General features: G+C 43.5%; 7 protein-coding genes and 1 long non-coding RNA gene across 17 annotated transcripts; 6 read left to right on the top strand and 2 right to left on the bottom strand.

Moving 5' to 3' along the window:
* Nucleotides 1–11,266: 11,266 nt before the first annotated feature.
* SAR1B (secretion associated Ras related GTPase 1B) lies at nucleotides 11,267–23,092 on the bottom strand. 3 transcript variants are annotated; one of them, XM_031598397.2, is made up of 7 exons: nucleotides 22,827–23,092; nucleotides 17,840–17,913; nucleotides 15,073–15,192; nucleotides 14,304–14,369; nucleotides 13,635–13,738; nucleotides 13,001–13,132; nucleotides 11,267–11,846 (listed from the first exon to the last, which is right to left on the bottom strand). In XM_031598397.2, exons 2-7 carry the CDS (start codon nucleotides 17,895–17,897, stop codon nucleotides 11,730–11,732), a joined length of 597 nt encoding a protein of 198 aa, XP_031454257.1. In that variant the 5' UTR covers nucleotides 17,898–17,913; nucleotides 22,827–23,092; the 3' UTR covers nucleotides 11,267–11,729. The 3 variants fall into 3 exon arrangements, with proteins under 3 accessions (XP_031454257.1, XP_031454256.1, XP_031454255.1); XM_031598396.2 differs by having other exon boundaries at nucleotides 22,907–23,092; XM_031598395.2 differs by lacking the exon at nucleotides 22,827–23,092 and adding an exon at nucleotides 22,471–22,626.
* A 100-nt stretch (nucleotides 23,093–23,192) lies between these two features.
* SEC24A (SEC24 homolog A, COPII component) lies at nucleotides 23,193–43,176 on the top strand. Its single transcript, XM_031598390.2, has 23 exons — nucleotides 23,193–23,427; nucleotides 28,311–28,823; nucleotides 30,452–30,619; nucleotides 31,318–31,395; nucleotides 31,705–31,868; nucleotides 32,432–32,604; nucleotides 34,155–34,257; nucleotides 34,984–35,110; nucleotides 35,430–35,539; nucleotides 35,911–36,023; nucleotides 36,788–36,906; nucleotides 37,496–37,551; nucleotides 37,880–38,086; nucleotides 38,279–38,399; nucleotides 38,915–39,073; nucleotides 39,290–39,463; nucleotides 39,943–40,053; nucleotides 40,271–40,446; nucleotides 40,875–41,012; nucleotides 41,354–41,458; nucleotides 41,597–41,689; nucleotides 42,227–42,330; nucleotides 42,720–43,176. Exons 1-23 carry the CDS (start codon nucleotides 23,355–23,357, stop codon nucleotides 42,832–42,834), a joined length of 3,300 nt encoding a protein of 1,099 aa, XP_031454250.2. The 5' UTR covers nucleotides 23,193–23,354; the 3' UTR covers nucleotides 42,835–43,176.
* A 3,777-nt stretch (nucleotides 43,177–46,953) lies between these two features.
* On the top strand, nucleotides 46,954–52,166 carry CAMLG (calcium modulating ligand). Its single transcript, XM_031598393.2, has 4 exons — nucleotides 46,954–47,326; nucleotides 47,577–48,031; nucleotides 48,755–48,820; nucleotides 49,605–52,166. The coding sequence occupies exons 1-4, from the start codon at nucleotides 47,167–47,169 to the stop codon at nucleotides 49,794–49,796; spliced, it is 873 nt and encodes a 290-aa protein (XP_031454253.1). The 5' UTR covers nucleotides 46,954–47,166; the 3' UTR covers nucleotides 49,797–52,166.
* A 397-nt stretch (nucleotides 52,167–52,563) lies between these two features.
* Nucleotides 52,564–73,018, top strand: DDX46 (DEAD-box helicase 46). Of its 3 annotated transcripts, none has more exons than XM_090150871.1 (24): nucleotides 52,564–52,698; nucleotides 55,027–55,209; nucleotides 55,470–55,610; nucleotides 57,137–57,254; nucleotides 57,919–58,084; nucleotides 58,380–58,531; nucleotides 58,831–58,944; nucleotides 59,178–59,343; nucleotides 59,569–59,689; nucleotides 60,039–60,214; nucleotides 60,725–60,846; nucleotides 61,706–61,784; nucleotides 63,623–63,705; nucleotides 64,277–64,441; nucleotides 64,786–64,948; nucleotides 65,839–66,032; nucleotides 66,606–66,743; nucleotides 67,151–67,300; nucleotides 67,937–68,134; nucleotides 68,677–68,895; nucleotides 69,466–69,610; nucleotides 70,219–70,292; nucleotides 71,004–71,082; nucleotides 71,803–73,018. In XM_090150871.1, exons 1-23 carry the CDS (start codon nucleotides 52,682–52,684, stop codon nucleotides 71,049–71,051), a joined length of 3,132 nt encoding a protein of 1,043 aa, XP_090006997.1. In that variant the 5' UTR covers nucleotides 52,564–52,681; the 3' UTR covers nucleotides 71,052–71,082; nucleotides 71,803–73,018. The 3 variants fall into 3 exon arrangements, with proteins under 3 accessions (XP_090006997.1, XP_031454251.2, XP_090006996.1); XM_031598391.2 differs by having other exon boundaries at nucleotides 71,169–73,018; XM_090150870.1 differs by having other exon boundaries at nucleotides 71,004–73,018.
* LOC116232213 (uncharacterized) lies at nucleotides 72,755–75,920 on the bottom strand. The gene is made up of 3 exons (XR_004167629.2): nucleotides 75,804–75,920; nucleotides 73,070–73,250; nucleotides 72,755–72,838 (listed from the first exon to the last, which is right to left on the bottom strand). It is a non-coding gene; the product is annotated as an uncharacterized LOC116232213 (long non-coding RNA).
* Nucleotides 75,921–76,006: 86 nt separating this feature from the next.
* Nucleotides 76,007–87,455, top strand: C15H5orf24 (chromosome 15 C5orf24 homolog). Of its 6 annotated transcripts, XM_090150872.1 has the most exons (3): nucleotides 77,460–77,559; nucleotides 82,950–83,379; nucleotides 85,345–87,455. In XM_090150872.1, the coding sequence occupies exons 2-3, from the start codon at nucleotides 82,953–82,955 to the stop codon at nucleotides 85,383–85,385; spliced, it is 468 nt and encodes a 155-aa protein (XP_090006998.1). In that variant the 5' UTR covers nucleotides 77,460–77,559; nucleotides 82,950–82,952; the 3' UTR covers nucleotides 85,386–87,455. The 6 variants fall into 6 exon arrangements, with proteins under 6 accessions (XP_031454260.1, XP_031454258.1, XP_090006998.1 ...); XM_031598400.2 differs by lacking the exons at nucleotides 77,460–77,559; nucleotides 85,345–87,455 and adding an exon at nucleotides 76,007–76,101 and having other exon boundaries at nucleotides 82,950–85,338; XM_031598398.2 differs by lacking the exons at nucleotides 77,460–77,559; nucleotides 85,345–87,455 and adding an exon at nucleotides 76,484–76,614 and having other exon boundaries at nucleotides 82,950–85,338.
* A 2,393-nt stretch (nucleotides 87,456–89,848) lies between these two features.
* TXNDC15 (thioredoxin domain containing 15) lies at nucleotides 89,849–93,579 on the top strand. The gene is made up of 5 exons (XM_031598392.2): nucleotides 89,849–90,138; nucleotides 90,232–90,623; nucleotides 91,271–91,434; nucleotides 91,973–92,103; nucleotides 92,797–93,579. The coding sequence occupies exons 1-5, from the start codon at nucleotides 89,976–89,978 to the stop codon at nucleotides 92,991–92,993; spliced, it is 1,047 nt and encodes a 348-aa protein (XP_031454252.2). The 5' UTR covers nucleotides 89,849–89,975; the 3' UTR covers nucleotides 92,994–93,579.
* Nucleotides 93,580–94,318: 739 nt separating this feature from the next.
* On the top strand, nucleotides 94,319–111,944 carry PCBD2 (pterin-4 alpha-carbinolamine dehydratase 2). Its single transcript, XM_031598405.2, has 5 exons — nucleotides 94,319–94,489; nucleotides 95,709–95,840; nucleotides 110,070–110,150; nucleotides 110,789–110,889; nucleotides 111,732–111,944. The coding sequence occupies exons 1-4, from the start codon at nucleotides 94,331–94,333 to the stop codon at nucleotides 110,882–110,884; spliced, it is 468 nt and encodes a 155-aa protein (XP_031454265.2). The 5' UTR covers nucleotides 94,319–94,330; the 3' UTR covers nucleotides 110,885–110,889; nucleotides 111,732–111,944.
* Nucleotides 111,945–123,192: the final 11,248 nt, after the last annotated feature.

Here is a 123,192-nt window from a genome sequence, read left to right as displayed (position 1 = left end):
AAATATTGAAAATATATTGAAAAGAGCAATTTTAAATTATTTTTGGCTTATGTTGCAATATTTATTTTCTTGTATTAGAAATTCCTTTGTAGAGAAAAAAAAATGTATTTTTCATTAATGCAAAAACCTATTTCTCCTTTTTGTACATTTTCCATGTTAGTTAATCCTTAAAGCAATATAATGTTATCAGACTCGTTCTGTGTGAGACTGTATTATGCATGCTCTTTGTGTTGCCTTGGAATAGCTCTGTCTGCCATTATTTTCATCCTGTTTAGGTACAGTGTATGCTTTAATACACATTGGGACCATGGCCCATTGCTTATGAGAGAAAAACAAAACAAAACAACAAAACGAAACCTTTGCATTCCTCAATGTGTTGGCAAATGCAGTCAATAAAGCAGTGTTTTACGTGTGCGTGCATATCGGCGTGCTCTGTACCACCAAACTGTGTGGGTATCTCTGCCCAAAGGGTTTGCACTGAATTTCCATCGCTGGGCATTGGAGGTGCTCCCAACCCATGGAGATGTGGCACGTGGGGACGTGGTTATGGTGGAGGGATGGGGTTGGATGGGGGATCTGAGAGCTCTTTCCTACCCACACAGTTCTGCGACTGTGAAACACCAGTGGGGTGGAGATGTCCCCGTAAATCTGCAGCCATGGATGTGGAAGTGAATGAATTTCCCCTCAGCCTCCCCTGAAAGAATCGCAGTAGGATCTCCTTCGTTGTGTTTAATGAAGTGCTGGTGGCACAACGTTGCTTTCTCTCCCCATTACAGCCACCTCAGATGTGACAAGAGCGCCTTTAGTATTTATTCTTCCACAGTTAATACGTCGTGGGGAGGCATTTAGTGCTCTAAAAATAGTTCCTTGGCTTTGGATTTCCATGTAGGGCTGTGAAATGATGTGTTTGCCATGATTGCAACAGATGAATAATAAAAAAGCTCTAAAAAAAACCCCAAAAACAACAACAAAAAAACCCAAACTTCCAACTTACCATGAAACAAGGGAAACATCCTACGTCAGCCCAAGGATCCGGCTGTGATCTGCTGTCCCAGGGGCTGCTGATGTCTCACCCACCCTGGCCAGTGCGCTCCAACCATCTTCCCCATTCCTAAGGCAAAAGCCAGAATACTCACACATAGAATGAGGATGGTTTTAATGCAGCCTCATCGAGCCCATCGCCCACCCATGGGCTGTATCCATGCAGAGGGCAGAGCAGATGGCAGGGGGGACGTGGGGGGACTGATTGCATTGCGGGGGGGTCAGGCTGCCCTGTGTGCATCCCAGTGCTCTGCTGAGCATCACATGCATGATTTGGTGCAGGAGGTGCTGCTGCACCTTCAGCTGCAATAAAATAACGGACTACGTGTGTATTTTAAGTGCCACTTTATATAAAGCTGACAGTGAAAGCAGGGAGAAAACACAGAGGTTAAAGTACTGCTGGTGCAGCACGGTCATTAGCAGCCCTGTGATGGGATTGGAATGGTCTGATCAAGGAAACAGGGAGAGAAAGGTGGGTCGAAAAGCCAAATAACAACATCCACAGCAAAGGGCAGCTGGGCTGTGCCTGGCAGGAGGTGTGCACTGCCCTGGGAGCGGGGAACCCCACTGGGGTGACCTTGGTATAAAGGAGGGGGAGCACTGAAAATTTCAGTGTAGCATTCAGCATTTCCCCACCTGTATGCTTCATTGGGATGAGTTGCCTGCCCACTTTCCCAAGGTTTCCAATGAAATTCCCTTCATTTGCCCATCTCGGGGCATTCAGTGCTCCTCAGGTGGAGCAGCAATGCTGAGCACACCGGTGCTGTGCGCTGTATTGTTCTCTTCCTGCAGATTTTGGTGTCCTCTAGGTAATATTTAAGTATTATGTGATTCCTTATTTAACTGCCCCATCTTATCTGTGTGGAATGAATCTGCAGCTGTGACATTTCAGGATTATTGCCTTTGCAGCATCTGTACTAACAGAAGGATGAGAAATGTCACCGTGCACATGGGATGCGCGCATGGCAAACACACACCGAGCACTTGGGATTGTTTTACGTGGAGAAAAAAAGAGAAGGGATTGTTTCCCATGTGAGGAGCCCAGCAGTCCAGACAGGGAAAAAAGTTACAGGTTGGCTCCAGGTGATGCTATTACTCCATTTCCCATGAGTTTGGCCTCGGGAAGAGGTTTTGCAGTGCAATCACCTGAAATCTGCCCCAAAAGGGAGGGATGTTGGGATGGCTCCCATGCTGCAGTCCTGCAGATGAGGGCCCCATTTTGGGCACAGATCAGAGCAGTCCCCATTCCACAGCACAGCATAGTGCTGCCATCTCATTCTGCTCTGAGTTTTGACTCATTCCAGCCTGACAGTCAGAGCCAAACTGGCAGGGGGACACAAAGCCCCAGGTGGAGGCAGCAGTGCTGGGGCTGCAGGGCTGCAGCAGGGACATGCATTGCCCCCGTGTTGGGATGAACATTATTGGTGCAATGGCACTGCCAGGAGTTGGCTTTCCATCCTGTGATGCCATTAGATTTAAAGCTGAAGGCAAACCCCAGACTGCAGCAGTCCTGACCCAGCACTGTTCTTCACCTTGCTCCTCTAATGACTGTCCCAAATTCCCTGCAGCCAACCAGGATGGTGCTCTGCACCCACACCATCGCATGCAGCAATGACCCCAAATTACCAAACCAACCGTTTCCATGGATGGAAGTGCAGGCAGCCCAAGCCAGGAGGAACTGGAGGCTTCCAAAGAGACTGAACTGCTTCAGGAAGGACCTGCCAGCACTCCGTGTGCCATGGCAGTGGGCACAGATGGAGCTGGAACAGCACAGTGATAGCCTGAGCCTGAGCTCTGTGCTGCAGCAGCAACCAACTGCTGCTCTGTAGTGTCTCCAAGATGGAAATTGCTCCCTGAGAACCTCCCAGTGAGGAAAGGAGCTCCCAGCATGCAGAGCTTGGCTGTTCCTCAGCCTCTGGAGGCAGGACCCCATCCCCATCCCCACCCATCTGTGTTCCCCCACGCTGCTGCCTCCTAATGAATGACCAAAAATCAGCAGCTCATTTTGTGTTAGATACTGAACAGACATAAGATGGTAACATCAGCTTAATTACAAAGTAATTAAGCCCTCATCTTCCCGTTATCTGCAGCTGTCAAGGACAAGCTGAGAGGCTCTGCTCATCTGTAAAAGCAGTCTCTTGTCCTTGCTGGGTTCTGAGGCACCAAAATAGGTGGAATTCTGCCTGCAGTGTGAGCTCGTCACCATTACACTCAGTTGGGCTTCGTTCTGATCTCTGGTGTGGAGCAGCTCCTGGGGAATGCCAAGGTGGAGAGGCCAGATGTGTCAGCCTCTCAACAGCTGCCCATCACAACACAACGACCATCTCAACACGATGACAATTTCAACATGATGAGCATCTCAACATGACAACCATTACAACATGCTGCCCATCAGCCTGGACACCTGAAGAAACACTGCATTACAGTTTGAAAGATTTCACTTAAGATTGTTTCTCTCTGACAAAAACCCATCTTACCACTGCTATCACTCCAGGAACATCCCATCAGCCAAAGGGAAGATTACCTTCAGGAAGAGAAGAATACCCGATTCAACTAAAGGAAGGATTCATTTTTGCAGATAAAAAAGTGCATTCCAGCCAAAGCTGGAGTGATCACATCCCTGTTCTCCTAAAGAGGGGCATCACTGAAGATGCTGAAGGAGCACAGCCCCATCCTGCCCCACACTTGCTGCTCTCTGGTCTTACCCAGCCTCAGTACTCACAGCATTCCCCATTACATCCCCCATGCTACAACCAGTGACCCACTGCCTCCTGCAGCAGGTGCTCTCCTAGCCTGCAGCCCATTGGCCTTCTCATCCTGCCTGCAGGATGGAGCACTGAGTTCCTCATCAATGCCACCAACATCATTTTTCTTTGGTAACTTATTGACCAATATCACAGAATCATTAAAGACCTGCAAGATCCCCAAGCCCAACCCCAGTCCATCTTCACCGTAACTGGGTCCCCAAGTGCCACATTCCCATGGCTCTGGAACACTGTCAGGGATGGAGATTCCCCCACTCTCCAAGCAGCTTGTGTCCATGCATCACTGCTCGTTGGAGCTCCCTAACACCAAACATGACCTTCCCTTGGCACCACATGAGGCCATCACCTCCCGTCCTATTGCTGTTACCTGCGAGCAAGTTGTGCTGGAACAAAACTCTCCTCTCCTGCTACCATCAAGTTTGACTCTCTGCTATTTGTCCTCATCGAAAATCAAGCAAACAGCTCGAAGGATGCTTCGTTCCTCGGAAAGAATTTCTTGCAGCAGCATCGTGCACCAAAGGTCTGGAAATCATTGCAGAAAAAAGCCAGCGGCTGAGAGGTGACAGATGTAAGGGCTGCTGCCACCTATGGATGGAGAACTGCGGGAGCAGCCCGTCCTGCCCGCGCACATTGGCGCTGGAGGATCTGAGCTTCCTCCTGCGCAGTAAAACGCTGCAAGGAAGGGGCCGAGGGGAGCTGCTGTCCCCATGCAAACGCATGGAGTACAGGAAAGGACCTTTGCTGGGAGCATGCTTGGTTAATCTGGCTGCATCGTTTTTGTCGACAGTCCATGGCTTATCCTCCCCTTCACCTTGCTGTTCTGATGTATTGAAATCCTTTTCAGGTGTGCAGATTCGTGCTCAGATTGCTATGCTGGTAATTTCTGCACTAAAACTGCGCTGCGTGCTGCTGGCCCATGGAAGATGCATTTGCTCTGCACACACATCCACGTGTGCTGGGACACAGGGAGATGTTGGCCTGTGTGATCTGCAGAGGTGATGCAGCTGCACACAGCCCCACACCAGCCCTACCTTCCCCCCCTCCCCCAGCACTCTGTTACTTTTAGGAAAAAATGTCATCCTTTCAGCACAGGGTTAAATACATCCCCCTGCATTACTTCTTTTTGCAATCTCACAGGCTTCAGCTTATTGAAAAACCTGTTTTTCTTTTATCCTGAGTCACTGTGCACGAAGAAACCATTGTTTTAAAGGTGACTCATCCGTTTGCATCACCGGCTGCCATGCCCCCCAGGGGTACACAGACTCCAAGCAGACAGTGGCTGCCAGCCCAAACGTCCCAGGCTGCAGGCGCTGCACTCTGGCTCATCCCTGCCAGCCCAGCCCTGCACCATGGGCACGTTTGCTTTTGTGGTCTTCCTTCATGAAGAAAGTGCATCTTGCTGACAGGCTGCCTGCTGCTTGAGCAGGGAAACCTGTACAGTGGGACATGTACCTGTTGCTGGAATAGCCAGGACTACTGAGTTTCCTGAAATCAGCATTCCATTGGTTAGAAAACTTCTGTGCTTATTACCAAGACACACCAAACATACTGGAATTACAGTGGAAAAGAGGACAACACCCAAATTATCCACTTCATAGTGCCTTCTCTCTTACCTGCTAACATGGTGGGTATGGTCAGGCATGGGCACAGCTGCCCAGGGAGTGGTGGGGACACCATCCCTGAGCTGTTCCAGAACATGGAGATGTGGCACTTGGCGACATGGTCAGTGGGAATGGGTTGGGATTGGATTTGGTAATCCCAGAGGTCTTTTCCAGCCCTACTGGTTCTGTGATTCATGCTGGTGCTTCCCACGTCCCATTGCTTGACCACCTTCCAACAAACACCTTCCAGCAGCACCACGTTCTACAAGCTAAACCCAAGCAAACCCCAGGGACAGCTGATCAGGTCACACAGGGACGGCACCAGCATCATCACGTGGAGCTCATTTCATAATTGCATGTTTGCAGAGACATAAATAGAATTCATCCAGCAGTCACATGCATACGGATCTGTTACACATTCCTTGCTGCCGTCAAACAAGCTTGAGGGACCTCAGCAAACTTCAGCTAACCATGACTGCAGCTTTCTGGTTTTCCCTTGCTTCTCCCAGGATAACAGCAAACACGATGTAAATCTTTTCCTGGCTCTCTCTAGAGTTCTGTCTGACAGAAGCGAGGAGAACACAAGCAGAATTCCTGCTTTGGCAGATGCCTCACCTGGTATTTTAAGTATCAACCTCTTGAGAAACGAAAGCTCCCCAAAGCAGCCTGGGGGAAAAAATAAAAAAAAAGTCATACTGCTTTTTAAACTGAAGAGACAATTCAAGTTCGAGATGAGGAAAGAAAATGGCATTACAGAAGTAGTAACAGCAGATGGCAGGACTAGAGGAGGAGTAAAATAAAAGAAGTGCAAATCACAGCCGTGCTCTCCGTGCAGACACACTTCCAGGCACAGCCATTGCATCACCGCTCCTCCCGGGGATGTGTGCTGGAGTTGCATGGAGAGCAATGGTGGGAGGCAGCCAACGGGAGGGCTGGATTCGTAGGAACACCCGTCGTCCTTAGGCCAGCTCTAAAAGCATCTCAGATGCCCATTAAAAAAAGCATAGGCTCTAAAAAATCTTATGTGGTGCCATCACACTTATTTTATGTGGTGCCTCCTCCCACTGTGCCCCAGCACTGTGCCCCCCAGCAGCTCCCGGAGCTCCAGCTGCTCTCCTGCTGTGGCCACGCATCTCAACTTCTCCTCCACGTGTTTACTCACACTAAAAAAGATTTCTCTCTCCCCTGCAAATTCCTTTTCTCTGATTTTTTCCCTTAGAACCCACTGAGCGCTTTCACTGGATGTCCTCTGCAATTCTGTGTTAATGCATCTCAGTAACAATGCTTCCAAAAGGTTTGCTTTAAATTCCTTAATTTCAACAGCAAGAAGAATGGTGGCACATCCAGGAACCTTCCTTCCACAGTTCCATGGAGTTGAACCCAACCCAGGATCCTGCTCCAGGAAAGCAGTGAGGAAATGGCGTCCAGGCCCTGGGCTGGAACCAAACATATGCTCAGCTCAAAGCCCAGCTCTGAGTGCCAGCAGCCACAAGAGCCCCAAATCCCATCCAACATCCTGCAGCTCATGCTTATCTCTGGTCAGAAGCCCGAAGCCCCAAGCGATGCCCCCAGCACTGGGATGCTCCATCGGGGCTACTGAGAACTGCTCTCCCCTTTTGCACTCTGACAAGGGGCCCATCTTTCAAGCCAGATAATTTCTTCCTTCCTCTGTCCCACAGCTGTCCCCAGCCATTAGCTGCCAAGGAGCAAATGCCATCGACAGCTCAGCTTCCCCACCAGGACAGCAGCACCGCAGGAGCCAGACTGATCCCTTCCCAGACTGACAGCTGTCACAGCACACCCCTGCCAGGGGACTCCCAGGTTTGGGTGCTCAAGCACAGTTACACTGCTAAGAGCAAATGCAAACCAAACATTTCCTCTTCTCTCTAGAACACGGACAAGCAGGGTGCAGGTTCATTGAGGCACTGCTCCACTTCAGACTGCTGCTGGTGGCTCTGTGCGCTCCCTTCACTCAGGCAGTGACCAGGTATGACAAGTTCCTTCTGGACTTCATTTTCCTCACGGTTAATCAAGGACAAGTGCCCTCTGCAGCACGAGGATGGCCAGGCAGCGTTTGCATGAAAAAGCCCTGAGATCCTAGAATGAAAATCGCATGGAAGGCTGTAAAGACAGTTATCATTTGTATGTAAAACTGGATCCTTCTATCCCATTTAAATATCACAACAAAGGCAATGTCTGGGGTTTTTTTTGTGATGCTTTCTGCATTAAGGATCTGCTTCCATGCAGACATGAACAGAAACACTGATGAAGAACAGGTTGAGCTGCTATTACAGCCAGCTGAAAAACCCCCCCAGTCACTACCAGAATGTGTGCTATGCCAGAACACTTCTTGTCCATGGATAATGTAATTATTTGACAAGAATTACTTGCTTAGAACTCCTTTTCTTCAAATTCCAACACAGAAGTTTATTTGCTGATACTTAAATTTTAAGCCTGGGATGTGATAACATCATAATAATAAGAAACACCACATTAAGAACATGTTTAAGACCACTTTCATCTTTAGTTTTTCCTCTGCAGTTTATTATATAAATTATGCTTTTAAACATTTAGAGCACTTACATTTCAAAACAAAAAATGTTTAGTTCCACGCTGAGATACTAGTGCAAAAGTGGTTTATCTAAGTGCAAATAAATTACACGTCCCCACCGACAGCCAATGGATTAGGCTGTTTGTAATGCATCTCATAAGTCCATAACTCATGATTACATTATTTACACTAAGTCTGAGCATGTTGTAGTCAATAGAAATATTGGACTTTGGTTGGTGACAACCAAATACGCTGACAGTACAAATGAGAGAGAACAATTCTACTTGAAACAGACCTGTGAATTCACTGGGACAGAAGAACAACAATATTGTTTTTCTGAGTTGACTTTAGGTACAAATAAGCAGATGTCAAATGCTCTATTTGCTGCTGAATTCCAACTATTAAAACACAACAAAGCTCGCATACATGCACGTATTATATTCCAGTGAATGCCATAGGTCATCTTTGGCACATCATAGACAGTACCTGAACACTGAATACAGCATTAGATAATACACTTCATGAAATAGTCTTGGTCTGGACGAGAGTAAATGAGAACAGTCAAAGATCTTTTCCACCTTCAATGCTAGTAATTGTTGCTAAAAAAATGTATTAAACCAAGACTGAAATGCAGCAATGCCCCTCACTTACACAGTACATACTAAAACCAGTGTCTGATTAAATCCAAGCAAAATAAATCTTATTCAACTCACAGATGCCACTATATGGGGTCACCGCAGTGAAATATGGGCCGTTTTGTCTGCAGTTGTTGTTAATATCTTAGAAATCTGCACTCATCTGTCTTAAAGTTGTGGTGTAAAAGCAAATTTGAGACTCTCCACAAATGACATATTTATTAATGAGTTTTCTTTCTCACATTCTTTAAAGTGATGCTTAATTGAAATCTGCATAGTCAAGAGTGCAAAAGTAATTCACAAAAGTCAGACCTGGGTGTGAACGTTGCTTCTTTTGTAAGTAAGTAGGACTGGTCACAGTCATAGGAATAAGCAACCTCCAGAAATAAAGGTACAGGAGATGTAGGGGTTGGGGGGATGAAAACCACCAGAAAAACTCTCACGAGTGTATTTTTCTATTAATAAAGTCTTCACACAAAGATACACAACATCCATTCACATTCATGTGCACAACAGAATGTAAACTACAGAGGAAATATTTCCTCTCCTGAAAGAACAGTGAGATTATTAGTGACTGTTGTTCAGCTGTTCCCACAATGGGAACCATTACAATACCCAGACAGAAAACAAAAGGTCCAAATTTCTTCATGCCCTTATTACAACCACATTTAAACTAGCATCTCACAGTATGAAACATGAAATCTGAGTATTTCCGTAACGCTAACAATTACCCTTCACACACACACTTTTAAAGCAGCATCGCCTCTGTTCTTTTTTAGCTCTTAAGACCATCATCCCTCTCCTTACAGCTCATGTTATTCACAGTAGGTTGAGTGGCAGCTGAAAAGGACCCCTCTCTCTTCCAACACCTGTGGAATGGCTCAGCCTATGGAAGGGGTCTGCAGGCACTCCCCACTCCAGAGAGGAGCACAAGAGCAGCACAACTCCACTTCCAGCTTCATTTCCATCAACACAGGCAGCACAGTCCCAAATCTCCCCCTTCAACATAGCTACGTGACTGCAAGAAGTAGTTTTGAGTATTTACACTGTTGCATTATAACCATTATGAGAAAAATTTGTGGGGTGGGGAAAGATTCGTGTTCCCCAAATGTAAGTGCTGGAAGGAGCAAAGACTCACATGTTGTCTACACACCTGTAAGATTACATTTCTTATCTACAGTTTGACACAGAGGCACTGCTCTGCAGCAAAGCACTAGTTTAAATGCAGAATTAACTCATGCTACCTGACAGCCTCACTTCTGTTCTTCACCATGCACAAAGTATGCTTAAAATTTTGCAAGATTGTGCTGTAACTAGTGCCAGCTATCATCTATATTAGTTAGGTTATGGGTTATTCATCTGATTCAGACGCACAACCTTGGACTGAGGGGAAACCACCATCATTATTTAATCACACAAGTCCTGATCTGGGCAAGGAATACACCTTATTTATTCACCATATGCCTATTTAGAGACTACAGGCTCGTATTTAAAGTCTGTAGGCTTTAAATCTGAGATTCAAACTAGTTTAAGAGAGAAAATTATTTGTGAAACCAAGAGAGACAGAAATTTGTTTGCTGCTATGGATTTTGAACAGGGCCTAAAGCATTTTAGAGAAGATCTACAACAGTGAGTAAAAAGTAGTCCCAGTCCTGGGATTCTGTAAGAACATCTGTAGCAGTTCAAACTTTTCACCCTTGTGAAAAGTGAAAGCACAAAGGTGAAACACACTACACAGTGAAACCCAAACCCACCGCAGTGAAACAATGATCCCAGGGCTGAAGCCCTACCTTCATTAGGTACATCACAGAAGAAAGCATCCTGCTGCACACAGAAACGCAAATCACAGTTCCATGGCAATGTCAGCTAGTGTCAACAAGATGTCGATATATTTACGTGCGTCACCTCTCCTTCTTAGAAAATAACCTGCTCAGGGAGCTAATGCACTGGGAGATGGGGAAAAAACAGTCAAAAGTCTGGAAACACGCACTGAAGATAATGAAATTTTACCCCAGAAACAAGCCACTTGGGCACGCAACAACTGCCATTCTGACTAAGCTTCAGGGCAAAACTGCAGAAAACAATCCATCTTGTTCCAACTCAGAACACCAAAAATAAAATTGTCCAATTAGGTGTGGGCTGATAAATTTTCACAAGCAATAGCAGCAATTTTTTTTTTTTTCTTGTCAGAAGACAAATCTTCTGGCAGAATCCAAATCTACTTAAAGAACAGAATAATTTAGTGTAGTACTAATGTTAATTATATTTTTTGTGTCATTTCAGGGGTTTAAGTCAAGGTACCAGTAGAGTAAGACCACTTTTTACATTAGTTCAAGATCTACATTGGCACAACTGATTTCCGTGATTTGTACTTTTTAAAGGTGGTAGTTATAAGGGCATCAGTTTAGAGTTCTATTAATGTAAAATCCTAAAGGAAATGCAATTTGGTAGTCTGAAGGAAACACCTTACCCTTTAATATACAATGAAAGTACTTTGTGGCCTTCTGTGCTTCAGGAAAACATCCCCCATATTCAGATCGTCAGACAGCCTCACTAGTTAAGACACATTAAAATGAAACATTTTCCATTAAAGTTGCCAAAAACTGGATTTAAATTTATTGCATGACGTTGCATAAGAAAGTATATTATTGAAAACTGTAAGGCATCATGCAATTATCCATCAGCTAATTATTTATTATTCCTTGAAAGATGGTTATATACTCTAAAGTTATAAAACCAGTTTCAAAAAAGTACATAAAAAAATTTAACATGATAAGCATTAAATATTTTTCACGTTTGCAGTTTTTAGCTGTTAAAAAGTGCATTCAAACATACTGTACTGGAAAGTTGCTCTGTCCAAAAATGGTGCTGGAGACTTGTTAAATTAAAAGTTTCAAAAGAATGCTGTATGGGATTAGAAAGCTAACATGTTGTGGTGCTTCAACTTACAAACTTGCTTGAAAGAATTTCTCAATCCTCACACTTACAATTTAGCATAGGAGATACAATTATGTAAAAATGTATGCTTTTATAACTAAACAGTCAAATGAATCCAAGTTGTGTACACTGAGTGATCAAATAAGGAGCAGACTTAATATTCAGACATGGGACAGGATGTACTAATGTGATCTTGGCATTAATCAATGTACTGTGCCATCCAACGGAATCCTTCTCCATAGCCTTGTCTCTTTAGCACGCTGCACATGAACACTTCTAGTGGCCTTGCATTCAGTTCTTTCAATGGTATACTGCCCTGCAAAGAGACAGAAGTACTCCAAATGATATTATCTTCACAAAGAGACAGCTACTTTGCACTGACACTTGTTTCTATATAATGCCATTCTTTAACTTATGGTTGATGTTAGAACTTTTGAAGAAAGTGACTGAAACTTCTGCACACAATGCCAGGCTTACAATCCCTGAGCATATTTTCATGTGCAGCCACATTCAGAGAGCATAAATTGCATGGCACCTGAGTGCAAAAGCAAGCATCTGTATAGAGAATTTGAGAGCTTAGACTCAAGTTTTCAGAAGCGGTTCCCTGCAATGTTTCTAACAGCTTTCCAAGCAGATAAAAAGAGCATTTGCTACAAATTGTAGGCCTGACCGCAGTCAGAGTGCAAGTTGCTTTCTTGCCAAGAGCAGCACAGTGTGACAAAGCTATTGCTCAACTGGAGGCTCACTACAGGATCCTTACTTCACAGACTGCATGCGGTGTTGTAAAATACAGAGCAAGATACAAAACAAAACGATAAAAAGAAATGAATAATAATTGTTTATATTCCATTACACCTATTCTAAAACTAACCCACGCAATTCTTGTTTCTATGTAATTTCTTTTAAATTCCTTGTACCCAAAACTCCATTACAAGTAGTACACTGTGTTTACTTCAAAGAGAGCTGAATTATCACAAAGATGGGTAACATAAATCTGCTGGTAGGAATGCTTTTCCACAACCTACAAACTCAGATTTCTGCAGAAGTATAACCCTGTTTCTAAATTTCAGTTAAATATGCTAAGTAATAAACTGTACTAAATCTGCACTTTAAATGAGAAAAATCACTTACTGGAGGACTTTATCAAGTTTTCTCTTTTAGTTCCTACTAGAACTGTAGCCTTTGAAAAGACGTTCACCTTTTAAAAGTACTGCACAGAAGTAGTTCAAGTACTGAAATCTATACTTAGTACAACTACATTTTCCCTGGCAAAATGTGTTACTGGAAATGATGAATAGAAGCTGCAGTAGGGATGCTTCTAACACGCACAGCATTTATTTCACACAAGCCTATTAAGTACTGAGTATATAATAAACTAAAAACCATTTATTTTGTGTAGCTGAGTGAACCAGAATCAACACAAAACTGTAGGGTAAACATGAGATCTCTAACAAAAAAAAGGAGCTTTACCTTTCCTGTTGTCTGGCCATACAGACCAAACATCTCTCGTAACCTCTCTTCACTGATGGCTTCAGGTCTGTCAATCTTATTACCAAGGATTAGGATAGGCACATTAGCAATAGTTTCATCTGTCATTAGTGACTGCAAAGGAAAGGAGAAAGGGGAAAGAGACTATTTTAGGAGATAGTCTGATTTAAAGCTTTTTTTTTTAGGATGTAGTTTGATTTAGGGCTTTATATTAAGATAAAATGATAATAGTGGAATTAAGACATTTGGTGAAACTTGGTCTTTCTAAGAAGTAAGGGCAGCAAAATTCGCCGTTATTTGGTGCAATGAAAATAACTGATGGGAGCTGTTTAATCTGTTTGCAATAAATTAAATTACTCATTCACAACATAGAAAATATCATAAATGGAGTAACACTGATTCAACTGGCAGAATAGATGTTCACCTACCTACAGTGCACACAGTAATGAATAGGTAGAGGGTGAAAGAACCAAAATACAACTAGATGGGATTGAAGATGCTAAAGGTGAAATTGCTAGATTACCAGGAGGGCAGGAGAGCTCTGTTGAACATGGGGAATTTGAGCTTATTTCTTAGAAGTTAGAATCCAGACTTTCAAAAACATAATTAAACTTACATCAAGCTCTTCTTTTGATTCAAGCAGTCTGTCATGATCTGCACAGTCCACCAAGAACACAATGCCATTAATAGCAGGCAGATAGTTTTTCCACACTCTGCGAGCTACAGGGAAGAAGTGAAATAAAACCAATGGAAATTATCCCCAAACTTAGAGCAATGCACCCCAGTGAAGAAGCCACAAGTATTTCTGAAGTCTTAGTGTATATTGTCAGTCTTCAGGATGCAATTCCATGTTTTATAAAGCTTGAGATAATGGAGCAAATGCGTAATTCCCTCTGCTGTTATCACCACTCTATCTCACATGCACACGCTGATGTACTGAACCTTTATGTGTTTCCCCAAGAATTACATCAACAAATGTTAGTTTGAAGCACAGAGGTTAAAGGTATACACAAGAAATTCAATGTTCTAAAACAAAAACTATCTAATCCTTCTCAAAATACTTACCATCAGTCAAAAAATCCTGCTCTACTGCAGCTCCTGCCAAATTGTATTTGGGAGCACAGTATGTGGCAGAGACAGGAACAGAGCAGTGAATGTTTTTAACACTACCAAAGAGAGTGTGGGAAGCTGATCTCTGCAGTATGGTCGTATTTCTGATCTGAGACAAACTGACTGTAAACAACTCTAATTCAATGCAGTTAAATGAGTCAACATATTCTCTTACCTTGAGCATGTCCACCCAGATCAAAAGTAGTGAAAGTCATACCAGCAATTGTCAGCTCTTCTGAAGCTACAAATACACAGAATTATGTTCTCTGTGAAGATTACATATCATTATATACATACTACTACAGTATTCTATCACACATAATAGCCTGAGTACTCAGGACACAGATTTTACTTTCTCTTGTTATTTTCAGTATTCTGTTTCTCAAGAAATATAGCAGAGTGACACAATTTCTTTCAAAATCAGTAACATTTATGTAACAACAAAATGTAATTAAAACAAATGTCAAAAATCTACAGTGTTAAGAAAACAGCAGAGAATGTCTGTCCGCACATGATTTCTCCCTTTCCTATTTCAAAAACAATAAGTAGCTCTGGCATTTGGTTTGCCACATAGATGAAATTTCACATGCAATACTGTCAGAGGTCACTCCTTGTTATGTCCTTGCTTAATTGCTCACCTTCTCCTTGGACTTCACCAGTCCATATTTTTAACCTCTGCTGAACTTTTCCTCCTGCAAGGCTACCATGGTAACAATCAGAGAGCAACCTTTGAGTCAATGAGAATCAAAACAGTGTATGTAAATGCTAACCTTCCAAATATCCAGAAAAGCTGCCCTCAAATGTTTCAAGTCTCAATTTCTCACAGCTTCTGTAATTCAGAATTTCTCAATTCCATTACTCTTCGTCTCCCCCCAATTACTTGTGATGTATGATCAGGTTTCCTGCAATACTTTCTAGCAAGGAAACTAGGAGCATTAACTTACTGGGGTGTAGTGTGGGGACATGCTGTCCCAGTCTGTCATCTTTGAGCATGTGCAGCAGTGTAGTTTTTCCAGCATTGTCCAGTCCAAGAAAAACTAGTTTGCCTGATTTCTTGTACAGTCCTGCAACAAAGAATAACCTACTGAATAATCAGTTCTATCAGTGAGTAGCATTGTCCAACAGGAACCCACAGCACATACATATAAAATACAAACATTTAGAGTGACAGCAATGGCATATTTCAGCACTCCTAAGCATAAGCTTCTCACAGATCCTGTGTGGTCTGCTAATCAGCAAGACCAAGACACCTTCCTACACGTATGTCTTACAGATTTCTGTTGGCATAGCTGTGACAGTCAATAGAGAGTGTGATTGTCAATAGAGAGTGTGATTGCTAATTGAAGCATCCATGTGCAGTCACTATTTCTAATGCTAGAGATGACTTTACTCCCAGGAGAAAAGTTGTACAGTCATGGCACAAAATACAGACCTGTCAAGCTCCACAGTGCACTTTATCAATGCCCTTTATCAGCAGGTGCTCTCCTACTTGTACAGATCACATTCATACTTGCTCCTGTGCTTATCACAGCTATGCTTGCTACACACAGCTTATGTGATGCTGAGTGGCATCTGGGGAGAGAGGCACATGACTGATATAAATGTGTCACACATAATTGCATTTACTTTATCTGTGCAAAGCTAAAAGAAAACTCAACTAAATTTTGCCAGAGTAGCTTGCTTTGCCCTCTCAAATGACAAATGACCAAATGAATCTTCCCTCCAGTCCAAGCCATTCTATGATACAGAATGGGCTCTAAAATATCAACAATCCTGTGTCAGGAAAAGAGTATGTTTTGTTCAACTCCCTCCCATTATGACAAAAAAAAAAAAAAAGAAACAAACTAGATAATAATGTCACAGTATTGTGGCATACACTGAAAAAAGGTTTATTTGACAGCCATTGTGATGACACAGAAATACTCTGTGATGTATACTTTATCACTGAAATTATCCACACATCCTACTCCAAGAATCCTGCCTACTGCCAAAGGCTGTGCCAAGTGCCATAGGAACAAGAGCTCTGAAGCTGTTCAAAGGTCACATTATGAGCAGTGCCCTGCTCTGTACATGGACCCAGCAACAGTGTTTCTGAAGCCCTTATTCCTTTCCATAGGTGCAGATCACCCTAAGATCTCTGCTCCACTGCATCTCCCCATGGTCACACAGCATTGCCCGTTTTAGAACTGCTTTTGAACTGCTAGAGATCCACAGGTGCTGTCCAGTTTCTATTTACAATATTGATTATAAAGTACAAATGCCGCACTTAGCCTAGTGAGAAAGATTTCTGATGAGAAAGGTCCTTCCCAGTTCAAACCTGATGAGGGCAAAAGTGGTGGTGACTTCTTATCAAATATGCTATCCTTGCACATCCTTTATTTTTGTCAGATTTTAAATAGCACTGTTACACAGGGGGTTCCTCAGCCACCCCTGTGGATGCTGCTGCAATCCACAATCACATGTACCTCTATCTTCCTGACCTTTACACTGCTGCTGTTTGCTCACCTTTCCCCCCCCTTTAAGCTAATCTCTGGAATTGCATTCCACCAGGGCACGCTTTATTACCTGCAGGGAAGAATATCTTTCATATACCGCAGCTTATTTCATTAATAACCTTTTTTACTACAAGAACTGCAGAGTGTTTTCATAGCTCTTTTTCAAATACAACTCTTATTTCCCAGCTCACCTTCTCATATACTCAAATATCATTAACTATTAAACTACAGGACAGAGGTGAAAGTACTGATGTTGATAGGGAGAGAACTGAACAAGCACTTCCATATATAAACTTACGTCACAGAAGAAACTCCAGTTTACACTTACCTTACAAGTTCAGTGAAACACCACTAAGCTATAGTAAAATAACTGCATTTTTTGCCACTCTCACACGGGACATGAGAATGAAAAGGTTTTTTTTTTAGAATCAGAGGGACATGTAAAGGGCAATTCTCTTTTCTACTGCAGGCTTCAGCATCTCTCACTAGAATTAGACTTCTTAAGTCCAGGTATAGGAAAGCGAGTTAGCGTGCAGTAATCACTGCTTGGCTAAGTAAGAGTAGATAAGAAAGATTAGTCAACTCAGTTAAAGTTTTACTGACTAATATTTCAATGGCAGGCCAAGGGTCTAATGTGAAGCGAAAAAGTTTAAACTTTCAACTGATAAAATGCAGGTGGCACAGACTGCGTGACCCATTAATCACAAATTCTTTTTATTTACTTTAATAGAATCCCTGGAACTTGTAAACTGCCCTTTTTATCTATGTTAATCTGCAACTTCTGTTCCTCTTCTAAGTACTGTAACACTCCCTTTCCTCTTGTGCTCTTTATTCCTCCCGTTTTACAAAAGCTAATATTTCACCCTGTATGCTCATCTTCAAAAGAATTCAACCAAAATAATTGAGTCTGGTTCTTTAAAGCAGAAAAAAAAAATCAGGAGAAGCTTTATTAACTGGACTACACCAGCTTAAATGTAGTATTAAAAAAAAAAATCAAGCCCATTATGTTCCTGAAAGAAAAAGTAATTTTCAAGAGGTTACAGGATTAATGTAAGATTGAGTGGAGAACACATTATGGAAATACTCAGATAAGTGAAACTCTTTTTTTTTGAGTGATACTGAATATACACTAGAACAAATGTTACTATTTAACAAGTCCCTCAGTTTGCAGATAGGTTAATAGACATGCAATACAAAAACAGCAGGAAAAACTTACCTAAGAACTGTAATACACTACTGAAGCCACTGTAAATCCAGTCAAATATGAAGGACATATCTGAATCTTTTAGTCTGAAATGAACAGAAAATAGAATGCTGTGTTAGAACAACACATCAAACATTGTGAGGTGCTTACTGAAGTTGACTCCTGAGAGGTTCTACGAGTAAGACACTGCTGTCTGCACACCTCCTGTCTGTTTGCCTTGCAAGGGGCCCACGGCACTGGAAGCACCACTTATGGCTGGAAGCACCCCAATACTGTCTCGTACGGACTTCTACCACCTACAGCTTAAACATTTAAATTTATCTCAAAGCAGAACTCTGGAACACCACATTCCTCCCCCATTTTTGGACGAGGCTCAGGAACAGAGGGTTGAGGTGAGGATGCTCAGGGTGGCACCAGCTGTGGGCAGATGCCCTTTGACAACAGGATGTACTCTGGAACTTCGTAAGACCCCTTTCTTTTAGGACGGTAAAAACAACACTGTTCCAGCCCCTGGGGGGCAGCAAGTGGCCAGCTGGGCCTGCAGCACACAGCCAGCCACAGCAGCAGCCCCTGAAGGGACATCTCACACCTTGAAAGTTTGGAGAACACACACAACACAGAGGGAGAAGCGCCGGGACCTCAGAGTCACTCAGGTTGGAGAAGACCCTTAGGATCACCAAATGCAGCCATCACCACCACTACCAACTGCACCTTTTCTGAAGCTGCGCCTTCAGGTATGAGAAGGCTGTCACTAGGTTTTCTGCACAGCAAATGAGCAATTAATTTCTTAACTTCCATCTTAACTTCCTCATTATCTAAAGTGAGGGTAGTCACACCGAGAGCACCGGTTTGACAGAGCAAATTAATACCTAGCTGAAAAAGCTTTTGCAAGACCAAAGGGCAGCTAGCTAACCCTGCTGCAGTACTTAATTCCTCCTAACAGGTGGGGAAGTTGGAGCTCAGGTCTCTGAGCTGAGGGCAGCATACCTTGTGTGTCAGCACAGTATTTGTGGGCTGGGGCTTGCGGGATGGCTTTAGGACAGCCCTGAACCTGGAGCATAGCACAAAGCAGTCAAACTACAGGTCAGCACCAGACCCAAATCCATCTACCTGTCCTAACGACCACACTCACGACAACGCAGGGAGGTTTTCCTCCACACAGCAACGGGTATGTCACAGCAATACCGAAAGAGGATGAAATATTATTATTATTTTTGTTTGCTCACACAGGAATAAAATCTGTTCAGCCCATACTTGCCCTCCCTGATTGAAGATGACGAAGCGTTAGGCTTCCCCATGACTAACCCTGAAACCCTTCCCTACCTCCCACAGCTAACCAACTGGGACAGTCGCAAATTTTAAGATACAAATAAGCTTGTCAATGCATAAACACCCAGTTACACAACGTCATGGCTGAAACTGTCACTTACATGTCTAAAAAGCAAAGGTCAAGAATAAGCAAATATGGCCGGACGGACACGTCAGCAGATTTATTTATTGCTTGAACAAAACACCGATCGAGAAAAGCCTCTGTGAGGCTTAGGAAAACGATCTGCTCAAATAACTTGCAAATCAGTGCAAACAGCGTGATGCAAGAGCAGTGCTCGGATTACCGAGGTGAGAATAACCTCACAGAGTTTAGTTGTATTAACCACTTCCTTCTGTGAAGCTTATGGATGAAAGAAGGAAATCTTCACTCACTGCTGAAAACCTCTAACAAGGCAAGGTTCCAAATACAGCAGAACCTGCTTTGGTATCAGCCGGCAGCTCTTAAAGGGAAATACTACTTTGAAAATGGGAAAAAAATTGACAGCAAATTGTAAAAGCATACTTGAGCTATTTGAACAGAGATATTAAATCTACTCTTATCGCACAGAAAAAGCACCAACACAGTTCAGGGCAGTGTCACACTGAGCCACAACCCGCAGCACACTGCACGGCTGGGCCACGCAGCCAGCGTGCATCGACTCCGACCTTCCAGCCCTTCTGATGCACCATTAAAGCAAAGCAATGAAAACTATTTTAGGGCTATTTCAAGGGCTCTCTTGAAAGTAATGAGTTGTCAGGACCCAGACTTCAGGGGAAATTGTAACGGACACCTGACAACCTGTTGGTACCGACTGTTCACAGCCATCGCCAACTTACCCACCTGTGGATTCTCAGGAATATGAGAAGAGTTTTCGAGTGTCAACAACAGATGGTTGCCACCTCCAAACACCTTTAACAACCCTGCCTAACATTATTTCACAAGCAAAGCGTCACTTGTGTCTCCTAGGGAGCCTCTCCAGCCCATCTTCTGCAAAATGCTGCTGACAGAAGGGATAAGCTAGCAAACTTGCTCACAGTTGTTCCATGTTTTCTTTTTCTCCTATAAGAAGCAGGAATTTTTGCCCCTGCCTTGGATCTGCATTTTCCTGGCTAAAAGTTAATTACTACATTCCAGAAACAGAATAATGCTTACTTCTCAAATGTGCAAGCCTTCAGGTAAGAGAAATGATCACCTGAATTGTCATTTCAAATAAGATCACCTTAACAATCTAAATAATTTCTGCACAACAACAAAAATCAAAATCCGTAACAAGTTCAGTAAAATGACAATTTGTTGTCTCAATCAAATGTATTCTAGGACACTATGCTTGAGGAAACAACATGGTCTGAAAATGAGCTAACAGCAGATTTTCTTTGGATTTTTTAATCAGTTTTTTGATAGCGAGTCATCTCTGAGATTTCAGAAAGAGCAATCACACAGTGCTGCTACTAGATGGGCTGAATAACAAAGATTATGTATTGCATGACATATACTTAGCTCTATTGCATCCTTTATTCCGAGACAATATATTTGAAGTTAGCATTGATCCAAAGCAGATCTGAAACTGCAAAGTACACAGTTTATCTGTCAAGACAGCACTGCAACAGGCACATGAGGCCCTAAAAGCAGCTGAGTAAGTGCTTCAGTCGCAGTCCAGCTCACAGAAGCTGCTCTCAGATCACAGAATCACAGAATCGCCAGGGTTGGAAGGGACCTCAAGGATCATGAATCTCCAACCCCCTGCCACACGCAGGGCCACCAACCTTCCCACCTAATGCTAGACCAGGCTGCCCAGGGCCCCATCCAACCTGGCCTTGAACACCTCCAGGGACGGGGCATCCACAGCCTCCCTGGGCAGCTGTTCCAGCACCTCACCACTCTCTCTGTAAAGAATTTCCCCCTGATGTCCAACCTAAATCTCCCCTCCCTCAACTTAAAACCATTTCCCCTTGTCCTGCTGTTATCAACCCTTTCAAAGAGTTGATTCCCATCCTGTGTGTAGGCTCCCTTTAGGTACTGAAAGGCTGCAATGAGGTCACCCTGCAGCCTTCTTTTCTCCAGGCTGAACAAGCCCAGCTCCCTCAGCCTGTCCTCATAGGGGAGGTGCTCCAGTCAGATCACAGTCTCAAAGTAGGGTCCACTGCAGCAGTTTCCATACTTATTTAAAAAACAAATCATCAAAAAAACCCCAACATATTGGAGCATGAATATAAAATTATTTTTGATCTTCTAGGTGATCTATCATGATCTGTTTTGGAAGAAATGATGCTCAGAACAAACCTTGGCAGATCATTAACGCGCCAAACGACCAGATGAGAAAGTTGTAAGGCACTTGCAGGTTAGTACATGGTATTACAATACACTTCTTGAAATCACAAACACCAAAGTGAAATCTGAGACGGGACTACAAAGAAACTGCCAAATAATCATCAAAGATTCATGCAGCAGACGGCAGGCATGGGGCTGGTTATCTCAGAGCCAGAGATCAGAGCCAGACACCCAGAGGGGGGTGAGCGCCCAGAGGGGCTCTGCACAGAGCGAGCAAAAATAAGAAGAAATTAAACGGGAAGGAAATTCAACCACACTGCTTGCAGGTGGGCAGGTGAGGGGAGGGAACATAAGGGGTGACCGGGATTCTGCTTCATAGCGTTCAGAAGCAATGGGCTGTTTTGGCTGGTGTGGAAACCAATTCTATCTACTAGCAAGAGGGCTGTGGGTTGTGTTCGTGACAACGGCACAGAAATCCAGAGGAGAATTCAGCAATAAATGTACGCAAAGCAGCCTGACACAGCCGTGAGAGCCCGAAGAAGACACAGCAGGCACACGGCAGCCTTGTCAGCTCAGCATCTCCGACCCAGAGAACAATGGAACACAGAATCACAGAATGGATCTTTCTGTTGCTAAGAGCGCGGGGAGAAAACTAACAGGAGGTTGGGAAGCATCGGGCAGAAACGCGAAACCCGTCGATTTTCCCACGACAAGGGCTGTTTTTTAGCGGTATTTGCGATGAAGGAGACACCGAGCCGACGGAGGGGCGCCCAGCGCGGATCGAACCCCTCCGAGCGCCGCTTCCCCCCGTGCCACCACCACGGCCCGGCCCGGCCGCACTGAAGCGCCGTTCCCGCAGCCGCTCTCGCTGCCCGACGCCCCGCGTCCGGCCGCCCCGCAGCGCAACCCGCGCAGGCCGCTCTAGGCCGGAGCCCGCAGCGGCCGAGCGGCGGGGACGAGGGCGGGCCGCGGCCTCAGCACCGCCCGCAGCGCGCCGCCGAGGAGCCCCGGAGGCCGCGGCCGGCAGCGAGGCCTCGCCCCGTCGGCTCCCCGTCCCCTCGCTCACCACCGCCGAGCCTCAGCCCCGGCCGCTCCGCCGGCACCGACACCGATCCGACCCCGCCGCCGATCCCCGCTCCGCCCCCCGCGCGGCGCCTTCCGGGCCCGGCCCGGCCGTGTGGCACAGCGCGGAGCTCCGCCCGGCGCCTCCCCCCGCTGCCATCGGCCGGGCGCGGATCCCGTGGAGGCGGCGGAGGGCGGGCGCTGTCCCCTCGCATTCTTTTCTCCGCGGTCGGGCAGAACGCGGCGGGCAGCCCCGAGCTCGCGCGGCGGCGTCACCCGCACGTCGCTCCGAACGTCTGCCCCGCACGGCCCGCAGCCTCCCGTATCCCGATCGGCTCAAGCGGTGCCGTGTCACCGCACCCCGGCGCTGAGGGTTCCGTCCGTTGGCTGACTCGGGGCTCCCACCCCGCGGTGCCGCGCGGCGACTCGCCGGCTCTCACCGAGCACCGCGTGCAGCAGCGCCGCCCCGCCAACAGCGGCCTCACGGTGGGGACGAGAGGAATGCGGGGACGTTTAGGCAATTTCTCTAGCAAGGCTTTCACACGCACGCTCCCTGCCCTGACAGGTGACGGGCTGTCCGGACACGTCGCACGGCCCGTGGGGCGGGGCGTTCCCGCACGGCGGCACCACCGGGCCGGACCCCGCCCACGGCCCGGCCTGCCCCGCCCCTCCGCTGTCCCTTTAAGAGGCTCCGTCCCGCCCACTTGCCGCAGCGCTGCCGCTTCCGGAAGTGCCACGTGTACGTAGTGCGCATGCGCGCGCGGCCCGGTACTTCCGGTGTGCGGAAGCCCCGCCTCTTCTCTCAGCGCTGGGCCGGGCGCCGCCACTCGGGCGGCTCCGCTGAGCCTCTGTCCAACCCCGCCCGGCCCGGCCCGGCTCAGCGCCGCCATGGCTCAGCCGGCCCGGCCCGCCGCCGCTTATCGTAGCCAGAACGGCGCAGGCCAGCAGCCCTACAGCAACGGTGAGGCGGGACGCGGGGCTCGGGAGAGAAGCTGAGGCGGGGGGAGGCGGGTGCGGCTTCCGCCTCGAGGCCTTCGGGCGCCCGGCGCCTCCCTTGGTGCTGCCACGTCCCCGGGGCGCCGGGCGGCCGCGCTGAGGGGAGGTCCGGGCCGCGGTGTGCGGCGGGACTGGCGGCGGGGGAGCCGCGTCACGCAGCAGTGCGGAACGGCATCGGGTCGGGGAGCGCGGAGCGGTGTGCGCTGCGCGGAGCGTCTATGAGGGTCGTTATTGGGGCGAAGCGACCCTCCTCCCGCTGCTTTTAGTGGTGTAAACATCCTTGTGGACTGACAGGGAAATCTGTGTGTTAGCTAGGTGAAACGTGCTGTGCCGCCTGTCTGCGGCTCCTCGCGGGAAGTGGAGGGGCAGCGCTGAGCTCTGCTGTCTGGGAACGGCGACAGGGCCCCGGGGAACGGCATGGAGCTGCGGCAGGGGAGGGGCAGCTGGGGGTTAGGGGTGAGTCCCGCACCAGAGGGACGTGGGCATGGAACGGGCTGCCCGGGGCGCTGGGAACGGCCCTGAGCTGCTGGAGTTCGAGAAGCATTTGGATGACACTAACAGCCATAGGGCTTGATTTTTTTTTTTGGTGGTTCTGTGTGGGACCTAGCGATCCACGTGGGTCTCTTCTAGCTCAAAATGTTCTGTTCTAAATGGTTTGTGTTAGTCATTACTTCAGGCCGCGTCCCCACTTGTGATAACACTGCGACGGCCAAGTGAGCCTGGCCCTTTGGAACCGAGCTGTACATGTGGCACTGCTTATTGCCCAGAGCAGGACCCTGCTGAGCTCAGGTGGCTGCTTGCTTGCTATGTTTTATCTTGTCTGTCATGTAAAGCCAGTATTATCTTGTTCTGTACACTCTGATCTGGAAAAGCCTTGACTGCTTTCTTCTACTCAAAATATATTTTGAAGCCGGATGCTGAAGGTGATACCAAACAGCTAGCTGACCTTCTGAGCTAGCAAGAAGGAAGCACAAAGGCAGCCTTTTCTCTGTTTGCTTTGCATGCGTGGAAATCTGTGCTGTTGAAAGTGTTTTCTGATTTCATATGTACTTACAGCATCCCCGAACTTCATTCCTTAATTGGGTAGTTATGTGTTTTAGTGGTTATGCTGCATCAAGACAATTAAGTTATAATGAGCTCTTTTGATTTTCCTGCTTTATGGCTGGGTAATTTAATGGTTTGACTTGTCACCCCCTTCTTCTTTCCCAGTGCTTTTAACTTCTGAAAAGGCATCTTAAAAACAACTGTATAGCTACTCATAGGGTCAGCAGTGTGGGACGTGGATACATAAGTCTGAAAAGAGTCTCTGTTCTGGAGAGTTTATGGTCTAAGCAGAGAATGTACAGAAAGAATGTTAGCTAATGGAGTAAACAAGTGGGATGATTTACGTGTTGGCATCATTTTATATTTGATATGTAGTCAGGCTAAGCACACGGTAGGAGTTCTTGCAAGGTGGTAGTAGTAGTAGGAAGACACATTTCAGGCTAAAGCTGTATGAAAACCGAAGAGATGAAATCTAAAGTTGTGCAAACACAGGGTAATAAAATTAATCAGCAGTTACAGTATACAGATACATATATTATATGTTGAGAAGGTGCTGTGATCCAAGGCTACCTCAGGAAAAAATAACATTCCATAAAAGCAATCTAGGGCACGCTGAGAGTGCTTTTATGCTATTTACAATGGTCCGTGAGGAAAGAAAGCTCCCGGCAGAATGATGAACTGTAATGTGGGTGTCAGCTCTTCCTCTCAACCTGTTGCTCACCTTCCTGTTTGCAGGTAACTCCCTGAGCTCGCGTGCTGGGCCTGACAGTGAATGGCTGTAGCAGCAGCACCCTATGCTGACCTGGAAATGGTTTAGCACGAGCATCGTGTTGCTTAGCAACAGCCTTCCTCCACTTCACTTGTGTTGTTTTTCTTGTAGGATTGGTATTCTCTCTTCATTTAACTGAAAAGCAAATCAATAGTCTGTAGCTAATGGGTCTGAAATGTAAGCAAGGTGGAGAAATTCTTTTAGGATCTGTCTCTTATCTTAGTTTGATATCCTGGCATGATGCTTTGAGGCCACACAGAGCTTCAGAAGCTTTTGGTTTTGGCCTGCTCTTGGTGTGCTTGGAAGCAGTGGGTAAGGCCGTGTGGAATGGGGTGCTGGTGGGGGTCATTGCCATGTGATTGAGTGTATTCAGCCTTGCTCTCCCTAGGGCTGGAGAAGCACCTGGGACTGGTGAGAGCAATGTGCTCGTTGGTGGGCCTGGAGAGAAGTGACACTGAGGTTCTGTATAGCAGAGAATGTGGCTCCCATAGCCTTCCATGCTCATTCTTTGCTTTTATTTTTTGAGCAGCTATCCCATGTTTCAGTGCTGCTCCTGATCGCTTTGAAATTTCTTATGATCTTGTGTGCATAGAGTTGTCTTCCACTGTTAGGTAGGGGGCCTCTCTTGTGTTTCTTGTGTTACTAACTCTTGTATCCTGAGTGCTGTGGCTTTTGTGACTTAGATCTTCAGTCCACACTGATTTCCTTGTTGCTCCATGGCTTCGTGGAGCAGTGCAGGAAAGAAGCAGCAGCCTATGGGGGAATTCCACTGGTGTAGGTTATTGTGGCTTTTCTTTGCACTTCTTACTTCAGAAAGTGAAAACAGAAGTTGAAATTTAGAATGCTACTTCCAAAATCTAATTGATCACTAAGTGCTACAGAAAGATCAGGTCGTTTGATTTTGGGTTTTGCCTCGCTGTCATTGCTTTATCCTCAGTCTTATCCCTCAAACAGGAAAAACAGAGCTAAATACTCTGATTCTTGACCACGCTACAGAGTCATGCCCTAAGGTGAATAATCAAGCTATAAAATTAATTAGTATTTGTTCTATATCTTTTATACAACACACTGCAATGTTATATCAATATACATGTGATATAGTCAGGGGCCTGGCATTACATAAGAAACCTTAGTCATTTGTACAGCTAGCAAGTTAAATTTACAATTCATATTGTAAATCAGTTTTTGAAAACCCATCTGATATGCTGCAGGGTGATTTTCAAAGGTGAGTCATAACTGTGGGAATTCTTATGTTTGCAAGCTTTTATGTTTGGACACCATTTATTTTAAAGCATTAGTAATTAATAAGATTTATGAGCAGCATTGCAAGGACAGTGAGCTATAACTGGATTTCCTAACTGAATGGCAGATAGTGTATTGAGATTAATGGCTAGAGAATAATATGTATGTGCTGTTTATGCACAAATAACAGGCAGAGTGAGGATGAGGTCACCAGTGCTGTAGTAGAACCCTGGCTATGCAGTTAGCATGGAGATGCGGTGTTCAGGGAGGTGACAGCTGTCTCTGAACTGTCTGTACCCTGGGGCTTTCTAGGGAATGATGAGTTGCATGGCAGTTGCAGTGTTTGTCCTAACTCAGATATTTCCATGTGTTCTGTGTTTGGCTTATTTTACTGTCATGTGTGTCTGAGTTCAAAGTAATTTCAACTTGGAAATGTGAACTTCCTCCATTCTTAAAATGTAACTGGAAAGTTCCAGTAAGCGAAGACAGCTAAGAAACCAGCTGTTATTTTGACATTAAATGAAACTCTGTGATTTCATACTGGTGGCAGCTGTTTCCAGTACCTGTATGCAAAATATGTCTACATGCTCATCTTTATAGCATGCTTTTGAAAATGTTTGTGTTGAATCTTGCACTGGTTTCTGGTCTGAATGTTGAGTACTTCTATTTTTCTAGGCTCTTTTTTTTCCCCAAAAATAATTCTGGGAATCTGGCAAGTAGTACAGGGTAGCAAAGAAGAATTGTACACCAAAATTACAGAGAGGATCTCTTGATTTCATGCATATAACTGTGTACATGGGTTGTCTCTAACATTCAGACTGTGCTCAGGGGTGGAGTGCAGCAGGGTGACTGGCTAACATAAATGATACAGCCTTGGAAAATGGTTTGGTGTTTGTGTACGTTGTCTAGCTGTGGCATGGGTTATCTAGCGTGTTCTGCTGAAAGGATTTTGCTTGGAAATGCTGCCTTCTGAATGTTCTTTTTGTGGCAGCAGTATGAATAACCTGCAGTAGCATCCTTCTTGATGGTGCTCTTACTGCACTTGAAAGCTCACTGTACTGAGTTCCTGTGTTAGACAAATCTGATGATGCTCTGCTGGTGCTATTTGCTTTTTTGAGTTGATCACTTCAAGAAAAAAATGGAAATGATTACAGCTTAGTTCAGCCGTAGCACCCAGTAGATAAGAAGCACCCATCAAGTTATATTTTCTTGATGGGTGAATTATTTTATGAAATTATCGTTCACTCCATGTTCATGACCAGTTGGTTATGTGAGCTGTATATGCATGAGAAACTCTCTTACTAAAATTAGCTGCAGAACCTTTTGTGGATTAACTCTGTCACTTGAGAAATAGCATGGGGACTCGAGATGAACCTGTTTGATCTTTGCTATAAGATGAGGTTTAAGTCAGTGCCAGTCCTTAAACTGGATGTAAGGACAGGTTCTGCTGCCACCACTCCCTCGTGCCCCTGCCAGCTGTGTGCAACCATGTGCCTCTGTGGCTGATGGGCTTCTGAGTGCTTCTGAAGGTGGAAATATCTGCGAATTGCGAAGAGCGTGGATTTTGTTCAGCCACTTGCTTTGTGAGCTGCACAGTTGTGAAGTTACTGTAAAAAAAAAAAATTACAACTGTTGATAACAAAAAGCTATCAAAATCGTGTCCCTTGTTATTACTTGTGTCTCTTTTATGGCCTGGGGACTAATAAGAATCCAAGGAAGGAAAATTCTAGGGTCATGTCTTATTTTCAGAAGCAATATGCAACACAGACTTCTTAAAGGTTTTTTCCTTCTAGGTCCTGTTCAAAATCAAATGATGCATTCATCAGATGCCCAGGGACATAGCCCATCAGTTCCAGGACCGTACTCACATCAGACGCCGTCGAAGGTTCCTCCTCATCCATCTTCTGGACAGTATAACTACAGTGGCTCTCAGAATGTTTCTCAGTTCAATAGTTATCAAGGACCTGGGCAGACTCTCAATAGACCACCAGCAGCACCTCTATCTGGGTCACCGGTGCAACAAACAGGTCCTGTACCACAAGTGCTGCCACCTGCATTGCAAAACTCAGCTGCTGTATCATCTGCTGGTGGCTTTCCTGCAGCTAGCCCACCAATGCATCCCAACTGGCAGTACAGCCAGGCTCCTGTGAGCCACCCAGCTGCAGCTCAACCAAGCCATTCAGCTCCTGTGGCAGGGACAGTGCCTGCTCAGCCACCGCCTCTGCTGCCAGGAAATCCTCCAGGAAGTTATCAGTATGCTGCTTCTCCAGGAGGTCCTTCACTTCAGAACAGCTATGTGAAGCCAGGTAATCATAACTTTTTGATAATGTTCTTTAACTGACTGCCAGCGCCCACTTCTGTGTCCTTTTTTAAAAATGATGTTAATAATAAAATTCACTCTGTAGTAGACTTTTGCTTGTGGAACTGGGTTGTCAAAACAAATATTTGAAAAAATGCATATCATAAATATTGGGGTGGGTTCTTTAGATGAGAAATAGAAATTCTTTGTTTCAAAAAAGTTGTATTTTGCTCGAGTGGCTGAAGCAGGTAATTTCTGTTTCGGGAAGCTGTGTATGGGTAAGGCTGTTTCTGTTGCCTTTGTTTTTTTTCCTTGGAGTGTTGGAGCACTTGTGTGCTTCAGTCACATGAAGGGTTGTGGACTTCCCAGATGAAAGTTGGTTGCATTTAGTGTGGTTTTCTGCAGTTTAAAATCTCACTAGCTTTTCTGTTCATGGACTGATTCTGGAAGTTCTCAGAGTGGCCTCAGTAAGGATGGGACAACCAACTTGAGCACAGCCTGGGAAGAAAACTGGGAAGCATTCTCTGTTGTTGAAATAGAGGCCAGTTGAAAGAAAAACTTCCTCCATCCCAACTTCAGATTTTACAATTGGATAAGAAAGAATTCTGAAAGTGCAAGATACAAAAAGCTAGTCCTTCTGCAGCCTGCCTTCTGTTTTATCCTCTTGTGTTTTGGGCTGTAAAGTTTTGATAATATTAAGTAACTTCTTAATGTAACTTGTAAGTATTGTGGGAAACCCACCTTAAAACTCAATTTTCACTTTGCCAAACTGTTGTTTGCTATTACAGAGTATTTTTAATCAGCTTTCTGAGCATGATAAGAGGAACCAAACATAGAAATTTTTCACGTGTTAAAGCGAATCTTATGAAATACTTTTTAGCTTCATTAAATGTTTTTCTTGATGCTGATTTCTTGATATATGCCTAGCTAATTGTATGACAGTTTATTGAAATAATATTTCAGAGTTAGTGCTGAAAATGGTAGGCAATGAGAAATCTTGGAAAATGGCTTATGAGATAAAATTCTTTTCTCCTTTGAATGGTGAATCTTCCTGAGCAATTTCCCTGGTGGTGTTTCTGTGGAATGCTCACTTTTAAAATGAGTTTATCTGATTCTGCTGATTATGCTCATCCTTCAAACAAAGATCTGCCAGCTGCATGCCCAGCCTTTGGCAGCCTCTTACAGACACAGAATCTGTACGTTGCTGTTTTGCATCAGGTTATTGAAGTGGAAGGTGAGCTTCCTGTCAGAAGCAATCTGCTTGAGACTCTTCTAGTTTGTTCTATGCTGTCTAATTTGGGGATGTACTAAAATTTATGATGTCCAGACTTTGTAATAGAAATCAGGATGCTTTCTGTACCTCTTAAAATTCTTACCAAGAATTGAGGATAGAGGGGGGAAAAAAGACCCCAAAATTGAAAGGATCGTGGTTAACAGCTACAAGAACACAGTTTATCGGGAGCGTGGCAGAAACGATCTGAAGTTGTAAAACCTGTATGCATGTTAGGATTTATGTATTTCATGCTATGTATCATGTTAATAAGAGACGTATCTAGAGTTCAATCTGTGTGTTTTCTTAAGAAGAGTCTTCTGTTGTCTTCAGTTGGGTTAAACTAAAAATTAATCTGTTTACAGGATCTGTACCTCCACCAGTGACTCAGCCTTTAACACCTCTCCACCCTCCCTCGAGGCCACCTTTGGGACCTCCTCCTGTTGGTGGTCCACCTCTAATTAGGCCATCCACAGTGACAGCAGGGGCACCTAATACACAATCTCTGCTACATTCAGCTACAAATCAAGAAGGTAAGAAACAATTTGCTCTTTTTGTTGAATTTGGAGTTGGCAGCTGTGCCCCATCCCTGCAGGTGTTCAAGGCCAGGCTGTGTGGAGCCCAGCACAGCTTGGTCTAGTTAGTTGGTGGCAACCAGCCCAGTTGTCCTTTGGGAGCACTCTCTCAATTCCAAGGTTTTTATCTCAAGTGGAATTTGTGTGACCATATCAGAACTGCTGATGATTGTAAACAGTACTGGACTAAGTGTAAAAGTGAAGGGAGCTTGATGTTTCCATGTGCTATCAGTGGAAAAAGTAGTCAGGGAACTTGGAACCTAAATTCCAAGAATCTTTGTGAACTGCAGCCAACATACAGAGCCTTCCTCTGAGAATGAGAAGTGCCCTGACGCTTTGCTGCCTATTAGTTTGGAATTTGTGAAGAATACCTAATGTAATCTTAGCAGATCATTCAACCAGACATGTAGACCTCTATATGTTTTTCCTGAGAAAACTTGTAGGTTTTTATTAATGTCCTTTGAGGTCATGTCAGCAGGGGAAGCGCATGTGAGAAATAAGACAAGATGTACACTTAATCAAGTTTTGCCCCAAGTCAAAGGTAGATCAAAACTATGCTGATCTGCATATACATTTAGCAAAGAGGATTGCACCTCACTTACCTTGTTTCAACTTGTTTGTGACTTGTTAAAATTTTAACTTGGACTCCTTAATAGGTGATGCTACATCTGCTGCTGGCGATGGGTCTGTGGTCCAAAACAGCTATGATGCAATAGAAGGAGGTGGCCTCATGGGTAAGGTTTGGGACTTCTTTGCCATTAAATAATTTGTTTAACAGTTTGAAAAAGATGGAAGTTTAGGTGTTTAGGCACAAATGTCTACTTTATCTAATGTCTGACTTGAAACTAAGTGTGATTATTTGAGGCATTGACAGTTAGTTTGACAGTGACATGTAAGAATTATAAAGCTGTATCTTGCAAAATTGATGACACTTGTCAATTGTTTACACTTAAAAAATAAACAACAAAAAGTCCTTCTTTGATAATGAGTTGACCAACCTGCAGTTCAGCAGTTCATTTTAGGTATGTCTTTTCTGCTTCTAGCAACCCCACATCCTTCTGCACCTGCAAATCTTAAGATGAATAGAAATGTTGGCTATTCTTATCCTGCATTACCACCAGGCTACCAAAATACTTCTCCACCTGGAGCACCAGGAATGCAAGCATCTGCTTTGCAGTATCCAGATGGATCAAAACATTTCCACCAGGTGAAGTTCTTGTTTTGTTTCATGTAACTAGGCCAATTCACTTGAATAAAGAATAAAGAAAAGTGTAGTAGTCTATGTTGTATCTCTGTGGTGTTATGGTTCACTGTTTGGTGTGCAGTTTGCCCAAGATGATAGACATAGCCAGAAATTTATGCTTTATTTTGTTGTTTTGATAGCAGTCTATAAAAATGATGCCAGCTCTTTCTGAAGTGTCTTACTCTTAAATCTGCTTAGAACATCAGTCTTCAAAAATTATTAGTTTTCTAAAATGTCCTATAGGTATATATTTCATCCCTCATGCCAATATTGCTAGCTGAAGTATGTTTTTCCTGTGCTTTGAAACCAAACTGACCAATACTTTTGCCAGCTAGGCCTCTGTATTTCAAGAGTTTTGTGATATGCATATGATAATTTTAACCTCTATTGTGTTACAAACCTAAACAGCAAGTAGTATTTATAAACATAATACAATGACAGTAAACGCAAAACTTGAAAGAAAAATATTTGTTTTAAGTGGACTGTTTCATCCAAATAAGTGTTAATTTGTGAAATTTTGACTTTAGCCTCCCCTAGGTGCTAATCACTTAAATGCATCTATGGGTAGCCTGAGTTTACAACAAGAGGGATTAAGACCTGTAAATCTTCTTCAAGAAAGAAATATTCTTCCTACAACCCTGCTCCAGGCTCCTGTCCCAAACTTGCATGAAGACATCCAGAAGCTCAATTGTAACCCAGAGTAAGATTATTCATTTGCTGTAACTCATCAAAAGAAATAAATTACTAGTTGTAAATGCGACTCTACTAAATTTTTTTTAACTTTTGAGTTGAAAAAGATAGAAAATAGGCTTCACTCTAAGATAAAGGTGGTAAGTGGTTAAAGGTCTGAAGTGAGGGGAACGATGTAGAATGTATTTATTACACTTAAGTTCACTGTTAACTGGTTTTTAGCTGTTGACATTGTAGTCTTCAAACTGTCCCTTAATTTCTCATGTCATAGTATAACCAATGCCATTGGTTCCCTTGAATGTGGTATCAAAAGCTGGGGTTTCTTTGTAAGCTACTTCTTTAAGTTAGAGAAAAGATTTATATGTATTTTTTAGAAAAATCATCTGGGAGATGTTTGCTAAGGCCGTAAGAGATTGTCAAAATATTGTGCTTAAAGGAGTAACATAGCATTAATTAACTAGTTATGTTCTACTGCAGGTCTTTTGAAAGCATGTGTATTCAATTGCTGTTGTTTTTCATTGGAAATCTAAAGATAATTTTATGGGGTTCATTAGATAGTTCTATTGGTGGATAGAACTCATTACTATTTGCCAAATTTCATTGACTTGTATTCCTTTCTCTGGATTCAAGATTGAGGCAATTGGCAGAACTGACGCTTTTCTGGTGCAGACACTACAATTTTAATGGCCTGCTATTTTTGTTTTTGTCTAGGACATGTTTCAAGTAACTCTGCCTTCAGATCTGTAACAAGCATCTCATAACCCTCACAATCTTTCTGTCAGGATTCTTAGCTGCTACTAAGAGCGTTTTCTAAGCCTGTGTCACCAGGAAGTTGTGTAGAAAATACAAGCAAAAACATAATGCTTGCAAGGCAGCTATAAATAGCTACAGTGTAAAAACTTTGTGGTGTTGCTGGCAGTGAGTGTGATTGAGGAGATCTTAAATAAGAGTTAATTTACTTGAGTGAGGTATATCAAGAAGCTTGTGAATGCAGAAACAGCTTACGTCTGTACTGAGAGTAATCATTTAAAATGATGGAGGAAATGGAATGTCAAACAAGAGGTTGGTAGTTGGAGTAATCTCTCTGAGCAAACCAACCAAACCACGTACGACCAGGCACTCCTGCTTTGCAAGCCTTTTCTGAGAGGTCAAGGAAGTAGCACCTTTGAGGAATGGCTCACAAACAAGCTGTGCCAGGTTTGCACAAGTATTGTGGTCACCTGCAACCACCAAGAACCAACAAGTTCTAAAGTTACAACTGTGCAGTTGTTTATAGTTGTTTTAAACTTTGCTGGTTCACATCAGTATAAGGCTGTTTCAGAAGGTGTTCAACTTTCTGCTTTGTACATCATGATTAGCTGCAACTTTGAGCATTGTTGGGCTAACCTTTGATTTGAATCACTAAAGTGGCAGCAATGACAGAGTTGGAGAGGGTATTTTATTTGGAAGGGGATGTTCACCATCACGAGCTCTGGAAAATGTAAAGGATGTTACGTTCCACTGAAATAATCATTTTATTATCTGAAAGTAATTGAAAATAACCCTTTATCTTCTGTGTAGGTTGTTCCGCTGTACCCTGACTAACATTCCTCAAACTCAGGCCTTACTGAATAAAGCCAAACTTCCTTTGGGGCTCCTGCTTCATCCCTTCAAAGACTTATCGGTATGACAAATATCTAGAACTTCAAATGCTGAAATATCATCACTATAGTTGGAGAATGAATTGCAAAAGGAGGGCAGCTGTGTTGGCTAATCTTGGCATTTAAAATTTCTGTTTCACTGTCATTTTTCAAGACTTTTCTCCCTGCCATTTTTAAACTTTCAAGCCTCAATTCTTAACAAACAACAACAAAAATCCTAGACCTCAGAAAAAACCAGAAGCTTAGAGGCAACGCATGTATATATGTAAAGATATAAGTAAATGTCACTCCTAGTTGGCTGTATTTTGTCAGGTAACAGTTGTAGTTATTGATTTTTTGTAATATCGTTAAGCATTAACAAAGTTAAAGAGGTTTGACTGTCCTCCCTGAATACTTTGAATTTATCAGTGCATCTTTTAAATGTTGCTGTTTTCCACAACTGAAGGAATTTGGCCAGATATGGTGATGATGTTCCTGATGTTTGTTCTGTATTTGCTGTAGATTTTGATCTTACACCATCAGTGTAAAATTCAGGACTGTACAGGCTTGAAGGGGGGAGAATATGCAGCCAAAAATGTTAGAGCTAGGTTCTGACCAGTATTATTATTAGGAACCTTGTAGGGGTGCTGCGTGGGTGCAGAAATAGGCAGAAGTATGCTTTGAGTGGCCAGGAACCACAGTGTAGATTATTATCATAGCTGAATGGCTGTAATATTGATGCTTTAAAATAGGAAGCTTTTCTTTTCCAGCAATTGCCAGTGGTTACTTCAAGTACTATTGTGAGATGTCGTTCCTGCCGGACATACATTAATCCTTTTGTCAGCTTTCTAGACCAAAGGAGATGGAAATGCAACTTGTGCTATAGAGTGAATGATGGTAGGTTTTTAAATTTGTTTAAAACTGCTATGATTGATCTTCCATACCTCATCCTTTGATACGGTCATATTTTTGGCCACATCAGTACTATTGGCTCATTATCTGCTGTGCTCTGTGGACATGAGAAATGTTCTCTATGAGCAAAGACACTGAGTCTGAAGTGGTCTTCTGTGGTACCCTTGCAGCTGACAAAGTTGCTGCCACATCTAATCTAGTGCTATAAGTAGCATTGCCCAACAAGCTCAATAGAGTTGACATTTTAAATTGTAGCACAACTAATACTATTGTGGAGTAGTAATATATTAATTTATTCGCACAGTTCCTGAAGAATTCATGTATAATCCCGTGACAAGAGTTTATGGGGAACCTCATAAAAGACCTGAAGTCCAGAACGCTACAATTGAATTTATGGCTCCATCTGAATACATGGTGAGATTTTACTTTAACTTATTCTCATCCTTTGTTTTATTTCCACAGGGAAGTCAGAAAAAAAAATCCTCTTTACAGAGGATGCTTTCCATTTCAGTATAGTAGCTACTGCTTCTTGAAGTACACCTAAGAAGCCTTGGGTGTCACTTCAAATAGGTTGTCACTTGTAAACATTTATGATCTTAGTGCTCTGTATTTAGAATATGTAGGTGTCTGTGGGCATTTTGAAAGGAAACAACAGTAGTTGTTTATAGAGTTACCAAATAAGTGAAATGTACTTAGACGCTTTGGCATCATTTGTACTTGCAGTGGAATTATCACAATCTAATAAAAATCACCTTGAAAATAAAGGTAATCTTTTCTTCATGTAGCTACGTCCACCTCAGCCACCTGTGTACCTCTTTGTATTTGATGTCTCTCATAATGCAATAGAGACAGGATACTTGAATACAGTATGCGAGACCTTGTTGGACAATCTTGACTTGTAAGTAATACTTTGTCTTTAATGTCCTCTTTTCCTTATGGAACTTGATAGACATTAACATGACACTGCTTTCTGCACGGCAGTTTCTTGTATCTGTGTTCCTGTCACAGCTGCACCAGTATATAAAGCAACCTTGAGGCACATTTCTTAGTCTTTCCTATCTGTTTTGTCAATCCCAGAAAGGAGTACATGTATTAATCATATAATCATGATGTCTTTTCAATTGTATTTTGTAAAAGTTAAAATATAGATATGTATCCATCTTTCTACTTGACTAGCATTGGAAAATACTGAAAGGTAACTCCGAATTATTCAGGTGTCATTCTTTTTTGAAAGATTGCATTCTGGACTTCTAAAGGGGATTACAATTTAAGTCTTTGAAGTCCAATGTTAAGTAGGACAATTGTCTTAGCACAATGTGCTCTTACGGCTTCTCTTCTAAAAGGCTAGATTCTAGGATAAGGTTTTAATTAAAATTAAAAAAAATACAAGCACTTATTGCTGTGTTTGGAAACCTTTACTTTTTCTAAATATTATGAATCCATTTTTATTATTCTCTTAAAAAAAAAATCTTGCATGCCTACTAGGGGCTCTACTACAAGCTCCTATTTCTCTCTCTAAGCGACTGAAATGTTTGCAGTATAGCTGTTAAGCTAGCTACTTGATAACATCCTTAGACAGGTGCAGTGAATGTATTTTTTAAAAAAAAGCCTTGCAGAAATGAAATTTCATCTTACTGAACACCATATGTCTGACTTTTTTAGGCTTCCTGGGAACACTAGAACAAAAATAGGCTTCATAACATTTGACAGCACAATCCATTTCTACAGTCTTCAGGAAGGTCTCTCTCAGCCTCAGATGCTTATAGTTTCAGATATTGAAGGTATGCAGTCATAGCTTTAGTATGTATTGTATGTACGTATGACTGTTGCTTTTGATAGCCCTTTTAAAAAGCATATGTATGGTGGGTGTTGGTAGATCAGGTCATTATCCTCTCTGTTAGTGGCTGTGGAGGTAGGTTCCTTTATGAAGCTCTGAATGTCTGAGCAAGTTGTGACTGTTTGTGACTTAAAATATGAGAACAGCCTTCCTAACATCTAATTTTGTTTGTATAGCTACCTAAATTTCTTTCATGATCAAAACTGAATTGGTATAAATTCTCAGTGACTGTTTAGTGATGTTCTGCTTATATTTTCAAGACGCTTTTTGCTTATGTTAAGGAGCAGAGTAGTATTCTTGAAAATGTCCTTGTGCATTTTTATTTAATAGATTTTGTTATCCTTCAACACTTTCAACTGTTATTTTGAAGTGGCAGTCTAGCAACAGGTATGCTTATCAGGGGAAAAAGGTCAATGTTTATATGAATTTACGCAATGATAGTTTGTTTTTTTAATAGGGATAATGATTGGGAAATAAAATTTGGGAAGGCTTGTTTTGTTTCATTAAAAAACTAACATATTTTTTTCTTCCAGATGTATTTATACCAATGCCAGAAAACTTACTAGTAAACTTAAATGAAAATAAAGAGGTAAGAACTGCATTAGGTGAAAAATGAGATGCATGTAATGAGATACGCTTGATACCATTTATTTATAAAACCATATTTATTATGGTTTTATAAGTGCTTTTTAATATCTGAAGTTTTAATGTCAAGTTTGGAGTGGGGAAAGACTTCTAACTTCTGCTTGACTTTAGACATTTAACAATCTAAAACAAGACAGTAGTTTACTTTTGCTGGGATTTGTTTATGCTATAATACTGGAAATATATTAATATGTATTTATGACTCAGTAATAAACTTGATAAAGAAGAAAATTCCTAAGATTTTTGTCTTAATTTTATTTCCTAACTTGCAGCTAATTCAAGATCTACTGAAGAGCTTGCCACAGATGTTTACCAAGTCCCTCGAAACTCAGAGTGCTCTTGGGCCTGCATTACAGGCAGCCTTTAAACTGATGTCCCCCACTGGAGGTAGAATCTCTGTCTTCCAGACACAGCTTCCATCTGTGGGAATGGGAGCACTGAAATCTCGAGAAGAGCCAAACCAAAGAGCAACTGCAAAGGTTAGGAAAGCTAAAAAGGTTAAAAGAACTGATAGCCCTGTTCTGAATGTACATATGGCTCTTGAATTGCCTGTTTTTAAAGATGTTACTGAAATAGTGATAAAGGATCAATTATTAGTGCCCCTGAAAATAAGCAATAAATACATTAATGTTATTTCCTTTGTATCTTGTAATACTCCCTTGTGTTAACAGGACATACACCTGACACCATCAACAGATTTTTACAAGAAGTTAGCCTTGGACTGCTCAGGACAGCAGGTTGCAGTGGATTTGTTTCTTCTTAGTGGACAGTATTCTGACTTGGCTTCTCTAGGTAAGTTGTATGAAGTTGTTATGTGACAGGTAACTCTAGGGGTTCGGTGTATTTGTCAAAGGTTAGCATTTGGCATCTGAAGAAGTCTTGCATGTCAGGATGCAAACTCATCCTTGATAAGCAGTAGCACTGTGAACAGAATGCAGTATTTTAGTCTTTCCCTGATTTAGCAACTATGTTGTCCCTTATTGAGTGGATTGGGGATTTCTGTGATCCTGGTTGAAACGTTCCTTTTCTGCTCTCTACCACCAGCGTAAGACTATTGTTAGAGTAGGCTTTTAATATTTTTTCTCCATTTAACCAAATTTTGAAGTGACTGAGTACCTGTAATTTCAGGCCATGCCTATATATATAACTGAATATATAGTTGAATCTCTGTGTGCATGTTGCTGACTGTGTAACAGCTTTTTTCACATGTGAACAGTGTAGTAATTAAAGGAAATATCACATTCCTCTGGTATACTTAAAAACATAGCAGCAGCTGTAGATGCTCTAACACTATCTTTTTGTTTCAGGTTGTATATCAAGATATTCTGCAGGTAGTGTCTATTACTACCAATCTTATCATCATAAACACAATCCTGTCCAAGTGGAGAAATTGCAAAAGGAGTTGAAACGATATTTAACTAGGAAGATTGGATTTGAAGCTGTCATGAGGATAAGATGCACCAAAGGTTTGTATGTGTTTATTTGGGTGTGGGAGTGAGTGATAGGGATGAGGAGCAGTTAGTATTCATTGTTATTTGGAAATGATTTTTTATTTTGACCTAATATAAACTTAAATGCTTATTTAAGAGCCATCTAACAGTGATGTTGGCTTTGTGAATGGTGTCTGTATTTCACATCTGACTATAAAATAAAATTGATTCAACCTAATGCTTATCTTTTAGGTCTCTCCATTCACACCTTCCATGGGAACTTCTTTGTACGATCTACAGACTTGTTGTCATTACCCAATGTAAACCCAGATGCAGGATATGCTGTGCAAATGTCAGTAGAAGAAAGTCTTACTGATATGCAGGTTGTTTCTTTTCAGTCAGCTCTCCTGTACACATCTAGCAAAGGTAAGATATCTGTATTCTGTGAGCTGAAATTCCTTACATTCAGTTAAGTCCTTTTGGTTAGTTATAAGCTGTAATTCAGTTGTGGTAACTTAAACAGAATATTTTATCTATGTCAATATCACAGTTGTGATATATTCTTGCATGTTAGTGTTATTGCTTCTTCCAGACCAAAAAGTTTCCTGAGGAACCTACCCTGGTTTGTGAATAGTAGGCTTAATCCTAGAAACCACGACTAACAGTTTATAAAAGCTGCTGAAAATAATCTCCTTCACTGTTTGTATGATAAACGAAATTGAATCTTAGTATTTTTTTTGCCTGTTTGGTTGAACACAGATCAGCTGGTAGTGTTAATGGGGAAATTATCCAAGTGATTCAGTTATGTAAGTGTGCAAAAATCACTGAGTAAGTAGTAGCACTTCTCTAATTACTTCAAAAAACAGAAGTTTTTGGAGTATTTGGACTCTTTAATTTTCTTGCAGGTGAGAGGAGAATTCGTGTCCACACCATGTGCTTACCTGTTGTAACAACACTGAGTGATGTCTACCTGGGGGCAGATGTACAAGCTATCACTGGGCTGTTAGCCAATATGGGTAAGCATGATAAGAGCTTGTTTGGATATATATGGATGATATCCCTAAAGCTTTCAGCAATAATCCTTTGGATGGTAGCAGTAAAAGGAGTGATTCTCTCTTTTTAATGCTTGGCTCAAGTGAAGTATCAGCACAGTTGTATGTAATCATCTGGATGTAGTCTGGTGTATTGTCGTCAAGGTGGAAAGTATTTTAAACAAACAACTTTTTTTTTAAGCTGTGGATCGATCAGTTTCTGCTACTTTGAGTGATGCTCGAGATGCCTTGGTCAACGCTGTGATAGATTCTTTATCTGCTTACCGTTCATCAGTGCTGAGCATTCAGCAGCCTGGTCTCATGGCCCCCAGTTCGCTACGGCTCTTCCCACTTTATGTACTGGCACTCTTAAAACAGGTAAGAGATAAAAGGAAGCTATGCCAGAGGAGGATAATTGTCTATGCTTGCCACGTCAGCCTGAATTAGAAGAGCATGTCATAGATGTACAAAATAGCATCTGTCGTCTTCCAATATTTTCATAGGACTCAAAATTGAGAAGTTGTTTTACTTGGATTGCTTAATAAAACCAGTCTTTCTGATATTTGTTTGAATATTGAGATATCTTACAGATTGTGAATGTTCTTGTACAGATAAAATTATCTCAAGATAAAAGTTCCATTTATCTGCTCCCCCAGAACTTGGTGACTAGAAAGATCAATGTAGAACAAAGCCTTTTTATTGTCTCTTAAACCTGAATAGATAATGCATACTCTGACAGGTAGTGAGTGTATTTCTTCTTGGAATCTGTTATGGTCTTTAATGGTCAAATGTCTCATTGTTTGCAGAAAGCATTTCAAACTGGGACAAATGCACGTCTAGATGAACGCATCTTTAGCATGTGTCAAGTGAAAAACCAGCCTCTTGTTTACCTCATGCTTATGACACACCCCAGTTTGTACAGAGTTGATAATCTCACAGATGAGGTGAGCATTTGCATTGTTACGTAGCCTGTTTATGTCTGGTCCCATAGGTTTGAACTGTGTGAAGTTGAAAGAAAATTCTGTTCATAAGTCCTCCACATTTAAGCTACGTAGCTCAAATGTGATGTTTCACATCTTTCCAGTTGTTGCATGTAGAACTGATTAAGATAAACATGAATTGCACCTCAAAGTATTAAGAAGTTTAGTAGTAAATTATGTCCTTGAAATGTAATTGGAACTATGAAGTCTAACTTCAATATTCAGTATAATATACCCTTTTCTTATTTAACCTGTTCTTGTGCCTGTGTCAATGCATCAAGATGTGAACTGTTTTTTCTTTTTAGGGAGCTCTCAATATCAATGACAGAACTATACCTCAGCCACCCATTCTCCAGCTATCAGTGGAGAAATTGAGTAGGGAAGGTGCCTACCTTATGGATGCTGGCTCTGTAAGTTGTGTAGTGGTGGTGATTTTATGTAGTATTCCAATTTATATTAACTTGCTGTTCTTGCTGAGAACTCAATGTGTAGAAGGCGGCTGAGGTGTAGTTTCAATTAGGTGATTGTTATTGCTGTTTATCTTTCAGGTGATGTTTCTGTGGATTGGGAAGAGCTGTGGGCAGAGCTTTATCAGCCAAGTCCTTGGAGTTCCAAATTATGGGTCAATACCACAGAACATGGTAAGTGCTAGCTTTGTTGTATGCTAGTTGTGCAGTGCACAACTACACTATCTGCATGGGCATTAGAATGCTTTATTCAAATATTAGCCCTCCAGTTAGTAGTCACTATAAATCTGGATCCAGGAAAAAAAAATGATTTGTTGGCTCTTGAAGTTTCTCTAGACAAAAAATTTAATCTATATCTTCCCACGTAAGAACTTTAAGTGCAGGTTAGCAATGATGAAGTTTATCAGAACTCAACCTACTACAAATGTTTGGAAATATCAGACTCAGATTTAGCGGAAAATTGTTCTCCCTGCAGAAAAACAACTATTGACAATCACTGTCATAACATTCTTGTAGTCAATTGCAGGTGTAGTTTGTGTCCTTGACTGTTTCAAGCCCTTCAAAAGAGATCAGAGTAAAACTATTCATCACAATGTGTGTCTGGGGCTTCTTTGTACCTGATTAGGGTAGAGTTGGGCTATTTTAAATGTCCCACTTGCTGCTTCCCTGAAAAATATCGCATATGTATTAATGTTACTCTTTACATCTTAGACTCATCTCCCAGAGCTTGAAACTGCAGAATCCATCAGAACGATAGCTTTTATTTCTTGGCTGCGAGAACAGAGACCTTTCTTTCCTATACTATATGTAATAAAGTAAGTGTTTTTAAGAATCTTTGGGACCTTTTACTATACACAGTTGGGTATTGTGTACTGCACTTAATGCAAGTTCTGTCAGTGTTAAATGCTGTGCTTAACAGCCTTGACAGTAGGTATGACTTGGTATGAGTTGTCCTTGACTTAGAATTTCTGCAGATTAAGAAAGACAAAATGTCATAGACAAATCTTGAGGTTTTTCAGATGAACAAAGTGAATTCTGAGAAGTGTTTTCATTGGGGTTATTCACAAGGGCTACTTGAGATCTTTCATACTTTCATATGTTCTTGAGCTCTGGAAATATCTTGCACTTGATCTGTAACATTCTGAATGTGTTGCACTGAAGATTTTGGTGAATATTTACTTAAACACTTATTTTTATTTTGAAGGGATGACAGCCCACTGAAATCAAGTTTTCTGCAGAATATGATTGAAGACAGAACTGAATCAGCCTTATCGTATTATGAGTTCCTCCTCCACATACAGCAGCAAGTAAATAAATGAAACACTAGCCTTTGGCTCACTTAAAGGAAAGATTTTTTGCAGTAAAGGACACTTGTGCTTGTAATATCTTCATAAAATCTGTGGCCTGAGGCAGTCGATGAGAGGTTCTCACTGTGATTTCAACGAACTAAAGCAAATAAAGGACCACATCTGAGAATCAAATGTGCAACTGCATATTGTACCTTAAAAATCAAACTATTGGAACTGGTTGAGCACCTTTAATTTGCTGCAAATCATGTTTTTACTATAAGTAGTTGCAGCATGAAGTACATCCACAAAGGCAATACTGAAAAGGTGAAAGACATTTTGTAAAATAAAGAGTTCTTTGTTGTTCAAAATGTATATTTCTGTAACTCTCTGCTTTTTTTTTTGCTGCTAGATATAAAACCTCTTAAAACTGATCATGATTTGCAGGGAAATTCTCTAAGTGCATCCAGTGATCACAGACAGAGCGTCTCCGTGTTCAGCTTAGAAATGCTTAAAGTAGCAATGAAGCAACTGTTCATTGTGAAACGAACAAAAATACTTCATTAAACTTAGAATCCAGTGTTTGGAATGGATTATGGCTAATAGGACTCAAGGTAAGCTTAACCTAGACAAGATGGCTTAATTTATGAAAGCTTTTTAGTAAGTCAGTATTAAAATTTAAAACAGCTGTGGAGGAGCAAGCCCTCCTCATATGAGATGCATTAAAGTCACTGAGTGAGCAGCAAAAGTAGATTTACGTAGCTTTGTTTTTCTTTAGTAAAATGAATAGTTTTACTTCCAGTTATTGAATGGTGTGGGAGTGGAAGGTCAAGTAAGGTTATCTCTGACTTTTTATTTAATATACTTTGTGCTCCTGTTTACATTAACTGAATGTTAGGCCCCTAAAACTTAGTGTGCTTCTGAAATGTATGATGGCACTTAGAACACAATGTTTTGAGACCATATTCGACATTCTGACACTAAAATTGGAAAATAATTTTTTTCCAAAGACAAAAGCATTGTATTTTAAGATCTGCTTATGGCTCGAGACACACTTGAAGTTTCCAAAATTTCTTCACTGCAGCTGCTTAATGAGCCTAGATCCAAAGCCAGCATGCACCAAATGAAAGCTTTAAATGTACTCTCAGATCCCTGCCAGAGCTGCAGGTGGAAGCTGACATTGGACTTTAAGTGAAAATTTATATACAAAAAAAATCATTTTATAAAAGCATATTCTTTTGGCTATCTCTGATAGCAACAAAGAGTATTTACATTACTGTATCTGTACATCTATGATGTAAAGAGAGGGATGTGACAAATGGAAGACATTATGGAGAAATCTTTTAGTCAAATGATATACAGAAAGATCTTGCAAAATCTTTCTGGGGCAAGTAATGTGAACAGGTAAAATATTTATAAATAAGAGGTCAAGCATGTACTGTGACTGGTCTAGTTAGCTTACACCTTGTGATACAAATGTGAGAGGACATCATAGGTTAATCATTTGCTACCATTGCAGGCTGTAGCTACACTTGATTGTCAGGAGTTGCCTTACTTCAGGGGAAGAGTTTCTTTGGAGAAATTGTCTTTTTGCTTGAGCACGAGAAGGTGAAGTTCAGAACAATGTCTGAAATTGAATGAAAAGACTATAATAGAACCTATTTAAGTCTCCCTGTCTGCTGTCTCTGGCAAACAGGAGTGTATTTACTTGAACAGCTTTTTAGAAAATTGCACAGTTTCTAGACAGAATCATCAGGTTTTTTAAGTTTGGACAGTTGGATATTATTTTCACAGAGAAAGAAGTCTCTTAATTTAAATGGAAGCTATGCACTTGCATAGGTTATCACTTAAAACTTGTATTTTGGATATATTATCACTCAGAATGATGAAAATTGTCATTGCATCTAACAGCCCACCCCAAATCTGCTTCTTATGATGACTGTATTTTAGCCCCTCTTTTTTTAATAAATGTTGGAGATTACTTCACTGTTCTATATATCAGACTAACAGCTAAGGATGTCAGTCTGTGGCAATTAACTTTTAGGGTCCCTAAGTTTTACAAGACAAAACGTATAATCAAGGCTCTGATGAACCCTCTTGGAGCAGAACATGTCTTTTTCACCTTGGATTTTCACCTTGGAAGAAATTCTGTATTGAACTTTGTAAGTTTATTCCCTCGCAGTGGGAAAAGCCTGCTATGCTGTAAGGTCGACAGAGGACAGGTGAATGCAGCTATCCATGATGTGTCACTTCTACCTACCATTGAAAAATGAGGACACTGAACTAACTGTAAAAACAGGCAAGAGTGGCTCTGGTTCTTAGATCTCATCACAACTCTACCACTGCAAATGTACTCTATTTTTCTAGTTGAGGAATTTTTTTAAACTTATTTCTGTATGTGACACATTAATGTTCAGCCAATGTTGTTACCATCCACTTTACTTTGCTTTCATTATTGTTTTTAATTTAATATATTTGAGTCTAAGTCCACATAGATTGTTTTGCAATAACTAGAATGATTCACTTTTATTTAGATTTAATTTCTTAACAGTATTTAATAAAAGATGCAAAATGGCTGTTAAATAAGGGACCATTAAATGTGATTTTTAAGCTTCTGTTTACTATTATGGATGTCATCCTTATAGTAAATTTAATTTTGTAAAGTAGTGTATAATATTGTATTATTGAATCTTTCCTTTCTGAACTTGGACATTTGATCTTCAGTATGAAATAAATCTTCCCCCTTCTGAATTTGAGACAGGATTTTCTTGTCCTCCTTTTTACAGTTTGTAATTTTCACTCTTTTATTCCTGTAAAAAGTCATTTGTAACACATGCAAATGCTTATTTTATCTGTGCTAATTTATCAGATTTGGCTACTCAATAAAATTAATTGGAAGAACTCATGCAAGTCCGTCAGTCCTTTCTTATCAGTGAAAGTATGGTACTGTATTTGATCAATCAAGATAAACAGCATGTAGTAGCAAGTGATAAATTCTACCTTCAGCTAAAACTTTCCTATTAGTGATTCAGAAGGAGAGGGCGCTCTGAGGAAAGCCAGTTCCAGTTGACTTGGAATTTGCCAGTGGCATTTTTTTGTCCCTTGTCATTCAGCATTACTATTTACCCTACCCTGGGGTTTGTTACTCTCATAAGCCCACGTTGGTGCTGCACTCCACCATATAGAACCCTGCTGTCCAACAGGGAATTGGTCTTAAGCCAGTGACACTGATGGGTGGAATTCAGCCTGCTGTCAGGACTGTGATTAATTTTTCTGTAGGTAATCCCACATCTTCATATAACATTCTATTCTTTCATTGCTTTATTGTAGAAGGCATTCCATCTTATGCATGTCAGTTTTTTTTTCCACAAGCTCTCATCGCTGCTTCTGGTTCATTGTGTGTAAGTCAGTGTGTGAGCCTGGTGCTTTGCACTCTGCATGCAACAGCCCTCGCTTACAGAATCCTATTACTCTCTAAATCTCTGATCTTAAAAATATTACCGATTGGACCCGTCAGCACTAAGCTTTGTCTCTGTGAAGGTTTGCTGCTTCGTTCAGCGCTCCAGCTGCACAGCCCTCCCAATGCCGGCCTGGGGAGGGGCCCAGCCCTGTCCTGGCATCGCGCTCTGACTGATGGAGCGTAAGTCCTGCACAGCTGAGGGCGGTGAAGGAAACCAGTTGAGCTGATGAGAAGAATCCGTGCCGCTGCCGCCTTTGGTTTGGCTCTCGGCTCCTTCCACAACGCGGCGTGTCACCCAGCGGAGCACCCAGCTGAAGGAAGGCGCTGTCACCCGGTTCTACCACTTCTTGTCACGCAGACAGAAGTGAGAGGTGCTTCTGTACCTCAAGCGGCCGTGCGGGAAGTGAAACGCGGCCGAGGTTTGCGGGAGCTGCTCTGTCAGAGCTGCCTGCACTTTAACGGCGTTCTGCTTCCTGTTCCTGCACGGAGGTAAGTACTTCCTCGGTTGGAAACGTTCCTCTCGCGGTTTGTCTGTGGTGTCTTTATCTCTTTTTACCATAAGAAAGGCGTTACCCTCGTGTCCGAGGCTCGCCCCGTTATCCCGGCGCGCTGCCCTCAGCGCGGGGCCCCGCCACCCTCCCCGCCCTAATAGGGGATCGGGCCACCTCATTTCCTCTCGCCCTGTGACGTCACTTCCGGTTACGGGGCGGCCATCTTAGTTGAGGGCACAGCTCTCGACGCGGCCCGGTCAAAGAGAGCCTGGCGGCGGGCTCTCCCCGTTCTTTTTGCCCTTACGTGAGGTGGCAGCGCGGGCTTCGGGCCCTTGAAGTGGGCGGTGATGGCGCCTGCGCGTTGAGGCGGCGCAGCCCCTTTTTGTGCGGCGGCGCGGCCTCTTTCTGCCGGGGATGGAGGACGGCGGCGGGGCGGGAGCGGCGTCCCCCGGGAACCCCGCGGGGCTCTCGGCCTCCCAGCGGCGGGCGGAGCTGCGGCGGAGGAAACTGCTGATGAACTCGGAGGAGCGGATCAACCGCATCATGGGCTTCCACCGGCCCGCGGCGGGCAAGGGTGAGCCGTGCGGGGATCCCGGCCCTGCCCCTTCCCGGCCCCTTTCCCAGTGCGAGCAGCGGATCGCCCAGCGGGTTTCTTACAGCGGGGCGGGAGCCGCCCGTGCCCTCAGGGGTTCCCTGCACGTTCGTAGCTGGGCGCTTGCCTTCCCCGGGCTGTCCGGACATCGGCGCTGACCCGCGGTCCGGTAGGGCTGAAACGCTGCTCTGAGCGCTGCGTGTAACCGCGCGTTTTTGTTTCTCTTCTTTAGATGACGAAAGTCACGTAGAATCAAAACTTCAACACGAACAAGAGAAATCCAATTCCCTTCCTCTTCCTTCTGTTTCTAAGAGAATCGTGCTCGGTGATTCTGTCTCTAACGTGTCCGGATCAGCTGAGCACGCGGGCAGCCTGGGAGACCTCAAAGGGGATAAGGACTTGTTCAGTAAAACTCCACAGCTTGTCAGTGAGGGTACAGGCGAGCTCCGTCACCGTAACAGAGGGGAGCTGCCGTCCGAAGCCACCGCACGGCCAGCCAGGCATGGATTAGAGCAATACTTATCCAGATTTGATGAAGCTCTGAAGCTGAGGAACCAGCTGATGAATGAGAAGCCAAGCCAAGAGAACGGGAATGCGGTGGAGGAGTTTGATTCTTTCCGCATTTTTAGATTAGTGGGATGTGCTCTGCTTGCCATTGCAGTGAGGGCGTTTGTGTGCAAATACTTGGTGAGTCCAGGAAAGCAAACAATCCCGTTCTGTTTGGCTAGTTAACTGCAGGCTTAGGGCTCAGCTCGTGTAAAACACCGTTTGTCTGGGGTTGAAAGCTGTTTATGTAGGGCTAAGTGGGTTGGGAACTTCAGGCATTCTTTACGTTGCTGACAACTGCGTAGAAGCTCAAAAAAAAAAACACCAAACAACCACTCTAGCATTCCTTGAGATGGTAACTACATCAGAATGTGTGTTATCTAGCAGAGCCACTAAGTTACAGCTGAGAGTTGCGTGCTTTTGGTCCTTAATGTTTTGAGGAGAAGCAACACTGGAATAATTATTACTGCTTAAGTCCTATGCAAGTTTGAGTCAACTGTTATTCTTTACGAAAGAATAACGGAGTAAAAACTGCAACATCTGTACTGTGATATACAGATCCTACTCATTTATCAACCTTTTAAGAAAAATAGTGCCTCAGTAGTGCAGGTGTCTGTGGGCACATCTTACAGAAGTGCACAACTGGTACAGCCTGCCACCTTCTGGAGCACTCAGCTTGTTTTACACACTGCACTGTCATGCAATTTCAGGTATAAGACTGAAAGCAAGCAAGGTAGAACAGTTCTTCTGACACCTAACTTGCCTGCTTACATTTGTAGTATTCAACAATACTGTTGATAATTAAATTTCTGTTTTCTTACTTATTGTTTCTGAATGTTAATATATTCTTTTCTGTTCCATCAGTCAATATTTGCACCGTTTCTTACTCTACAACTTGCTTACATGGGACTATCCAAGTACTTTCCAAAGGTAAAACAATTTTTCACAATTAGATTAATTTCAAATGTTTTAAGCCTGTGCTTAGATTGCATCGTTGCATGGGGAGTATTCATGTTTTGAGCTGTAGAATTGAGAATTATGAAATGCTTATAGCTATTGCTAGCTGTTAGTATTCCCAGATTTAGTCCAAATCTTTTTAAAAGTTGCTGTGAAAATGAGGGCTAGCAGCTTATTTAGCTATAAGCTAATCAAAAGCATCTGACTGGGAAACTCCAGTTTATCTTTCATGTCTTTAGGATGCTTGCTTTTCTTTTAGGTTGTGCTCTTCTGTGGTTACTGTTAGCTCTATCAATAGCCACTGGGCATATGTGATTCCTGGGCAAAATTTATGGGGGTGATCATTAAGGAATGAGGTGGTGTTTGGGCTTTAAGGGCTCTGTGTTCCATTCGTGGCTTTAGTTTGAATGACAACTAGAAATGAGACATTTGTGCATGAAGCTTTGTGCTTATCTTTAATCCAGAACTCCACTTTACAGCTTGATTGGATTGCCACTCTGAAGTGGGCATAACATCTGTGATGCAGTTTTTCTGTTGTTAACTAGCTTCTCATTGGGCTCCTCAGATCCTCCACAGCTTGAATTTGTAGCTAGGATAGTAAGGTATTGTGAATCCTGGAGCGAATCCTGTCTGGAGAGAATCAGTGCAAACATGCTATTCTTATCAGCGAATCTGGAAGTGCCTGGGTGTGTGAAACTGGGATGTTAAGCAGAAGTGGACTGTGGCAGAACTAACATACCGTTGTTTTTCCTTCTAGAGTGAGAAGAAGGTGAAAACGACAGTACTAACTGCTGCTCTTTTACTGTCTGGAATCCCTGCAGAAGTGATCAGTCGCTCTATGGACACCTACAGCAAAATGGGAGATGTTTTCACAGACCTCTGTGTCTATTTCTTTACATTTATCTTTTGCCATGAACTTACTCTGTTCTTCGGCTCTGAAGTACCATGATGGCTGTAGAGTTCCATGCAGTACTTACACTAAAGCTTTCTGGTCTGTATGCCTTTAACATCTGACAGGTTGAAACCTTAGTTAAAATTCTTTCCTGTTTTTGAATGCTTGAAAGGAGCCTTAAATCCAGTCATCTGGGAGAAGGAACAGCAAGATCCCAGGCTGCCAGTTGTATTAGTTTGGTTTATTTAAATACTGTGTCTGCCCACTAAAAATGTGAAGAATAGAATGCAAGTGTTCCTGGATGATTTGATTAGTAAGGTGATGTCCTTCTCACCTCCTTCATAAAAATTTACAAAGCTACCTTTATTCCTTCTGGTGAGAGCAAAGAGAATTCCTTTCAGCAGAACCAAATATATATACATATAGTACAAATATAGCTAATATAGCTCAGTTTGTGTTGCTCCTGTTTTTAAAGAAAGCTCTAAATGAAAGAAATCCCTGTATTTTGTTGTTCCAGTTCAGATTGTCAAACTAAGTAGCTGCTTTTGGAGAATGTTGGCAAAACATGCCACTGTTGTCCTAAACCTTGCCTTACATACATTATGTGATTGTGGTTAATTTAATTTGACAATTATAGGGCAAAACAGCCAAGCAAAAAAAAAAAAAAAAAAAGGCAAAAAAAAAAAATCACCCAACCTCCTTTTGTTTACAAGTGTCATTAATCAAAAAGTGGGAAGAAAAAGAATTGTTAAAATTGTGAATCTTGTCTGTTTGTGAGTTCTCAGCAGCCTATTGCTGGTATAGCTTACTGTGCTTTTTCCTAAACAAAAAATACCAACTCACTGCAGAAGGGGAAAGTTGTACAGACCAGCCACCAAGCTGCAATGTCAAACGTTTATTTGTCTGTTAGGTGTAAAAATAGGTTTTTGCTGGACTGCTTAAGGCAGTTTTCTTCCTACATGTCCTTCATTATCTTGACACGTTCATGATCAACCAATTGCATGTAAACAGAACTATGATTGCCTAGTTCTGCTACTGCTGTATGACAGTACTACACCCAGTAGTATAAATAGGGTCTTTGATTCAGCAGATCTGTGGATGTTAACTGAGTTGCCAACCGTTCCCTGAAGTGCTTTTGAAATTGCCCCAGTGAAATCCTCTTAGCTGTTCCTGTTTTAAATCCCACGCGTTACATGTGAGAGTAAAATAAGAAACAAACTGCTGTTTTTAATTGACTGCCACATAAAGATCTATGTATAAAGAGAGAAAGCATATTTTTTCTATGGAAGTCCAGCCAGAAAGCTGAAAAGACAACTGATACAAGTGAGTCCTGGCTGAAGTAGCAGGCTAATGAATGTTTGTTTTTCCATTATAAGAAATTTGGTGAGAGGAGGGAGGTGTCATTCCAAATAGTCAGCCTTACATGCTGGTGATCTGTGAAAATTTATGTTGACGGTAAGCTTGGTATGATTTTGCTTTGTAGTTTTATGATTAGAATTTAGGCACTGAGATAACAGCTAATGCACTTTTTTAGTTTAGAGAAACACGTAGCTACCTTGTTGTTTGCAGTGCTTTTTTAGGGAGCCAAAGTGGTTGGTTATCCTTATTTAACACACGTTGCCCTGCTTTCTGTGTAGTCTTTCCTGTTAAAGATTCCTGCTAAAATTTCAGCACTGGATTTCAGACTCTTGTGTTAGATATGTTTGTGGCATGACAGCTTGTGTATTGCTTTGACAATTATTTTTTTTACTGATTATTTTCCAGTGAATGTTATATTTCAGGTGTCCAAGGCTGGGCTGGAAAAGGTTCTGACTTAGGCCTCTTAGCACAGGTATAAATGAAGCTTCTGAAGCGGACAGGAATTTCACCAAACTGAAATAGCTGACTCAAAAAATAAAATGTTACATTGAGTTTGTTTGAGAGTTACCATTGTTCTCACCCACTCTATGCCCAAGTGTAATACAACTAAGTGGCAACAATACCATCTGAAAAAAGGCAGTGAGCTTTTAATCTTGAGCAAAATATTAATATCCACCTGGCTGTAGGTTCAGTCAACCCCTTCTGCAGCCCTTCTGTACGAAGGAAGATGGTGCAGGTTATTTTGTCTGAAGGGAAACGTGCCAGGAGAGCCCACGTGGGGCTTTTCAGCCTTGCAGCTTTTCAGATGTGTGCTGTTGCCTGGTGGGCTTCCAGGTGGGACTGGGACCTGGACTTCTTACCTGCGAGGGATGGGAAAGGGCTGGCTGGGGCTTCTGCTGAGTGACTGCTCATCTGAGGCCAAGAAATGAATCTCCTTCATTCCGTTTTAACTTATCTTTGTTTATCTCTGTTGTTTGATGTATATTGCTGAACCGATTGTTTTCTATTAAAAGTACATTTGTTACCCCCTTCCTTTGTGCCCAGACGTCGTCTGTCAGCCCAGCAAGTGGCGGTTTGTTAAATAACTTCAGGAGCGTTGGCTCTGGGAGGAGCTCCCGGGTGTTTTGGTGGCAGGGCTGAGCCCTGGCCTCGCTGTAACTCTTCTTTTGGTGTCGCATCGCACAATGTGAGCTTGGCGCTCCGCCGCACCGCGCAGGGCGCTTAGCGGGGATCGGGAGCAGGAAGCGATGCTGCGGCTGGCAGCCCGCCTGCCGACCTGCGGCTCTGCGATTACTTTATCCCATCTCTCCGAGGCACCCGGCGGACCCAGCCTCGCGCAGGAACACTTCGCTTTTGTTGTTTTTTTTTTTCCCTTCTTTTTGTTTTTTCCCCGTTTTCTCGCGTTCTGCCCGCTCAGGCGGCTCTGCGCCCTCCGGCCTGCAGGGGGCGCTGCCGCACCGCCGCGGACAGGAAGTGCCGCGGGCCGCTTCCCGCCGCGCTGCCGCCTCGCCTCGTCGTTCCGGGTGCTGGGGCTCCGGATGGCCGCCGCCTCGTAGCGCGGAGCTCGCACCGCCGTCGCCGCCATGGGCCGGGAGTCCAGGTGAGGGCGGCGGAGTCGCGGCCGGGCTCACGGACGGCCAGATCCGCTCCGGATCCCGCGGGTGTTTCGAGTAGCGGCCCGCTGGCTGCGTGTGGGAACAAAGGGCCGCGGCGGCCTGCGGGCGCGCTGAGGGCGCTGCGTGGGTCCTCCCGCCGCCCGCCGCGGCCCTCCGTCGTTCCGAGCGGCTGGGGGCCGGGCTCGGGCTTTGCGGGCCTGTGGGCGGCTTGGGGCTCGGGGCACTCCGGGTTTCCCTGCCTGGGGCGCTCCCCTGACTCGCTTGTCTCAGCCCGGTTCCAGAGCTGTTTGCCCGGCGCGGGGCTCCCGGGAGCGGCGGTCCGTAGCGGTGCTCTGTGCCGCTGCTGGGCTCAGACAGCGGGTCTGGGCCTCTCCGGGCTCATGTGGCCTCCTCGGGTTTGTGTGATGTAATAACTACGGTATCATCAGCCTGCTACGCTTTTTAAGTTCTTGTTTCCTGTTGATAAGGCGTTTATGGAATGTATCTCTTTAAGTTTCTGCATCATCGTGTTGCTTTTGTCCTCTCACGGCTGATACAAACACCGTATTCGGTGTTTTAACTAATTCAGCGGTAAGGTGGTCGTACGCTCCTTGTGTGCGTCGGTCACTGCTGCCAGGAGCTGTGGAGCTGCTCACAGCTGTTAGGCTTTAAACCAGCTCTGCTGCGTGCTGATGCTGTTGTTGCATCTGTACTGATTAGTTTAATCTATTATCAGATTTTAACGCTGAAACAGTGTTAACTCACAGCCTGCTAACAGTCTGCTGGCAGCTCAGCTCCAGGTGCTGGCTCTGGATCTCTCAGGACTGCTTTACTTACCCCAGTGCAGCTTCCGTTCTGATAATGTGTTTGGTTTAATTTGGGTTTCGGGGTTGTTCCGAACAGGGAAGTTGGCAGAAAGCACGCACAGAATGTGTTTGTCAAACCAGACCATGGGTCTCTTATTGTGTAAGGAGCCCTTGCCGGTCCCACTTGTGTCCCTTGCTCTCTCAGAAGCCCCATCCCTTCTGCAAATCTTTCTGTTTGTGGCAGCTGTGTGGTGAACCGGGTTGTACAAATTAAAAAACAAACAAACAAACAAGAAAGTAAAATGGGGTTTTAAACTCAATTGTTCAATGTAGTTTTAAGTGAGAGGGAGGGGTGGGTGGAGAAGGGAAGGGTAGGTGTTGGACTTGCTGTAGGGAAATTCTCATCAGACTGAAATGAGATGCCCAGATTTGTTGCACATTGTAGAGAAAAATGCAAAAAGAAATCTTGGGGGGAGATGGGGAGCAGTTCTTATGGGATTTTGTGGCTGAGATTGGAAGAAAGAGAAGATATCTGACAGTGACAGATGTTCTCCATGTTCAGTCATGCTGCTGGTAGGCAGGATATGGATGTCACACTTCTACTGCACTGATTCCAAATGTACACGATATCTAAATATACCAACATGCTGAAAACTCTATTATGTTTAGCACCAGTACTGTTGTCATACAACTCTGTTGGCAATGACAAAAGGGAAAGGACATGGGGGATTTGAGGTCCTGCCTTCTCTGCTTCTTCCCACTTCCCAAACCTAGCTCTTGGGGAGTGTGGAGCGTTGGCAAGCGCTGGGCTGTGGGAGGATGGATCAAGGGAATTATTCTGATGCTGTGACTGATAGGAACTGGAAAAAGAGGAGACAGTGCACTGGATGTCCCTCTGTAAAGTGTATGTTTATGTGAAGAGTTCTGGGAGAAAGTACTGCTGTCTCCTACGGTTTGATTGGGATAAGAGAGAATTAGTGAAGGGAGAAAATCTCCCATCTCCATCATACACCTTAAAACTTCTTTTTGTTGTTTGATTTCAGCATCTTAAAGGCATTGACCACTGCGTCATCACGTGCTCACACTTTTTTTCTTTAATTGCATTTTGACAGCCTTTCCTCTGAGCAGAGATTCAAGTTATGTAGCTTATCTGAATAAAAGTTATGTAGAGATCAGCAGCAACAACAGATGTTCAGCAGATTTTATGAGATAGCTTCTAAGAGACTTAGTCTTTCCCAGTGCATAATAGAAATTAGGGAATGTCTAAACAGGACATTGTTTTTGATGTTCCAGTGTTCTTGTGATATGCTTATATAAGCATACTAAAACAAATGTATGTCTCAGTCATCCCTCTGATTTCAGCATCCTAAGGGATGTGTGTATACTAATCGATTTTGCAAAATTACTGCAAATGTTTAGGAATTTTATAGGTACCACAAATTACAATAAATAATTCACGCAGATACAACAAACCTCCCTTCACACTGCAAACTATCCTCTCACCTTTATTCTGTGACCTTACAACAGGCATTATCGGAAGCGCTCTGCGTCGCGGGGACGCTCTGGGAGCCGCTCTAGAAGTCGTTCTCCATCTGACAAAAGAAAACGTGAGGACAGGCGCTCCAGGAGCAGAGATCGGGATCGCAGACGGGAGCGGTCGCGCAGCAGGGACAAGAGGAGATCTCGTTCACGTGACAGGAAGCGCCAGAGGTATGAGCTCCAAAGCATGGGAGAATGCTTGTTATCCAGTAATGATATTCTTCCTCTGCAGCTGCTTACTTTGATGTTGTTCGTAATAGATTTTATTGTGCTTAGTATTTTTGCTTATTAAATGATGTTTTGGTGCTGGTATTTGTAAGCTCTTAGCGATCTTGATGATTATTGAATTCCTTTTAAACCTGTTCCTTAGTAGCAGGCTAAAATGATGCTGTCGTCACATGCTAAGTAGGTGCACTTTTGTTCTGGGGCAGACGTTCAAGGAGTAGAGAAAGGGAACGGAGTCGGGAGAGAAGAAGATCGCGGAGCCGAGAGAGAAGGCGCTCCAGGAGCAGAAGTAGAGGCAGACGGTCTCGATCCCCCAGTCCGAGCAAGAACAGGAAGACAGAAAACAGGTATTTGTGTACATAGAATCATAGAATCACCAAGGTTGGAAAAGACCCACAGGATCACCCAGCCCAACCATCCACTGATCACCAATAGCTCTCACTATACCACGTCCCTCAACACAAAATCCAAGCATTCCTTGAACGCCTCCAGGGTCGGTGACTCCACCACCTCCCTGCGCAGCCCATTGCAGTGACTGACCACTCACTCAGAAAAGCAGTATTTCCTAACGTCCAGCCTGAATCTCCCCTGGTGCAGCTTGAAGCCATTCCCTCTAGTCCTATCACTGTTACACGAGAGAAGAGGCCAGCCCCCATCTCACTACAACCTCCCTTCAGGTAGTTATAGAGAGCAGTAAGGTCTCCCCTGAGCCTCCTCCAGACCGAACAATCCCAGCTCCTTCAGCCTCTCCCCATGAGGCCTGTGCTCCAGACCCCTCACCAACTTTGTTACCCTTTGTTGCCCTTCTTTGTGTTCTCTTGTTACATTCAATTTCATTGTAACTAACTACTGTAAACATACTGATATATTGGAAGGAATCATTGGGCAAAACCAACCAAAGATTTTGTGTGTAGATCAAGGAGAATTTTCTGAATGTACTGTAATTTCCCATCACTTAAAGTCCTTTGGTGGACTAAGTATTTTTATATTCCTCACATAAGGGTGTGTAAATGCTATTCTGTGTATGAATTATTTCTCATGCTGTTTGTTCTGAGAATATTTTTGTAAAATGAGTAGTAGGTCCATAAGTTCTAACGGCAGTCAGTATAAAGAACAAGCAGGTTGACAAAAATTTAGAAATTATGAGCAGCTGGAATGAGTCTTTTAGGATAATCGTATGGCTGGCATTAGAATTATTCAGTGGACTGTGAAGTAATCTTAATGAGATTTAATTGGCTAACGTGAATTTTACATTTATTGTTATGAGCTAGCAAACATTTGGTTCAGATACATTTCTTTTTAATAGGAAGCACATTATGATAATAAAATCTGTGATAAGTGGGCTTTGTTTTAAATGGAAGTCTGCATGTTGCATATGAGTTCTATAAGCAGCTTTTCCCAGAGAGAGGTGTTTCAGTGTCCTTCAGACAGCAGTGTATTTGCAGAGGGACATTCAAACTTTCATAGCAAGGAGCAAGATCGTTTTACCTTCCCCTAGAAATAGAACAAACAGGACTTTTTTTAGTGTCTCTTTTCAAACTGCTGTCTTCAAGGAGGTGTAGAATAAACAACAGAACCACTGGAGTGTCTGTATTAAGTGTTCTGGAAGTGAATGCTGCAGCTTGGCCCTGTGAAGAAACAAGAAGAACAGAACCAGAGCATATGAATGAGTGAATTGCAATAGGTTGAACTGCATTTCTGGCAGTTGTAGGGCATATTTCCATGAAACAGAAAGATTCTCTAGGAGATAATGTGCACTTCATAAGGTACTTGAAAACACAGTCCTGTTCATGGTTTTGTTTTTATCTGATGCATTTATTCCCCCCTGAGAAAAAAACAAATGTTTTAAGAAATCTTTGCTCTTACCTTTCAGATCAAGATCTAAAGAAAGGACAGAAGGTGTGGAAGTTTCCAAAGAAAAGAAAAAAGAGAAAGATGACAAGGAAGAAGAGAAAGATAAAGATGCCAGTGCATCTACTGTGGCCACTGAGGTAGGAGCTCTTAGGATGATCTTTTAACTTTTAAATCTATAAACCAGGAGTTAAGATAGCCACAGATTACTATATTAACAAAAGGAAAAGGATTGGCCAGAATCCCTGCTGAGTGAGAGAGTCCCACCCTCTCCTGTAACTCCTGTCACAATGTGTGCTTCTAGTTCTTGCCATTAGAAACATTCTGTTCCTATTGTGCTGTCGGCAAGGGCTTCCCATGCATAGATGGGTCACATTTTTGTTGTTGTTCTTGAAGGATTTTTGGAAGTAGAGAGCAACAAGATGGATCTTCAGTCTTTTATAGATCCGTAGCTAAAATGAGTTGAAACTCACTGATATACAGTATACTGCTCTAGTAAAAAAAAAAAAAAAAAAAAAAAAAAAAAAGAGGATGAAAGTTTTATTTATAAAGGAATTTTTTAATTCATTATTATTTTAAAAATTGCATATGTGCTACTATTGTGAAAAATAAAACAGCTGAATTTTGTATTTTAAAGCATTATAGTTGCTTTTAGTATTTTTTGTTTACTCTTGTGATGGGTCTGTGTATGCTCACTGATCAGCTTCATGCTCAGTAACATTTGTTTGGAAAGGTACTTTGACTGAAGCATAGACAAATGCCAGTGGCCATTAATTTTCACTATTTGATTGTTTCTTGTTGTAGAATTTTGATCAGAACAAACTAGAAGAAGAAATGAGAAAACGAAAAGAAAGAGTGGAGAAGTGGAGGGAAGAGCAACGCAAGAAGGCTATGGAGAACATTGGAGAACTGAAAAAAGAAATTGAGGAGATGAAACAGGGAAAAAAATGGAGTTTGGAAGATGATGATGGTATTTTTATTTTATATGTAACATTTAAAACACATTTGTTCCTAATAATATTTTTATTATCTTTAAAGCATTTAATGACTTTTCAAAATGTGAACTATAAAATAGCAAAGTCTGGATCTTGTTGTGACTTCAAACATTTTAAGGTACTATTGAGATCAACAAACTGGAGAGATTTTTTATGAAGAAAAATGATACAGTAATAAAAATGGACTGTAATTATTTGGGCGGGCTAACGATTTAACATATGAACTCTTTTTCCTCTCTGTTTTATTCCCATATTTCTTAATCATGTTAGATGACGATGAGGAAACTGCAGAAGGAGAAAAGGAAGGCGATGAGGTTGAAGATGAAGAGTTAGATCCTTTGGATGCTTATATGGAAGAAGTAAAAGAAGAGGTCAAGAAGTTCAATATGAGAAGTGTGAAGGGTGGAGGTGGCAGTGAAAAGGTAAAACTGTGTACTAGAATATTTGTCTTTTGAAAGGAGCTTTGTGTTTCAATGTGGAAATAGTTTTGGAAAGAAGAAGGCAAGAAATGGGTTAGATCCATTTAGTGATTGTTTGCCTTAACTTGAATTTTCTGATATTTTTAATAAGCTGATAGCATTATCCTCATAAAATTTCACTGCAAGATATGTATGAAAAAACAGCATAATGCGTTCAGAAGTACAAATATTCTGTATATCTTGTACAGCATGTCTTCTACGTGATAATGCAATAATTTCTATTAACTTATTTTCTTTTGCAGAAATCTGGACCAACTGTTACCAAAGTAGTAACCGTGGTGACAACCAAAAAGGCAGTTGTAGAGACAGAAAAGAAGAAAGGGGAACTCATGGAGAATGACCAAGATGCAATGGAGGTAATTGAAGAGTCTTGCGTTTGGAATGATGAAAGTTAAGGTTTGGGAGAAACATGAAATGAATTGATGAAAGAATGATTTGGACTCCTCTCATAGTGAGAGCACATTTTCAGTGTCTGGTTTAATGGGCTAAGGAAAAGCTTTTGCTTTTGAGTCAAGTTTCTGTATAAACAAATAATAGCATCTCAGGATGTCATTCATAGTAACTTACACACTAATTATAATCTATACAGTATTCTTCAGAAGAAGAGGAAGTTGATCTTCAGACTGCCTTAACTGGCTATCAGACCAAGCAGAGAAAGCTGCTAGAACCAGTGGATCATGGAAAAATAGAATATGAGCCCTTCAGGAAAAACTTCTATGTTGAAGTACCTGAACTAGCTAAAATGACACAAGAGGGTAAGTACAAGTATGAGCAGAATACATTTTGATGTGCAAGGAAACAGCAAGTTCTGAGTTCAAGACTTTGGAGTAATTTTGAAGAGAATTTGGTTAGGTGAGGGAATTTTTTTTGAGCAATGGAATGAAAATGAATCAGATTTGTATTACCGATAACCTCACACTACTTCAAGGTAGCAAATAAACGTCAGGTTTGATTCTATTCTAATGCAAACTTTGTTTCAGAGGTGAATGTGTACCGACTGGAGATGGAGGGAATAACAGTCAAGGGAAAAGGCTGCCCCAAACCAATAAAAACCTGGGTACAGTGTGGTATTTCCATGAAGATTCTTACTGCTCTCAAAAAGTAAGCAAGCGATGTACAACCAATGCAGTGCTTGATTTTGTTTACTGTGTTCTATCATACATATATTTGTGAGAAAAATGTTCTTCGTTGCATAAAGCAACATGTCCATGCCTGCTGATGTTATGTGTGTAATCATCGAACGTTTTGCAGTCAGTATTAAAACATTGGTACAAACTGTTCCTTCTGCCATTTGTATCATGTTGCTGCTCATTTTTAAGATGTTTTTAGAATGACACCGATACGTAGATGTAAATATGAATATGTACATTTCTTCTAGCATGACTAATGTGTTTCTGTCAAATCATATTTTGGTCTTAAAATCTCTTTTTTTAATGTTTTTCTCTTTAAGACACGGCTATGAGAAACCCACACCCATTCAGAGCCAAGCTATCCCAGCAATTATGAATGGTCGCGACTTGATTGGCATTGCTAAAACAGGAAGTGGAAAAACTATCGCATTTCTGTTGCCCATGTTCAGACATATTATGGATCAGAGAGCTTTAGAAGAAGGAGAAGGTCCCATAGGTACAAAGCATTTATTTTCAGAAATGCTATTTAAGTAAACAAAAGCTCAGTCCTATGCTTTAGAAGGTTCTTTGGTTCTTCGCTTGTTTATGGGGATGAATGCTTAATATTCCTATAATCCATTAGTGAACAGCTTTAATTAATGAGCACTGTGCTGTTTGTTGTTGCTTTTGGTCACTCTATTTAACGTTGTCTCAAGAGCACTTGCATATCCATATATCTGCAAGGGAGGCATTGATTGATTTTGAAACTTTGACGTGTTTTCCACCTCATCCTCATGCTGTCATAGCTCTCTTTCTTGAAATCATGTCTTTAAAATAATACTAAATATAATAATAATAATAATAATAAATTTATGTTATAATAATAAATCATGTTAGTAAGTTAGGAAGTGAGCTGCGTATACTTCACGCAAATGTTTTAAACTTCATTGCAAAAGCTTATTTTTTATTGCTTAAATAACAGCATTTCTTATATTACAACATATGATGGGTATACTTTGCATTTCAGCTGTCATTATGACACCTACTCGTGAGTTGGCCTTGCAGATTACCAAGGAGTGTAAGAAGTTCTCAAAGACCCTTGGACTTCGAGTTGTTTGTGTTTATGGAGGAACAGGAATTAGTGAACAGGTATGCAAAAGACATACATTGCTTGTCAAATTACTCTTGGACTTTATTAGTCAATGCTACTTTTGAAGCAGATGTAGTTAATTCTCTTTCCCATAAAATCCAGTATGTTTGCAACATTTATTCTGAACTTTCTCTGTATAAACAGCACTAATGTAAAAGCTTAAGTGCTTGCATGCAACTTAGTCCTAAATATACCAATATTTTTGAAAATTCTTAAGTGTGGTCTTTAAAATTAAAGACTGTTTCTTTTTATATATGCACTGAGCATGACAATAATTGAACTACTTGTGAGATGTGGTAGTTGGAAAATGAGTGAGAAGCTGTATTTCTATGAGTATTCTCCTCAGGAGTTACCTCAAACAAGAACCAGGAATGTTGGCTTTGGTTTGTTGCATTATCAAATATTGCATGTCAGTGTAATTTGGAGATTAATTTCCAGGGTATTTTTCTACTCTGCATTTATAGAAATTTGATCTTTTGGTGTATTGGAGCATGGCTTTTAAACATTGTGAATGCACCATTTGTACTTGTGTGACACACAGTACTTCATACAGGCTGTGAACTGTATTGAAGGTCCTATCCCCTCTGTAACTTCTTCAAGTGAAAGTAACTTAGTTTGATAGAGGTCACTCTTTTGGAAAGCAGTTTTCAAGATCGAAAGAAATTCAAAGGTTTAAGGAAATTGCTAAGTAAAGTCTTTTAAATAAGCAGTTTACATTAATGAAACATCTATACAAAAGTAATTGAAAATAGATGTAGCTTTTTTTGTGAAGTCATACATGTTTGTTTGTTTGTTTGTTCTTTAAAGAAAACAACACTAATAGTTTGTTAAATTGAGTTTACTGTCTTTTAAAATCAGATAGCTGAACTCAAAAGAGGTGCTGAAATTATTGTTTGCACACCTGGACGTATGATTGACATGTTAGCAGCTAACAATGGTGAGTAGAAAGCCTTTTCCTATGGAGAATTTTTTTTATATTTGTTGTGTAATTCTAACAAATTCAAAAGATCATGTATTTTGCTAAATGCTTTTATGGAATTTTCTTATATCTCTTCAGGCTGCACTATCTAGCTATTGACAATATGCAGCACTAATAATAGGTGTAATCATATATTGGCTTGACTTTTCTGGGGGAGGACAGGAAGTGTTGCATTTTTGAAGAGTTTCTGAGAATATTTGTTAAATGTAAAACATGGTGTTCCAAATTTTTACCTTCAAGTTGTTTTGATAAGAGGTCATCTGACAGTTACTTATGTGTCTGCCCATTGGTCTGACATTATTGTTAGTGTAGCTCAGCAGTTACTCGCTTCTACTTGAAGAGTATTTGACTGCTTTTATCTGTTGGAAAAAGAAACAACCACCAAACCACCAGACAAAAAAGCCCTCCCTACATGATTGTTAAAGAACTGAACTTGCATCAAGTATTCAAGTTGGTTTAAACTGAGACACTGCAGCTTTAAGAGGTTTTGTCCTAGTGTAACCATTGCATGCTTGCTAGATAAAGTTTTATTATTAAATTATTCCACATCAAAACCTCTACTAAACTGTTGACATTATTTAACTTCTGTGGAAAAAGTACCTTCAAGAGATATAGAACTGGGCTTCCAAGACTTAAATCGTCAAAGGTAGGTACATTAATGCTGTTCCCAAGTCAATTTACGAAGTTATTATTTGGGGATGGAAGTGTTAGGGTGTTAAATAGATAATGTAGATTTTAATAAATATGTATTTTGTTACTTAAGTGTGAATTCCTTTTAAAAAATGCAGCGCTAAATCACCCCCACAAAGTAATTGGAAGCATCAGCTGCAATTTGCTGAAGCTGAAAGGACCAAATTCTGCTGTAGTTTGATAGGCAGAAGCCTCAGTCTTGGTCGTAGAGAATATGAAAATATATATTTCATTTTGAGAGCGCTCGACAGTGTCACTGTGCAGTTGTTTGAAAGTGAATATGTCCACATATTTATATATTTTGAGAATATGATTCTTAAATCCTTGAGTTAAATCCTTTTAATGAAAGGGAACCTCTTAGGTATTTGTTTGGGAAGGGTGTTAATTATCCTGTTCATCCTCGGCTCCAAATGTTTGCAGATACACAACTTGCTCATTTTGTTTCCAGCTGTCCCAGAGTTTGGGGTGGTCCTTATTTTTAATACTGGTAGTGATACTGGGTAGGTTTTAATCTTTATCTATTCGTTTGGAAAAGACTGCTTGCTCTGTTTTATGCGTATTATTAGCAGTTAACTAGAATTACTGATTATCCTCAAATAGTTATTTCTAGCTCCAAGGAAGCATTACAGATAATATGTATAAAAGGAATTTTTCTGAGGCTGCAACAGTTAGCACTGGACTTTGCCTTCCACACATGCGCTGTAATCTCTAATATGTTTTTTTCTAGGTGGCGCTGTCAGATTATGGCTGATGTGGCTCCTTGCTTCATCTCAGTCTTAGTTTTATGATGTGTTTTGGCGAGGGCAGTTTTCTGAATTTTACAGGTTCTTCTGGCCCTATGATGGTATGCAAGAGAAGAGTTTGACAAAATAAAGGGCCTAGTGCATACTTTACACGTTTCCCAGAATATTTGAGATTAAAATGAGAACATTGAAATTCACTTCTAGTGAATTTTTTAAAAAAAGTAATTAATGCATTTCTTGGAAGATAGTGAGAATATACGTAACATTTAAATATATATATACATATATATAAATAAATTCCTGAGGGAAACTAAATTTCCATTTGATTTTGTTTCCCATGTGCTTTTTCCTCTCCTTTCTCAGGTCGGGTGACAAATCTCCGCAGAGTCACATATGTTGTCCTTGATGAAGCAGACAGAATGTTTGACATGGGTTTTGAGCCTCAGGTAACTGATGACATGCCTAAAAATGCTATGAACTGCTACTTTTCACTTAAAGGATTTTGCAGTATCCTATGCTATGTAATTATTAGACTACCAATAACAGAATGTGCTGTATATAGGTGACAATTTAAACTAACATTTTCATTTTTGCATTATCCTCACACTTTAGTTTTGATAAATTCTTAATTAGAACATAATTTCTCTCTAATCTGTATACATGTGTTTGTTAGGCAGTAGTTGCTGGCAGCTTTGGGCAGCCAGAGCTCTTTCAGTTTTCTTCAGCTATCTTGTCCTCCAAAACTAAAACCATTCCTTTGTCTCCTAAGCTGTAGAGTTTCTGCAGCAAGTCTTAGGTTTTCTTTTGGGTTGCTGGGGGGTGATGGTACCACTTTCTGTTGACTCCAGCCTGTCTTGCAGTGCTCTCACCTACGTCCCAAGAGGAAATCTGCGAAGAAATATTTTGTATTCGATGTAATCCATACATTACCTAACTTATTTGATAAGACAGCTCTATATGTATACGAATTTCAATTACAAAACTTGAGTACTAACAGGAAATGTTCTCTTAAACCAGGTTATGCGCATTGTAGACAACGTCAGGCCTGACCGTCAGACTGTCATGTTCTCTGCTACTTTTCCCAGAGCTATGGAGGCATTAGCTCGGAGAATCCTAAGTAAACCCATAGAAGTGCAGGTTGGAGGCAGAAGTGTTGTCTGTTCTGATGTGGAGCAGCATGTTGTAAGTATCACACATCCACCTTGCTTATCCCCTTTCAGAAGGTTTCCAGCAATATAAAAAGAGCTTTTATTTTTAGATGTTCATTGAGTTTTGTTAGATGTGAACTGAAAAGGTAGCACAACTTAATCTGCAAATGCAGTGTGATCACTTTTTTTAACTTGTTTTTACACCGCTAAGCTGTGCAGCAGTTTTGTCACTAGTGATGGATGCAACATGGAAAAGCAATCTCCTGTTCCTGACTTTTTTATTATATTATTTTTATGCCTCTTATCCTGAATGTGCTTAATGACTGAAGGTACAATTTATATTCTTTTTGCTTTCTCCTTTTTTTCTTTTTTTTCCAGATTGTGATTGAAGAGGAGAATAAGTTCTTAAAGCTACTAGAGCTACTGGGACATTATCAGGAGAAAGGATCAGTTATCATATTTGTGGACAAACAAGAACACGCTGATGGGTTGTTGAAAGATTTAATGAGAGCTTCTTATCCCTGCTTGTCTCTTCATGGAGGTAATCTGCAATTTTAAGGGCTCACATCAAGATCACCAACCTAGAATATTTATATGGAGTAGTTAGGAAGAAAAGCAGCTTGCCTAGTTCCTGGGTAGTACCAGATTAGAATATTTTGTCATAAGCAGTTTTGCTTTGTAATGGGGGTAATATATTTGTTTCTTAATTTTGAAACAGATGTGATAGTTTTCTTCTGTTCCCTGTGAGATGTCATCAGATACCAAATCTTGTCTCAGTGCAATGGGGTTGTGAACTGAATGTAACACTTCTTAGGGAATATTACTAACTCCATAATGTAGAGTAGTGAACAGCAGCTGAGGGAGTATTATGTGAGATTTTGTTTGAAATTCCACAATAATAGCAGCTTTTGTCTCACTTTTCTGCCCTCAAGAGGTAATATAATGGAAGTAGTTTAGCAGTCAGAAGAAGCCATCTCTGTAGAATGTTGTCCATCACAGATATTTGTCTGAATATGAATATAGTGCTCTTGAATGTACAGCAACCAATAAGTACAAAATCACTGTTCATGTAGTGCAACATTAGAAGAGGGGAAAAAATATCCTCATTTTTTTGAGTAAACAAAGTTGCCAGATGAGATCTGAGCTGAAATATGAAGTCAGGTAGAAATTATTTTGAAACTCTGCAGGATTTTGTAATGGGAAAACTGAAGTTTGAATTACTGTGGATAATAGACAAAGAGCTTTACTATCCTGGATAATTTATATTGCCTGTGAGTGTAAGTGTATGGAAATGTTATTTCCATAGAGTTTGAGTTGTTTGAAGTTGGAGAGTATTTTGACTGATGCCCAAATTCTTTTGAGTCAAAATCAGAAGGTAGTTAATAAAAATGAATAAAGGCCCAGCTTCATAATGTGTCTGGTTTCCTGCAGGCATTGATCAGTATGACAGGGACAGCATAATTAATGATTTCAAGAATGGAACTTGCAAACTTCTGGTGGCCACATCTGTAGCAGCAAGGGGTTTGGATGTAAAACAATTGATGCTAGTGGTCAATTACAGTTGTCCCAACCATTATGAAGATTATGTGCACCGAGCAGGCCGAACTGGACGAGCTGGTAATAAAGTAAGTGTAATCACTTGCCTGTTATTGTTAATACTGAAAAAATGGCCTTGTTTACTGCTTGATAAAGGTGTTCTCAAGGGGTAGCTACCGAGGGAATATTTTGTTATTGATGTGAAGAAGGTTTTCTTTTAGAGTGCCTTTAAGGTTTTTGAAAGATGATGTGTAAAATACACTCTGAATTTTAGCACTGTGGAAGTTGGAATTTATATTTTCTTCTGCCATATGGATGTCCTTTTAAATTCCATTTGTAGCTTAAAGTTTGATGTTTTTCACCGTTGGAAATGGGCCTTACTGAGTTTCTAAGGTTTTCTTTTCTGAACTTACAACCATGAAAGGATTGAAAGGAAAGAGTTCAATTTCTGCCATCTGTGGTTGATTACCTCTATATCATCTTCCTGGGAAATCACATTATTCATTCTACATTTTTTCTGGAAAAAAAAAAAAAAGCATGAATATCACAGTTATTTTTATTGACCAGAACAACAGCATCTCGTCAAGGGCATGACAGTAATGTTAGAGATAAAGTTTCTGTAGAGGTTGTTCTTTACCATCTTTTAAATTAATTTTGACTAGGGATTTGCATATACGTTCATTACTGAGGATCAGGCACGGTATGCTGGTGATATCATTAAGGCTTTGGAATTATCTGGGAATCCAATTCCTGCTGATTTAGAGAAGCTCTGGGCTGACTTCAAAGAACAACAGAAGGCTGTAAGTAATCCTTTATTCCAAGTGCACTTTGCTCTGTGGTTAATACATGTGCTGTGGGTCCAGTTGTGCACTTTATACAATTGTGAGTCGTTGCTGAGTTCATTGAGAGCACACACATGTGCTGAGGTTTTGAGATTTAGGGATTTGTTGTTGTTGTTGCTTGGTTTTGATTGCTTTTTGTACAGAATGCCAGTTGTGTATTGCTTCTGCCTGCTGAATTAACACAGCTGTTCTTACTGTTCTTCACTGTAAAGTACAGTATTGAAAATTTGAAGAGCTTTCTAAACATCCTAGGGCTTGCTTTTTAAAATAACTTTATTTTTGTATTTCTATAGTTATCGTATTACTTTGGGAAATTGATTTTAAAATTTCAGTTTATACATGGAAGCACACTGTTTTTATTTTAGGAGGGAAAGCTGATTAAAAAAAGCAGTGGATTCTCTGGCAAAGGCTTTAAATTCGATGAAACAGAACAGGCCTTGGCTAATGAGAGAAAGAAGCTACAGAAAGCAGCTCTTGGCTTGCAAGATTCAGATGATGAAGATACAGCTGTTGATGTAAGTGCCTGAAGTTTTTTGAGAATTTCCAATGTATTCATGTGTTGTTTTTTTCCAGTTGGTTACAGAGCATGTTGCAGAATGCATGGATTTTTGTTATGATATGTCCTGTGCTGCTGATTTTATCAATTATATTCCATGGGTAGATGTGTATGTATTCTTTGATAGAGAAGATGTATATAGCTCTCCTATGAAGATCTTGAAAATCTGTTCCTGACCAACTGGTATTTTATACTTAAAATATGTAGTGATGTAAATGTCACAGAGGTTAATACTGATATTAATCTTCCTTAGATGAAAAGGAACGATTGCCTCAAACGACAATTGCCCTCAATTACAAACGTTTTTTTTATGTGTAGTGTTTTAAAGAAATTCACAGTGGCCTTTTCTAAATTCTTACTAGGTCTCTTTCAAAATATTAGACTCATTTTTGTGAACTTGCAAGTAAATGCTATGTTCAAACTTACTCCTGATTAGTAGATCTCTTCAGTTTGTTCTGTAGTTCTGAGCATTCTTCCATCGTTTATGCAAGATTTACATGTGAACCGTGTGAACTAAATTGTCCTTAGTGTTTTCTGTCTTTAAGATGATTTTCAATGGTAAATGCAGTGATTTAATAATATTTATTTTGGTCAGATTGATGAACAAATTGAAAGCATGTTCAATTCAAAGAAAAGAGTAAAAGACATGGGAACACCAGGATCATCAAACGCTCCTACGCCATCAGCTGGTAATGCAGAAAAACTGGAAATTGCTAAAAGATTGGCTTTGAGAATCAATGCCCAGAAGAATCTCGGAGCAGAGGCACAAGTATTTGTCCCCTTCCATTTTAAGGTAAGCCTTTTGCAGCACTTTACAGTGTTCAGTTTTTTGCTTTGTGACTGCTGTTTTGTTCAGTGTTTCTTCTCTCTGATGTCATACTGCATTATGTAGCTCATTTACACTGCTATCTCAGTTGAAAGTTGTACTTTTTGTAATTGAGCTAATTTAATACAGAAGTGGAAATACTTTGTCTGCTTTGGCAAAAAAAAAAAAAAAAATCTAATTGTATAATTTTATCAGTAATGAGAGATAAATTTGATTTTGTCAGTTTAGCAGAGCTGCAGAATATCTGCTGAAGCACGTAATGCACAGTTTGGACTTGGGTAACGAGGTCTAGTGTGTCCAAAGGTATTTTGAGCTGAAGGGTGTGAAAGACAATTAAGATCTTCTGTATGCAGGGACATTCTGAAGATGTATTTGTATGTCGGCATTTGTAATATGTAGAAAGCTTTAACGAAACCCTTGCTGGCTTGTGTGGGACTTTTTTTGGCTACACTGTTTTCAACGTGGACCTGTTCTTCTTTCTCTTTTTTTTGATTGGTTGGTTTTTACAGGATGTGATGCAGCAGGCTACAAACGCTATCCTTAGGGGAGGCACAATTCAAGCTCCTACAGTATCTGCTAAGACCATTGCAGAGCAATTGGCTGAAAAAATCAATGCTAAGCTGAATTATGTACCTATAGAGAAGCAGGAGGAAGAGAAACAGGATGGTGGACAGAATGAATCTTTTAAGAGATATGAAGAAGAATTAGAAATCAACGACTTCCCACAGGCAAGTAAACATTTTGCTAATGACCATTATTTAATAAGTATAGCTTGGACAGTGATGACTATTTCTATTTCTTATTCTAGTTGAAATCACTACATCTGTGGTTACTTTTCAGCTTATAGGCAGTGAGTGCTTTGGATGTATTACAGAGAATATCCCCAAAGCAAGCATTCCTTACTATACAAAACTCTTCTTACCCTCTGCTACTGATTTATCTCATATCCAAACCTTTGACACTGTCTAGTATTATATTTGTAAGGCCATATTACTATCTATAACTCTGATTTCTGTTACTGATAACTGTTCCTTTTTGTTAAATGGAAGTACACAGAATATTTGCCCTGGAGGTCTAGTCTTCCTAAAAAAATATTAAATAAAATACTTCAGTGCTGTTTCAGAAAACTGTAAGAAAAAGTTACAGGTTTTAAACTTCCAGTGTAGTAAAATGGAAGGTCTTTAGGAGGTCTTGCTTCTGTAGTACTGTTGTTTGTCTTAAAGATCAACTATGCTTTGAAATGCTGTTGTGTTGGTGCTTTTCTGCTTGTTGATTCTCCTATATCCTTTCCCTTGCAGACTGCCAGATGGAAAGTTACCTCCAAAGAAGCACTACAGAGAATCAGTGAATATTCTGAAGCTGCTATTACAATCAGAGGAACTTATTTCCCTCCAGGCAAAGAACCCAAGGAAGGAGAGCGAAAGATTTATTTGGCTATAGAGAGTAAGCATTCTTTCTTTAAATATTTCAATTAAATATACTACTCTAGTTTCATTATTAGGCATAGAATCTCTGTAGTCAAAGAGTCTGGATGCTCAGTTACAGACTTGCTGTAGTTACTTGGCAGATAAATGTAATTACTAAGAAAGCACTCATTTGTCTCAGTACCCTTTGGCAGATGATCCATGGGTAGCACAGTGATGCTGCTCCTGAGAAGGCTGACCTGCTACAGAACAGTAGCAAACGTTTATGGGATCAGTTTGGGGGAGAAACAAGCACAAAAATGTTGTTTGTGCCCACATGAAATAAAGAGAAAAATTGAATTTATGGCTGTAAAAAGAATAAGAAATTACATCAACTATTGCAACAGAAACTTTGCAAAGTTTGTGGTGATTGAGTAGAATCTTTCTTAAAGAAATACAATATTTATTCATTTATTTATGAATACTGTAATTTACAACTGTCTGTTGTAGATATTTTCCTTAGAACAGTCTGTCACTAGCTGTGGCAGTCTATACAGTACTAATGTGTTCATCAACAAATAGTTGAGGATATTTGGCTTTACAGTGTTTGTGAAAATTGCCAACACTGTTTAACTTTTTTGTCTTCAGGTGCCAATGAATTGGCTGTACAGAAAGCAAAGGCAGAAATCACACGACTTATAAAAGAGGAGCTTATTAGATTGGTGAGTAAAATGTTTAGAATACAGAGAGAAAGTACTTCAACTAATGCTTTATGAAATTGATCTTTTCAAATGTTAGTACTCTGGCACACATTTATATTAATACCAGCGACTGGAACCTGTAGAAGTTTTTTTAAAAAAACCATTGAGCAGCCCAGAAAAAATACATTACTTTGTTCAATCAGCTAGACATATGGCTGTTATCCAGCCACCAGATGGAGATAACACCTTAACAGAGCACCCCTTAAATACTTGGCTCCTCATTGATTTCCTAATTTCAGTACCATCAAGCAGGGGGGAGGAGAATTTATTCCCCTTATCTTAATCATTTATATGTCCTCAGAGATCTTGTTTGCCGTAGCATTACAGCATACCCAGCTGATAATCACCTGTGTACATTTTTTTTTCCCAGTAACATACTGTCTTGACAAATAGTGGTGTGAGTTCTGTAGCTGAGGAAACCATGGCTTCCTCTGAAATAGCCCGAGTGTGACTGTGTTACATTACTGCCTTTGTTGTTTTCCTTTTAAGGAGTCCTTATAGATTTACTTTTTCTCAAAATTGTTGACTTCTGTATACAAATGTTTCACAAAGGAGGTTGCTAATGGACTGCTTATTTACATGTAACATGGATTTACTATGAATGAGCTTTTATTACAATTAATTTCTCCATTTTTGCTTTTAACCGTGATTTATTCTCTCCTCTATTTGCAGCAAAATTCATACCAACCAACCAACAAAGGAAGATACAAAGTTCTATGAGTACTTGGAGCAATCTGTCTGCTGGTGGCTGGTGTGTGAGACTTCGTGGCTTCTGTTGTTTTTGCTGTTTACACTGCTTATTGTAAATTAAGATTTTTTTTTTATTTTGTCCTGCAGACATTTTTTAACAGAAAATTGATATTTGCTGAGACATCTTAATTCTTTCCACTAAAGTTAGCAGTCTCAAAGCAGACCAGTTTTGGCGAAGCATGACTTAATTTAAAAGTGCAGTTTATATACTTTACACCATAAAGAATATAAAATAAAATGATTTTAATTTTCCTGGCAGGCTATACTGTTAAGTAAATTAAACAGTGTTGGGATTTGTGTTGGAAATTGTTAGAATGTACCTGCTTCATATTGTGGGGAAGATTCACACCATATCAGTTTATACTGGAATAATGATAAAACACAAAAATAAAGGCAGGATTTTCTCCTGATTGATCCATAGCATCTCTCTGGCTGGTTCCACACACAGGAATTCTCTCTACAAATGTCCTTCTAATGTCAGAGAGAATTTTATCCAGAAATACTTGGTCTAGTTTTAAAATCTTCTCATCCTTTTGTCTCCCATTTTGTCCTTATGATCCAGGTAACAGAATAACTCTTCGGTGTTCTTTTTTTTCTTTTTTTCCTTTTTTTTTCTTTTTTTGTAAAGTGAAATGTTTTGTAGTATGAAAATAGTTTCCATGGTTTTTTTCTAAACATCAGAATTTTAGGATTTTATTTTTTTTCTCATTCTCTGTCATAGGAATGAAAGACTGTTTCATTTAAAAAGAAATACTCAGAGGAAGAAAAAAAGAGAGAAGCCTCTTTTGTAATGAATATATGACTGTCACATTTTTTTACAGTGTTCTTATATATGCATTTAATGTGATTGTCCTTGGGGTTGTTGTCTTTATTACTGTTAGGCTTTAAGTAAAAATCGATAACAGTATTTATGAATTGGATCCACGGATTTTGACTATCGTTGCAGTAAGTAAGCTACCACGTTACTGGGACGGGAAAGAACTTTTTTTTTTTTTTTTTTGGAGGTCTCATCCACATAATCATTAGTATTTGTGATGGACTCCTTACTCTAATCGTTTAGCTTTCCTGACTCTACTTATTTGCAGCATAAACAGCAGTAATTGAACCATCTTGTTCTGGCAGCTGCACGACTTTGGAGATGATGACTTTCAAAAGGACTTTTGTAGAAAGCTTTTCTTAGCTGACACTGAGAAGAAATGTGTCATTTTAAAGTAGCTGTGTATATACTGCTTTAACTCTGGTGAAGACAAATCATACAATCTGCATCATAGCTGTACAGATTTACAACTTTGGTTTCCAATCTTCAGGTAATTTAAATGGCCATTTCCATTTATTTACAATTGTCTGTTATTCTCATGTCCGTGTCTTACTTTCAATACAGGAGAGGGAAGTAATGATGATATTAACAGCATACATTCAGTATAAAAACACCCATAATGTAATACTTTCCAATGTTAATCCAGTAAGTCCTTGGGTAGAACAAAGAGAAGCACACAGTAATGCATTTCAAAATTTAAAACAGAAATCTCAAGCTAAAAATTTATGGTTTCCTTTAAGTACATCAGGTTTCTTTCTGTTAAAAAGTGGATGTTGATATGTTTCATACAACTTTGTGCAATTGTTTCACCTTCTGACACTGTTTTCCAAGAAGAGTAACATATTTTGATGTATTTCATGGAGAGCACTTTCAAGTTCGGACAGTCGGACATTTCTTTAAAAATCTTGTTTCAGAATGTTCAGATATATATTGGTATCTCCTAAAAACAAACAAACAGAAGGGCACGAAGGAAACATTCTTGTGATTTCCAGCTTTGCTCTGTTGGATTTCAGAGCTGAAACAATGTCTAGTCTTTAAACTTCCTGGGGTTTTTAAATGCAATGTCAATATTCCTATGTTTTTTAAATTCCAGCAAAAAATAAAAAACAATTTCAATGTATATTTTTCAGAAACAGTCTTTTTGAATAACTTATCTGTTTTATGCACTTACCTTGCTTCCACATTTTCTTTGAGTTAGCCTTTTACTGTTTGGAGTAGGAAAATACGTATAGTAACTATTGCTTGTCATTTTCTGCTAGAAATGCAGTAGGATGCAGATCAGACTCAGTTAACGGGTGCTGCTGCTGGGAAGAAAGTTGCAGGAATGGTGTCTGAATACATGGAAACAGGAGCTAAATGCATATAAGACAGAAGAAATAAATTTTCAAATTAACAAGTATACAAGGTAAAAAAAAAAAGTAAAAAAAAAATAGTGAAGGTGAGAATAAAACTTGAGAGAAGAGAGAATTAAGTACTGGAAAGAGTGCACTTAGTTTTTCCCATGTGTACAGGGATATAGACAAGAGTTTTATAAACATCCCTGTTTCAGTGCTTTCCAGGGAATCTGACCTGGGCAGATTCCTGTCCCCAGCTGTTGGAAGAGTGCAGGGCTGATGTACTTGTATTTGTTTGTTAGAACAAGCTCTGCTTATGTGTTTTGTTACCTACCCAAGGTGAATCGTTCCTGGCTTTCTAAGTTACCCTGGCGCTTGCAGTGCTTGAATAAACAGGGAGTGGTATTTTGGGTGGGTAAGTAAAGAAATATTTCGTTCTGGGTCACGGACAAGTTTTTGCTTATGTTCATGAGAAACTGCTGTTATTTCAGAATTACTGCCATGGTTAAAGAAACAAATATGTTTATTTGTAAGAATGGAGCCTGTGGAGGTTGCCAGAATTAATTTTTAATTTTTTGTCACAGGCATGCGCTCTCACTGCTGTTCAACATAGCGCAGCTTTTTTCTAAGTTAGCCTGACTGCCCTGTAAGTAGGCTGGAGATGAACTGAGGTGCTCAGCGTGTCAGTGTTGGTGTAAAACCAGCCCTTGCCACAAGTGTAATCGCAGTGAGTTACTCATGAGCGTCGTGCACGGTCCCTTCCCTTCACTACATCCGATCCCAAGAGCAGGATGTGTGTGCGCGCACGCTGACCTCACGTGATGCCCAAGGAATGCACTTTCCTTTTGATTATTTTTCTTGACCCAGATCACTTCCAAATATGGTCTCAGCTTAAACAAGTTTGTGTTCTTAGAGCTTGGGCGTTTTTCAGAAGAAATTCTGGCTTCTAACTAACTGTGGTGGTATGGGGGGAGCGGAGGCGGAGAACAACCTAAAAATGTAAAGATAAAAGGTGCCCAGCTGGACTCCTATTTGTCCCAAAATGTACATTTTGTACAATGTTTATATGATGGTAGACAGGAAGATTTGTTTTGATATTTTTAGCTACAGTGGAAACAATTGTTTTTAAATAAATGACTATTGCTGACTGATTGCCACCCAAACACTGCTTCTCTGAGACTTCTCATCTGAAACAGAATTAAATGGTTTTCTTTATCCAAACTAAGAGAGAGAGAATTGTTAAGCTAATCAGCATAAGCACAGGTAAAGTAATTAATATCTCAGAAATTACTAGTTGTAGTGAGCTAAACAATTATTAATAACCTACTGTGAAGTGTGTGATTATTATTTTATACTTTGACCATTCTAAGTATGAAGCTTATCATCACAAAAATGTTTCTCAGAAAAACAGATAGCACTGGGCAACTGCTCTGAAAGTTACTGCTTAGCAAGGGAAATGTTATACTTAACGAAAATCCTTAATCTTAACGAAAACATACATTTCCTCTGCCTGTGTATGTTAGCAAACAAATGAATTTTTAGCTTCAGTAACTTGTTCTTAAATAGAGCACTGCTCATAACAGTTACAGTTCTAAATTCTCACAGCTTGCTCAGCATTCCGTGTAGCTGAGGACAGCACTGAGCTCCTGTGACTCTCTGTGTTGACAACAGGAGGACCTTGTGCTCAACTTGAAAATTTGGATCCATCAGAGAGACCCAGTGCAGGAGAATGGGATTTTGTGGTCTAGATGTAGGGAGAGGCAGCATTTCATTGCACTACCTTACAGATAATGTGATTGTCTGCTACTGGTAATGATAACTTAGAGAAAGAAAGTGGGAAGCAAATTCCCAGTCTGTACAATGGCTGTGTTTCAGACCCGGGGAGATTTCACAAAACAAGATGGTCACAGACACATCTGTCTTTGTTTGCTTGCTGTTTTTATTAGCAGCATGCGGATGACGAAACCAGACCCCATTGCTACCAGATTAATATTTGAGCCTGTGAGCACTGAAGGTGACTCATCTGGAATGGGTTTGCCCAGGGCACAATGCAGAGCAGCCACATGGGCACAGCACCACATAAAGGCACATCCAGCACTGAGCTCTCGCAGCAGCAATCTCAACAAGAGCCTGATTCAGGTTTCAAGGCATCATGGATGGAACCTGTCGCTGTTTCCAATTCCAAGTTCACTGCTGTGTGTTGCTGTGAGCATTTCTGCATTCTGTTAAGCTGATGGTTTGTTGTTTTTTTTTTTTTCTGGACAAGGCAGGAGCCTGACTTCCACACTAAACTACTGACAAAACAAGATACCAAAGAGATTCTCAAATTTCTGTTCTTGACTTGAAGTGGCATTTCCAACAAGTTAGAAGCAATGGAAGCTCATAAATAAACTCAACCATTTGCTAAATTAAGCTGAATAAATGCTGATTTCCCTGCCGCTTTATGCTGGAAGTGGTGATTCCTTCACACACTGGGAAGCACCGGCAAAAAAATCCAAGCCACGGTCGTGGCAGGATGTTTCACAGCAATTATCAGCCTGAAAAGCTCTGAGTATTGTAAGAATAGAATACCGTGGGGTTGGAGAACGCGTGCACTCCTTCGGGTGACAGTTCCACAGAGGTGTATGTGCTATTTGAGGACTTGCACAGCGTTATTACTGATACCTAGGTGCTGGCAGTGGGCCGGCCGGTGTGGCTGAATATCTGGCACTGTTGCTGTTGGAGTAATTAACGGCACTGATTACAATCAGTTGGTCGTGCCCTCCTGTGGGCGTTACTGTGCCGTTTCACTGGTCCTGACCTCGACGGCAGGAGGCTGGATGGTGGGCACAGTTCTGCGTTCTGGGAGGACTCTGAATGCCGTCCAAAGGTACAAAGCTTTGTTTTTAACAAACTGCCCCTGCACTCTTATATAAACTCTTTAGAACGCGGATGGATAAAATAGGGCAAAACACTGAACGAGCGTCAGCATTCCTTGCGGCCCGCGAGATGGCAGCGGTCACGGGGGGCCTGGGGCTCACAGGAGCCGCGGCGCAGGGCAGCGCTCCCAGCCCGGCTCCGGCCCGCCCCGCAGCGCGCTCCGCTCCGCTCCGCTCCTCTCAGGGAGAAAATGGCGGCGCGGCCGCCGGGCGCCCCCGAGGCCACCGCCTCCTCCTCCTCCTCCCTCCCGCCCCGCCCCGCCCCGCCCCGCGCAGGCTCGCGGCGCGGCCCCGCTCGGGAGCGCGCTCCTGCCGCCCGCCCGCCCGCGCCCGCCCGCCGCCGCCGCAGCGCCGCTCCCTGCAGCCGCCCGGCGGGGTGTGGGGGAGGCGGCCGCTCGCTCCCGCCCGCCGCCCCGCGCCGCTCCCAGGCTCGCAGGCGCCGCAGGCCGCTCCGATCCCCACAGGTAGGCGCGGGCCGGGGCCCTTCTGCTCGCGGCGGGAGGGCAAGATGGAGACGGCGGGGGAGGGGACCGCCGCGCCGCGGGGCCTTCGAGCTCCATTCGCTCGGGGCCGCGAAGAGGGGCCCGCGCGGCCTCGGCGGTGACTCCCGCGGTAGGGCGGGGCGGCGGCGCTGCGGCGGGGCCCGGCTGGGCCGCGGGGCGGGGAGGGCTGGAGGCGGCGCCGGCGGAGCGGGCGGGGAGCGGCGCGGGGCAGCTGCGGGTGGCAGCCGGGCCGCCTCTCCTGCGGCCTTCCGTCTCGCCCCGTCCCGGCTGCGGGGCCGCGTGCTGCGCTCGGGCCGCCCGCGTTACCTGCGGCGTTCCCGGCTCTGGTGCTCGCGTCCCGCTTCTCGCTGCGGCAGCCGAGCCGCCGGCCTGTGGGATCGCAGTTGGTACGGACGTGCGTTTCCTTGAGGCGTGCGAGCTGTACGCGTCCTGCTCGCGTGCATTTCGGGGCTGCCGAGCGCGCTGTTGCTCCCCTGCCGTCCCTGTTTGTTGGTGCGCTCACACGTGTGTGCGCTGCGTTCCTGCAAATAGCCCGGGGTGTCCCTAACGCTGCGTGGTCCTAACGGGGTAATTCATCAGTAGGTGGCTGCGCCTTCAGCTTGTTTGTATTTCTCTCAGGGTGTCACTGAAGAATGCAGCAGTTATTTGATCCGTGTTCTTGATGTTGTTTTGTTTTTTGTTTTTTCCCAAAATATGAGGAGCACTTGGTCGATACATTTCTTAATAGCGGTTTATTCCTATATCAGTATTTAAATACCAGAGTTTTTCTTACTCTACTTTTTTTTTCCTGTGTCATTACCCCTCAGTGTTAGGTGCGCCCAGAGCAGCGCTGTGCCGTTGCCCGCCGTGGCACAGCTCCGGCAGGTGGATGGATGTTGGCTCTGCACGCTGTGTCTGGGGCTGTTGGTAGGTGTCACAGCCTCCTGTGCTAATCCTGCTGCAGAGAAACCTCGTGGAAGCGCACGTGGGGAGCTCAGCGCTGGGACTAGGGGATGTTTGATCCCTCTCTTAAGCTTTAGAATCCTTCTGTGGGAGGAGGCTGGGGAAGGTGAGAACACCCACGGAGATGAATGAGCACCTCGTGCCTCTCAGCTGTTCCCTGGGGAGAGGAGAGGTGGGCGAGAACACCCGCAGAGATGAATAACCATCCCCAAGCTGAGATCTCCTCTGTTTTTCTTGGGAACAGGTCCTTTAGAGGAGGAGACAGCTTTACAAGCACTAATGATACTTTCTTTATAAACATGCACCTCCACCTGCTCTGTCATTCATATGCATATCTGGCTTGCTTTGAAAGTTGGTAATTACAGAACCGCAGAATAATCAGGGCTCTGTTTAACAACGGCACTTTCTCAGGCACAGCCTGGCCCGATGGCTGCCTTGCTTCCGTGCTGCTTTGCCTCCAATCGTCTTTGCCTTTTCCCCGCCCTCCAGCCCCTGTGCTGCATTCGGGATTCATCAGACCCTTTTGTTCAGGTCTTCTAGGTTTGCTGAATTGTCAGAAAGTCATCTTTGTGAGGTCTGGTCAGCGCTGGGAGTAACTGGGGTGGGTCATGAAGGAGCAAGAGTAGTTGGTGGCAGTGAGGTAACATCGTGTTGGCTAACCAACAGCTTTGGTCCATCTGTGCTGAGGAAAGTGTGTTCCTGTGCTTCCTCTCTCGCCCCAATGCCAACCAACTGCTGTGTTTTCTTGTTGGATCAGTTTTTGCCTGGATGTTGGCTTGTCCTGTTCTTGCACAACAGTTAGTGTTGGTACAGGGACTGGGGGTGTATAAGAAGAGGAAACAGCAAAATGATCCTGCTCAGAAGAAGCGTGGGTTTGGGGTAGTTTCTACTGGTGGTGAAGCCAAACTGTCAGTTGCATCCATGTGATCAGAGGTGCAGTTAATTAGATTACTGACATGGCCCTCAATTTCATGAAGCTGTCCTGACTCGTTTAAGCGTCCTCTTTCTCATCATCTCTCCACAGTTACATGATCTTAATTCAGTAGGAAAAAGCCTAGCTGGTGTTGATACCTACTGAAACTCTGCCCTTGGGCAGGACAGACTTATTTTGGGGCTGGAGAGCTGAGGGTTCCCTGTTTGCTGGGCTGTGCAGTCACATCATGCTGTGCTGTTGTTGATACAAAGGCGGCCGGCGTTCGGGCTCTCCAGGGGACAGCTTCTCTATGTGAGTGCCTAAGTCTCATTTCCTTCTGTTAGATATTGTGAATTTTGAGTTTATAGCAAACAAAAGCCACTTTCACCTATTGCCATCAAACATCTAGAGTATTCCACTGAGGGAAGCAGTTTTTTGTGTTCAGCATGGCTGAAATGGGTTTGGAACCCGAGTGAAATGCCCCTGCACCTGTACTGCCTGAATAACAGCAGTGCCTCTGTGCTGAGCATCGTGGGGGATGGGGAGATGGGGAGAAATGCCTCCAGCTCCCGGAGGGGCAGTGCTTCTAATTTGTTGCATTGCTTGGGGAGTACTTTGTTTCTCCATCTTCTTTTTTTGGATAAAGAATAACTGGAGAAAGAGGAGAGAACACTTCAGGAGACAATTTTCTATTTGCAATCTTGTGTTATTGCAGTAGTGCCAGCAAACCAACGCTGTAAAGGGATTGTTTTATGTTTTGGCTCATTTCAATTTATTTTACCAATTGTCAAATGATGAGAAAAATTCTGTTATACAACGAACGCTTGGAAAGTGTTTTATAAGCACAGTGTGGAGGAACTGGTTGACTGTCTTCAGAGGTAGGTTACGTTTTGGATACAGATTCAGGTGTTACAGAGTATGTTGTGCCACTGACTTTTTTTAATGGGAATTCTGGATGTAGAAGATTTGGAAAATAAGCAGTGAGAGTTAACATCTTCTAACAAGGGTTAGAAAGGGAGCTGGCAGTAAAAGAGACGCTTGAAAAATGTTTTATTTCAAATAGTGGATTCTTTTAATTTATTGATGGAAGTATTTTTCTTATCTGCTATCCTAAGAAGGAAGAGCAAACCCAGTACCATAACTCTGCTGCAGTCCTTAAAGGCAGAATACTCATCTGCTTCTCACACTGCTCTCTGCAACCAGCGGAGCCCTTCGGTGTCCCCAAAGCCTGCAGCCCCTGTGCTGCTGAACATGGCACAGAGCCTTCTTTATGTAGGGAGCTTGAACAGAGTTGGTCCTGTGCTTCATTCCAGCTATTCTAGTTGAGAGAAGTGATGTTCCGGGTACTAGCACAGAAATAATGCTTGTGTTTCTAAGTGCTATGTCATAGACTTTGTATGTGTTTGCTCTAAGCAGGATTGGGTGGTGATGAAGATGTGCTGATACACTCTCCTACAGCTCTGTTTATACTGTTGAAGCTATTGCAGGGAAACGAGTGAGTTTTATATACTGTCATTAAAAGCATAGTTCTCCATATTGGCAATAGGAGTTTACCTTTTCTGGAATAGTTTGAAAGCTGTAGATGGGCTTCCAGTGTTGTTCAAAGGCCCTGATTCCAGGTGTGTTTCAGCAGCTTTAAGCTAGAAAAGTGCTGTATTTGGGTGAAGAGAGGCACTGTTTCTGCCTAACCAAGAGTCACAGGAATATCACAGGAATTATGTGTAACTTCCTAAGTTTCTGCTGTGTCTGTATTGTCTTTAATAAGATTTCTATTTCATCTCCCAGCAGAAAAGAGCAAAGAATGTCAAGCTTGACAGTGAAATACAGGATGCTAAGTGGCAGCCTCACTGACAGAGCTGTGAGCCAAACCAGACCTCACACTCACCTCGCTGGTGCTGAGCCAGGTCAGCTCTGCGTGCACTCAGAATTGTGGTAAGGCAGCAGTATGCTGACAGGTGGGGTTATAGCCACAGTCAGAACCCCCAGCAACAAAACCTGCAGGTCCCTGTTCCTGTGCTAGTTCCTAGCAGTAGTGCAGTTTCTGTGCTTCGTTGTATAGGGAGCTCTTGTGCTGCCTCTTTCCAGAGCTAGTTTATCCAGTTGTCTCCTCCTTACCCCAGCATTTGAATGAAAATTGATTACTAGATAGAGAAGGACCCAAACAGAAAACTCAGTGCAGCCTCCAGTAGAAACCCTCTCAAAGTGCCACTGAATGAGTTTACTGCAATGCCTGGTGTTAACTATTATGTTGAGGCATTCAGCAAGATCTAAAACTGATTTAAACAAACTTGCACATTTCTATTTACATACTTAAGTACAGGTTCTAAACAAGTATGTTCTGTTTCAGTGGGAACTTTTCAGGCTGGTTTTGCTGAAGAATGCTTGGGCACAAAGTTGTGTGCATTTGCTCATACAGTATAGCTGGAGTGGGATTTTTAAGCTGGCATCGCTTTGGATTTTATACCATTCTTTCCTCAGTATATCCCCCCACCAGAAAACTTGCTTCTGCTCTTCAGATGACTCATGCAGTGTGTCTGCTTCATTCTTTCATTCCCTACTGCAATGTGAGTACAGAAAAATGAGGCTGGAAATGTCCATGCCGGATTAACTTAAGGTACACCAGAAAGTTCTTTTCTAGAGAAAACTTTTCATAAATATGTCTCAGATAAAAGAAAATATAGAATACAAGCTTTGGGTACTACTTGACATTTTCATGACTTAAACAATAGCAGTAACACGGACTGTGATCAGATGCAAGGAGAACTAGCACCAGGCTAGTTTTCCACTTGAAGGCAGTGTTTGCAGAGCGCTGTTGCCCAGGACACTGGGTGCTGACCCTGCCTGTTCTCTGCTAAAGGCAGGCTTGCTAATTATTCTAATATTTTTTTTTACTTGCTAGTCAACATCTGCAGGAACAGTAGCTTCATGTTTGTGCCACCATTTCCCCATTCAACATTCAGAATTGTAGCACGTGGATAACCTCTGCTAGAACCATCTATTATTTGGACTATACTGCTATCACGGTTTCACTATTTGATATAAAACCATATTCATGTATTTGCACAAGAGTAATGCATACACTGTAACATGCATGTGTGGAGCCAAGGTAAATGAGAGTTTGAGCAGGGTGTGTAACCTTTGTAATCAGAAGGAAAGGACACGCATGGGGATTTTCTCCTGGGTAAACAGACTGCTTCTGGTATTGTTTCTCTGGCTGGGAGGAAACCCTTGCAACTGTGGGATAAATTCAGTGATCGATGGTAGAATTTAGATTTGTTTGCCTTAGGAGATACTCCTTATCTACAGGAGCCAAAATACCATCAATATTCCAGACTTTACCTGGTAGAGAATATACCACAGCAAGAAACATTTGTCTTCCCAATTGTGACTGTAGGGCACAGAATTGCTGGGAAGAGCCGGATAGTGATGGGTTAATCTTGTCTTCACCATGGTTAAATGTTACACAGTCTGAATGGCTGTAAATGTCATCCTGTTCCTCTTTGAGCACCTGGTTGGCTGCTGCTGTTCTTACCTGCTGGACGTCTGTCTGTCTGTCTGGATGCTGGGGCAGCGTGCAGAGGATGCACAGGAGTCACCTTTGTAGCATCCTGTAGCGTTTCTGCTTTGTAACAGATTCCTTGTATAGCTCTGCATTCCCAGCTGTGGCATTGCTGTCTTTGCAGAGTATCTCACCTATTTCAGTGTTTCTTACATAATTGTAGAAAGAAACAACAACACCCAGAGGGTGGTGAGGCACTGGAACAGGTTGCCCAAGGAGGCTGTGGATGCCCCATCCCTGCAGGCATTCAAGGCCAGGCTGGATGTGGCTCTGGGCAGCCTGGTCTGCTGGTTGGTGACCTGCACACAGCAGGGGGTTGGAACCAGATGAGCACTGTGGTGCTTTTCAACCCAGGCCATTCTGTGAACAAAACTGATTAGTGTTTTATTAATTTGCTGCGTTTAAAACAACAACACAATCTCCATGAGCCTGTATCTGTTGAACAGGAGAACGATGTGGTGTTTTTCCTTGCTCACAGGTGCTGGCTAATCTTGCAACTAGAGCAGCTAGGAGGTGCATGAGATTTGGTTAAAAGGGTTTTGAAATAGCAGTAGGTGTGTGTGTATTTTGTATCTCCTGGCTGAAATGCTCTTGTTCAGTTCTTTAATGCATTTCTTCCCCAGTTGTGTGCTTCTGAATAGGGTGTCCTTTAAATAGTTGCTTTTAACTGCATGTAAAGGTTACCATGCAAACCTTCAAGTGAAAACTTACCAAAACTTTTCATTTAAAAAAAATAATTTACTGGCATCAGTGCTGTTTAATAAAAATGGAAATTGCTTGCACTCGTTGTAGAAAACAGAGGTAAATCTTGAAAGATTTTCTTGTGGAACAGTGCATTATTGTTTTTTATTGATACAGATTTGTCTCTCTTGTTTTTGATAGAAAATGATGCACCCTGTTGCCAGCAGTAATGCAGCATTCTGTGGGACGGGCAAGAGCTCTTGCCTTAACGAAGACAGCGTGAGAGCTGCTGACCAGTTTGACTTGTATGCCACGCAGCAAAGTAAATACAGCCACGCAGTGAGCCACAAACCCATCGCGTGCCAGAGACAAGATGCGCTGAATGAGTCCCACCTGCAGACCACAAGCAGCAGGAATATAGAAACAAAAGATGAACTGAAGAAAAAGAAAAACCTCAACCGATCCGGTAAACGTGGGAGGCCATCAGGGACCACAAAATCAGCAGGGTACCGAACCAGCACGGGTCGACCCCTGGGGACCACCAAAGCAGCTGGATTTAAGACAAGTCCAGGCAGACCCTTGGGCACAACTAAAGCAGCAGGATACAAAGTCAGCCCAGGCAGACCTCCAGGTAGCATTAAAGCTCAATCCCGGTTTGCAAATCTAAGTTATACTTGTGGCAGTGCAGCTTTTCCTTATCCTATGGTGCATAACAGAGGAGTACATGCTGCTGGTGAAACTAGCAGCAAACTCAAGCAGCCTAACGAATGAAAGGAAGGAATTAGTAACTGCTTACTAATCTGCTTTACTCTGGATTTTGGCATGTTTCTTGCATTTTATTGTAGCATTTGCATACGTTTGAATTCTAGATTTTATTTTTACTCAAATAATGCCATAGTCTACGGGTGCAGTTCAGTAACTTTTAAAGCAGTGTCGAGAGGGCACTGGTATAAAGTCTTTTTTGTTGTTGTTGTTTTTAAATCATAATTTAAAAGAAAGTCTGAACTGAAGCATAGGCCGTGGTGTCTACACCTGAGTAATATTCATGTTCCTAGTTTTACGTTCAGTTTTGGGTAAATCTAGTTTTGTGGTTATGCATTAAGTAATTGAACGAAGGAGGACAGAATTAGCTGGCTGTTGGCTCATGATGGGGCCTATCTCACCATAGGGAACTGGTGCAGATGAGTTCATACTTGATAAAGAAAAAGAAACTATTTGGAACTGTTTAACTTAGTTAAAACAGCAACATTCTGAGCTCCTGTGTGTTTCTAAAAGGAATAGAAATCAAGCTACGTTCTTCACTTCTGCAGGAGCTTCTACAGACCTCAGGCAGATCCATAGAAACTTAACAAACAAACCAAAAAAAAAAACAAAAACAAAACACCAACCTTTTTTTTTCAGTGTTGATTTCTGGAGTTGTAGCATTAAGTCAATTTCAATTAATGTTCCAAAAATATTTTTGAGAATATACCAGAAAGCTGAGCGTTGGTGCAGCGCACTGCAGCGTCACGGCGCCTTATTAACACGAGCTGATTTGCCTTTAGGTGATAGCTGCTCTTTTTGTTACGCTGGCACAGGATTCTGCTATGTAATTTAGAAATGCCTAAATATATTTACCAAACCACAGATAATTCTTTACATTTTGAAATATTTTATAAGAAATTAAGTACTGTTCATTCTTGTAACGTACTTGGTTAATATTAAACAGTACGTCCTTAATCTGTAAATAGCTATTTACACTGGTTTTTGCCTTTAAAAATCTGTGCTTAGGTGGCGACAGTTTAATAGCTTTTAAAGTATTAATCTATAATGTTTACAAATTAAACTTTTTAAATAGACACTGCTGCCAAGTTTTCAGGCTTCGTTTTGCCAGATATTCCTGGAAATACAGTTATTGCATTGTTGGACACTTACGCTATATTTAAGTTACGGAACGTTCTCTATCTACCAAAGGACACCATTTTCATGATTTATAAAAGCAAACTGTATAGCTGATGCAAACAGGATGCAGTTTACTGCACTGCTAGACCCCAGAGATGAAGTAATTCATAGGAATTCATCTATGCATGCAAGCTGAAAAAAAATGTTGTTGGTTGACTATAAATACCTTTCTTGACTCAAACTTAAGCCTTCCCTCTTTCCAAAAGAAATGTTCCATTTTTCAGCTGGGTGTGTTTAATTTAAGTGTGAGAGAGCGTATGTATGTGTGTAATGTGCACATACTTTAATCTAGACTTCAAAAAAAAAAAAAAAAAATCAATCCTCAATGTTGCATATTGTTTGTTCTAAATTTATTTTTACTGGAATCTGAGCTTTTTTTTTTTTCCACCTGGAAGAAAGTTTCTATTTAAGCAGTTTGAAGCAAAATGTGACTTTATGATAAATTTGTAGGTTTGTGCATCCGGGGAGGGGGTGGATATATAAAGCTTGGCGATCTGGGGAGTAAAAGAAATTGGGTTAATTAGTGCTTTTGCTGGACTGATAACTTTTGTTAACATAAATGCTATTCTGGCCTGCTGACATTTTGATGAGAGCTCTTGATTTCAGTGATGACAACTTAAGAAACAGATGTCATGTTTCATACCTTTTTTATCAGGAAAAAAGCAGCAAGCCTTCAGGTGTTCCAGTGATGCCTAACACATAATGAGCTGGACTTTATGCTGTACTTTACAATAGGTGTGTTGAATTGTTTTTGGGGAACTGTGTATGCACTGGCAACTAAGACAATGAACCTCAACTGTACTGGATGGCTCCTTAGTCGATGTATGAATTAACGGCAGCTAAACTGCTACTAAAAATAGTTTCTTCATGCTGAAGCTATGAAATCCAGTGATACTTTCTGTTCCTCAGCAAACTCACAAGTCTGAAATTTAGCGATTTCTCAGAACGATGTAACTTCTGACACATGCAAAATGCTAACGTGAGTTAATTCACCCTCAGGATCTGTGTTGTATTGGCTGTTTTTAATCAGATGATTTTTCAACAAAAGACTGCTTTAAGTTCTTACCTGAACTCAGCTGGGAAAGCAGTCCTCTTCAGCTGAATGTAATACCTGCAGGAGCGTCACACCTCGCTGGCAAGGAACGTGTTGCATGTCACCACTGTACCTTGGAGAAACTCCACTTACCTCCTCTGTTTATCTGGTTTGCTCCTGTTCCATTTCTCACTCGTGCATCTGCTCGATGGTGCTGTGCTGTGTGTCAGGAGATGATGCAGCTGTATCACTGTTCTGCTAGTATAATGAATTTTAATTGAGTATGCTGATGAAATAATGAAATCATCTAAGCAATTTCTGTTCATTACACTGTTTATTAATTATATCAAATGAAACATAATCCCAGAAGAAAAAAAAAGAAAAAACAAACAACAATTAATGTTGTCAATTGTGAAATGAGGAGCATAAAGTAGAAAAGTGTTTGGAGAGTCTGTAAAGAGCTGCGTGGCACCTGGGATGTAGCAAGGAGACCAGCAGAGTCCTGCTGGGCATTTCCTCATTCTGCTTTATTTAGATCTGACTGTAGTCTACTGGCGCCATGCCGTGAGAGGAAGAAAAAGGAAGGAAGACATTTGAAGTGAAAGAGGAATGGAATTTTCAAATACTTCTGCTTTGCCTATGTATAGTCTGCAGAATACATTGTGCTTTAAAAAAAACCCAAACAACCAAACAACACTTTTCTTTCCACGTAAACACTGAAGCAGCATGTTAATGCCTAAACTTTACTAGTACCAGTGGGAAAACTGGACTTTTCCCCCTGTAGTATGAAAACATAACTTGTAAGGTAAATTGCTTATTTTATATTCTATATCATAATTCAGCTATTCATAAGCTAGGATCACTGTTGTGTGTTAACACTGTTCAGAAGATCTACAAGTTTGCTTTTTAATGATTTCTTTTAATTATCAAGTTTCTAACGTCTTATTTATACATGAATGAAATGTACTCACTTGCTATTACTCCTTGATGATGCTATACAAGTTCACTGTTTAATATACATAGAGTAACGACTATTCAGTTTCTGATTAAATTTACTTAAACTTTAAAACCAAATAGTTTTGCTACTATAAAGTCTTGCACTGGACATATTCAAGATGATAGCACCATATTTTGGCAGGAAAAAAACAAAAACAACAGGTACCATCCATCAGAAGAGGCTAACTGTGAAATTTAGTACAGTATTTTTAAAATCAGCTGTTAGCCTTGTTGTTAAAGCAGCACTCTTTATATCTTGGATTTAGTTCAATCAAAATAACTATGTATCAAGAGCCATTAAAGATCTCTGTTTTGAAGGAATATATTTTCACTTCATCTGAAAGATCTGAGAGTTTGGTCGGGACAAAACCAAGCCTTGTCAGTGAAAAGTGATGTGTCTATGAAAAGAATTACTTGGAAGTACAGTACACAGAGTAATTCAGATGTGAATTGAACTCCCTTCCCCCTTTTTGAAGAGCTTTAAAAGGCAGAGTGAAATGAAGTCATTTGTCTGCTGGCTTCGTTAACCGAGCCTCTGCTATTCTTTGTTGTATGTATAATAACATTTCATGCTATCCCTAGAGTTGACAGTTAAAACAATTGATAACAATCATAAATACTTTGACCTGCAGACCTAATTTCTGACCACAAAAGAAGTTTATTCTTCTCTATTTTAATGCATATATTTTAACACTGCTTAAATATATTTATGACTTTAGTAGAGACTAGACTTTTCTCTTTAAGATTTTTTTTTTTTTCAGATAGATAAATCTGTATTCTGAAGTTTGGAACCACTTTCTGATACTTTAACCTTTCATCATTTGCTTTTCCACAGGTTTACTTTGGGGAAACAGTAATCTGTTAAATATCTAGTATCAGCACCCTGTCCTCTGCTGTAAAAAGCCTGATTAGATACTGTGTATGTTTTTATGTCCATGAACTTGAGCTACTCGTGTGCAATTATGTGTATGGGAATGGAGTAGTGTTCATGATCTGTATTTACATCATCATATGGATGTATATTTATTAATAAAGTTAATACTTTAAAACCTAACAATTATTTCCTATGTGCTTTTTGTTTTAATATATGTATTTTAAATTCTGGCTTAAAATTCCTATTGCCAACATATCAGACCAATAACTTTAACCTGTCTCTGCTGTAAACAAGAATTGTTTGTTCTCCCAGCGTCTCTGTTGTAGGTAAGTGTGAAACGTTGTGGTGCAACTTGTACAGATGTTGCTTAAAATCAGGTGATCGGTTTTGCTCTCTGTCTCCCTGAAGTGCAGGTGAATCCAACTACAACAGACTGTTTGTGCTCGTGTGGACTTAAAAACGCATCAAGAATTTGTGAGAGTTGGAGGACATTCATAAATTACACAGTTCAGGCTTTTTAGCAGCCTTGGAGGTTGCTTTACCACTCACATTTATCACAGGTTACAACTTATTCATATGGACAGACTAGCAGTGTTTGTTTGCCAGCTATGCAAGTTGGACCTTAAAAAAGCTTTACAGTGGTTTGATCTTCCTGATAATGCCATTTGTGTGTCTGATTTGACACCGGGGTGTGCTTTGGAGCTGGACTGGCATCCTAATGCTCTTGTGAAGTACCTGTCCTATTGGAAGAGATCCCATTGAGACAAGCAATATAGTGTGAATTAGCAACATCGTACCTGTGCAGTATGATGGCTCTACAAAGTGTCTTTTTGGACCAAGAGAAATGAAAATTGTTCTTAACAGTTCATCATGTAAAGCTGTAATTCCTACAGATAAGGGGCTGCCTTGCTGACTTGCACTGTGTGCTATTCTTACCAGGCTTCTGCCTGTGGCTCTGTGTATTGCTTAACATGTAAGGGAGAGGTGTGGCCTGACCATACAGGATTGGCAGCCTAAAACTACAGTGCTCTGCAGCTGGCTTGCAACCAGGTTCCCCTCATGGCCTAGCGATGGCAATGTCTCACTTCTTCCCATCAGTGAAAACGTGGCAAAAAATATCTGCTTATCTTGCAAGGTTCCTCGAAGGAGTCATTAGCAAACAACTTTTAACTACTTTGAAGCTGCAGTGTGTTGTGGAATTGTGAGGTGGTATTTAAATGATCTGAGGCAGATCCTGCCTTTCATGTTGTGTTTTTCATACCGCAAAACCTTGTTCCCAATTAGTGAAAAAATATCACAGTAGCAATTAGTGTGAGTTTGATTATTTAGAGTAGGCCTCTGAGATACGCATAATACTAAAAAGTGTTTTTCTGCTGCTTTATGTGGTCATCTTTGTAAATATTCAGCTCTGGCCATCTTGAGAGAACAGAATGCAAGGTCACACCTCCCAAATGTAGTGTGAAGTGGAGCTGCCTGTGTGACCTCAGTCTCTGTTCTGACTTGAATGCTTATTTTGCTTTCTTCTCGTTGTGCTGTTGAATACACAGAAAATCAGCTGTGAGGATTATGAGTGAATGGAAACGTGAAGACCTTGGCGTTGTCTCTGTTGCACTCATCTTTCACTCCTTACACTGCCATGGGATGAGCTTGCTTGCTGTGACTGAAAGCTGTGACTGAAAACCAGCTGCCTTAATACACGGTGCACAGATGACTGACTGGTGTTTTAGTGCTCATCCATGGCTGCAACACAGGACTTGCATTACACAAACAGCTTTTCTAATGTATGACTGATTATTGAATAGATGGCCAGCAGTGTGCGGGGCAGGAGTTGGACTCGGTATTCCTTTGGGGTCTGTTTCGACTCAGGAGATTCTCTCTGTTGGTGTTGTTTCTGCTTTTTGTTTTTCCTAAAAGTTTTTTAGACGTTTTTCCTAAAAGCAACCATTTGGCATTTAAAATTAAAAAAAATGTGAGCCACTGAACAGCTGTAGAGGAAACAAAACGGATTTGAAGTGAAGAATGCCACCTGTCTGGCTGCAACTGGGGATGGAGGGCGTTTTCCCCACAGCCTCTTGGACTCCCTGGGTGTGTTTTGTGCTCCATTTCTTCTACCGACTGGACTGCTACCTTCTCTGTGCAAACTTCACTCGTGCTTTGTATCTTTAGCTCACTGGCGCTTCAATATTTATTCTCATACAAATTATACTCGGCAGCGACTGGGTTCGGTGGTCATTTTTAACGGGATAATTCCTCACTGCCCTGCAGCGGTATCGGAGCTCCAGCACCCTTCCCGTCCCTTCGCGTGGGCACCCGGCCTCAGCCCTGAGCCGCGCTCTGCCACTGCCGGAGCGCTGCGATCAAACCGCGCCGCCAAAATGGCGGCATGCCGCACTCCCAACGTATGCACGCATGGCACCGGAAGCGGAAGCGCCTGGGCAGTTCCGGTGGAAGTGGCCGTCGTCCGGGGAGACGCAGCGCTGCGGTGGGAATGTGGCGGCGGCTGCTGGTGCTGCTGCTGGCCGCGGTCGGCCGGGCCCTCCCGGAGGGTGAGGCTGGGGCTGGGGTGGGGCCGGGCCGAACCGGGAGGTGGGTGCGGATCCTCCGCCGGGACCGGGGCTGATCTCTTCCTCCTGGCGCAGGGGCGGTGACGGAGCCGGGCGCCGGCGGTTCCGGGCCGATCAGCGGCGAAGCGGTGCGGTACCGGACGGCGGAGATGGCTGACGCGATGCTGGGCAGCGGACCGCCGGGCCAGCCGCCCGTGGTGCTCTCGGCGGTGCCGGGAGAGGCGAGAGAAGGGCGGGAAGCGGAGGCTTGCGAGGCGTCGGCCGGCGGAGGGGAGTGCAGCGCTGGGAGCGGGCCCGGGGCTCCTCCCGCCCCGACCGGAGAGGCCGTCGTGCTGGAGACCGTGCTGCCCGCGGGCGAGGAGCCCAACGGCACTGCTGAGGGCGTGAAGGCCCCCAAGGTGAGCTGCGAGGAGAGGAACGTTACTGGTATCAGCAACTTCACGGTGCAGATCCTGAACGTGTCCCAGGTGAGCGGCCCGCGGCATCGTGCAGCTCTGTGCATATCGGGGGTGGGAAGCGTTGGGTCTGTGTGCATTTTTTGTCTTTCAGTGCTTGACCTGGCGAGTTTCTTTGTGTAATGGGGAAAACTTGAACAAGGGTATTCGTTGCATCATTATGAGTTGGAACAAATGGAACAACAGCTCAGTCCACAAGTGCGTGTGTCTGCACTTGTGGAGAATTGTCAGCCTTAATGCTGTATAGATCTCTATCTCTAGGGTTGTTTGTGGCACTTGTAGCCAATACCAGTTACTGTATCTAGTGTGGCTCTTATAATAGAGATGGTGGTTTTTCTGGAGGGGGGTTGTGTTGTATTTTTCTTCTTTTTAGTAATTGTTTTAAAGTAACCTTTAAAAAGGTTAAACACACTGCCATTTCTTTCAAAAGAGTTAAACAAAGATGTTTCTATTTGATAAGCATAATCAACTGTCTAATTGATAGCCTGGTCTGGTGCTGGGCATCCCTGCCCATGGCAGGGGGGTTAAAATTGATGATCATTGTGGTCCTTTTCAACCCAGGCCATTCTGTGAGATGATTCTATGATTGCTGAGTGATGCATTCCTACGTAGGACAACTTAATTAAATGTTTGCCTGTGTCTGTTATGCTCTCTCTAAGGATCTGATGGAGTTCTTAAACCCAAACAGCAGTGACTGTACGTTGGTTCTGTTCTATACGCCATGGTGCCGCTTTTCCGTAAGCCTGGCACCTCATTTCAATTCTTTACCTCGAGCATTTCCCATTCTTCGCTTCCTGGCACTGGATGCATCACAGCACAGCAGGTAATTTACACTTCCTGTGCTCTGGTCTCAGTTTATTTACAATAGCAAGTTCTGTGTTTTAAAAACAGCAGTGTTTTTTTTAAGGGTTTATTATAAATAGTTGTGTCCGTTTTCTTTTTGACTATAATGTTTTTGTATTTTCTTCCTCTTGACAACTTTACAGGAAGGAAATGCTACTCTGTTAGTAGCATTTCCACTTGGCCTGGAAATTGCGTTCTGTTAGCTGGCTTTTGGGTATCACAATTCTGAGGAGTGCTTAATATTCATTCACTTTATGCATATCCTTGGATAACAAAACTTGGATCCATACAGCACTTGTGTGTATGGAGAAGAAACATCCACTGCTGAATGTCATATAATTAACATAATTGATAAAGCAGTAGTAAGCATCCCTAATACCACAAGAAGTGGCTGCTTATTATTTTCTTATAAAGTGACATTTAGTGAAGCTGACACTTGCTGTGTTGTGGCTGCCTTTGTTCCTTTCTTCAGTGGATTTCTTTCCCTTCATGGCTTGTATGTGCTTTCTGTTCTCCAGCTTATCAACTCGGTTTGGAACTGTAGCTGTACCCAATATCCTCCTTTTCCAAGGTGCTAAACCTATGGCTAGATTTAATCATACAGACAGAACACTGGAAACACTGAAAGACTTCATTTTTAATCAAACAGGTATGTAAAGCAGCACTGAAGTATCAATAGAAAGAACAACTTGGCTTTTAGCTCCATACACAGCTTTGCTCTTATTATTTATTTCTCTTACATTGTTATTTAATGTGAATCTGATGAAAACCCTGAGAGGATTCAGCAGAGATTTGCCGTAGGAACTGAGTTTTGAGGCATGGTGAAACCAGAAACTGACTGGGCTGCTTTTGCAATGTAGACGGAAACAGTGGGGTTTAAGGTAGAAGGGTTGGGCACATCTTCATGCCCAAATCTTTCATTTGGGAGTAAGAGAACCTTGAGAATGTTGCCAGTGACATGCAAGAGTGAGAGCAGTTGGAGAATAAAACAAAAAAACCCATGCATGGGTATATGTGAGCCTTCATAAGAGGCCAGAAATGGTTGTATTTCCAAATACAGCAGAGATGCTTGAAACACAACCTCACAAACTTACAAAAAATTGTGTGGAAGGACAGAACAATGCTTTTCCTGTTATTAAGCTGTGCATACACCTTCATAGCTTTTCAGTTTTCCATAAGCTAACTATATACTCGACGTATTAAAATCTAAGAACCAGCTCAACAAACACTGAGGTCTGACTGTATGTGTGCCTTAGTTTGAGGAGAGGAACAGAGCTGCAAAGACAGAACTTCTCTGTATTTAATGGTCGTACTGGTGTTGATGAAGGATGTTTTTTTCCAGGTATAGAAGCTAAAAATGATGTGACTGTGACAGAGGAAGACTGGAAGGGGCCTCTGCCCAGTGTTCTGACAAAAGGAGTAGACTGGCTGCTCGTGTTTTCTGTGCTCTTTCTGGCCAGCTTTATCATGTATGCTACCATTCGGACTGAGAGCATTCGGTGGCTGATCCCAGGGCAAGAGCATGAACACCAAGAGTGACTGGAGGTGCTGAAGCAGGGACACAATTTCCTGTGTGTAAAGCAGGTTTCACGTGGAGTGGAAGTACTTAAGAATGAACTGTTGAATTTCTTGGTTGTAATTTATAATGTCAATGGAAAATCAGCTTTATTTACCAACTACTGAGTTTTTATAAAGTGAACTGAGGCAAATAGAGTGGTGAGTAAACTACTATGGAGGAACATGAACTAAGTAAGTGTTTACTAAAGTGCTCTGACCTGTTTGTTTTTCATGGACCTTACTGTAAATGTGTGATACCGTTCTGCTTCACTTTTATGAAGAGATCTCTGAGTTTTGTAAATCTAATACAGCACATTGGCCTGCATATGTTGCAGCACCTGGCTGGAGTGCAAGGTTGCTTCTGTACGGCTGAAATCTGGGAATCTTCTTTTACAAACCTAGAAGTGTATGAGGTGGTGCTTCTACACAGACACTGTGCTCAACACATTGGAATTAGAATGTGTTTTTGGTTCATGGATTCCTGAAATGAAGAAGTTTTCCAGGGATGCACAGGTGAATGGTGGTGTCACTAAACCAGTTTGTCAGTGAAATAAACTATGAAGAAGAGATATGTTTTAAAACCCAGTTCACTTCATTTGAATTATCCTAATATCTGGTAAGGTTTTCCTGTTAACTGTCTGTGTTGGTTAATGCTTCAGGGCAGAGTCATGCCAGCAATTATAAAAATGCAGGTATTTGTTGTACAGCTCCCTACAGGGTGACTGTTTTCCACCTTTGGTGCTGGGGTTAGATATGGGTTGTCTTGCTCCATGTTCTATGAGCCTTGGCTTACTGGAGATGCAATGCAAATCAGTTTAGAGTGCTTTGCAAGGAGCACATATCCCTGAGAGGTGACCTCTAGGGTTCCTTTTTGTGCTCGTACCTCTCCTGTTGGGGAAGGGCAGGTCCTGTATTCCTGTGAGAAGGCTGCAAGGATAAAACTGCTATTACTGAAGGTCAAGGGAGGAAGTATGTAGTTAATAAGCTTTTGAGCAGTAAGGTGGAGAGCTCTTCTCGTCGTTAAGAGAGGCAGAGGGCTGCGCTCTCCCTGCTCATCACCGCCTTGCCTATCAACACGGACGTCTTCATCTGATGGCTGCCGATCTGTCTGAGGGCGGGGGTCAGGAGGAGGGGGCCGGGCCGCCAGGGGCACAGGGCGCCGAGTGGAGCACGGAGCGTTCTGTACGCACAGAAATAACTTGTTTACGGTGAGGGTTGCAGAGCCGGGCACCCAGCCAGGCGGTGGGCTCTCACCCCGCCATACCCAAACCGAAAGCCTGACCTGCAAACCGTCCCCTCCCCGCCCAAGGGCTCCCTTTATGCCCGCACCCCGCCCCGCACGGCCGCCCCCGGTCCCTCCCCCGCTCCTCCCGAGGCGGGGCCGGATCGGGGCCATGCCGAGCGGCGGGGCCGCGCTGCGCCGGGCGCTGCTGGGAGCGGGGCGGCGCGGAGCGGGCGGCGGAAGCCGGGCTGCCATGGTGAGACGGGAAGGGGGGCGGGGGCTGCGCTCCTCGGGGCTGCGGGACCGGGAGGCGGGGATGCGATGGGGCGGGGGGCGCGGCCGCCTCGCGTCGGGCGCGGGTGTGCGGGATCTCATTGGTAACGGAGGAATCGCGTTGCGTGTGCGTGATGTTGACGCGTCTGCCCCATAAATGTCAGCTGCGGCGCGCTGGTTCGTTCCGCTGCTCTTTTAGCCCTTCTGCCTGCTGTTAGTTGTCAGCATTGACCCGCGTTGTTCTGCGGCTTCATCCGTGCAGCCCGATCTGTGCTTCTCTAACGGCTGTCTGACAGTTCCTTTTAGCAGTGGCGATATCTGTGTGTACTTGAGCGAAATGGGCGGCTCCGTCCCTACCGCCGCTCACGGAGCGCTGCGGAAGTCGCGTTGTCCGCCCCGGGGGGAGCCGCGCTCCGCTCTGCGCTGCTCGGGCGGACAGCGCCACCTGGCGGCGGCGGCGGGGCGGACGGGGGCTGCGGGCGGACGGGGGCTGCCGTGCTGCCCCAGCGAGTTGAACGAGTCTGTAAGGACTGAAGCAGTCTGAACTTTGATCTGTAAAGGACGGAGCTTTCCATCTAAGCATTGAGTTTCAGATCAGTCTGTTCAGATGCAGAGTCAAATTCATCACCTGCTTGCTTTGTGGGTGTTTTTAGGTCTTTTCCAAGCAGCCCGATTTCATCTCTCCTGGGTTTTTCCTAGGAATAACGGGACACACGCTGTGTACAATGCTATTTGCTTCCCTTGTGTATGCCTTTCACAATGCAGCTATTCTCCCCCTCTGCCCTTCAGCCTGTAGTTGGACTTTGAATGTTCTGTGAATAATCTGTTACTTATACAGCAGAGCAGAATAGCTGGAAATTCATTCAAGTGCTAGAAATCTGGATAGCTCAGGTGGAGGTGTGGGTGCAGGTGTGCTGCTGTCTGTGCCCATCCCATGGACCAGCCCATCACTGCACAAAGGCATCTATCCCAGCTTAACTGCCCCTACAGAAGCAGCACTCCTTGGCTGTCCTCAGTGACAGGAGTTAAGCTGGTCATAGGAATTATAAAAAGGAATGCACCGTACAGTGAATTTTCCACCTCTTGTGTGTGAAGCATTTACCTCTGTGCAATATGTAACTGTGGTTTCATGGCGTGGTTCTCTTGTTGTCCACAAGCAGCTGGGCCTTGCTGGTTGACACGCTCTGCTTTTGCCTCAACAGTCTTCCCAATCCCACTGGCTGACAGCAGAGGAGAGAAACCAAGTTCTGCTGGATCTCAAAGCTTCAGGCTGGTCTGAGTCAGGCGAAAGAGATGCCATCTACAAAGAGTTCAACTTCAAAAATTTCAATCAGGTAATTATTGCTATATCCCCTTTTTAATGTAGAGGAAGTGTAATTGTTTTCATTGCCATGCAGTCCTGATGGGAAAACATTTGTAGGTGGAACTTTGGGAGTACCTTTGTAGGGCCAAACCCTGGCGGATTTGCCTCAGTGAATTGTTCTCTGACTCCAATCTCATTAGGTGGGGTAAATTAAATCCGTTTTGTAGTTGTTAAGTAGATTTATTCTAATATTATAATTTCTTGATGACGATAATAGGGCCAAATTCAGGATTGGTATTATGGGATTAGACAAATAATACTGGATCCTGATTTGTTTTTTTTTGTTGTTGTTGTTACTAATGCTCCTAAATTGGTGCTAGAAAAATGTAACTGTTGGAGAGTGGGGTTCAACTGGGGGAGGGGGAAGGAAAGAAATGGGTAAATATAAGAGCACAAACTTTTGGGAGATGAGGTGGGGAAAGCAGGCCGTGTTTCACCTTCCCAGCTGGAAGCCGGCAGCCGATTCCTTCTTCACTGAATCCTCATCGCTGCCCTTGCAGATCCCAGCAACTTCTTCTTCTGGGCAAAGTCAGAGAGTTACAATGTGTTAATGTTTAATTTGTAGGGATGAGGTGGTTTCCTTACAGAAAACAGCAAAGCATGTGGAGGGGATGGAGGAGGCCAAGCCCTGGGTGCTGCTCTCCTTGGCTGCTCTTCAGTCCTGAGGATTAATGTGGGACAGGCAGAGCTGTGGCAGGAGGCACAGGGATGGTCCATGGGAGAGGGCTGACATGAAGGTGTGGGGGCAGGAGGTCCCCTGCAGGTCCTGGAAGGTGGCTGAAATATCCCACAAGTGATTGCAGAGGATGTCTGTGTTACTGGTGAGGGCACGGTGTGCCCTGCTGTTGCAGGGGAAGCATTTGCTGTAATGCAACAAAACAAACTGGTGCACCTCTGCTTCTTGGTGCTTGTATTTCTGATAGCTTCAAATAAATGCCATGTTTATTATGACTTAGGGAACAAAGGACAAAACTGAAGCTATGGACCCGCCTTATGCTTGGGAGAGTCATCCCACAGTGAAAACAAAGAACTTCTAGGTACAAAATCTTCTATTTCAGTTAACACGTTTTCTGTTTGCAGTACTGACAGCCTGAGTGTCTGGTGGTAGTCAGAGCACTGAGAAGTGCCATTTCCACACCAACCTCTCCTTTGCTCTTCTGCAGATGGCACAGAGTCAGGTGTGTTTGTAGGCAGCGGGGCTGACATGAAAGGTACTCCAGATTTACGTTTTGCAGATGATATTGGTATGATTAATGGATTCGTTGCCTCTTTTATTGCTTCTCACAGATAATGTTCGTGATGCATGGAAAGTTCTGTGGCTTTAAAATGGATGCCAGGTTTACAAAGTCTGTATATGTCAACAGATGTTAAGAATATAAACACAACTTTTATTATAAAGTCGTGCAAATGTGTAGACATGAACTTGGTTTATGTATATTATTTTCAGCATGAGGATGAAATGAAACTTCTGTGAAATGAGAGTTATTTGGATTCCTGAAGCTTTCAGGCTGAGATTAGCTTGGTTAAAAGCCATCAGAGCCGAGCTGCCTATTTAACAGCTGACAAGCTAATGACACTTCTGGCTTAGGGAATTACTTTGTGACATGGAACTTGAAACTGCTGGTGCTGTTTGTTAGTCTGAAGATACATTTTCATGGAAATAGGCTTTGGAGATGCAGCTCTCTGAAAGGAGTTGGAAAGCAGCCTGAAGCTGAGGCTGGGAGCTCTGTGATTGCTCTGTGCTGTGGGCACCCACTGCACAGTGCTGAGTCCTGCTGGGTGCCCCTGGTTCTGCTGCCATGGTGCATCCAGGGAGACCTCAGGGCTAGGCTGAGTGCTGGGCTTGGTCCTTCAGCCCCGCCATGCTCCTGTCTCCCATGACTTCCCCCAGCTCCCTCTCTGCTGCTCCTTAGTTCCATGCCCCTTCCCCAGACCCACAGCACCATTGCAGCACTGGGTTTGGCCTCGGGGCTGGGGAGGCAGTGTGCAGCATGGTGGCATTCCTTTGGTCACTGCACCAAGGCAGAAAATGCCACTGGGAGATGGCAGGGATCGGCATGCTTGGTGATGGCCAGGTTCAGTATTTACAGCTGTCCTCTTTTACAGGGTGAGCTTTTAATTGTGTTGGGTTGTTTGTTTGTTTGTTTTTCAGATCTCACATAGGAAGTCTCCATAAGACTTCTCATGTCATTCTGTAAAATGACAGGAAATCAAATGCTCTAAGACTTCTCAATGTGTTTTCTGTTTTGGGGATACAGGACGCAGGTGAGGGATGAGCTGAGTGGAGGTGACAGCACGGAAACGCTTTGGAGGACGATGCATGGGGAGAATGGAAGCACACGTGTTTGACTGCACTGGGGGAGACTTCTCTTATAAGAACTTACATAGAGATGTGCAAAAAACCTAGAGCTGTTCTGTAAGTGCATCTCCTCGATGCTACCTGCATCGCAGGCTTGCTGCTGCTCCCAGCACATTGCTCTGTCCTCCGTGCGGATCAAAGATCGGAACGTTTGCTTTTAGGCAGTGGGTTTCATTGCCTCTTTATGGACATAATCTTTTGGCTGTTTGTCTGAAATACGTCCACGCCTTCTGAGTATTGAAAGCATAATAGCCTTTAACCTACAATCTGCAGAGTTAAAATGAGTTTTATGTAAAATATTCGGTTGTGGGCCACATCTCCAGCTTTTTATATGCCACAGTGGTCTTGTTTTTTTGGTGTTTTTTTTTCTTCTCCATTGTCTGATAGTGAGGTCATTTTCAGTCCTCTGAGAAATGTTATTCCCAGCCAGATGCGGGCCATATATTAAAAGTAGCACCTGTGGCTAATATCACAGCAGCTTACCATAAATTTACATGGTAACTAGGATTATATCTGTCAAGACTGTTAAAAAATGTCTAGATTTAATTTGATTTCCAGTATTGAAGGAGCTCTCCAACATTTTGCTTCATAACTGTATTTTAAAAGTTAAAATCACTCCATTGTTAAGTTTTATAGCACTCCCAGTGCCCATTAAGTTGATTTGTTAAATGGAGGTCAGAATAAAGCAAGTTGGCTGCATTAGGATCGGAAACCAACCCATTTGCCACAAATTCAGCCCTTGCGTGTGAATCTTCGCGCAGCCTGGGCACTGATTGGTTTCAGGTGCTTAGCCTGGAGGATCGAGCAGCCCCAGCCCCTCCTTGGCAGCTTTGGGAATCAAAAGACGAGCCCCTTTTCATTTGTTTGGGTGGAATTTGCTGTTTTTAGGGTCGCATTTGTCTGCTCGCCCCCTCTGCTAGGGCTTTGTGCTTGGCTGTCTTTGAATGAAAAGACTTGATGGGTTTTTTTTATCCATCTAGGTAGGTGCTGTTTTTCATATACTCTTTCCTAAACTGCTTCATTTTCCATTATCCTTTGAGTCCTCTCCCATATGCCATGATTTGTGCACCTGCAGAGTTATGAAAGTATTTCTTTTGGTAGTTATGTTTTCACTAACTTCCTTACGTTTATGAATACAAGAACTGATTTGCAATAAATCAGGATTATTTACAAGGGACTTTACGGAGTTGAGAAAATCTTTGTATCTGAAAATAATGAATTTCTGGCATATCTGCCTGCTGACGTTTTCCTTTATTAGAAACTGATAGTGAAATTCTTGGGACTGGCAAAGGTTAACTTTGGGCTAAAACAGTGTGAGTGAGGTGATGTGAGTGTCGGAACAGGGTGAAGTAAGCAAGTGTTATTGCAATAACACAGCTTCCTGGGCTTTGTGCCCCTCACTGATTTGGTGGATAGCACCTGTGCCTTGGGATGGTGGGTCAGGGTCCAGCTGGGGGTTTGGATCTGTCCATTCACTCCTCCATTTCTCCATCTATCTATCCATCCATCCACCCCTCCACTCCTTCATCCATCCATCCATCCATCCATCCATCCATCCATCCATCCATCCATCCATCCATCCATCCATCCACTCCTTTATCCACCCATTTGGCAGTTGGATCATTTACAATCTTAACATCCTCCATCCCTTGCGTTTGACGTGATGATACCCTGGTCAGCTCATCCTGCTTCCAGTAATCTTTCCACCTACTCTGCAGTGAGTATTTTTTTCTCCTGATGCAAAGCAGGTGGAAATATGCCACTGGGCTGCATCTAGGCAGAAATGAAATCCTCAGTGCTGGAAGCTGGGAAGTACTGCATTTCTTTTCATGTGGCTGGCAGGGTACAAAAACATACGTACTGTCAGCTGGTGCTCTGGGACATTTTCAGACTCATGTTTTGCACTTGGAGACATTTTTTCTGTATTAAATGAAGTTGTCTTAGTGCATCACCTGCCCCTTAGGTCTTTTAAAGTCCTTCCCAGTTCAGCCTTTCTCTCCACACCTGAATAACTGTGTTGCTACAGAACCTCTTGCATGTTAGCCACGATGACAGCTGTGTGTTGCTATCTGATGCCGTCCTCTGCCCATAGGAGCTAACTGCAGTTAGGGATGCTCGTGTTCTGGATGAGCTAAATTGTGGCTCCAGGACACAAACCCTTGGTTTGCTGTCTGTAATTGTTGTGTTTCCCATCACTGCATTTGCCGTGCTGAGCAGACCTGTTGTGTCTCAATGCTGACATCTGCCCAGCCAACCTTCAGGCTGCTCTCCAGCTGTCTCCAGTACAAGCACTTCCTTTGAAAAGATGGATTCATTACTGCTTTGGAAGGAATTATTACACCATTGTTTCAGGCATTAAGCTGAAAGTGCAAAAAGAAATAATTTGTCAAAACACCGATTGGGTTTCCCAAGCCGTCCTGCGCCTCGGGAATAGAAGAAATGCTCCTCCTTTTTTTTCAGCCATCTGTAGTGTGTGCCACGATTGCTCACTCTGCATGGATTAAGGGCACAAACGTTGCACCAACCGCAGCTGCACCCAAAGGCAGCAAAGGTGAGCAGGTTGTGTTTGCTCCCTGCAGCCCTCCCTGGGTCTGACTGCGCACCTCTGTGAGGGGAAGCAAAGCAGGCTGGTGCTGCCTCTTCCAAAGATGCTCAGCCAGAATATTGGGTTACTTTCAGTTAACGAATCCTCGTGTCTTGTAATTCCTCATGCATTAGGATTTATTTTTATGGGGGTGCTGGAAAGATGCTGATTAAGTGCAAAAAGCACATCTCTCCGCGTTGCTTGTTTAACCTTTCGCATCCCCTTGCTTTTGGGATAATGCCTGGCTAGGTTTCCAAGCTGCAAATCGCCTTTTGCAGTTTTCTCACTTTCTCCAAAAAGGAGCACGAAGGAAAGCCAGGCTTTGGGATATAACCCTCTGCAATTGCAATTAAAAATGGACTCTGGCTGGCAGAATCAACTGAAAGCAAACCGCAGCGCAGCGCCTATTTAAAAATTAGCCATTGCTTGCCAAAAGCCCATCAGCCCCACTTAGCGGACATCCGCTCCCCGGCGGCGGGCCGGGTCCTTTCATGCACCCTGCTTTACACGTTAACGGGTTGGAAGTCGCGGGCCGGTGCTGACCTTTCACATCTGCAGCTCTCACAGTAGGAATCTCCACTCGCTGCTTCCTGTCAGGGCGGATTAGAGTGATGAAGCCCAGCGCTCGCGCTGGCTGCCATTTCGTTTTTTGATCAGAATTATTTCTTTCACAAACAATCACGTTTGCTAAAATGTTACATCTGCTCTGAAAAGCCACTGGCAGACCCGCGGTTTATCAGTGGGATGCGAGTATAGCTGTAGACCAGCTTCAAATGGGGTTGGGGGAGAGCTTCCCGTCCTCCTCCTCCCCTCTCTCTGCTTCTCTCTGTTTTCTTCCTTTAATTTTATTGGGCTGAAGTGTTGAAGACCACGGACTGGAGGGGCTTGGTGGGGCTGAGCCAGCACCGCCCGCTATTGCTTATTCATCACTCTGTTGGAAAGTGGGATTTGCTCTTAGGTTCAGAGCCCTCGTTCACTGCAGGTGTGATTTTCCATGTGCTGGGATGAGAATAGCAATGGGCGTTCCAGTGCACGTTTGTGGATGGCCAAGGTGGGAGAAGCTTTGTTCCACGGTGTGCAGTGCGTGCCTGCAGCCGGTAGAAGCTGTGATATGGAAACAGAGCTGTACAGTGTGCTTCCCTACAACGTGCTCTTGTGAAGTTCTAAAAGAAGTGTGATGTTCACTGGAGGACCAGAAAGTGGTGTTTGCTGGCACGTGTCTGCCTGATCCAGCAAAGCAGGAAACGTGATGGGCTGCCCGGGGCAACCCTTACAGAATTATGGGATGGCTGAAGTTGGAAAGGACCACTTAGGAGCAAGGCAGCAAGAACCCACAGACCCTCTTAAAATCATCCTCTCTCAAAAGATGGGAGAATTCCCCAAAAGAGAAATGTGGGAAGATGCCTGCTCCCACTGTTCTTCCAAAGCCTTTTGTCACTTCTGGACTTGAAATGTCTGTCTGCAAAATACTGGTTGAATGTCATGGTGCCTTGTACACGAGAAGCCTGCCAGTCCTCCCATTTGGCTGCATGCTGAGCTCAGTGTGCTCACCTGAAATCTCTGTCCTACCTGAAAAGGTGCACGTGTCAGTTGTTGTCATCTTCTTTAAGAAGGCCTGCATGCAGTGCAGAGGTGAGAGAATGGTGAGGGATGGCCTAGTCACGAGAGCAGCCGATGCTTCTCTTAATCCATCACAAAGCAATGCCTTTCTTATCACTCTTTGATGTTTTCTTAGGATCATAAAGGGCAGAGATGTAGAGGATTAGCAGAGGCAGGGAGTGCTTGCCCTCGGATATTCAGCAGAGAATATTTTGTATATTGAACTGGTAATATGTGTAATCTTGGCTGAAAGACGAAGGAAAACTTTGCCTGAGTGCTCCTTACGTTATCAGCTGTATGTATGGCACGAGAACTTCATGTCTGCAGGGTGAAATCATTCCTTCATATGCAAGTTAAAAGCACTGGGGGAAAAAATTGAGATTTTAGTTCTGCTGTGGCCAAGGTCTGTTCTGTCCAAAGTGTGATGCAATGGGTTGATGAACTTCCCTCTTCTTCTGCACTGATTTGCACAAGCCTTCCAGGTGATGAAATGCCTGAGCTCCATCGAAGATCTGGGCACGCTGGTGAGGTTGAGATGTTGCAAGGACAAGTTTTCCTTTGCTCTGCAGAGATGAGTGTTGGTGCTGAGGCTGGGCACTGTGTGGCCATTCTGCTGCTTCTTCCCATCCTCATGCTGGGCCAACCATTTCTTTCACCAAGTTCTGTTATCTTCGTTCTCTCAGTTGCACTGCCAGGAGAGTTATTATTTTAAGTGACTGATTGCTTTAGCAGGTGCTCAGTTAACGGGGGCTTCGTTGTGCCGTTTAATGGTTTGAGGTTGGGTGCAAAAAGCTCATTTTAAAAAGCCACGTTTTGTGAAATAGCCCTTTTATTTGGTGTAAACCCCCTAAGTGCAACCTTTACATTTCTTGATGGAGCTGGAGGATTCCTTCCACCTTCTGGTTCCATTGTGAAACTTGTGCTTACTTTCCGTCCTTTTCCCATGTTGAATAAGGAGTGGCATTAAGGAAAGGCCAAGTGATGAGCTGCATGGGATCTCTGCAATCTGACTGCTCCTCAGTGTTGAATAGTGGCTGTGTTTGCCCAGCATGCTGAAGGAACTGGAACTGGAGAAACAAAAAGAAAGAGCATTTATTTAGAATGCTTCTGTAGAAAGTGACAGATCACAGATACATGTTGGAAAACCCTTGCAGTGGTGTCTGATTTTAGCTGACTTGGGTTTGTCACTGACGCCGCCACGGTGGAATTAATTTACTGGTGAAATAAGAAAACACCACTAAATCTTTGCTTTTGTTCACTCCTGTCACTTGGCTGCGGTGACTCTGAGTCCTCAGCGCTGTGGGACCAGGCAATGGGAAGAGCCCAGCCATGGTGGAGATGGGATCTTGTCACAGCTTTGTCTGGGGTTGTAAATTTAGGGCTTCTGTGCGTTTTGCAATAGACTTTGTGGACAACTACAGTTAATTTCATTTGCCTGTAGGCAGACGAGTGTTCTTTGTGATATAGTTGTATTGGGTCCTGGGAGTCTAAATAGCATTGAACCTTTTGTTTAAGAAAGAGCAACTTTGGGGGAAAGTTGGAATGATGCTTTAAGATGCCTTGCTTGCATCAAGTTTATAAATCTTTTTGGTGGATTAGGTGATTAATTTGGGTGTGAAGTCTGTTCATTGAATCACTGTGTGTATTATCTGCTTTCTGCTCACGAAGCCCAGGTGCAATCACTTACTGTAATAAAAACGAGAATAGGAAAAGAGATCTTTGCTGCTGCTGGAAAAGTAAAAAACATGGTGGGGAAGGGGGTAATAGATGTAACACTGTGTATCATATTATCACCAATATGAGAAAAACAAGTTCAGCAGTTATAGAAGTGCAGGTCTCGTGCATGTGGTGGGTGTGATGCAGGAGTCAATCCAGAGCAGGAGGAGCAAGTCAGTGCTCCTCCATCTTCCTGCCAGCCCCTTTTCCCCACAGAAAAGTGATATTTTTCAGACCCATTAGGTCTCAGGAGGGGCAGGTTGTGCCTCAGGTTGTGTCTGCTCCTCCTTCGTGTCCTCACAGAGGTTGCTGCCATGCATGGAAGAAGCAGCGCTGGTGCGAGGCTACTGGAGCATGGCATAGCATGGCAAAGCAAAGCATGATATGGCATGGCAAGGCAAAGCATGGCAAAGCAAAGCATGATATGGCATAGCATGGCAAAGCAAAGCATGATATGGCATAGCATGGCAAAGCAAAGCATGATATGGCATGGCAAGGCAAAGCATGGCATGGCAAAGTGTGGCAAGGCATGGCACAGCATCACATCTCACTGGAGCAGCACCTGACCTGGGTCACACTGCAGGGACATGAGCCTCCCCGTGCAGCCAGCAGCATTCCTGTGGACAGAATTCCTGGAATCACCATCTGTCATCTCCTGCAGTGCTTGACATTGTGCGGTACCTGCATGAGCAAACGCCCCTGGAATAAAGGCCATGCCTCAGAGCTCCAGCTCTGATTGCCTGCATTTATTCTTCGTGTTCTTCAAATTGGTAAATCATATGACAATAAACAGAAATACCCTCAATGAAGAGAGAAGGGGAAACTGTTGTTTATCTGGTCAGGTGGTTTAGATTAGCAGTGATGCTGGTCTGTATTATGTTACTTTAAATCATAGTGTCCCAACAGGACATAAATTATGAAGATTGTTACAGTATGTTTCATCCAATGTAAGATCAACAAATTGGAATAATTTTTTTATAGGAAAATCAGTGCTTTGGCAAGGTTATTGTTGAAGAATTTAATTTAACTTGAGCTTTGCTTGCATTATTTCTTAATATATAAAAACTATTTGCATAATGTATGAAGTATAAACATTTTTAGAATCAAAGGCAGGAATGCCTTTTCCAAGATTACATAGAGTGGCAAACTACTTAGAATAGATCAGTGTTTGTGCTTTCGCTGTCAGAAATGTTTGATATAGAGCTGGCTAGCTGGTTTCTTCACCGACATAATTGTAAACAAGTGTTGCGAGACAGAAACAGCGTTCTTTGTGGAGCACAGCCTAAAGGTTTTCACATAAGCAGTGTGGAACTTGGAGGGCAGTGTTTGCAGCCACGGTATGCATACAAATAGGTGACTTCTTTTGGAGAGCAGAGCAGCGTTTCGTGTTTGTGTAAGGGATGCGTGCAGCTCAGTACCTGGGATGGGGTTAAAAATGCAGAAAAGTGTAGATAGTGATGTTTTGAATGAAGGCTTTTTCAGTTGTTTTGCTTTGTTTTATGCAGCTTTGCATTGCTTTATGAGGACAGCAGTGGTGTCCCAGTGCATTCCAGCGTGTCTGTAGTGCTCCATGGCCACTCTCCCCTTTACCAGGGAGGATGGAGGGATGGGACACGTGGCCATGGCACAGTCGTTGCTTTCCAGGTTTCCTGGAGGTGGTTCTGGCAGCCCAGTGGTGCCAATGAGCCCAACGTGGAAACGTGTCTTTCAGAATGAATGCCAGACCTCATGTGCTGCTTTCACCTTCTTAAACATCAGTTGCATTCTTTGTTGTAAGGTGATTTTTGCATAATTATACAATGGGAGTATTTCCTAATGGAACAAAGAGAATGAAAATGAAACAAGCCGTGGGTTTTTGATGTCATGAGATTGAGTTAAACCCTCAGGGCTAGCTACACGTCACTCAGTATAGCTTGACATCAGAGAGCTTTTCCTTCATTCTGCTGACCCAGTGCTCACTGGGAGGTGGGGATGTGATGAGTTGGGTGTGTGAAAGCTGCTCCGGTTTGGAAACGGACTGCGGTGATTAGAGGTGGTTGTTAGAAGTGTCAAACCACAAAGGAGAACACATGCTATATGCTGTGCACAGGGAGGGCTCTTCCTTGGGTGGATGGAAAGCAAGCGTGCTGAGAGTGGTCATCTCTTGCCATGTATGACAACATTGCTGTAATGTGTTTCGTTTGCTGATTTCTTACAGAATCACAGAATGGCCAGGGTTGGAAGGGACCTCAAGGATCACGAATCTCCAACCTCCCTGCCACATGCAGGGCCACCAACCTCCCCATTTAATACCAGACCAGGCTGCCCAGGGCCCCATCCAACCTGGCCTCGAACACCTCCAGGGACGGGGCATCCACAGCCTCTCTGGGCAGCCTGATAGATGACACTGATGCAGTGCGGGTGGGTATGGAAGGGAAGACAGGTAGCCCTCACACTGCAGAGGGCCAAGGTTAACGCTACCTCCAGCATTATAATGACAGATGGGAGGCAGAACCCTTAGTGTACTTGTGATTAGCATATGGTTTCCTTGGCCGAGCATCTGAAGGATTTAGGAAGCATCGGTACTCCCTTTGTAACTCTCGCACTTTAAAACAAATAAATAAAGCCCGTCATACAGTCACGTTGTTGGGCCTCGCGGCTGTTTTCCTTGAGTACCTCCATTTTTTGAGTCAAGCACTGTCAGCTGCTGTGCTCAGGAGATGCACTGCGGTGATCCATCACCGGGGACGTGCTGCTGGGTGATGTATGAGCGCGACATCTCGACCCGCGCCGCTTTGATGTGTAACTCATCGAGATAATGTTGGCAAGCGCCGTACAAAAGCAGCGTGTTTAAAAAGCGTTAAGATGAATTGATTTCTTGCTTAAGAAGTGTGGAAGGAAGAATAATAGCAGATTAGCCCCGGGATCCCACGATTCTCCCGAAGCTGTTAAGCGTGGTGCGAAGCGGTGGATGGAATTTCAGCTTTCCTCCCACTGCTGAGAGCACAGCGCCCAGCCCTGCTTTTCCCATTCTCTGGCAACAAAAGTCACATTAAGTCTCGTTTTCTGATAGCGTGTTTTGTCACTTCTCAAAGCATTTTTTTTCTTTTATAACTTTAATAGGTTGATGTGTTCTTCAGAGAGTAGTGCTGATTTTTATCTCGTGGAGGCATGCTATGGCATGGCTTAAAAAACATTTTAGAAGTGATGTTACGTGTGAAACACCCTTAGTTTTTAGTTCTTTCATGATCTTAAAAGACATGAAGGGAAGAGACGTACTGGCACACCCAAGGATCTCCCTGTCTGCTCAGGGTTGCTTCGCTCATCACTTCCCTGGTGCTGTTCCTGACTCACTGCAGGGCTCTGTGATTTTCCAGCTCCCGAGTGATGCATCAAACTTAGACTAACCTGTGCGTCCGGCTGTTACTTCAGACAAAACGTCCTGAAAGGTTTATGTTGAAAATATCTTCCTCTCATTCCGAAAAAACCCGAATACTTTATGATAGTTAATACATCAAAGGCTCCTTTCACACTTCTTCATGGCTTCCAGAAAACGCAGGCATCCTTTCTTACGTCTCTCTTTGTTTTTCAAGGAAAGATGGAAAAATGTGCCCGTTAACATCAGAGGGGCTGCAGAGCTGCTGTTGCAGTGAAGGTCACGATCGGCGTTGAGTGCCTGTCCCAGCTTCAGCCAGCAGTGTGTGTTGGGCTGATGGATTCTGCCCACCGCTGCAGTCTTGACAATGATCTTGCACTGCAGACTGCTTAATAATTTTCATTATTTTTAATTAAAGTTGAAGAAGTGCAGACTCCTGCTCAAATTAAGGTTGGTTGTGTTGCCGGAATGTGGTAATTACTTTAATTGATCACAAGATAGTTTCCTTGATCACCAATTAGACCAAATTACCGATCAAGTTTCAAGACGTGAAGAAATGTCCAAACTGATTTTATGCAATAGTGTTTTCATATCTAATCAAGCCTAAATATCTTTCCCTTGCAGAGCCAATTGTATTTTCTCAAAGAGAGGTTACGGCTCTACAAATACCGAGGCGATTCCCAAACAATAGCATTCCAATTCATTTAATTAGCAGAGGAAGTATTTAGGACCTTAATGGAGATTGCATTGGTGAAACTGCTCAGTAGAACTGTAGCTCATTTTCTTAGCGAGACATGCTTCTATTTTGTGTATGCTGAAATGAGCTGGTACACAAAAGTGAGGGGCTTCAGCAGTTTGCAGTGAGAGAGAGCAGTGGGGCACGGGCACAGGTATGAGTATTTGGGGATCCCTCGTGGGGTTTGGGAAACCCCAGTCCCAGTAACCCACGTGTGTCTGTACGTCAGAGCTGCCCAGGTGGACGCACAGACCCTGGTGGGGGACACGTGGACCTGGTGAAGCTTTCCATAGGTTTAATCTGGCTTTCCTTCTGCTGTTCTTTGTACAAAGGCAACGTATTGGAGGTTGCAATGCTGTCTTAATTTTTCTCTGTATAGGCTGCTGTGGAAATGTACAGGTTGCCAATAGATTCCTTAAGATCTCAATCTTAATAGAGTCTTATCCGATTCCTACTGCGATTCCTTGGGCAGTCTAAGAACGATTGAATGCAATGTTTCAGAGCTATTCATGCAGATGTTTTGTTGCTGATGCACGTTGTACCACTTTCTGCTTCAAAGCGCGCTGCTGAAACATGGGGCATCTTTTAGAAGTAATTGTTCACTCCAAAGAAAATGAAACCAAACGAGAGCTTCAAGGGAAGTTGGATTTCTCGAATTTTGGAATGCTCTTGGGTCAAGGAAAAAAGCTTTTTAATTGCTGACAGTTTGGTGATTTCCAAATGACAAGCCTCATTGGAATGATTTTCTCTGATTATAACGTTTGCATTCATTGGGCTGGCAAAGCGACTAACAAAGTCATACTTCATCCAGGCACCGAAGCTATTTTTTTTTTTTCCTTAAAGGTTTTTGTAATTTGTGAGAGGAAAAAAGACTGAAACTATTATCAGCCATTATATGTTATTCATTGACCACATGTTTGTTTGAAGCGGCCATCGCTTGGTGGAATGCAGGCTATATACATTCTCTTCCATAAATGAGTGCTAAAAACTTACCTAAATCAGATAGGTCTTTGTTGAGATCGTTGCATTCTAATATGAACCAGACTATAATGTGGATGTTCCATTTGCTTTGCATGTTAATTTAGGTCCCAACCCTGATGGATGGAGCGCAGCTTGAATAGAGCCCATTGACTCGGAGGCGTTCTGCACACGCACTGAGGCCCTTTGGACCCCGCTGCATAATTGCATTCTTGATTTACATGGATGTTCTCATTTTCTTTATAATGCAGCGATTTGCTCTTAAGCATTTTGGCAAAGGCATGCTATTATTTTCTTCTTGAGCCTGTGATAAAACCTGCATCCTGGGGGAAAGTAGTGTGCAGAATATAGGGGCAGAGGATTGGGAAACCCATTTTAACTCACTTAAAGTAAAATATTTTCTCATAAAGCAGAGAGGCAAAACCACCTGCCTCCTTTCTCCCCCCAAGTAACATAAATAGCAAAATAGTTACGTGAGAGGATGTGTTTCTGGAAGTGCTATCTGTCCAGTATGGGAGTATTGTGGCATGGGCCCTAGCTGGAAATGACACATTGGCAAAGGTGTAGTGAGGGGTGAGGGCTGCTGGGATGGATGTTTAAAACCATTTTTGAGTGCCGAGGGTAAAATCGTTGCTCCTGTCCAACAGGTTTGAATCACTGAGCAATTAACGTTGAGCAGTCATTCACCAGCACCCTGAGGGGAGGATTTCAGTGAGGTCAGGAAGCACGTTGGTGGCTCAAGGACCGAAAATACTTCTCCAGCAGGTTCTGAGATTTCATAGTGAATCTTGTTGCAGATCAGCTGCCAGAACATCTGCCATCTATGTCCTGGCAGATGGAGGAAGGCTTTTCTCTCTTTTCTTTCTCTCCTAGGCGTTTGGATTTATGACACGAGTTGCTCTACAGGCAGAGAAGATGAATCACCACCCGGAATGGTTCAACGTCTACAGCAAGGTAACGTGTCCACCAGCCTGAATTACACACACAGACCAAAGCACTGGCCCATCCTCTGTGTCCTTCCTGTGGTTTGTGTGCGGTAGAGGAGCGGAGGGAATGGGGAGATGATGTATCTTTCTCTAGAGATGTGGGACTTTAAAGAGGTGCTGTGATTGGTAGCAGTGAGCTGGCACCAGGCATCCTGCTGTTTGTGGCTGCTTGCCGTGTGGCTCAGGGCTGGCACTTTGCCTTGCTGGCTGAGATCTGAGAGCAGAGCAGAAGCCTTTAACCTCTTCTGTAGGCAGCCTGTGTGAGTGGCTGTGCTGGAACCTCTGAGTGCCCACCAGCTCTCATTTCTGTCTATGCATCGTGCAGGTACCTGGATGGCAGCCTGGCAGCCTAAATTTAGATTGGATTTGTTAAACATCCTCGGCCCCTGTGTCTCAGCGTAGCAGCTTATAAAGCTTGTTTAGAACATTGCCTGGCTGCTGCTGGTCTTGCGATTACAGAGGTTAGAATGTGCTCTGCAACCCTTGGAAGAGAGGTGCTGTGTGAGGGGGAAACGACTGCTCCCCCATCATTTTGATTTCGGGGTGCTGTGGGTGGCAGACATGGTTTCTCCATCCTTGTAACACCCTGCTGCTCCTTCCTGGCAGGTTCAGATCACCCTCATTTCCCATGACTGTGGCGGACTGACCAAGAGAGACGTGAAGCTGGCTCAATTCATTGACAAGGCTGCTGCCTCTGTATAGTGCAGGTATATGGCATTTTAAGGTTCTGTCTTGTATTTTGAATGATGTCCCCCATTCATTGTAACTCTGATTTCACAGCCCCCCTGAAAAAACAAAGTATTCTGTAAACAGTGGTGTAGCTTTGTTTGCCTTTAAGGCTTTTATCTGAGAGACCCCTCTGAATGCCCATGCTCACCCTTTTCAGTGCTGACTTCCATCTCCCCCATGCAAATAGCACCAGGTCTCAGCTCCTGGCAGTGTTAATGAAATACAGTACATCTGGATGCAGTGCTGGGTCAGGCAGCACCCAGCACGCTGCAGGACAGAGCTGTTAGCTCTGCTCATACCTGCAGGATGGGAGGGGGAGCCTGGCCGTGTGCCGGCAGCGAGGGAAGCAGCATTAGCAGGATTCTTGCTAAGCTGGGCTCGGCCAGAGCTATGCTCACCCTCCTTGTAGCTGCCAGTCCCCGTGTGCCCTGCGAGCCCTTTGGGTGCAGCACTGGCAGAGTGACCCCTGTGAAATGCCTGCAGCATGGCTGGGGTCACTGAGGGCACGGCTGGGAACTGAGACACACATCGAGGGGCAGTGGCTGCCAGGATCTATTCTGGGTGTGTGCACAGAGTGTGTGGTCTCTCAGCTATTCAGGATGCAAAATGCCAGTAGCTGACATGCAGATATTGCTGTCGGTAAAATAGGAATGGTATTTTTGTTAATGCTCAGCAAGTGCACTGTCACATGCTAATTGGTGGCAGGAGGCAAGATGTGAGATGTTGGGCTTTACTGGTGCTGACTGTACTGAGGTTATTGATATTAAAACCTAAAAAAGACCCGGATTCAAGCAACGTGCTCCAATGTTCTTTGCTTCAGAGTGCCTTTCCCCACTGAAGGGGTGGATCTCACTGGTATAAGTGGCTTCAAGTCAAGCTGTGATGTCTCCTGTTCCTGGTGGAGGAGTGAAACGAGTCTCACCCAATGTTTGGATGACGTCTGCAGTGAACGGTGCAAACTCTGCTGTTAGAAATTGATACAGAATGCCAATGCTTTGCATCAAGCCAATAAAATCAAATTCCTTCTTTGTAATTTGTTTCTTTATTATTATACATATGTGACAAAGCTGTTTAGTTTGAAGATAAATAATATTTAGTCACTGGGTGGTCTTTGGTTTAGAGTATTGATATTTATTTACATACTCGGAGGAAAAAATCCCCACCAACTAATTTCTCCCTGAGCACTGCTGTCTGTATGGCACAGAGCTGTGCAGCCACCGTGCGTCGCAGCTCCCAGCCTGGTGAAGAAGCAAAACCAGCCCAAGAAGAGGAGCACAGTTTTGGAACGTTCACAGCAGTGTGGTCTCCAGGTCAGTGCTTGTTCAGCTGTTAATTACTGGAGCATTTCTGAACTGCAGCCCAATCATGTGGGGAACTCCTTGTCCCTGCAGTATCTCTCACCCCCATCCTCTGGCTCCCTAAATCCTTGCTGGGAGTCAGGTGGAGCCACCCAGCCCCATTCCCTTCTCCTGCATTCCCTCAGCTCTCCTCTGCCTGTGTGGAGGTGGTGAGTGCAGGATGCTGGGGCACCGAGCAGGGCACTGTCTCCCTGACCAAGCTGGAACTTCATGGGTAATTGGTAATTTATACAGCATGGATTTAATGACAGGTATGGGATCCCAGCCAGGAAACAGCCTGAGGCTGCGTTGCGAAGAGCATCGTTGGCTCTGCTCTGAACAAAAGTAGCCAGACTGGGAGTGTTGAGGCTTCTCCAGGTGATGGCATCTCAGGAGCTGCTCTGCTCCGTTGCCTTGCAGCAGGTGGGCTCCAGCAACTGCCCAGCTTACAGCTTTCCCTGCTGATCAGATCCTCTTTGGGCAGATTCGATGGCAGCAGCGCCACATCCTCCGCTCTTGCAAACTAATTGCATTTCTCTGCTTCCTGTGAGGCTCAGAGCATGGCTAGAAGCCACCAGGTTAAATATTCCCCTGGAATGTTTGAGGTTTTTTTGCTTTAAAGTTGATTGTGGCTTGAAGTATTTGGATAATCCATTGCAAAATGGCCTTCTCCTTGAGAGCTACTTGTGTGCATCTCAGCTGAGCCACCTCACCAACCCACCCCGCAGCCACTGGGAAGTGCAGACCCTGCAACACTAATCTGCAGCCACAGGAAATTAAAAACTGAACACACAGGGCTGGGAGAGCAGAGCACGAGGGATGCCTGCAGTGCACTCCTAGCTGGGAATTGCTGCTCGGGTCCCAGCAGCCCGAGGACTGCTCAGGAACAGGACCGGTCTGTTATCCCTTCCTTTCCCCAAACTGGGAGCCCAGCTCCAGTAAACTGCAGGATGCACACCTGGTGCAGCAGGAGGTGGCCTCTCACCCCAGCACGAGGGCTCCTCCTTGCCCCTTTCTGCTTCCTGAGCCTACAACATCAATTTTGAAAGCTCTGAGCTGGTAGATATGTGCGCATCCTCTGGCTTTTTCAGCCTCAGATTAATGAGCCAATTGCCAATTAACTGAAGCTAGTGAGATCCTCAGCGTGAGCTAGGTTCAGTTTTTCACAATTGTTTGTGCCAAGCAACAAATATTTGTGGCTTAAGCAAAGCTGCAGCTCAGGATGAGCCAAACATATGTGTGTCCTGGAAGAAGCTCTCACGGAGCAGCCAGGCTAGCAGGCACAGCGATGCTGACAAATTGAAATAAATTAGCAATTGTTCATTCCCTTTCTCTTTTCCCCCAAGAAAAAAAAAAAAAAAAGCAGAAAGCAAACATGGATGTGAGTTCTCCCGCTGACATCAAAGGCTGTGTTTATGTAAGCGCTGCTCGTGCCGAAGATCTGTTGCAGAGTTGGACCCTTTGGTGAGGAGCTGACAAGTCACTTGCAAACGGACTTTGGAGGCAGTCCAGACACGGCTGCCAGCGGTGCTCTGCGAGAGCCAGGCTGGGCTGCAGGACACAGGACTGCAGCAGTGCAAGGGGAAGCTCCGTGCTGCGATGGTGCTCCTTGTTGAGCTGATAGCGGCCCTGCTTTGGGCTCAGGCAGATGTGGTGGCACAGAAGTGCTCAAGCACTTATACGCCAGTGGCTAGTGGAGGCAGAGCCCATGGGAGGGCTGTCAGTGCTTTTGGGGTCTCTTCCCCACTGCAGGGCTGCATTAAAAGCAGTTTTGTCAATAATTTCCATAGATCTTAAGCCAAAACAGGCATAGTTTGCCTAAACTGCTCAGCAATGCAAACTCAATTAATTAAGAATCATCAACGTCTGTTGTTGTAGCGCAGAGTTTTTGTTTATCCTGGAGCAGTGGGGTTTCCTCAGCTTGACCTCACAGAGTGGTGACATCAAGCAGCAGATCCCAGCACCTGCTGTGCCATGGGGTGGCATGGAGCACCCAGGCTTATGCCAAGGAGGACAACCCACCTCCAATTTTCTTATGAAGTTCTCCTATTCTCTATGTGATGTAGCTAAAAGACACACTCACATCTTCCAGTTCAGGTACACGTGGAGCAAGCTCCTTGTAGGCTGGAATTAGTGTGCGTGTGATGATCGGGTTGTTCCTCCAGCTGTTGTTTCTGTGGGAGCTGCTGGTCCTGGGCCAGCCTGGCTGGAGGAAGACTTGGACCAGGATTTCCCTTTTGCAGTTTCTAAAGAAGTCTTCAACCTGGATTCAGTTGCACCCGCCCAGCATGTCCGTAGGCAAGATGGATGGCCATGCACCCCAGCCCTTCCCGTAGCTCTGGGGGCAACTGGGCCCATTGGTGCTGCTTGTTCTCAACACTCCTTGCTGCTTGGCCCCACCATCTCTCCCCTTCTTTCTGGCAGAAGGGATCCCAAGCTCTGTGTCTCCCTGCACAAACTGCTGGACAACTCCAAGTCCAAAAGGCTCACGTTGCTCATCATCTCCAGCAACACCATCCTCCTGCCTGTGGAGATGGACTGCTTCTACCAGCTGAAGCTGAGCACCCGTTTCATGGTGAGTCACAGTGGCACACCACGAGGGGACAAACGCAGCCCCATTCCTCCCCAGGATGGTGGCACATCCATGGCAGTGGCCACGTGGCATCTCAGCACCTGGCCCAGTCCCAGTGACCACCCAGCAGTGGCACATCCAAAACTTCTAGAAACCCAGGGACTCGCTGTGATGGGACTGTGCCAGGGAATGCATTTCAGGGGCAAGCTTCAAACCTCTCAGTTAATTCGATAATGATTGTTCTTGAAATGCAATTGTTCAGTCCTCCCCATGGCAGCCCTTCCCCCCCTCGCGGGTTTGGCACAGTCAGTTTTAAGCACCCTTTTAATACTCAGTTTTCACACTGAAAATCCCACTTGGTCACACACCCTGATTTCCTTGTCTCACACGAGCCAGCTACTGTATGCAAACCTCTGTGCCTTAATTATATATCCCCATAATATATGAGCCGGGCCTGGCTAACGTCAGGAAACCCCGTCATGAGCTGCGGAGATTTCTGAGAGCTCCAGCAGCTGCTGGTGTGGGAGCACAGGGCACGTCCCTGGGGCAGGGGCTGAGGGGGATCCATAGGGATGTGACCAGAACCCTGCTTAGAATTGAGCTCAGTGGGTTTGAAGAGGTCCTTGGGAGCAGAGCGGGTTGTTGGTGACATTGAAAGTGAAACTGGGAGCTCCTCTCTGCAGCTGGCAGATGCGTTCTTCCTCTCTGCTTAAACCACTGAGCACTTGATGAAATTGTATGTGGACCCCATCAGCTACAGGAAGAGCAGATATGGCACCTTGGACATCCTCCTTATTGCCTTCTGCCTGAATATCCACCCCACAGGCTCCAATCTGCAGGAGATGACCCACACGCTCCAGAGCATCCGCATCCTCAGGGTCCTCAGGTACAGCGAGGGGATGAAGGTAAGGCACTGATCTCTGGTTAAACTGCGGCCCTTCTCCTCCTATTGGGGTCTCCTTATGTAAGTGAACCCCACAAAACCCAGAGCTGAGTCCAGTACCAACTGAGTGCTGCCCAGCACCTCACTGTGCCCCCAGGGATTGGAGGCTTTGCCCTGAGAGGAACTGATGCTTGCAGCAGCTCAGAAATTAAACTGAAAAACAACTAATTCCTGATTTTCTAAGAGTCCTGTAACTTGGCCAGCATTTATTTTCCCTGTTTCTCCTTCTCCCGTTGAGAAGACGGATTTTTCTTTTTTACTGCAGCAGAGCAGACACACAAAAAAACCCTGTAAAACACAGGTCACGTCCTATTCTTGCTCTGTGTGTATTTTTCTCTCCAGCACACCATCTCCTCCTTACTATTCTCCTGACAGCTCCAGAGGTTTGTTTTTCAGCAAGGAACTTATGTGGGCAATGAATGCTCGGCCAGCATTTCTGCGTGTGATTAATTGGCTGGGTAGCCCACCAGAAGTGGGATGTTTATGGGCACAGGGCTCTTATAATGTTCACTTCTGAGCCCTCATTCCTCTGGTTTGCATCGTAAACTTCACTTATCACCAGACTTTTATATGTTAATTATTCGGCGTCGCTGGGAGAGGGGACAGCGTGTGGAAGTGCACAAAATAAGGGAAAGTTTTGTCGTGGTGGATCAGATGCTCCTGTTGGGACTGGCTGACCGTATGGGAACATAAGGGTGTGTGGCAGAACGGGAGATGTTTGTGTGTGGAGAGGTGTGTGCTGATCTGAGCTTTGGGGCACACATTCATTTGAGGATATCACAGCCCCGAGATGCTGCATCCAGAGACCAGGGGTGGGATCTGTAGGGTGAGATTTGGCACCGTTCTCCCCTGAGACGCTTAAAATGTTGAGGTGCTTTGAAAAAATCCCACTTGGCACAAATCTGTAGGTTTAAGGGCTGGAACACCTTTGAAAATCTGGTCCATGCAAAACCAAGTTTCGATGGAAGTCAATGGGATTTAGCATCTAAGGGATGGGGGCCACTGGGAAATCATCCCCCTGAGTTGGGTGAGAATGCCTAGAATGTATTGTTTGGGGGAAAAAAATATAAAAAGTGAAAATTCTTTGGGCTCTCACAACCCCTTCCTGTTCCAGAGGCGCTATGCATGCCCTGTGCTGTCCCACCTGGGGGCTGTGGGTGCTGCCTCCATGTCCTGACCTGGAGAGGAGAGCCCTGGGCATTTGGCATCCCAAGAGACAACACCTCTTGGCTTAAAATTTGTTTTAAAATGCGATAGGGCCGCCTCCATGCGTTTTGCTGAAGGTGTGGGAGGTTGTTTATACTCTGTGCGTATAGTAATTTATTAATTGAAGTCTAAATTAGCCCTCAACAGGTTAGCAGTATTTAATGCGGAGAGCTCAAACATGCAACACATTCTTGGCACGTTTCCCTTTATTAATTAAAATCCTCTTTAAAACACTCTGCCTTCCACCTTGGAGCAATAAATTTCCACCTTGAGGAAATAATTTCCTTGTTGTATTCCATACAGAGACGTTCTGTTAGCTGCGATCCCTCTTCGAGTGTAGGCCCCATTCATCTTGCTTTCAATCTCAAAATAAACTCTAAAAACGCCAGGTTGTTCTTGAGAAAAGAAAAAAAAAAAAAAAAAAGAAAGAAAATAAAAATAAAAATCGACTTTTCTGCTTTTTCAACAAATATATTTGGGATTAATTCCGAGGCGCTTTACTACCCGTGCAGGCTATGAACCACAAAGCTCCTTATTAATAAAAGCTCAGAGGACTCCGGGGCGGCTCCTGGCTCAGCGCTGGTGATGGGAACGTCGGGACAGTCCTGCACAGCATTTTATGGCCCTCTCATCACCTCGGCCCTGGGTGGCTGTTTTTCTTTCAGCCCACGTGCCCCAGCCCCGATCTGCCCGACGCTGTGACATAACTTGGCAAAAATGTCTCCTGCTCACGGCGCTGAGCGGCTTTTGTTCCCTGTGTGTGCCCAGCAGGCTGGGAGCCCTCTGCCATCCGCACGGAGCTTGTGCCATCATGCTGGGTTTCACACTTCTCTTCCAGTTTGGAGGCTCTTCTTAGGGCAGTGTGGTTGGGTGTGTACTTTTTGTGATGGGTGCTGCCCACGTTGACTCTCTGTTGTGCTCAGCATCGTCTCCTCTGTGTTTGGGGTTGCTGACACATCGTCTCTCGATGGTGTAACCCAAGCTGTGCTTTCAGGGTGCAGCATTACCACCCCACCTGTGGGCAAGGGATCCTCTAGCTGAGCATTGCTGATGCTGCTGTTTCCCAGCAGCTTGGGCACTGGCACAAAATTGGGCTAAAAACCATACAGAGACCTGTGGAGATGCTGAGAGTTGCTGAGCTCCCTTCCTGGGTCCAGCAGAGGTATTTTGGAAGCAGCATGCTCATGACTGACAAAGCACAGGGACAAAGCAGCTGCTGAGGATGCCAAGCAAAGGTAGAGAAATGGGGTGTTTGTGTGGTTTCTGCACAGAGCTGGCACCCATCCCATGCCCAGGGAGCCCTCATGTCACCTCCTGTGTCCCCAGCCCAGCTCCCCTGCCCTCATCCCTGCTTGTCTTACCCATGGATCTCCTTCCTTCCCTACAGAGCATCCCCTTGTTGTCTCTCTTGCAGTCTTTCATCGGGTCCCTCATTCTGACGCTACATAGAGTGTTGTATGCTCTATTCCTGCTGTTCTTTCTGACATCAGTGTTTGCCATTTTGGGACATGGTTTGTATGGAAATCCCAAATCTGGAGATGCTATGGACTGGTTCCAGTTTTTCTCTGCCTTCCTCTCAGCCTTCACTTTAGTGACCATAAGAGCTGCAGCATTTTCCAGTCTGTATCAGCCAAATCACAAATTCTGGGTTTTGGAGAAGCCCTGTAACTAACCTGTGACTGCAGCAGGGACAGCGTGAGCTGCTCTCCATATTCCTGATCCCTGGGAAAATTTACTTTGATAGATAAACTTCCCTACCTGGTCCTGCAAATTCAGAGGGGAAAATTTCTCAAGCAGACAGCAATGAGTTCTGCACCGTCTGCTTTCAGCTCAGACCTCCAAGGAACAGAGAAACTCCTCAATTTTCAAAAAGAAAGAAAAAGAAGAGAACTATTTCATATGACTCGTGAGTTATGCTGTGGTTTGGAAGTAACTCTCTGCTTAACTACATTTGCAGGTTGATGGTTGGATGCAGTTACAGGAGAAGATGGATGGGTACGGCTTTAAGCACAGCCTCTTGTACAACATCACTGCCACCTTTCTGGGCTTTTTTGTCGTCTTCAATCTGTTCATACTGAGATTCAGTGAGGTCAGAGAAGCACATGGGAGTGGGGGTGGGAGAAGCTCACTCACCCTCATGGTTTGCATTGGCAGGGCTTCACTCAGGAGGACGAAAGCTGCTGCAGAGCTGTGCGGGCGGCTGTAGTTTGGGCCAGAAAACAAAATATCCAGAGAGCATAGAAAGGATGGGAGCAAAGACACAGACCAGCAGGTGGGCTGCACTCTGCTCTGGGCCCAGTTGCAAATATTCAGCGTGATATAATAGGGAGAGATATGGATGAGTGCTTTTTGGTAGAAGAGTCCCTTCCCTCTCCTCATTTTTTACACCAATGCAGGCTGCAGAATCTGTGCCTGTTTGGTTGGCTCATTGCATGTGCAGCTGAATGTACTACAGTGGTTTTTAAAGCACTGCAAAGGTCTCAAAAAACTCCCAATTGATTTTGATATGTTTTGTCTGAGTTTGTTTAACTTCAAAGAGATGTTAAGGAGAAATGCTTTCAGGTCATGTCCAGCCAAAAGCCCTGTGCAGGAGTGGCTTGGACTCACTTTCTGCTCGAGGGAGGTCACACAGCACAGCATCCAAGACATTACCACGGCCTCAAAATCCATGCTGCAGAGCCTACAGGAGAGCTTTGCACCGCTTGATAAAGGGATTCTGCAAAGCCAGCTTGAAATAAGTGCATAAAGCTGTCACTGAAATGTAAATGATTGGAGCAACGTGCCTCCCTCTTTTCCCCAACTCTTCTGCTTTTTGTTGCTTTTAGCAAATATAATTTGAAAATAATCAGTTCAGGATGGCTGGACTGTTCTTTGGGCCAGAGATCTGCTGTGTCCAGGCCTGGACAGAAGGCTGCCCTGCAGGCTGGGATGGCTGCAGGGCTGTGGGACTGCTGGGTTGCTCTCCCAGCATGCAGGAATGGGGTTTTTGTAGCCCCAGTTTGGGTGCAAAGCTACAGTGGGGGCTGGCAGGGTGACAATTCCTTGTGTCACCTCCTCCTTGCTAACAGCCTTTATTTTTCTTTTCTTGGGCTTGTTCTTTTTCACACCAGAAAATCCCTCAGTCCGAAGAGTTCTATGAGCTGGTGGAAGATGTCAAAAAGATGTGCCTCTCTGATATCACCCTTACAGAGGAATTTTGTTTCAGCTTCCACTTTTCTCACCTGTACATGATGGCCCTGAGCGTACAGGGTCATGAAATGAAGATGTCAGTAATGGTGGAGCTGCTGAGTGTGTGAGTTACAAAAACGATGACTTGTTGATGCCCTGAGTTGTTTCTTTAGAAGAGATTTTGAGGCTGTGGTCCCCAGGGAAAACACTGCATGAGCAGTGCTGAGAGCCTGGGAGGGTTCCATCATTCAGCACATGCTGGAGATGGGGTTTGTCCATCAGAAGGGCTGACATCACCTCCCAGCATCTGCAGAGCTGTGCCAGGGAGGGGCTGGGGGTGTAAGTGGGCAGGACTTGGGTCCATCACCACTGTGCTGCTGGCAAAGTCCCCACTCTTCACTGCTCAGCTCCAGGAGGTGGCAGGGGAGCAGCTGTAGCTGGGGCTGGACTGGGCTTGGCCTCAGCAGTGGACTTCTCTGGATCCTGTTGAGGGAAAGGAGTCACCCCGAGCAGTCAGCTTAAACCATGTAACCAGAAAAACCTCCCACAAATCCCCCAAATGGAGATGGCTGGATTTTACATGTCTTAGGTTAACCTTAATGCAATGCAAGCCTATGATCACAGCTTGCTACCTATTGTTTAAAAACGCCGCGGTCTGGCCTGGAGTCCTGCAGCCTTTTCACAGTGAGGACTGGTGTGGAAGAGAGCAAAGCTGCCTCGATGCTGCTTCCTTGGGCTCACAGAGCTGCCCCTGCCAACATTCCCTTTTGTCCCGTTCCCCACCTGACTCAGGTTCCTGTTGGGAGCTTTTCTCCCCTATGAACTGTAGTGCTGAAGATTTCATGCTGTGCACATAGAATCACAGAATGGCCAGGGTTGGAAGGGACCTCAAGGATCATGAATCTCCAACCCCCTGCCACATGCAGGGCCACCAACCTTCCCACCTAATGCCAGACCAGGCTGCCCAGGGCCCCATCCAACCTGGCCTTGAACACCTCCAGGGACGGGGCATCCACAGCCTCTCTGGGCAGCTGTTCCAGCACCTCACCACTCTCTCTGTAAAGAATTTCCCCCTGACATCCAACCTAAATCTCCCCTCCCTCAACTTAAAACCATTTCCCCTCGTCCTGCAGTTATCTACCCTTTCAAAGAGTTGATTCCCCTCCCCTCTGTAGGCTCACATACATGTGTTGCTGACCCAACCCCAGGCTGTACTCCTGCCATTTGCATCTGATCTGTGGGAGAAAACAGAAGGATGTGAGAGAAATTCTGCAGAGCAAAGGGACTCACACAGAATATGTGGTATCTTGTCATTGCTCCTTGCAGTGGGTTTCAGGAGGATGCTGTTCTCCATCTGACTTGCCCTCTGGCGTTCTGTGTGATGCTTGGGAGAGATCCAGCTGCTATCAGCATGTTTTTGTCATGCCCTTTTCTCACTGCAGGTTGCATCTCCTCTATCGTGAACTTAGTGATGTACTGAGAAAGATGAGGGAAGAACATTTGCCGAATGAGTGGAGAAGGAAAGTGAAGACCTTTGCTAGGGGGACACGAAGCTCAGTGTGCCTTCCCCCAAGCCTTCCCTCCAAGCATTCCTTGAAATCACGTCTTCAGTTCAAATAGTTCAGAGAAGATCCTCTTTTCCTGGGCTGCTCTGAGTCAGAGGGTACTGAGCTGTGCTACGACAGCAGATCATAATGGCTCTGAGCAAAGCAGCTCCTTTTGTGCCGGATGGCAACCGGTGTCCTTGAGGAACCCACACAGCTGTTTCAGTGCACACCCACCCAGTCAGTAATCAGAGAAGGAAGGAGGAGGCCTCTGCATAGCACAGAGTGTACAGATTGTGGTACATCTCCTCATCATGTGCCCGGGCACGATGACTGTGATGGTGGGACTCAACTCCAAGGCTGGCAGAGAGGGAGGCACCGTGCCCTGCAACTGGGATCAGTGGTGAGGTTGAGTTTGTATGGTTCTGCTTGGCCAAGGCTCTGCCTGCTGGTAGCACGGTGCTGGGAGCTTGGAACAGCAATGGGAGCTCCTCGTAAAAGGGCTGGAGAAAAACCCCCGACACCAGATCCTCCTCAATTTGTTTTTCATGTTCTCGTTTGTAATAATTTTGAGTTTTATGAGGGATACTTCCTAAAACTTCCCCAACATGATGGAAACATATGTGGTGCTGTAATACACGATGTGGCCATTTTGGGGGAGAGACTAGATAAAAACCTGCTTCCTTCTGACAGTTATATGGGATTTGTTCCAGGGGATTGGACAAGTGGAAGAGTGCAGGTACAGATTTCCCACACCATCCACTCCTCCTGAAATACCACGTGTGCATCTCTGCATCCAGGTGGATTTTTTTGCTCATATGTTATTAAAAATGTCTCTCCTCCCTTTCTTTAGGGGTAACCCAGGTCTGTGCCTGTGCACATCCCTGTGCATCGCTCGGGGTTTCGTTGATGCACAGGTTTGCTCCTGTGCTCTCTTCAAGGATAGGGGAAAACCAGGGAAGAAAACACTCGTCCTAGAGATGGGCCCTGTGAGCTGATAATGCCAAGGTTAAAGGAATTTTGCTTATCTCAATTAGCAAATCCCTGTAAGGTGGGTAGGACTGAGACATCAGCAAAGCAGCCTCATCCGCTCTGTTGGGGTCACGCTGTTGGGGTCACCTGCAGCATCATCCCAGTGGGCAGCCCCAGCGTGGGATGCAGGCTGGCAGAAATCCCAGTTCTCATTATTTTAATGGTGAGATAAAACTTCTGTGTAACGTGTAAAACAACCCTGAGCCTCCTTGTGTTTATAGGAAGGGCTCAGATGGGCCAGGAAAACGATGTGTAAAAGACGTAGACTGCAGGACAGTACCCAGTGCTGGGGACATGATGCAGTCTGAGGGCCTCATAGCTCTGCTTCCCCTTCCTCTGTGTCATATGGTGATGGACTGAGCCGTCTGAGCTGGGCAAGCAGCTCCTCCTTTCCAGGACTGACCCAAGTTCTCTGTTCAAGTGATCAGAAAGCAGACCCCAGAGCTCTGGTGGGCTCACTGGTGCCCACCCCAAGGCGT

Source organism: Phasianus colchicus, chromosome 15 (assembly GCF_987193195.1).
Source record: "Phasianus colchicus chromosome 15, bPhaCol1.hap1.1, whole genome shotgun sequence".
NCBI lineage: Eukaryota > Metazoa > Chordata > Aves > Galliformes > Phasianidae > Phasianus > Phasianus colchicus.
Note: the sequence above shows the minus strand (reverse complement) of the source record. Positions and strands in the feature narration are given on the sequence as shown.

Excerpts from the sequence above, each read along its gene's own strand:
- DDX46 (XM_090150871.1), top strand. Across the intron at positions 55,210-55,469 it reads CGTGACAGGAAGCGCCAGAG|ACGTTCAAGGAGTAGAGAAA; the intron begins GTATGAGCTCCA and ends GTTCTGGGGCAG. Across the intron at positions 58,532-58,830 it reads GTGGAGGTGGCAGTGAAAAG|AAATCTGGACCAACTGTTAC; the intron begins GTAAAACTGTGT and ends TTTCTTTTGCAG.
- C15H5orf24 (XM_031598400.2), top strand. The coding sequence starts at position 82,953 with ATGATGCACCCTGTTGCCAGCAGTAATGCAGCATTCTGTGGGACGGGC.
- CAMLG (XM_031598393.2), top strand. The coding sequence starts at position 47,167 with ATGGAGGACGGCGGCGGGGCGGGAGCGGCGTCCCCCGGGAACCCCGCG. Across the intron at positions 47,327-47,576 it reads CCGGCCCGCGGCGGGCAAGG|ATGACGAAAGTCACGTAGAA; the intron begins GTGAGCCGTGCG and ends TCTCTTCTTTAG. Across the intron at positions 48,821-49,604 it reads TATCCAAGTACTTTCCAAAG|AGTGAGAAGAAGGTGAAAAC; the intron begins GTAAAACAATTT and ends TTTTCCTTCTAG.
- TXNDC15 (XM_031598392.2), top strand. The coding sequence starts at position 89,976 with ATGCCGCACTCCCAACGTATGCACGCATGGCACCGGAAGCGGAAGCGC. Across the intron at positions 90,139-90,231 it reads CGGCCGGGCCCTCCCGGAGG|GGGCGGTGACGGAGCCGGGC; the intron begins GTGAGGCTGGGG and ends CTCCTGGCGCAG. Across the intron at positions 90,624-91,270 it reads AGATCCTGAACGTGTCCCAG|GATCTGATGGAGTTCTTAAA; the intron begins GTGAGCGGCCCG and ends GCTCTCTCTAAG.
- SAR1B (XM_031598397.2), bottom strand. The coding sequence starts at position 17,897 with ATGTCCTTCATATTTGACTGGATTTACAGTGGCTTCAGTAGTGTATTA. Across the intron at positions 13,739-14,303 it reads TCTGGGTGGACATGCTCAAG|CTCGCAGAGTGTGGAAAAAC; the intron begins GTAAGAGAATAT and ends TCTTCCCTGTAG. Across the intron at positions 13,133-13,634 it reads AATCAAAAGAAGAGCTTGAT|TCACTAATGACAGATGAAAC; the intron begins GTAAGTTTAATT and ends TTTCCTTTGCAG.
- PCBD2 (XM_031598405.2), top strand. The coding sequence starts at position 94,331 with ATGCCCGCACCCCGCCCCGCACGGCCGCCCCCGGTCCCTCCCCCGCTC. Across the intron at positions 94,490-95,708 it reads GCGGAAGCCGGGCTGCCATG|TCTTCCCAATCCCACTGGCT; the intron begins GTGAGACGGGAA and ends TTGCCTCAACAG. Across the intron at positions 95,841-110,069 it reads ACTTCAAAAATTTCAATCAG|GCGTTTGGATTTATGACACG; the intron begins GTAATTATTGCT and ends TTTCTCTCCTAG.
- SEC24A (XM_031598390.2), top strand. The coding sequence starts at position 23,355 with ATGGCTCAGCCGGCCCGGCCCGCCGCCGCTTATCGTAGCCAGAACGGC. Across the intron at positions 38,400-38,914 it reads TTCTGACTTGGCTTCTCTAG|GTTGTATATCAAGATATTCT; the intron begins GTAAGTTGTATG and ends TTTTTGTTTCAG. Across the intron at positions 40,054-40,270 it reads TGGGCTGTTAGCCAATATGG|CTGTGGATCGATCAGTTTCT; the intron begins GTAAGCATGATA and ends TTTTTTTTTAAG.